Source organism: Nesoenas mayeri (assembly GCF_963082525.1).
Source record: "Nesoenas mayeri genome assembly, chromosome: 2".
NCBI classification, from domain to species: Eukaryota; Metazoa; Chordata; class Aves; order Columbiformes; family Columbidae; genus Nesoenas; species Nesoenas mayeri.
Window position 1 is genome coordinate 114,359,772 of NC_137543.1, and position 144,179 is coordinate 114,503,950.

Consider the following 144,179-nt stretch of genomic DNA (forward strand, 5'->3'; position numbering starts at 1 on the left):
TATTCCCTCCCTCTAAGGCAGCAAGAAGGTAAGTTAAACTGCTGAAGTCCTCCAGGACCAAAGCCAGCACTGAATCTTTGGCTTGTGAAACAGCCCAATCCCAGTGCTGGAAATACCAGCTAGGAAAAAGCCGAGTTTGAGGGACACTGTATATGGTCTGTGGCTGAGGAACTTTAGTTTCCTTGTCCTTTTGTCTTAAGGGAACAAACCAGACTTTATGCACAGCTCTGAAGAGGCAAGGAAAGAGTGGAACCCAAGAGTGCTCATGTTCTGCTCACAGGGAGTGCAAAAAAGTCATAAAAGGGGGAAAAGTCCATCTCTGAGCTCAACTGAGATGGGGGTTGTGCTAAAGAGCCTCTCATCTTTCTGTCTAGGTTTTCCACTTGCTCTGAATTAAGTTCAAAGTCCAGTTCCCACCTTGCAGAACTACAGCACACAAATGGGAAGGCCCTTCATCACACAACTCTTCCTTTTGATGAGAGCAAGTCATCACACTGGAGAGTTGCTCTGGGCAAGGAAGTAAGATTAAATGGGCTATAACAAATTCACCCCATCTCCACCCCTTCATGCAACGTCTGCTGGAGAAGAACAAGGAGAAAGCAGGAGAAGCAGAGGGGTGGTGGGAGCTCTGGAGGGAGGTTTGCACCAGTTACTGTGCCTGCTGCCAGCCACCTCTGTTAGCTGCCACAGATGCCTTCACTTTCTAAAGAGAGCAGTGATTTAAGATGATGCCATTTGAGGGAGTGTCTAGCATAAACACTGCAAAAAAGATCAAAGTTTCAGAGAGCGCTTAATGTTTTGAGAAAGCCTCCAGACAGCTGCCCAAATAGAAAACAGGAGTATTTTCCCTTTTCTTACTTCATCCTCGCTCCTGGCTACTCAGAAAGACCAAGCAAGGAGCAGATGCTCAGAAAAATGTAAACTGGTTGGGAAAACACATATGTGCAGAGAGCACAGCTATGTGAAGAATACATTTCAATACCAGCAAAGAAACTCAGACAATTCTGTTAATTAAGAAGCATCAATACCCTGCCCTGCTCTCCTGCTCTCATGACAAGCAACAGCTGCTGTAGCTTTAGAGCAGCAGCCAGCAGCAGGGCTCATCAGGCAGAGCAGAGGATGGAGACATGGGAGAGATGAGTTCAGTGACCCTTGAGCACCAGCCTTCCTGCCTGCTTTGGCTTCCACAGCTGTGAAATGTGCCTCTCCTCTCCTGCAGCACCTCTGAGCTCTGCTACTGCAAACCTGCACACAGCTACTAACTATGGAGGATAATCATAGTAACAACAATAATAATATAGATGGGTCTTCCTTGCAAGAGGCTGGTACACTCCTAACTTATTGCTCAGGCAGGGTAGCATGTGGTGTATGAAATAAGGACTCCCAAAACACAAGCTCACTAAACCTTGCAGTAACACAAGCATCTGGCTTCTCTCTAACGGCTTTTTTCAGCTTTAAGGGGCCTTCACTCCCCCCATATTCTGTTTCCAGATCCAATATCTTAATGCTACTGATCCAGTCCTTCTGGAAGTACAAGCTACCTGAGGTGTTCCAGCTGCAGAGAAAACCCTCCTGCAGGCAAAGGCAGCAGCCCAGCTTTTTGGTTCTGGCCATTCTCATGCATTTGGTTATTCCTGTCATGCGCCACCTTATGCCAGGCTGAACTTCCTCCACATAAATACTAAATAATGATCTGGCCAGTCACCAAATGGCACACTTCTGAGAAGCTCATTCATCATCTGTAGCTGACCACTGACTGCTTCAGACCAAGGGCAACAGCCTTCCCGGGTTATTACAAGACTGTCAGTTCCATTTGCTATAGGGGATTTCAAGCACAGGGATTATACAGATGAGGTGGGACGCATGTTCCCTACAAGACCTTGGGGCCCTGATGATGGGCTGGGCAACCACCTCCATGCTCCATCTCAGCCACTGATGGGGCATATGCCCCAGTATCTGGACTCTTTGGTTCTGGAGAGCAGGGACAGCATGGGACGGCTCTTGCTGCTGTCTCTGTGAGCACCAGGCCTCCAGGTGCATCATTGCATTTGCCTTTTTTTTCCCCTCCTCTTTAAATGATGTGAGTTTTCCCTCTCCTGGAGTCCAGAGGCACTGAAGCAACTCTTTGGGAACCCACTCTCTTTCTCTGCTGAAGTAGCAGAATACACAGCATAGAACTGGCAGCTCTGCTCATGAAGGGAGTTGCAATGCTCACGTAAGAACTATCCAATTCCTCTTCCCAAGTCACAGCGTAGCTTGTTTGTGCCATGCAATTATGCATACGAAAATTTGAAGGACTAGATGGCAGCTTGTTTCACTGCTGCTGCCATCAAGCAAGTGGTGTAGGGGGTAGATAGGAGTAAAAGTAAGGATTTGCCCTCAGCAGAGCAAACCTGGTAGCCCTTGCTATTACACCCTAGATGAGCAAACCAGACTTAGCCTCCCCAAGAGCCCTGCCAACACATCCCCCCATATGCTGCTGCACACAGCCTGCCAGGACCACCTGTGGGGTGGTGTGTGCATGTCCCTGCATACGGCTGGAGATACACCCCAATTCCTTCTCTGTTTTCCTAGAAGGGTTTCTAGAATAGAAGCCTCAAAACTGGGTTTTGATTAGAATGATCCAGGGAATGATGTGAAAGAGTCAACAAATTGGACTGAATGGAATAAACAAGATTCATCAAGGCAAAGCCAAGGCAGGAATACGTGGGCAAAGGGCTCTGCAAGTTTCAGGATGATGAAAAGAGGAGGGAATAAAAGGAAAGCCTATAAAATGGTAAATGAGGCAACCAAGAACAAGTGAGAATGACTAGCCCATTGCTGCTAATCCAGCCACAGTTTTCAAAGCACGATCATGAGTCACCAACCCCATCAGGGCTGGAACAGAAACCCCAGCTTACCACATGAAAAAAAAAAAGAAAAAAGCAGCATTCTGGTTTTGGCAAATCCAAGGGCTCCCTTTTGTGGCACATGGGAGGCTGGAGATCTGGAGTCAGGTGCTGCAGGTACATGTCCATGGTAGGGAGTCTGCAGCAAGGCTGCCCACAGGTGAAAGGCTGCCTGGCTGTACCGCTCACCTGCATGGAGAGATGCTCCAGGGGAGCGGGGCTTTCCTGGCAGTTGAGGGCTCGCCAACACATCGCTGGGCAACGAGCCAGAATGGGGTTGCCCTCTACACACTGGGGTTTCAGTTTTGCTAGAAAACAAAAATCCGGGACTTTTTCTAGGGGGTTTTAATAAGTTGAGCGTCCACGTTATTTCCTTCTTGCCCCAGCAAGATACAGCACAGTCTGAGCTCCCACCCAGTGGTTTGGGCTATTTCCAGAGCCCTGAGTCATGCTGGAGGCTCTGGCTCTGCCACCAGCAGCATGGGGAGCTCTGTACACTCACTGATGATATCGTGGCCATGCCATGAGAGCCAGCAACACTTCTCAAACCCCTCTTTGCCAATCACAGGACTCAAGGCATTTCTAGAGAGCAAAAGGGCCTGTGAAGCTTCTGCCATGTTTTAACAAACCCATGATGAAGCTGTGCCTCTGCTTTTGTGCCACTCCACATTGGAAACCTAAAAACACACAGGGCGTAACACTGCAGACAGCACACAGCCTCAAAGAGGCACCCATAGAAATGCTGCAACTGTGCTGCCTCATGAACCCAAATGGAGCTGAACTGCAAGCCAAGAGCATCAGCCAGCTGGGAGGGTTTTACGGACTTCAGGTTTGTTTCCCCCCTGGCCTGCACTACGTGTTTAGGGTCCCCAAGCCAGACACCAGAGCAGTGCTACCTAACATGGTGGGAAGCAGAAATTTGGGCTTGCACCAGCAGAAAGCAAGAGGCCCAAGTCCACGTTTCACTCAGCTCAGGCTGCTGGGGCGGGCAAGAGATGCACGTGTGCACACATATTTATACACACAAAAGCATAGGCATCTGAGAAAGGTTTCATTTCCCTGCAGTGGCTGCCAAGAGACACACTGAAGGTATTTTTGGGAAGCCCAACATCCCCTTTTCATGCAAATCAGCCAAGCAGCCCAGCAGTACTCAGGGTAGCCAGTCTTTCACTGTTCATCCACAGAGCATCACCCCCAAATTAGGCTCTGCAGCAGGGCTGAGATGCACAGGGGCTTCCAACCCAATAAACACACCTCTTGCCAGACAACAAGGTGTATTCCACCACCAGATCTGCAGAGCTCACCACCCAGAACAGCCTTCCAGTTTCAGGTGGTTCCCTCTTTTATTTTAAGACCAGAAGCCACTGTCATCAGGGTTCTGCTAGTTATAGACCACAAACAAACAGGAGCCCTGCCTATGTGCGTCAAGACATGTTGTTGAGCTGAGGCAGCTATTTTGGGGGTGAAACAGCAGGACACCCACAATTCCTAAAGCTGCCTGACCTCTAAGAAGTAGTAGTAGTGCTCAATGACATCAGCAATTATTTATGCAGCTATAAATAGCAAACACTCCTCTGCTAGCTAATGTTATCTCCACCTCACAGATGTTTCACCTGGTCCCTCACCCTAGGTCTCAGGAAAAGCACTATTCCAAGGATCCCTACACACCTGGAAGAATTTTTATTTCTGACCTGGAAGATGGGATAAAAGACATTTATTCCACATTTTACAGCCTGCTGGGTGAGACAAGGAGGGTGACAAGACCCCAAGGAATTCAGCCTCAGAAAAGGGAGAGAGCTGCTCCCATCGCAGCTCCAGCACAAGCCTGTCCCACCCACAAGCACTTGACAGTGCTGCCTGTTGCCATCTCCAAAGCAGCTTTATTTAGAATAAAAACAGCCATCACAGGGTCTCTGGGGACAGATTACTGTGCAACTATCCCCCTCCCTGGGACCACAGGGCCAGGCTCTCCATTTGCCCCGCTGTTGCAGGGAGGCACAGATGCCCAGTTCTTGCTGTTGCTTGCACCCAGGGGACAGGCAGCAGCAGGAGAAATCAAGATCAGCCTTCATTTTAGAGGTCAGCCCAGAAGTCAGGAGAGATACAGGGTTCATTGACTTGTTAAGCAAACAGGGTGAAGCTAAGCTCATCTCATATCACCTGTGGGCAGCCAATACTCAGGTGGAAGGTAAAGTGGAGAGGCCAGCAGCTGCTCTCTGACCCCACAGCTATTCAGGTTTGGACAAATGACCCCTCCAAGGGACATAGCTGTGAATTGCTTAAACAAACACAAAGTTCAGACAACTATAAAGAATTTGTCTCACTTGCCAAAAACAATTACAAAACACCAGTGTTTTCCAAAAAACAAGTCTGTACGGCTCACTTGTAAGAAAGGTGGGAAGAAGCCAGAAGCTGGTGAGCGGTGGAGATGAAGAAAGACTTCAGTTCTTGCCCAGACAAGACTGGGAGGGAGGGCTGTTTTGCTATTATTGCTCACAAGAAAACATGCAAGGTGACCATAGTCCTGCACGCATTTGCAGGGAGAGGGACAGCAGAGGTCCCCTGGGCATAGTGGGTGAGGCAATATTTGATCACAGCCTCCCCAAGCAAGCTCAGGGGCAGCTTGTGTCATCACCCACTCAGTCAGGAGGTGACTCACCACAGCACGGGGGCTTTTTAAGTCACTTGCCCTCAAATCAGTAGCAACTTCCCACACAATGATCCCAAACAGCTTTGAGGACACAAAATAACTTGGCCAGCATCTCCCATCAAAACAAGTCTATATGCCCTTGTCCCCTAGTGAGCAAGGGAGACACATGAGAATTGCCTACCACAGCAGTGAGCTTTGCCATTGCAATGTTTGATTAAAAGACAAGATACTACTCCCTTTTCTCTCCTTGAAGGCTGGGCAAGAGGGTGGGTTTTTACTCTGTGCAATACCAGAAGCATCTGGTCATTGTTGCTATTCTAAAAGCCATCTAAAAACATGAGCCAAAAACAGTCTTAGAGCTGTATGCAAGTCTAGTGAATGAAAACCTCAATAGCAGAGAGGACACAGCCATCAACACCAAAATAACTTCTTGTCTCCAAAGGCTCAAACTGGTAAGAGGATCTGCTGAGCTGAACGCTGCAGGAATACCCTGTGATTTACACAAGTGTTGTGTAATTCATGGCATGAAAATGCAGCCATGCTTTCCCCAATCTGTCCAGAGATGAGAGACAAGAAGCAGAGACGAAAGCACTGGTGCAGATGACTTTCACCCCAAAATCCCATCTGGGACTCCTCACCCACCCTTTGCCATTCTAACCACTATGATGGAAGCTGTTCTTTTACTGTTTTACTGCAGGATGAAATAAAGAAAGAAGTCTCCAGGGAACAGAAAGCCATTGTGAGTTTGCACAGCCCCATGAACCAGCTGGGACAGGTCACCAGAGCAGATGAACCGCTGGCTTCCCATGTTCAGCCACACAGAAATATGCATCCAGGTATGCAGCTTCTCACACACCCCTCTCTCCGGAGCGCTGCCAAACCCTCTTCAAACGCTCCTCCAACCACACTGCGTTCCTACCAGGGGTTTGACACATTAAGAAACCTTCCATCCATCCATCCCCAAAGGTTGTTTTCTGAACAATTATTTTCAGTCCCTCCTGCAGGCAGAAGATGGTTATGCTTTACACCTGTCTGAAATGGATTCCCAGCAAGCCACAAAGTATCTCACCACACCTTCCCTCCATTCCTCCCTTCCTGAGGGCTGCCCAGACAAACCCTTTTTCTCCCCATGGGCCAGGCATGGAGGTGCATGCCAACTGCCCCACAGCAGGGGGATTTAAAACCTCAGACTTTGCTGCTTCATTTTACCACCAAGCCACATAACTTGCTTGTGTTTTGGTTTCCATTGCAGGGATAACAACCCTCAGGCACATTTAGGAGGTAAAACAGACTACATGAGGAGCTTTAGCACAACAGATTATATCTCAAATTTTTCATAAAGAAGCATTTAAAGCAGGAACATAAGCATCTAAAATTTTACAGTTTAGTCTATAGGGAATAAACATGAAAAGTAACATTTTTGGTTTAAAATTTCCCTTTGCCCTCACATCCCCACTTGCTGCAGCATGACTTACCCACCATCCCCATTCTCAGATGCTGAAATACCTCTTCTGGTGTCCCCAGTACAACAGCACTCTGAGTAGACTGAAAACTTGCCCATCACACTGAAACAACCTCCAACTCTACACCCAACCTGGAAGAGGGCCTTCAGGTCCCTATATAACCTGACCTCACAACTGGCAGCTGTTGGGGATTAAGTCCCAAAAAGTGAGGGTCAGCAGTACTTCACAATTATCACCTCAGAAAGGTGCTGGAAGAGAATGCCCTGAGCCAGAAAGCAGCAAGGGAGCACCCTGGCCCCAGGGGGACTGGATTAGGGGAAGGTCCGGGACAGCCAGAGGTGCATATCCAGAGCTACCTTAATCCCTTTGGGGTGGCCCTGCTGAGAGGTTCGTGCCCTCTGGGTCTAAGGGGTGCTGGCAGAGGGAGAAGGCAAGGCTCGCCATGGCCAACCAGTGAAGTAAAAGCAGGAACATCATCTTGCTGTGGAACAGAGAGTGGGACATTACCTGGCATGCTCCTTGCCAGCTCTCACATCTGAAGGCTTTGCAGAGCCCTGGCCCCTCTCAGATCAGGAAAGGTGATGTACAAGGCCTGGGAATGTCACCCCTTTCCTGCTGCTGAGCAGGTGGGCTAATTAAACAGGCCATGCCATTGAATGGTAAAGAAGATGCTTGATCTGGAGCAGCATGATGGCCTCCCAGCTGGGCCCAAAGTGTTGGAAAATTGTGATTGCTTTTCCATTTGAGCCTGGAGAGAGCATCCTCACTGAGCATCCGCTGCCACCACCAGTGACTGAGGGCCAGCACACAGGCAGCTCCTGCAGCCAGCACTCACTTCGGCTCACTGCCTCTAATGGACAGGTGGGGATGGAGATTTGGGAACGATTAAAATTTCAGGGGGATGATTTGAACTCTTAGCAAGGTCTGATTTGTGGAAAGCTGTAATTAGCCTCACTGAGGATTAAGCCCTTCAGTCTAAGTGAGGGCACCCAAAAGGCAAAAGCAACCCACACCATTAACCACACCAGATCTCCTCATGCCATGCCTTCCCACGGCCAGGCAAAGGCTTGTTCATTGCTTTTCATCTGCCTGCAGGTCATGTTGACCGAAGCCATAGTATCACCAAGACGGAAGTCAATAGAAACATGGAGGAAGAAGAAGAAATTCCTGTAAACACCACTGGCTGCTGCTAAAATTAGATGGGAAGGGTGATGTTTCTGAATTTTACTGTTCCTTCCTGTGATTTCCCATCCACCAGGCTCATGCTGGTGCTGTGAGAGCAGCTCCCTGGGATGGAAGGCTTCCCGCAGCAGCTGTTCCCAACAAGCTGACATTGCATGGCATGTAGATAGATATTTTTAAAGTTATTTGGCTTCCCCTGTCCTTGCATATTAGCCAAGATAACATGGGCAAGCGCTGCCAAGAGACCTCACATCTAAGTACAGAGAAGGGTCAGGGGGCTATGTCCCTCCTGCCCTGTTATGGCTATCTCAGTCACCTTGGCTGGGAGAGGAGACCTTTGTCCCTGCGTGGGGAGCAGCCAGCTTGGCTCACAAGGAGGTGGTGGAGCTGGGAGAGAAGAAGCAGCAGCACTGCTGGGAGCTGGGAGCTGAGCGCCCTGCAGCAGCCCTGGCTGCAGCCCCATCTGGCCAAAATGGAGCTGCACACCTGCTGCGTGAGAGTCAGTGATGGGGGGAGGCCCTGGTACTCCACTCAAAGGCAGGTGACCCAAGCTGTGTCATGCTTTGCTTGATGGTTATCTGTTGAATGGATTTCAAAGGCAGTTTTCACAGGCTGATGCCTCCCTAAGGCAGTAACTCAAAATCCAGAGTTGCCAAGGACAGGGTGTTCATCCTATCGTTCCCTTGGCTGCTGCGCCTCCCAGCTGAGGAAGGGGCCAAGCTCCTTTTCCAGGAGTTAATGAGGAGATTACAACTAATAAATTTGCCTCCCAATGCTTCTTGTTGCTTTGTGCTCCTTGGTGGGGCTCAGGAAGCAACCACAGAAGATGCACCAGCATCAGTGGGGGAGAGTTCAACAACCGCTGCTGGTTTTGGGCAGCACTGGTGAGATACAACACCTCTTGCTGCTGGCCAAGCCACTGAGGTCTGAGCACAACCCAACTGCTTCAGAGTTTATTTGGCCAAGCACCTACCAAATCCATTTGCATTTATAGTGGGGAGGAACACGGCCGCTGCAGGGCTTGGAGCAGCCGGAGGAAGCGTTTGCAGGAAGCCAGAGTTAAGCGAAGCCAAGGCCACACTGGGGTTTCTGCTCTGTTTATGGGACTCATCCTACCCTATGCAGATTCCGGGGGTCCCCACCAAGTCCAGCCCATGGCTTGAAGGCAGTTGCCCACAGCCCTGTGCAGGCATGTGTGGGGGGAGATGGGGAGCTGGGTCTGCAGGATGGCTGGTTTGCCTGTCACAGCCCCAGTAATTCATCAGGATCAGATCACACAAGCCTTTCTCACTGCTCTCACCCACTGTTTATTTCAGAGGCTGGCTTTTCTTCTCCTCCCATCTTCATTTTAGTATTGTTAGAAAGTAGTTACGACCAAAATTAAAATGGATGGATGAAGTTCATGGTTTACAGAAGGCTATTTGTACAACAGGAAAGAAACTCCACAGCTGTCTTGGTTTCCTATGTAAAAGACCAAACTTTTACTCCAGGTTTGCCTGTAATAGGTGTAGCATCCCTCATTTTTCCTCATTTTAGGCAACAATCCAGAGATGTGCAACCTCTGCATTTGCTGAGCATCTTTCCTCCTGGGCAGGGCAAACTCCCCCCCACTCCCAGGCGTTTCCTGGGGCGTCCCAAACTGATGTGCTACTCTCAGGAAAGTGAAAAGCACCAGCAGCTCTGGGAGGGTAGAGGCTCCTCCACCTCCCCAGCCTACAGGGAAAAAATAGAGCAGCTTTTTCCCTGCTAGATTATTTCCTTGGAAGTTTCCTTTTGTTATATGCATGGGACGAGTCTGTTCAGACCATTTGTGACCATCAAAACATCCTTTCTTATATAAAGCGTTGATGTCCGAGACCAGTGGAGGCTGGTCCAGCCCTGCCTTTGCTCTGCTCCTGGCCACCCTTGTGATTCCAGGGAACGGAGCCTTGCTTTCAGGGCACCCTTTTTGCACACACAGACTTTCTGGCAGGAAGAAAGCTGGAAATAGGCACATTTTCCCACACAGGTCCTGGCATGCAGCCCTAGGGCAGCACTGCTTTCTCCCCCCAGCCCTAACCCAATGCTGCCATTTGGGTGCAAAGCCAGGAGGAAGACTAATTGCTGACCGCATTGCCAAGAATCCCAACTGCACAAAACCATCGTTCCATTTTTAGCATCTTCCATACAGGAATCTCACAAGCGTGTGACTGAGGAGGTGTTTTTGCCTTCCTCCCTTGGCATTCCAGGTGGGACAGCTAGTGCCTCTGCAGTGTGAGCTGGTCACCAGTGGCCACTGTGAGACAGGAACAGGAGCCGGCCCAACACTGGGATTGCCAATTTCCAGCTCCTGATGCCTAGGGAGCCCACAGCTGACCCAACCATGGTGTTTCTCAGGGAGATTTACTCTTCAGGGTCAGACCCACAGCTGGGTGCTTGAAACCCACCTCCACCCAGTGCTTCTGTAAGCAACAGCAGAGAAGATTAGGAGGGAAGATTATGAGGAAAAGCTGAAGGAGCTGGGTCTCTTTAGCTTGGAGAAGAGGAGACTGAGGGGTGATCTTATTAATGTTTATAAATATGTAAAGGGTGAGTATCACGAGGATGAAGCCAGGCTCTTCTCGGTGACAACTTATGATAGGACAAGGAGCAATGGGTATAAACTGGAACACAGGAGGTTCCATTTAAATTTGAGAAGAACACTGGAACAGGCTGCCCAGGGAGGCTGTGAAGTCTCCTTCTCTGGAGACATTCAAAACCCACCTGGACACATTCCTGTGTAACCTCATCTAGGTGTTCCTGCTCCGGCAGGGGGATTGGACTAGATGATCTTTCGAGGTCCCTTCCAATCCCTAACATTCTGTGATTCTGTGACAGCAAATACAGACTGAGGACAAAAATAATGCAAAATTACGGTGGTTTTTTGGTGGGATGTTTTTGTTTGTTTGTTGTTTTTTTTTGTTTGGTTTTGATTTGTTGTTTTTTGAGATAAACTATGCGTGGAGGCTGGCCACAACCATTCTGCTATGCAGAGCCCTTTCCCATGCACGCCCAAGCCCCTAAGCCCAGACTCAGGCTCTCGAGGACTCACCCAGATGCAGAGCTGGCCAAAAACCAGCAAGTGTGAAACAGGGAGATGGACTTCCAGCAGCATTCAGCACCTAAAACCCTGCCTTGCCATCCTCATGCCACTGCTCTCCATCGTGTAACAGAGAAAACCAAGCCCTGAGGGGGCTACTGGGGGACTGAACCCTGCCTGACAGCCACTGGGACCTTCACATGCTTTTCCATCCTACAAGTCAGTTTTCATGCAGAAAAATCTCTGTGGGCATCCCTGGCATCAATATTCAGGAGTGAGGAGGGTTTTGCATGCCCAGAAGCGGCAAGCGGGCGCGTCTGGATGCTAGCACAGCTTCCAGTGACAATCCATGACCAGGGTTGGCCAAGGCTTTGATGAAAAACACATGGAGCATTTTCATCCACCAGCATCTTTGGACCTGGGAAACCTGGTCTGAAGTAACTTGGTGTGGTGAATCAGAAAATGAAACAATTGAAACAGAAGTGTCCCATGGTCCAGGCTGGGTGTGGGGATCTTCCCTGCAGAGCTGGGCGCCACAGGTTATGAATATGTATAGGCGTTCCTAAAACTTTCATGAATATGTAACACTTTACTGCATTTAACCAAGCTCACAGCTACTGTAAACACACACATCACTTGGGCGGAGCTATTCCCTGTGTGTCCAGTGCTGTAAATACTTCTTTACAATCTCAAGGGTTGTAAGGTAATTTCCTCACCTCATTGAGACTGTGACTGGGCCAAGGCAATGGGTCACTCTTTCCACCACTCTTTGCAGTTGGGTAGGAGCCAAGACAGCAAGCAAAGTCTTTAGCTTTTCAGTCAACGGGTGATTTTGCGTGTGACAGAGACTTAATTTCCATTTGGTTCAGCTCAGAGTCAGAGGAGACATCTGAAGCTCTGGAGCAACCTGAAAGTCACTGGCATTTCTGCCCCTTCAGTGCCAGTGACATTTCCCCTGAGCCCTCCCCATCCCTGGCAGCGCTCAGGAGCCTGGGCTGATCCTGGATACAGTCTGGGCAGAGAAGGTAGATAGTGCTTTATGCACAGCTAATTCATCAACTTCTTGCCACCTGCAAGTAGTCCGGGTCTGAAGGTCTGCCTGCACACCTGCTCCTCAGTGGGTGACCCATAACTCATCAAATTTCTTGGCATGTATCAAAATAAATCCAAGGTGCATGAAATCCCTTGGGGTTCCAATGAGCTCAAACTCTTGTTTGACAAAGTGAGGGTCACCTGAGGAAAAGGACGCAACCCCCTGACTCTCCTTTGGACAAAGCCAAATGCTGGCAAGGCTGTGGTAGAAAGGAAGGAGCTCGGTGTGTGGGCAACAACAACTTTTGCTGGAAAGCAAAGACTTTTTCAGCCTCCTTGATATATTCATAAGGATATCTCTATTTTTAAGACAACAACAAGAGCCACTCAAAGCACTTGTCTTGAATCAGCAGGGAGTTAATATCCCTGACAGAAATCCCTCAATGAAAACTCAGCATGCTGTCCCTTCACAGCGTGCAGCAAATCAGCTCAGCAAGCTGAAAACCAAGTCGTGTGCCCATCCTCTGGTGCTCAGCAGGGGCCAGAGCACAGCTGACACCACAGGTGGAGTGCTGCTGGTTGAAAATTTGGGCACAGCTGCCCTGTGCAGACACAACTGGTGCCTGGGAACAAGGTGCTCTGCAGGGGCCCAAAGCTGAGGTGGATGCTCCTGCCTGCAGTGGCTGCTGCTTCAGGATGCCAGGAAAGTATCTAGAGTAGTGTGACCAGCAGGTCTAGGGAAGTGATTGCCCCATTGTACACAGAGCTGGTGAGGCCCCACCTCAAATACTGTGTTCAGTATTGGGCCCCTCACTATAGGAAAGACATTGAAGTGCTGGAGAGAGTGCAGAGGAGGGTGATGAGGGGCCTGGAGCACAAGTCTGATGAGGAGTGGCTGAGGGAACTGGAGCTGTTCAGCCTGGAGAAAAGGAGGCTGAGCAGAGACCTTATCGCTGTCTGCAACTACCTGAAAGGAGGCTGTAGCATGGAGGGTGTTGGTCTTTTCTCCCAAGTAGCAAGTGATAGGACAAGAGCAAATGGCCTCAAGTTGTGGCAGCAGAGATTTAGATTAGGAAAAATTAAGGAAAAATGTATTCACAGAAAGGGTTGTCAGGCATTGGAACAGGCTGCCCAGGGAAGTGGTTGAGTCACCACCCTTGGAGGTGTTTAGAAGACATGTACCTTAGGTTCTCAGGGACATGGTTAAGTGCCAGAGTTAGGTTATGGTTGGACTCAATGATCTTAAGGGTCTCTTCCGACCAAAATGATTCTACAGTTCTATGAAATGCAGCAGGGATGGCAGGCACCAGCCCCCAGATCCTGAATTAGGTCAGTGGATTTGTAACATCTGGCACTGCAGCTGCCTTTCCACAGGGATTAGGTGCAAGCGCCACTCAGACACTCTGACATAAAAACCCCAAGAAGCAGCTCATGAATGCTCATCTGAACATCTGCTCTCCCTGCAGCCAGGGGGTTGTGGGGCTTTTCCGGGGGCCTGGAGAGGAGAGAGCCTGTGGTCATCCCTCCCACGCGCCTCTCCCGGCCATGGCCTCGGCCTCCCCAAAGGGCATTGCCCTCCCTGGGGGTGGCTGCTGGGTCAGTCACCTGAGAGGTCCTGCAGCAGCGTGGGAGTAATCTCAGCAGCGAATGCAAGCCAAACCTCCCCCAGGAAAACAGGAGAAACTGCCAGTAATGAGGCAATTATCTGAAATGGCTGAGAGCTACCCTAGGAGCTCAGGAAACCCAGCTCAGTCACGGGATGAGGTCATGGCCAGCGGGGACACCAGCTGCAGAGGCACATTCCTATTCATTGTGCAAAACCAGGCCCAGCTTTTTTATCCCATATATAAACAAACGGTATCTCTGCATAAACTCACATCAATCATAGAATGGTTTGGGTTGGCAGGGACTTTAAAGATCATCCAGTTCCAACTCCCTTGCCATGGACAGGGACATCTTCCACTAGACTAGGTTGCTCAAAGTCCCATCCAACCTGGCCTTGAACACTCCCAGGGATGGGCCACCCACAGCTTCTCTGAGCAACCTGTTCCAGTGCCTCACCACCCTCATGGAGAAGAATTTCTTCCTTATATCTCCTCTAAATCTACTCTCATTCAGTTTTAAGCCATTACCCCTCATCCTATCACTACATGTTCTGGTGAAAAATCCTTCTCCAGCTTTCTTTTAAGTTCTCTTTAAGTACGTGAAGGCTGCTGTAAGATCTCCCCAGAGCCTTCTATTTTCCAGACTGAACAACCCCAACTCTCTCAGCCTGTCTTCATAGGAGAGATGTTCCAGCCCTCTAACCAACTTTGTGGCATCCTCTGGACCCTCTCCAGCAGGTCCATGTCCCTCTTATAAAGACATACAGAACAACTTGCTGTTTTGGAGACATCAGTTTCAATTAGCACTTCAAGCAGCATTAAAAATCCTTGTTTCTGAGTCACAAGATACCTTTCTAAGGCAACTTCATTTTCTGTGTGTTTTTTATTTCTTTTAAGTGCACACAGAGGCAGCAGCCACACTGTCAGTTGGTCTCTTCTTGTCATGTTGTGATGCTCACACCAGGCTGGGGTGCTCCATATGCCTATGGATTTCAAAACAGTATAGTTCAGGGTTTTGTCTTTTCCACTGCTACTGGAGTTGCCCAAAGACACAGAATAATTCAGGGAGAATAATTCAGGAAGGGATGGTAGGGAGGCCTCTGGTCCAACCTGCTGCTCAAAGCTCAGGGCAGGGTGCTCAGGGCTGTAACCAGCCAGGCTGTAAAATCTCCAGGGATGGAGCTCGCAGAGTCCTGGGCACCTGCACAGCCACCCTGGGGCCTCCTAAGAACTCACTGCAGTTCACTCACATCCAGCATGTACTGGGGAGGACGCAGTATCCACATATGGTCTAATGAGTGCCAAGTAGAGGGAGATAACCCATCCCCTTGACCCCTACGGGCCATGCTCTTGGACTTAGGGTGGGATGCCACTCGTTTCCATCGCTGCCAGGGCACGGTGAGGGCTCAAGCTCGGTTCCTGTCCCACCACCCCAGGCCTTTCTCACAGAGCTGCTCCCTGGCCAGTCCCTCCCCAGTATCACTGTCAGGGGTTAATCCTTCCCACTTGCAGCACTTGGTGCTTGTCCTTGATGAATTGCATAAGGATCCTTCCAGTGTTTTCTGACACCAGCTGTGCCATCAGCCTTTCTCCACTCACTGGGGCATCCCCTGGTCTCCAGGCCCTTCCAAAGGTGAGAGACAGCAGTTTGGAAAGACAGTAGCCAGTCTTCTCTGCTCAGATGCAGCCCAGGCGCTCAGGTGGACGTGCATGGATCACGTTCTCTGCCATAAACCCAGGCTTGATCCAGTTCCTCCAGACTCCCACCAAATGGAACCATCACATCCAGCCAGGACTATGAATTTCAAACGCCGATGCAGGAAGAGCATGTGGAAGAGGAACTGAAATCATCGAGTAAGAAGGAGCAGGTGTTAAGCTCAGGACTTTTCTGGCCATGGGAAATTAAATTTCTAAGTAAACGGGACTGTTTGTTTTCATGCTTTCTCCACACAACTGCATTTCCGTAGCTTCATGTGGATGGGGATTGTCCTTGTAGATAGAAAGACCGGAAGACATGTAAACCTGGTATTTAGACAAAACAACATTAATGGTAAGAGCAGATTTTAAGAGAGTATGAGGCTAATGAAAAAAAACTGATCAAAGAGTAATAGGAATCACATGACAGAATGATGACCTTGACAAGAGCAGAAGAAATAGAAAGTAGAAGCCCATTGCCAATGCCCATGATGAACAGCATTACTTATAATCACTTCGTGACTTAATAAACTGGCCTCCTCACCCATATCAAATGAAACTCCCCAGGCTTTCAGGCATCCACTGTTGACCATCTGTCTTTACGGACAGAAATTTTTCAATATCTTTTAAATTGGTGTCACGTGTGCCTATTGCACTATTTCCAGGAATTTCTGGGGTAGCATTTGCTGTCTGCACAGCTACAGAGAAGATCTTCTGTTTTACCACAATCTTGTGGTCTGACTTAATTTTCTGGCTGCTTCTTTCTCCATAATAGGCTCCCTTATTTTGTTAGTTCCTCTACATTTCAAACAATGTGTCCTTACCTCTGGCCCTCAGCGTTATCCACCAATGACCTAAACAAGATAACTTTGCAGAATGTATTTTTTACTGAATATTTTTCTCCTTTCTTTTTTAGCGCTCAGCCTCATGATGTAGATTTTGCACCGTTCTATGCATCAGCTCATCTGCTTCACCATAAGCGGCTACTCACAGATCTGAAATCTGGAAGTGCCAGATAGAATTGCACCATGGTCAGAAGGGGATTTTGTTGGGGGCTTTGGGTTTTTGTTTGTTTTTTCAAAATCACTGCGTTTTTGGACATCACCAGCTACCTCATGCCTAATACCATGACCATTTTTCTTTTGCAAGCCATAGGCATGGAAGAGCTGGACTGTAGAGACTGAGTATGTCTCAGAAGAACAACAGATGTAAGGTGAAGGCAGCACATAGAATAATTTAACTAGCATTCTCTTTGATTAATTAGAAATAATATCATTAAAACACACTATCTGGACCCTGAGACCTTCACATGTATCCTCATGTGCCAGGAATGCTATAATTTTAGACTTCTTCAAGTAGCTCCCATTTAAAAATTAGTTTAGCCTTCTCCCTTTTGGGATTAGTCCCAAATGTCCCTCCTCAACCCACCAGCCTGCAGCTGAGCAGTGCAGTGGATGGACCACACAGAAACAGTGAGGTGACTCAATGGGTTTAGAGCAGTTTTTCTAGACACTGAGGTTAAAAGATGCTGGAGTTATCAGCTGTGGACTAGCTATGAGTTTGTGGTCTCAAGGATGGCAGTAAAGCTGAAGAGCTATACCTGGTGGAGCCAGTGTATCTCAGGTCTAATTGCTGTGATATCAACGGGGAGCCAGGACATTTCAAGGCAAAGCTTGAATTGATATTTAAAGTGGTTTGCTTGTGACTCACTAAGGCCCACACAAGACTTCAGGAGGATGCTGAGATTTAGTGGTGGGAGCCAGAAAGAAGAACAGTAGCAGCAACATCCTGTAAAACAGAAACTCGATGCACCATTAAAGGCAACATGAGCAACACCGAGTCACACTTTCAAAATTCATGCAGCACTAATATCCAGTTTACGATCCAATGCATCCCAAATGCATGGGGCTACAGCTTTGCTTTGCCCCATCTCAGCACCAGGACACCCCTCTCTGCATCCCAGAGACTGTCTCAGCTGTGGCAGCTGAACAATCCCTGCACCCATCGGCTGGAGAAAGCAAACAGAGAGCCAAAGTGCAAGAGGAACAGCCATGAACATGAGGGCTGAACGCTGCTCACCCAGGATGGGAATTACTCACTGGCTTTGCCTCATTATACCCTCGCTCACCAGAGCAACAAAAACCTCAGTACAAGGAGCTCTTGTATGGTGGGAAAGGGAGATGAGGTGAATGGCAGGAGGGGATGGTGGAGAGGTGGAGGAGAAGGGCAGGAGTGTGGGAGGGGGCATGAGGCCATGGGGGGTCTGGGCTGGGGCAGACCCATGGGGTCTTTTCCCACAGTTGCTGTAGGGGCAGAAGGAGAAACCAGGGCTGGGGGAGCAGGGTGCAGCCATGGGGAAAGCAGGCAGGAGACTGGGGAAACTAAGGCAGGAGGAAGAGGAGGAAGGTCCTGGAAGTGAGCTGTCACTAAGCTGCCATGCAGGGACATGCTGGGAACAGGAAGGTGGAGATGTTTTTCTAAATGGCCCCTTTGAGAAACCATTAAAACACATACCCATGCATATCCCTGTATTCAGGGAAAGCTTTTTTTCTGCACCTTTCCCAAAGCTACTAAAGCCACCACATAGGGAAAGCATGTGTCAGTACACGTGGAGACATTCCTGCACACACTCGCACACCACCAGCTCTCTTCAGGCTGTGCTCACTGAAAGACACTGGGGAACAAAACACCTTCCCTAAACAGGAACCACAGGTCTAAACTCAAGGTGCTTCCCTACTGTGATTCTTAAGGTTTTTATCTGAGGCATTGGCAAGGTGCTCCTGAGACAGACAGAGGCTGCAAACAGAGCCTGAAGTTTCTCCTGCTCCCAGAGGAGGAAAAATAAACCTTTGTGAACCCATCGGTTGAATTTCATAAGGCAGAGAATGTTGCCACCTACTGCTTAAATATGGGTACATACCAGTTTTCCTGGAGTTTGGGTCATTTCTGCGTTTTAAACTGTTTTCTAACAGCTGTCTTTTGTGTTTATAACTCAGCTGCCAGCAACTCCTCTTCCATTGTACTGCTGATGAACACAGTGGACCACAAAACACCCCCTTTCTCTGCAGTTTCTTTACTGTAAACAGGTTTGCAAATCAGGCGGCTACCACAGCAAGCAAACGACACCTGCAAAGCCTTCAGAAGAGCCTGGGTAGGTGCTCAGCTGCCACTTCTTCCCTGGTGCCTATAAGTATAATGTGCAAATATTCGAGGATGGTGAGGATCATGGTGGCCGAATCCTGGGCACCCAAAAGCAAAATCAAGACAGGACAGGCTTTTAAAAGAATTTTTAAAGAACTGTAAAAAGTGGATAACCTAAACACACTAGGAACAGGTGTCGAACTACTGCCCTTGTTTGTGATTCAAAGAATTCAAAGGATTAGAGCACACACACTTTGTACAGGACTAAATAAAAAGGGCCACATTTCTGCAAGAGAGCGTCTTGGTAGGCAGAGGGAAGTGAAGCAAGACCAGCCAGGGTTGCTCTGCAGGCAGGGCTGATGAAGCCTCAACACTGCATTGCTTTTCCCCCTGGTGAAATGCCTCTGGGGAAAGATCCATTAATCACAACCATCTAGAAAAGAGTGTCAGCTGCAGATGCAGTCATGATACTGCAGAGGGGATGGCAGGACGGAGCTGGGGCCAGGGCTGGGCAGCCAGGCCAGCGCTGTGGACAGGAAGGGACAGCACATAGTGACGATGCCACATCCCTCGGTGGGGCCAAGGGACAAAACCCACTGGAGTTTGGTGCAATGTCCTGGGGGGAACAGAGCTGCAAAGTCTTGGGAATCGCACAGATTCAGTCTGAATTCACCCGGTTACCTTCCGTAGGGTCTCCAGACAGGATGAAATTACGCTGCTGCTTCTTTTCTTAGTTCTCTGAAAGTTGAATCACCTCCACGCGGGGTCTAAAACCACCAAAGCAGCAGCAGAGAGGAGCTCATGCCACACTAGGTGGCAGGACATTCACCCACCAAAACTGGTCAAACCCATTTAATCCATTTTGCCAAGACTCATAGCCCTGCCTCCACCCCCCACCAGAAACATGTTTTTGCTTCTGCAGAGAGACCAGAATTTCTGTTTTCCAGATAGTAAAATGAAAAAGACTACAATTTAGGTGACTTTCCCAAGTTCCTAGAGGCCTTTGTTGGCCAAGTGAAAGCCCAAAGGCTGTCAGCACGATTCTAAAACTTGGCACATTCAAAGTCATTCCTTCCTCTTAGCGAGGAACCAGTGGCGTGCTGGGGTTCTCATACTGCTCCAGTTAATCTCTGCTAAAGCCCACAGACCTGGGCAGCTTTTGCTGGGAAGAAGAGGGCAATACATTGTTTCTGAATTTAACAACCTCTCCTCAGGCATCAGTGAAGTTCAAATCAGCAAAGATTTCAAAACTTCACCATCATACTTGCCTTGTGAGAACTATATGGATGAACCAAGTCTGGGGAGAAGTGATTGAGCAGCTTCCCAAAGGAGAAGAAGAAATTACTCTCAATATATCTAAATGAGACGCTCTTGTGAGCAGGAAAGAGATTCCTCTTGCCTCTCAGTAATCTTGATAAACTACAAAAATCTGCTTTGGTCATTGTGACATGCCAGATTTTTCCATTTCCTTTCATTGCCCTCCATGAAGATGATTGATAGCAGATTAAGGGTGGTGGGTGGGTCAGAGAAGCCAGGGGAATAATATTCTCCTAACAAAGCAAAACCACAAGTCTTATCTCCACTTACACAGTCTAGCTGTCCCAGGGCAAGCTGAAAGATGATCACCTTCATTCAAAGATTGCTCTGGCTGCACAAAATAAGTATCTTGGCTACCTTAGAGACTGCTCCGGATGACAGCACAGAGATGATACATTACAGAAAGAGAACCAGGGCTGCCTTCCCAGGCATGAAGGGAATGGATAAAGGTTTGTACTTTTCTTTTTTGTCAGTCAGCAGTTTCTTCTCATGATATTGCTTGAAATATCTGTTTCCTCAGTCATCCGCTTTTTAAAAGCTCATTAGAAGAAAATAGGATATAGCACACATGGATTATTCACACCTGCAGCAGCACTGCCTGGCATCCCTGTCCACTTGCACGTCCCACAGCGCAGCTGCTGGATCCGCACCCACAGTCACAAATGTCCTCCTGCATCCCCTCCTGCTCACATGGGGATGCCCCAGGCAGCTGTGGATTCCTGATGAATGGGGCAAACTCACTGACCTCACAGCTGTATATATCCCTGGTGACAGTAGGAAGGGGAAAGCCTTCTGTTTACTGTGCTTCCTCGCTGCTGTCAGTAGCCAGAGACAGCCAATAACCTGTAGCAACAAAAGATGATGGGAATAATGCTTTGTTCCAGCATCAGCAGGTGGTTAGGTCCAGGTGTGGGAGGAGGAATTGCATTTGCGCCCTCTGAAGACGACCTCTGCCATTTTTACCAGGAGATAGCACCCATTTCTCAAGATGAACACGTGCGACTAGTCAGAAGCAACAGCTGAGGAGTTCCTGGGAGAAGTCACCATGTGGCAACTGGAAGGCAGGGGTGGGCAAAACCACAACACAGTGCGAAGCTTCCAACGTGCTCCATTCCTGAAGGTGCTGGTACGGGCAGCTTGTTTCAGGAAGATTTGACACAGCCGATCCTAGTGTTGAGGCAGGTGAATCGTGATGGCTGGCCACCAAACCCACCAGCCCCCGGCAGAACAGGATACACAAGAGAATACAGGATGAAGCGAGCATGGGCTGTAGAGAAGGGAATAGTTGCCTTTGCTGAGCCTTCAACAGTGTCAGGTTGGGAAATGGAGGTGCTGGCAGTGGACAAATATTAAACTGCATTGAGAGAGGCTTGTAAACATCAAGCTTAAGCTGGCAGGAAACCCAAGAAGCACACATGAAAGCAACCTCAGCAAGTGGCCCTCAGGGAAAAGCGCATCCTCACCCTGGGCACGTAACTCGGGCTGTCCCAGCTGCCCACAAATGCAGCTTGACAATGCTGCACAAGTAAGATGAACCCTTAATACACTGGTCTGCTCCACAAGTTCAGCTACACCTTCTGCTTATTGCTAAAGCACGAACTGGTAATCCAGCCCAGTTCTTGATTTCCATATTGTTTTATTTGTATCAAAACCTTTAAAAGCATTAATATTTTAAGCTATTTATATTAAAATCAGACTGAGGGGTTTCTTGAATCAATGAAGGCAAAACCAATCCTCAAACAATTAAGAATCTCTTCTTTATGCTCACCCTGGAAATTATGAAGTGAGAAATGTAGATTGCCTCACTCCCTGGGGTGCCAAATTGAGGAATGCTTTTGGTATAGCTTGAGCATCCTGACCACAAGGTGAACTCCGGTGATACAAAAGTCACCTGAACTCAAGGGGTCCAACATGTGGCCTTACAAGGAGTCAGAAAGAACATCAGCTGGTCACCAACTACCAAATGGGAAACCCAGAGTTAAACCAGAAAGAACTACACCAGCACTTTATCAAAACTTTGCCCTTCTTATTTCATACTGGAAATGGGAATATTAGCATCCAGATACTCCGGATGCTGAAACTGAACTGGTGGCAGTCAAAATAAGCAACCCAACATGGGACTGTATTTTACATCAGTTTGCAGTCTTTATTCACTTTTTCATAAATCTAGATGCATTTTCATATTTCTCTCTGTATAAACAGGAATATACCCACACTCCCATGTAAGTGTACAGGCTAGTGCTGTTTGCAGGTCCATGCGTGACAGCACCAGGATCATTTCCCTTTCCTCACTACCTCTTTCACGGAACACGCTCCAAGCTGAACCAAGATCTTCACTCTAAAACAAGAGCAGCAAAACTTCCAGCCTCATGACTGCCTGAAGACTGAACTATATTATTCTAACAACCGCTGTTACAGAAACACGCAGATGATGTACAGAACTGCTCTTTTCATACCTCTTCCTTTGTGCCTCAGCAGAACAGCAACATTTCCCAGCACACACACCGCAAGGGAAACAAGAGGCAAGTCCAGTGCTTTCCAGTGACATCTGGATGCAACAGGTTTCTGACCCAACTACCACCTACACTACAAAACCTCTGCCACACGGTCTTTGAGCTGTGAGACAAATACATGGAAATTTAAGTACTTATTTATCAGGAAGTAAAATAAATCTTGACACACTTAAATTATTATTTATTCAGTGGAAGAAAGAAAAATCCTTGGCTGTATCACAGTACCTCTTTAGCTTACAGACTTCTTAGTTGCTACACAGCTACCATATCACAAGCTGCACAGGTTCAGACCTCCTAGTCTCTTTTTTAACTTTTATTTTTATTTTTTTTCTTTTTACTATCACCCCCCTTCCCCACTACAGAGTGTAGAAAGTCTGAAAAAGAATTCTATTTTTTGGCAAACTCGTACTCTTCTATTGCAGCCCATAAAAAGCTGAAGCACTGAGGAAACAAGTTACGAAGTGACAAAAGTTTTCGCAAACGGACAATGCTGCATTTCAGAAAAGAACTCAGAACACTTGATTTCTATATGCTCTAAATTCTCATTCAAATACAAATGCTATATTATAGAATATATATGATTCCTCACACAAGATCTAACAACAGCTCACACTGATCTCTGATTATCCTGGGGGTGTGTAGGGGAGGATAGAGAATAGGAGTGGGGAAAAAGAAGACAAGCATGATCAAAACAAGTTTCCTGATAAATGAGATCTCTATTTCAGAGCAAATGGGGACACTGAAGCACTATTGTACCCACAGACAGTATCTCCGGAGTTTTGACGATTCCTAAAGGCAATTCAGAATCTGCAGCTTCTGTCCTAGATGGGAACTCTTGCCTGTTCTTTACATTATTCAGTTTATTGACTTGAAATGGGAGTGGGAGAGGGGCAGATGCAGGCAGTGTCCAGTCTCCATAACACATTAAAAGATCAGATTTCACAATTCTATTTACCTGAAAGGGAAAGCTATGTCCACGTGCTGAAAAGAGATAGGCAGTATATGTGAAATGACTTTGAAGGAGGCTGTTATACAGACTACTGAAAATGTCCTCACTTCTTTGGGAAGCCAGCTGAATAAATGGTATTTCTGGTAAGTGTAACTTACGTAAAAGAAAAGCAAAGAGCAAGGGAGTGATAGCAGGGGTTACACAAGGGACACTTGCAAAAAATTAGACATGCTTCATTGTTGCACAGGCAAAGACAGACATAAAAAGCCCCCATCAACTTCTTAGCAACTTAAAGGCTGTATTTCTAAAGATCAAATTCCCAGCTAATACATTTATTAGATCTTTTTTTTGTCTAGTTAGTTGAACAAGACTAAACAAAACCCCCCACCCTTGTCAATGACCCACACAGAAGCCCCCAAGGAGGCTGCAAATGTGTTGTCGCACCAGAACTTCCCGAGACACAGAGAAAACCGAAGCCGGAGCAAGCGGAAGGCAGCCCGTGGTCATGGACACTTGGTGCCCTCTCCTGGGCAATTCAGACCCTGCTCTTGCCAAGCCAGAGCACAGACACCAAAAACTTCATTTTCTGTCGTAACCGTTCAACAGTACAGAGTGTTTTCTATACCTTGAACTCACTCCTCGGGCAAATCAAAGACACGGGTCAATCAAATCCGGACGGAAGAGAGAAAGTTCAAACACCTCCCGGAGAAGAGCTCGGCTGTTTCAACTCCTTCAAAATTTCTGAGGCGGCAGTGTGTTACATCACAACATTGTTTATTATGTGACTTTTTACAATACAAACAAAAAAATACAGAAATGCAGTATATGAATACAGCTAAATGCAAAATGGTGATGTTTTTCTTGAGGCCATATTCCCATTTCTAGTAAAATCAAGAAAGACTGCACACAGGTAGAAACAGGTTGGAAGTTAACTCCACAATTTTGCCTAGAAATGACCTATAAATGCGTTTTCCTGCTACTTACCATAAAATGTAAAAAGGGAGTTAAAGGAAAAGCTTTACTCACTGGTTCCTACCATATGAAAGAAGCTATATTCTATTTAGGAGGGCCAATATATGGAAAAATATCTAAATTAAATGTTGTTACAAAAAATGAAGCAGTAATGAGATCCTCCTGGCTAAAGAAGTTACTAAATGAGAATAGCATATATTTAAAGAATCCAAAACATAAAAGGGTTGTTATAAAAAGCTTAGGTGCACTGTAAGCCTACAACTTTTGTTTTTCCATGTGTACTTTTAAACAATGGAAGTGTCAAAAATAGGATCAACTGTGTTAGACTAAATTACATTATTGTATATGCTGCACTGAATGGAATTCTTGTATTATAATAATAGAGAAGCATTGTTTGCATCATATTATGGCAATTTATCCTCACTAAAAACCGTCTAGAGTCCTTGCATTTTTTAACATCCTGTAAACTGTCAAACCACCAGAACATGATTGTACAACAGTAAAATGTTTCCTTTTGCATTAAAATGACATCTGTTTATAAAAAAAAAAAGGAAAAAAAATGGTACTTAGAGCTGTTTTATTTTTCCAAGTACACAACACCCTAGACAATTCAAGGCATCTCATTCTCCATCAAAATTAACAAAAATTTGTCATGCTGTTAAATCCATTACTATGGATACAACTGGTGCAAAATTGGTCGAACGGATCCAACAAACACTGATGTCCAGGCTGGCATATTGGCAACTAATACATAACTGGTGGTCAAAATGATGTATTTAAAATATCTTCCCTTTCTTCTTATTCTTTTCCAAGGTTCTAAAATGATATTAAAAAAAAAAAAGTTGGTTAAAATAATGCATACATGCTCTGGTTTAAAAAAGAAAAAAAAAATCAGTAATATACATATTTTAAAATAAGCATTTTAAAAAGCTTTACTGGTTGCAATGCAAAGCATAGAACTTATTACGTGCACAGTACTTGTGCTGCATGAAGTCAAGCAATGCATTTATCACTAGATTTCCCATTCCAAAGAGTAGGAGAATTAAACACCTTCATTCTCAAGGTTTTAATTCTTCATCTTTCAGAAGTCTGATGCAACCTAGCTTTCAAATACAAACCACTTTTCTACATGGATCTAGTTATGTATGGATACAACGTTTTCAAAAGTTAAAATCTCTTTAGAAGCCAATAATCTTCTCAATATTTCTGATATATACCCATTTATAACTAAACGCAGTTCAGCATTCTTCTTGGCTTTGAAGTGACACTCCCTTGGTGGTCAACCACCACTGACCATTGTTACCACAGAAACTGCCTTTTAGCAGAAAGCTGCAGAACATTGACTGTGAACTGCAGGACAAGACTCCAATTTACCTGGAGGAATTCTGTTGTTCCAAAATACGTTGTTGAGCTTCCCAGTTTGCTTTCTCTTCCTCAAACTGGCGACGCTTTTCCTCTAATTCTTTGTGTTGTGCCTCCAAATTCTTTTTCATCTGCTCGTGGCGTCGTTGCAGCTGGAGAAAAAGTTATGAACAGAGTCAGTAAGCACAGAAAACACAGCAACTTTTGGAGCTGTAGTAATAAACATCAGCAACTGATGCAAGAAAATACAGTACTATATTTTCTCTACAGAGAAAAGTAATTCAGACCAAAAACTATAAGGTTATAGATATTGCCAATAACAAAAACAAAGAGGGTATTAACTGTAAAATGAGGCTATGGGATGAACAGAAATCTCCCCAAACACTGCCCAAGTTAGAAATAGGAGTTGTAAGCAGCTACACATGCCAAATAAAAGGAAATTCAAGAATACTAATGTTAAGAAGCAAATTGCAGAGTATTTGAGTGGCAGTAATGCATAAATTAGCATCATCTTTGACTTTGTGCGGGGGGAGGGAAACCCAACAAACATTGATTTCATCCTATACTATTAAGTATAGTAAGGATCTATTTAGGAAAACATTAAGTGGATTAACTTATTCATTAATTATTATTATTATTGAACTGTCTGTACTGCTGGAACAGTATAAGAAGTCTCTCCTGCAAGTTGATGGGTCAGACTGACAATCAAATGTGTTGTACGTGAGAATGGTAACACTGTCAGGAAAACTGATTCCTTTTGTGTGGTGTAGCATGTTTTTTAAATTGAGTTAAATAAACCTCCCTCTTTTCTTACTCTCTTCTAAGTCCCTGTCTAACACAAGCCCTTTAAAACGTATTTCCTTTCACAGCTTTTTCTTTTTTAGTACTTTATGTTCAGCACTGTCTATTGCCTACTCTTCTGCATTTAGAGAAATAAAACAGAAGGTTACAGTCATGAATGGTGAAGAAAAAAGAATGAATTCCAAAATGTTTAAAAAGTGATAACGCAGGATGCACTCAGTCAAAAAGTCATGAGGTAGTACATGCAAAAAAAAAATTCTGGTTGGTTTTCATACATCAAGCAGAGTGTGGAAGCCAGAAGTGTAAGCGGGTTCAAAAAGAGTAGAGACAGAAACTGAGAGGGGATAAATCCAGTGAATAACTAAACATCTTGATTCAGATAAAACACCTAGCTTTAAAATCCTCCAATTGCTGACTGGTGCATCTTAGCATTTCTATCCCTATCTATTCGCTCGTTTAAAAGAAGAAAAAAAATCTAGATTGATACATGTATTTTTTTTTTTCCTCTGATCCACTATGCCTTGGTTCCTTACAATGCCTTGGCTGCCAAGCATTTCAACTATTCTTCTAAGTTTCCTCACATTGCCTCAAATTTAGAGCCAAATTTTCTATAGGAACTTGCGACAACTTTGAACTTCTCTATTACGCTTCTTCTGGGAAGCTGCTTTCTCAAAACTTAATTTTCTGCTTAAATGTAATTTTACAATAGTCTCTTCAAAAAGATCACTTCCAAATCTGCTTGAAGCCCATAAAAAGCAGTTTCACTGTGAGGACTTCACCTGCAGATGACAGAATCGGAGTTAAATATCCATAAAATTTATCCACGTTCTAATGAGACCAAATCACTGACAACAATATACCCCTGATTTGCTCTTAGTCTAGTAATTCTCACGTAGGTGATTTCTTACAAACATAATGTGAAATTCCCAAAATGTTTTTTTGATATATAAAGCAAATTATCATTACTACATCAGCTTATGTAAAGCATGAAAACCACAAGAACCTTTTAAAGCACTTGAAGGGCATAAAACATTCCAAAGAAGTGAGAGAAAAGAAGATGAGTAAGAAAATTGAGACGTATTTTAACATACTGTGAAAACAAAAAGAGAATGCATGTCAACATGCAAATTATTTTAAGTTTGGGCTTATACCATTTCCACAAAGAAAACAAACTGAGAAAGAATAACTGAGTTGTCTTTAACCATAGAATTCAACTACAGAATCAATTCCTAGCCAGAGGTGATGTTGCAAAGTCTTGGCAAACAGAACCACCTCTACACTTGTTCAGCCTCAAGCACATTGGAGTTTAAGACATTTCGATTACCTCAGCTTCAGAGTCCTTCAGTTTCTGAACCTTTTCTTTGACTTTCATCTCGAACACCTGTTCCATTTCCATTTCCATTTTCTTCATTTTGGCTACGTGCTCCCTCCTTTCCTCCTCCATCTGTGCCAATGGGCTCCTGCCAGAAATCCAGAAGAAGCAGTTAGCTATGTAAGAACTTTTTTCCTGTCTATTACATTAGGGCATCTGTAAAAAACAAGATAAAAATGCTGAAGTATTAAGATAAATAACATCGCTGTATGTACTGCTAACTTGAACTCAATTGGCATTATTATACTAACTGGTTAGCTAAACTTTCCTCAAAGACATTGCACACAAAATCTTTTCCTTCCCCACAATTGATTTAAATTACATTTAAGCTAACAAAAAATCTTGACTTTCTATCTTTAGTAGAATCTGGTCATGGGAAGAGAGGAAATCAAAGTTACAACAAAAAATATTGCATATTCCAAGTGATCTTCAGGCGTCCTGTTCTTTCCCATTCAAATATATACCAAAAATTAATGGACATAATAAGTTGGAGAGTGGTGCAGACAACAGTTCCATTTCCTCTCTAAATCTTCATTGTTCCAAGTGAGCCCAAGATTAAATTAACACTACAGCTGTGTTGAACGCTGTGGTCGCACTTTTGAAGAGACAGCAACTTCGCAAAAAAGGTTTGGGCAACCGAACATTATTATTTCATGAAAGTGTTAATTGGAATATTTTCCTTTAGAAAACTACTAATAAACTTAGTGTATAAAAATAACGTACATCGGTTTTAATTTTTCTCTACACTCTATGGTAACTACTTTCCTGGATTCTTCTGAATGTTTAAAGCTGTATAAGCCTGATATCCATGCTGTGGTGAGACAGGCTTTAAAATGCAAGTTTCACATTAGATATCCAATAAACAGGATGATTTTGATCTAATGATGATTGCTACATACAGTCCTGTAGGACTTTTCTGCTGTTCAGCAAAGGGCCATGAAAACAAATCACTGGCCTCTTGTGTCAGTTTTGAGTAGGTACAGCTTAAAATGACAAAGTTTTGACTATTGTGTTGGTAAAAATGAAGAACTGGATATATTTGGAACTGTTACAACCAAGCAGCAGAGGATAGCTACTGTAACATATGCAAAAGCCACTCAGATCTGCAAATTGTAAAATAGATGTGGCAGGTCTAAGCCACATTTTTTGATAGGCAAAACTATTTTTGTCTTCATTTCTTGGAAAAAATAACCAGACAAAAAGAAAAAGCCTGTTCCGATTCAAATAATGCAAAATAAGGCATTCTGAAAGGAGAAAAGAATTGACTAATTTTCAATCATGACTGAAACATAATTAGCAACATCTATTTTGATTCAGAATTTGCCACTCCTTCTTAGAGGAGCGAAGGTTATATATCAAACATAGTTAAGATCTGGTTTGACTATTAATGGCTCATTTTCTCCTTCCTGCTTGCCCATTTTCACCAACTAACCATACAGTCAGAGTTTATGTCATATGAACTTTTGACTCAAATACCAGTATTTTAAAGGTGGCAATTGGTGTGGGATGAGAAAGAAGAAAATGGCATTTCTGTTGAAAAGAATAAAAATTAAACTGAATCTGAACTAATAGGTGCAAAGCTTGGATTGGTGAGTAAAATGCTGTATAATATACACAACTGAAAATGATCTTTAGTCTAAGGTTTACTTTGGGCCTTCAAAAGGCCAACTGCTGGCAACTTTTGTCAAAGAAAATAAAACGGTTAAACACAGGTGAAGTACAATAAAACACAAAAATAAGAAGGAAAATGAAAGAAGAGATGAGCAACAGTACTTGTGGAAGCTAACCAGCTGTCACGACTGTTTTCTTGTTGGTACCTATTAGAAGCGTGAAGTTCTCAAATGTATCTGCTCTTCAAAAATTAACCTAAGAAGCAGATCTGAACACTGACGAATCATTGTTGCAGTCTCTACAGACTTGAAAGGGGAACAGAACCATCCTTCTACTGACAACATCATAATCTAATGGGGGTGTCATGCAAGCTCTGTTTGAGAAACTGGTAAAAATCAGTCTGCACAGAAAACTTAATAAACTAACAAGTGAGCATTTACAGCTAAGAGCTTTACAACTTAGGTCACAACTGGTTTTGTTAGGTCTTAAGCATGTGACGCGGGAAAACGCACATCATCCTGCATTCCAGGATGAAACTATACAAGGGACTTGAACAACAAAAGAGTTGAAAGAGAAAACAAACAACAACAAAAACCACAAAACAAACAACAAAAACAAACCACGAAACAAACAGAAACCCCACAAACCACTAAACAAAGATGTAAAACATTGAAGTGATTTAATAAGACATATGTTAAAACAGCCCTCTAAATTAATCTGCAAAAATTAAAAATTATTCTAGATATGCACAAAGTGGAACCTCTGCAAGCCAGTAATAAGATAATACCATGGCCAGGAAAGATTAAAATAACTAATTCCCCAGTCCTATGAAAAGTGGTAAATTTACAGATAAAAAAGATAACTCCACTGATTCTTTATAAGGATCTATATGAAGAGAATGGAGCTACAGACAGAAATTGTGGGAATGTCATAATGTATGCACTTCCGCTCAATGTTGAAATTGGACCAAATTCATCTTAAGGCTTAGCCAAAAAATTTCTGAAGAAGATGGGTTTTTAAAGAGAGATTTTGTTACTCAAAGTATTTATAATTTCTTAAGGTTCACATAGCACAACTTTAGAATGAAAAAGAACTGCCAGGGAGAAAAACAACGCCGAGAGCGGGATAACAAGAAATTGGTTTAAATTTGAAACATTAAACAATGAAATCTTTTTTGTGTTTATAAAATTTTTGTCTTTAAGTTTTTTGGAAAAATTTAAATGACCACTTACATGCCTTCAACTGTGTCAAATCTAAAAAACAAAAAATACAGAAGCTTAGCTTAGCATGCTTAAATAAAACCACAAAACCAAAAGCAATAATTAAAAAAGTAAATTCATTATTAATAGATTCCTAAAGCTAATTATGTGCTTCCCCAAAAGCAAGTTTTTCACAGTACAAGGAAAGACTGTTAGTTAAAACTTGTTATATTTATTTCAAATTCAGTTAGTAAATCACTACACCATGTAAATATTAATGTAGGTTTGATGTGCAGATACGTCCAGGAATAGCTTCCCTAGAATACACATGCTTTTAAAGCGGTTTTAAATCTTGTGGTGGCGTGAAGAATCACTTGCTCTAAACTGGCTTTTGGAAACCAAGGCAGTATCGAGGCTTCTCTGTTCATTTAAGAATTGTCACCTAGAAGAGGACATGATACTAAAACCTCATGAATGCTCCTGTGCTGCTAAAAGAGCACTTGACTTGCATGGCCAGCAGAGGTCTCACCGCGGCTGGGCTGGGCTCAGAAGAAGGTTTGGCAGCAAGGTCACCTTCCCAGAGCCTGGGGCTTAACCCCAACATACCTTATGTTAGAGCTTCAATAGCGCTACAGGAGGGGGGGAAAAAGTCTGAAAACAAGATTCGGATATTAAGCCTCACCATCTAGTAAGATGGGCTTAATAACATTAAAACTACTTCACAGAATTCACTAAGAATATAGAGAAAAGGAGTTAGAAGTAGTCTAAGCTAAGCTGTTAGAAGGACCTCTACACATCGTCTATTTTGTTACCCCGTGTGACAGGTTATTGAACAGATCAGTAGAGGGATAAGGCTCATCCTTACACTGTACAATACGACTTCCAACACAATACGATTTTAAGTTTAAACTCACTGAAGATATCGGCTTCATGCAGGAAACTGAAAAGATTTCTCAAATAAAGAATTTTAAATTTCACAGCAAATGTCAATTTTCACGCATGTCATGTAGTACACGTGTGAAATTACAATTACCATGTAGTTTGAAGACAAGTTATCCATGTATGTGAAGATTACCCTTGACATTTTATGTTATCTTTTTAATGGATGGAATGAGGTTGGAAATTTGAAGAAATCAGACACCAAACCTAAAACACAACAAATCTACATAACCATGGAAAATACATGCTTTGGATTGCTCTTAGGTCAACAAGTTACTTGTGGAACAGAGTTTCACCAAATCAAAGGAGACAAATCTGAGGGAAAATGATCAACTGAAGAAACTGTGTCAATAAATCTGCACAGTATTATAAAAACTTGTAGCAAAACTTGTATTTGTTTTCACGTTCACATTTTTGTTCGAAGAAATATGTTCACAGTTGCATGAAAAAACAAAGATCTGCTAAGATCGTAAAAATACAGCGTTTTAAAAGTACAAAAGGTCAATCCAGCTCCAACAGCTGCCAGCAGGGGATACTTTTGGAAAAGCGCAGGAACCACTGCATGTACATCTCTTTTTTACATGTACCCTTCCCAGCTTCCAAAAGAACAGCGGTGAAAGAATTAGATTTCCAGAGGACAAGTCAAATACTGCTCCATGTTGAGACACAGACACTTCTTTCAAAAGGCAAGCAGGCAAGCGTTAGAATTCCTCAGGGGGCACGCAGATAAGCTGTTAATATTTGTTCTTCTCCCTTTCAACTCATTTCCAGCAAGGCACATGGTTATTAGGAAAATTCCATCTACGCTGCTTCAATGAGGCCAGATTCAAAAGTACAAAACCACACTGAAGCCAAAAAAGCCTGTTAAGGCTTAAAAAAAAATGCTGCAAATCAACATGTGGATAAGGTAACAAGTATAACATCAGCTGCTTAATAACCAGTATATGTACTCAGGAATTTTATTTATCTACTTACTAAGCCACTCTCTGTTTGGAGGAACAAGCTGTAAGGGAAGATTCAAAATATTTCTTACAAGTTTGCAACAGATTTTGCCATCTTTAAGATGGCTGAATCAAACAAACTGATAACTTATTTCTTCTCTTGAAAAAAGAAAACCTGCACCAGTTGCATTTATTCACTTCTCAGGTGCAGCACTGCAGTGTTCTGAGTGACAGATTTCTTACAGATAAAATCATTCCAAAAGGCATCTTTACCTAGAGATATTCAGGTGGGACAGTAGAGGGACCTGAGATGGCAGGAAATGCAGAAACCAGCATGTTGCAGAAAGAGTAATCCCAGATCCCCTTAGCATAAATTCTAGCTAAAAAGGAAACACCAGCCGTGCTGTCTGGGGAAGGTGGGGAGAGGGCCAAATGAACAACACAAAACCAGTTTTCAACCTTTCTGGTAGATGCATTGATACAAAAATGTATCCTGTTATGTTTTTAATTTGGGAATAAATAAAAACCATCACTGCGTTATTCTTTTTAATAAGAACGCAAAATAACTAATCCTTACTTCAATTAGCCAACAGACTAAGTCTGTAGATGCAGACCAGCACAAATCTGAGCAGGCACAAGAAGTGATGAAACTGTAATCACTAAAATTAAGACTTTTCTAAATCTAAGGAAAACATACTAAGATTTGGGAAGGGAAAATAGTATTAAACAGCAACAACAAAATCCAAACAACTTCCTCTGATATCCAAAATTGCAATGAAAAGTTTCACTTTTCAGTACAGTAACAGCAAATAATAGTACAGTAAATAGTAATAGCAACTTAGAAGTCCTGGAGGAAATGCAGAATTTTCTATTCTGTTCTACTGTTTATACACTATTGCCTCAGCAAAGAGGACATTGGTTCAAGTTCTTGCGCTCAAGCACATTTTCTTGCCTGATGTGGCCACCTGCACCCTTTTCTTCCTTAATGTGCAAACTACCTCACAGGCCCCTCACCCCATTTTTTCCACATTGATTACCTCATTTAGTAACTTTATTTCTCAAAACTCCTCCTCTCTCTACCAACACCACCGTACTGTTATGAAGACAAGTGTAGCTTGAGAAATATTTCTAACCTACTTGCATTCAGAAGCCTTGAGATGCGAGTCAGGGATAATGTGATGGCAAGAAACACGACAGTGAGAAAAATTAATCACTGTGTTATGGACACATGAAGATCTCAGCAGTAAAAATCTTAAATTCAAGAGTGTAGATGTTCTCAAGTAGCATTACAAAATGAAAAATACAGTAGAGCCTACTTTTAAATCTTCCATCTGTTTCATCAGACTGGCAACCAACTTGCTGTCAGAGGCAAATAAAATGACATGCTAGGGTTGAAAAAACCCAGCAACAACAAAACCCAAACCCCTGTATTGCAACCCTCCTCTCATAAAAGACAGAGATGTTGCAATAATTTCCCTCACATGATAAGCAACCCTAGAAGTAGCCAGGGCAGCATTTCAAAGATGACACTAGCGCATCTGGATTTTCAACGTTTCTAAACAAATATTAACCCCTTCTTCTCAAAAACATCCCTGACACTGAGTATTGAGCATTCATTCCAAAAGTAGTATACATACCAAAATGGAAACCCCAATGAACAAAAACTTTGCAATAAATACCAGAGAGAAACAAAACTTATGAACAGAAATAGTAAATGTAAGGATTCTCTTCAGAACTGAAACTACAACCCAGTTATTTAACATGTTCACATAAACTAGTGCAAACTTTAACAAAAGAGAAAAAAAAAAATCATAAGTAAACCAAAAACATACAGTGTTCAGATCAGAACACAGTTGAAAAGGCAACCAATTGGAGGATAAATAGCAACAAAACCACCACCTCCCAAAAAACCCCCAAAACCCACCACACATACATAAAACCAACCAAAGAAAACAACACAGAGCAAAAAGATTACAGTGCAATACAACCTTAACAAGAACTTACTTTGTTAGCTGCCCTTTATTTTTGTTGTTATCAACGCCATTGTATGTAACAGCTGCCAGTTTTCTGCTTCTGTAGTTCTCATAATGTACATTGTTAGTGACATCCTTCAGGTCCTGCATATGAGTTCTGTCAATAAGTGTAATCAGCTTAGTGCACAAATACAAAATACTACCTGAAAAATCAGTCCCTGCTCATTTTGTAAATTGACTTAAATTATACCCCTCCATTCATGTTCCATTGCTCACAATGTTGTCATTCTTCCATTTACACAGTTGGCAAGACAGCACAGTCACAGAAATAGCAGATTATTTTGCAATGAACTATATCAAGTTTGCAATATTGCAAACATTAACTTGCAGGACCAATCCTCAGAAAATTTTGAGTTCTGTGGATAAACTTGCAAGCATTTGGAGAACAGATACGAAAAGCATGCATTACAACTGTAGCAGGTGTGCCATGTCCGGCAAGAAACAATAAATAAGCCAAAACCTCCTCATTTCTATCTTTTAAGTCTGCAAAAGCTAAATGTAAAGTTCAAGACTACAGCATTAGCTTCCTTTAACAATTTTCCACCATCGGCTTGGAGAAAAGCAAAGCTTAATAACCAAGGGTTGTTACAGAAGTTCAGTAAGTGACATCTGCTGTGAGTATAGGACTCAGCATCTAATACAACGAAGCACGGGCAGTCTTGCTTTATACAACCACAGCACTGAAAAAAGCCTACAACTAAGTACACATCAGCACTGACAACTTGGGTTCCTATGCTTTATCACAATTTTTAAGAACAAGTAATCAGAAAGTAAGGAGAACTACATAAAAAAAAAAATCACTACCACCACCACTTGCTAAATATGTGGTTAAATGATATCATAGAGTGTAAGATACTATTTACAATTAAAAATATGAGTATTGATATGAACTCACTAGCTCAAATCCTTTTTTTATGCAATATATGACTTTGTACTCTCCCAGGCATACTAGAAAACCAAATGTTAACTGTAAGTTACTTACCTTATCAACATGTTCCTCAGAATTGTGAAGTCACAGTGTTCACCATTTTCAACTACAGAAAGAAGTAAATTTTTGTTGAGATGCTAACAAAAGTAAGTGCCTTACACAGAGGCACGGCTTTGAGATGTCACCCATCTCCTACATTCATTCCAACACCAGATTACTTCCAGCCTTTCCTTACTCAAACAGTATGTGCATTAACAGTAGGAAAGTATTAACAATATACCAATATATCTTACCAGCAAAGTTCCTGTGCTCCCCTAAGACAGGCTGGCAAACTGTATTGACTCTGAGTCAATACAGCAGAATAAGCTACCACAACAGAAACAGTTTTGCCAGTTTAACTAACTTTACAATCCTTTGGAGGCCCTTCCAGCACAGCTGCATGAGGACCAGACACCAAGTGATGAGCTCAGCCTAGAACCAGCTATATCCAAAACCCTCACAAGACAGAATGAACACAATATATTGCTCCTTGCCCCATCAAATTAGTTCCAAAAATCTTCATTTTAATTTTAATGTGGATTTAGTTCTAACCAAGCAAAGGAAGGTCCTACATTTAGTTTGATGCACCTGCCTACAGACCAAAAGAGAGGGTTAGCAGCTGTCATTAGATGCCACCTTTTCCAGCTGTGCCTCTCATCCCATCACTGTAGAGGAGGCTGATGCTGTCGGTGGCTTTTTCCTGACAGATAATGAAATGGCACTGGAGGAAAATGCACACCCCAGACCGCTCTGGCATGCAGACAGAGAAGGCGACACACAAAGCTCTTCACACACATAAAACCACGAAGCAGGTTCCAGTGTGTTCCTGAAGTAGACATGGACACTTTCACAGGAAGGAGGAAGAAAAGCAAAATGAAGGAATTAAAAGGACCCACAGAAGTTCAGTGAATCCTACAAAGAAAAAGATGAAGCACACAGCCTCTTCTATATGCACTCCTGTGTTATTTTATTCTATGGTTTCACACAAACTGGTAAGTTCCACTCAGTACATGAAGCCATACTCCCAAAAAAGCATCGACTCCAAGTATTCTGTCCATAGCTGACAGACTCAAGGCCACTTAAAAAGGTTCCTTTTTAGACAGGCTGTAGTTCTCCCCTTCCAAAAGTTGTACAATCATGTGAGTGTGAAACATTTTAAAAGTTTTGTTTTAAAATAAAGCAGCACCATTTTTTCCATTTCCAAGTGCTAATACAAGAGCCTTAAAATAAAGTTTGATCCTCTCTGGTGCAGCTGGTTTTTACTTTCTGCCAAACCTCATTTCCTGCCAGACAGGCACTTCAAAGTGCTACAGCATTTCTCTTTAAAGTATTCATCCATACTCTGCTTGCTGGTAGGGTTTTTTTGGTCTGTTTTACACTGCATTGAATTTATAGTCAATTGCCTTCAGAGGGCAGAAGTAGCGAGAAGAAAAATTCTCTTTATTCAATACATGCACACTACAAGGAAAAAGTTCAATCATAATGGAAAAACATTTGAATAGTGATTGTTTCACTATACAGCGTGGTGCAAGCCATGCTATGTGCCATTTGAACAGCATTAAAGCACAAAGAACATCATGCAATTGTCTTTACGTCTCTATAATAGCATAAAGTAAGTTTTAAATAAATTAAAAAGAAAAAAAAAACACAAAAAACCTCACCACAAAAGAAGCCACTATCAGAAGTATTCAATTCATTGCCAACCAGTTAACCCAGTTACCTTCCCGTTGCTATACCCCAGCAATTAATACTCATATATTTTTGGGGAAAAAGAAAAAATTCTTCCAGAAACTCTAAACTGAATTTATGCTAGTCAAGCTGACCAAATTAACATTTATCATGTGAACACTTTAGAAAGAAGAATTTAAGAAACATAGGTTTTATATGAACAAAATTACAAGAAGAATGCTAGCAAACAGTTGTAAATCTAAGCCTCATCATCAACTCTAGTAAGTTACTACAGGTTTTACAACTCCTCAGTGAGGCTTCAACAGGAATCTGCTTGCAAAGTTTATTGTTACTGAACCTTTACCTTGTTCCAACACTGTCAGAACAACAAAATGGCATAAATAATAATAAATAACAAACAATACATCTCCAGGCCAAAGCACATTCCAAATTAAGCATTACAAACATTTCAAATACCGACTAGTGTCTGGTTAGTTTTAAATGGATAAAAATAATGGGAAAGCCTTACCTTCTGCAACACCCCATGGGTACTGCCTTCCTCTCACTCTCTTGCCATTGACTTCAATGATCGTATTACTACCTACCACAGCAAGAGGTAAACGGTCCTGCAAGAGAAAGTGTCACTTTTAGAATAAAAATTTCTTCTGCCAAATGATACTGAAAGCATGGCCATGTATAAACTTGATGTAAGCTCCTCAGTGCTATAACACTGCAAAATGCAGCTTATCTGAAGTGCAAGAATAGTTGTTTACTGACCTCTGTTTACTTTAATGGCATATATATACACGCACCCCTTTTAAATTCCTTACACTGTTGTAGTCTGTAAATTTAGTTAAGAAACAGACGTTACTGTTACTCAGTAAGCTAAGCAACAGTCAAACCACTTCCTATTTAACTGATTGCACAGTAATTATTTATCAACTCATATTCCCACTGGCTACAGGACTGTTACTTTGACTGGATTTTGTACCCAGTTTTCAAAGGTTTGCAAGTAACTACATCAATTTTTTGTTTTCAGCTGAACCAAAAATCCATCCAGTATAACAAGCAACAAAAGAGCCAAGAGCAGCTTCAAGTAGCTGAAAGGAACAGTGTACTAAGTATTTTGGATTATTGTCCTGGCTTTTATTCTGCTCTTCTCCTTTAGGCTCAGGCCCAGAATATCTTCTGTTTGTGCTATTTGTGTGTATCCATCCTAAGCGATTCCCACAGTAAGAAAAAAAATTTAAAAGCTCTTACAGGCTGTTAAAGCTACTGAATAAACAGAAGCAATGCTCAAGGAGCATATACAAGATGGACTCCAACATAAAACAACAGCCAAAAAACATGAGTAAACAAAAAAAAAGCCTTTCAACTGCCTGACAGCCCTTTGGATTTTCTTTAGTCATTTGTCTCCATTAAGGTTTCAGTATATCAATTCGTCAGACAGCTTTTAGCTGTAACACACAGACTCTGTGCCACTGCCCACCTCTGCCTGAAAGAGAACCTTTGCGTCCCTCAAGGATCAGAATCAAACAAAATGTGGTAGGTGGATAAAAGTCAAATAGGGCTGGAATAAAAAGGAAGTGATCTTTTAATAGTTTATTAAATAAGCACATGATCTAGTGCTCTAATTCTGAATTTTAGCCATTAAAGTACTCAAGTCACCTAAGACTGTCATCCATTGCCCCTGCTGAGGAACAGTGACTCTCAAAACAGTTTTACATCCAATTTTTATCTTCTACACATATTGGTGGGCTCTTCATTAATGACAAAAAAGCTTTACACTCTCTACCCTCCCCAACCAGTAGGTAGTTTTTCAAAGGAAAATAATTTACCTTTATCTTTTTAACAATCTTATTTTCTTCTTCATCATCCGTTTCTGGAAATTCATATATTTTAATTTTATGTTCTTGGATTTCTTTCATTATCTAAAACCAAAAACATGTTATTTGTCGGACGAATTCATACTTTGTAATAACTTCCCTTCTTGCTGCCATCAGATTGTCCATCCTTTTGTTTCATATGCAAAATCTTTGCATAGCAAGGTGACCAAGCTCCATCATAAAACTTGTACATCTTTAACGCCATCAGGTGACTACAAGGGATTATGAGCCAGAGCCTCACAGCTGACAGAATATTGTCCATCAACACAAGGCAGCAAAAATGAACATCAGTTTTCTACAAGAGGGCAAACAGAGATTTACGCTAATGGGAATTCTAATTGCACATGCAAAAACGAATATGAGACAGCTTAAATTCTCAGATCAATCACACAACTGAGTCTCTCTCAAAAAAAAATATTTGAATAGATAACTGCAGGCATACTTCAGCCCTTTGAGTTCCCACAATAGCTACTGCTGTCACTCCTTTTCTTTTCTGTTTCTAGCTCACCTGAGCAGCAGTTGCTTGAAGCAGGATCACCTGCCTACTTTAATAGAGCTTGTGACTGGCAGACTGACACTACTGGTTAGTTGTGTTGAAAAATATTTGCAAGCACTAATGAAAATTTAAGAATAACTGACAGCGTAATAAAAAAACGAGACTCTACTGTTTTGGCGCTTGATTTGTCTGAAGGGTATTTTTAAAAACATGCTGATTAGTTTTCCAGAATTTTAGAATGGAAAAGCATTAGGCCATTTAGCTGACAAGCTACACTCCAGAGCCCTGGGGAATATTTCTGGTTCATGGGTTTGCAATCTTACAAGAACAAGAACTTAAAAGTTTCCAATTCATCCAAAGACTTATTTTCAACATTTGATTTGGGAAAGTCTCCCCTATTTAACACCAACTTATTGATAAAGCTGCTTACATTTTAAGAAATATTCTGCGTTCTACTGTTTTTCCCCTCTTTACATCAAGAAAGCCCTGTGAAATGCAACCAAAACAGACTTCAGGTCTATAGCACCTTGCTTAAGCTTCTCCAAGGCAGAAAATGTCCTTTAATTTCTATTCTTAAATCAAGAGCTTTGCATACAGCATCTCTTAGTGCCACCTTCTTTTCAGAACCTGTGTTCTTCTAAAGTAAGACTGGACACAGTTCAAACTTCATGCCTTGTCTTGTTCTCTTTTGGGTCCTCCTTATCCTCTTTATACAATACAGCATGTAGTTGAAATAAAACATAAGCCACTTGGAGACACTAGTACCCAATTTATTCTACAAGCACAAAGCAATTGTATCACTTGTATCAATGTTAGAATTATCTCACCATCTTTAAAATGCATTACCACAGCCCACGACCGAACAACAGGTATACTGATTCTCACCTAATACCTGAGGCATCTTTAAGAAATATAGCACATCAACATGAAAGTCAATACCACAATACAATCAATAATACTGTAATACTGTTAAATACCTTTTTTTTTTTGTTTTTTTAAACACACAACTTCTGTTAGGCACCTAAATCTTGAAAGCTCCCTTCCTTCCTTACTGATTTTTATCTCAGCAGTGAATTATTTCACTTGCCAAGAATCATGCTACACTTGAAAACTCTTCCCCTGAGGACAGAAACAAGATTATTTCACCAAGAAATATAATTAAATCTAGAGATATAAATTACTTAGCTTTGCTGTCTCAAGTTGTTGCTTCAGGGTTTAAACTTTGCATGTAAGAAGTTAAATCTCATCATTTCCATAGGGATCAACTTACTAAATTATCCCATGTTGTAAATATCAATCTTTCATCTCACCTGTTTTTTAAACTGTTGGCATTCCTCAGGTGTAAGTGTGTCTGCTTTGGCAATAAGTGGAATGATATTCACTTTTTCATGCAGGCGCTTCATAAACTCTATATCCAAAGGCTTAAGTCTGAAAGACAGCATTAGAGCTTTGCAATTTATAGTCATTAAACAAGAATGTACAAATGACTTGAGATTTGTCCTGACAACTACTCTTAAGGTAATGATTTATGGGTGATAGATGCTTGAATGAAATTCCAAAGGCTACCTGCAACTGCTATAAGAAATCCCCCGGTTTGTATAATACCAGAAAAATAAGTTGTAAAGGAATATTACTAGCAGTTGTGAGACTTCTGCTAGCTGAAATTACACTATTTAAGCACGTGATAAGAATGCTCCTATGAAGATAGTAAAGCTCATGCCATTTGCTGGAAGCCAGTTCCATTTAAAGCCTGACTAGTAAGAGTTTACAGATGTGATTCCATTCAAATCTGTTCAAATACACAGTTTCAGTTTCTGAAACTCATGTTTATTTGTATGCTTCTTCCTGAGAGTGGGCTGTGAGGTCTTTTTTATACATTACATTGCTAAGACAGTAAACTCTGTGGCCTGGGTACAAATGAAGTAGAAATATCCCATCTCTAAATCACTATGGATAACAAAAAGACCATTGTGAAAGTGGATGACAATGACATGAAAACTAAAACACGCACCATATGGGTATATAAAACCATTGATGTGGATCAAAGTGGTCAACATTTCCTGCTTGCTAAAGTAAAGCCACAGAGGTTTTGATGCATTCATGCCTCAGAATTACAGCAAGTTTACTCAGGCTTAAAGGATTCGCTTAAAGGATTTAGCAAGATTATTTCTCATATAAAATAAATTAGAATTAGGAACATTAAAACCAGATTCATTTGGTACTCAAATTTAGCTGCTTCTCCAAAACATATATAAAAGAATAAAGAAAACATTATAGAACACATATTTAACTTCACTTTAACATTTTCCATCTGCCACTGAACTTCTCAGCTTTTCAACATGTTTCCATTAAATAGCTAACATGAATGCACATCTAGACTAAGAGCACCGGTCTGGCTATCCATTTGCCTTCAGATGCCTTCCCTCTCCTCGCTTCAAAAAGCTACTCCAGGGCATCACAGCTTGAAGGGCAGTTGCCAAAGCAGAATAGTTCAGAACAACAACAGTGCTCACCTCAAGGGCTGGAGTTTACAGTCGAGACTGGAGCAGGAGCCTTTACATAAAGATCCCAGAACTGCAGAAAGAGTCTACAATTCATTATGACCCCACTCACTCACCTGGGAGTCTCCTCACACCCCTTCACTCTCTCTCTCTTTATCCCCACACAAACTAAGCCATCAGTTCAGATATTTGTGGGGATACCAGCTAAAAATGGTAGGATGTGTTAAATACTAGAATCGTTTAGGTTGGAAAAGATCTTTAAGACCATTAACCTAACACTGCCAAGTCCACCACTAAACCATGTCCCTAAGAACCTCATCTGCACATCTTTTAAACACCTCCAGGGATGCTGACTTCACCACTCCCCTGGGCAGCCTGTTCCAGCCTTTCAGTGTATAAATTTTCCTAATATCCCATCTAAACCTCCCTTGGTGCAACTTGCTGCCATTTCTTCTTGTCCTGTTCATGACAATTCCAAGTATTTATTCCAGTAATCGAGAGACATTATGCAAATCTAGCTCAACTTTACACTTTTCTCCACAAACAACATGAAAGACCTGTACAAGGAACATACTTTTCCAGCTTTTACCTCACAAATTTACATGACCAAAAGTTAATTTATGTGAAGCTTTACCTCTGTTTTTCCTTATGAACAATTAGTACCTCCCACTGGTTTAGCAAGTTTTAACAGGTAACAGGGAAGTGTGGGGTGTGAAGGAAGACAAATGCATTTTGCAGAATCTGTTATTTAGCTCAGAAAATATTCACTAACACAAGAAATGGATCCTTTTCCCTTTATTGAAATGACATTTTGATTTTCCACACTAGTAAAACAGTATATGCCAAAGACTCAAGTGTTTTCATTTAAAATTAAAATGCATGTTCAGCAAAACTGACATTACAAACATGCATGTTGAACAACAACAAAATGTTCGGTTAAGTCAAGTCTATAGAAGAAAAACACTTCTCCAACTCCCAGTATTTCTTTCCAAATTTGAGAAGTCTGTCTAGTTCAAAATTATGAGAAACATTGCAAAGCTAGCTAAAGAAGCTGAGTGTAATAAGTGGACATTTTTCACTGCCTGAAGAATACTCCTCAGAATTCCTTCATTATTACCTTCAACAAGTTATACTACTTTTGTCTCATACAATACAAGAGACTGCTTATCTTCTCCTTCTGGTTTTGAAGGTATCACTTAGGAGTCTCTGACAAATTTAATCAGTTATACTACAGAGATAAAATGCTCAGGAACCAATTCCAGATATAGTCAATCAGTATCTAACACACTCTGAAAATGCAGTTCTCTCTGCCTACCACTAGATAGAAGTCTGATCAAGTTAAAAACTAAGCAGGGGTGGAACACTGCATAATAATTGGAAAAAAATCCAGAATATGTGTAGTGGAATTGTCACTAGACAAAGGATTACAGCTCAAGTGAATTAAGACATGAGTATAAAGATGCACAGAACTTCCCATCTTCAATTTATCATTGAAATTAGAAGAAGGGATGAAGAGCAGAAGGAAAAAATCCTGTTACTGGAAGCATGAACCAGTTTCTCCTTCTAAACAGGAGTGTGTGAACAAATGACATAGATGACAAACGTGTGAACACGTGTATTTTTAACTGTTCTAACACTATTTTTATTGTATGTAATTAAAGTACAATCATGTTTTCTGGTGTTCTAACTTATTACTTGTCTGGCTTGTTGACATCTGACAAGCTCAAGTAAGCTCATCTTGAAATTAAGCATGGTCCACAGGCTGTTAGAAAATCCTATTTGCAACTTTACACAACCAAGAACGACACACTTGAATATTTATCAGAGATAAGAGACAGAGAAAGGAAACATAAAATACACTCATACGAACCCATGTCCTGAAGGAGCAATGAAGTATAAACAACACTGCACTCTGTTATCTGGCATCTGACGTCTGTTCACTCGAGACTCTGCATTCAGGTAGTCCTCAAATTTACTGTCAATGTAGTCGATAACTGGCTGCCAACTGCAGAGGTTACATGAATAAAAACCTGTAAGTTATATCATTGATGTAAAAAAGTCTGTCTGTGCTAAGAAATAGGTGTACACTACTTCCCCATGGCTTTTTTTTTAATTAAGAGCATATAGCACATTTTAAGTGACCAGCTCTTCAACATAAAACCAAGTTACACAGCTCTGAAGATACAATCTGTGAGTTCACTGAAAAACCCTTTAAAACACAATTACCTTCATTTTAATAGCATTAAATAGAACACTTAAGAACAGCGGCCAAAGGAATATGCTTTAGTGGTCACATCTTGTGACAGCAATGAAGTCAGTTCTGCATGTTGCATGTGTGGACAAAGAGGCAAATGCTCCATTCACTTTAAAGGGAAAAGCTGACAACAATTCAATTGAATTATAAAGGTACTTGGAACTGCAGTAGTTAAAGTTTTCAGCTAACTGACAAGTTTAGAAGTGTTGATATTTTAACTGAAGATCAAAATTTGCATTGACAAAAAAAAAAATCACAAGGTATTATATCTCACACACACACGCAAAATACAATTCAGAATTATTGCGGGAGAACACACAAAGAATGTCTTACCAATTACTATTATCCACAGCATCTCCAAATCCTGGTGTGTCAACTATTGTAAGTAGTAACTGAACACCACCCTCTTTGATTAAAACTTTTGACTGCTCAACCTGTAAAATTGATAAGGTAAGATTAAATTTTCAACAATTTAATCACCCATCTTAAACACTGGGAAAAGCATTCAAGGAATAAAACATCTGACAAAGAATTGCTAACTTTACTGCTTCAGAGGGATACTGAGTCTGCCTTTTGCTTCTAAAATCACAATAATTTCATAATAATTATTTCCAAAAGGAAAAAAGGTCATAATTTAAATAAAGTCAGTGATAAAATAACTCTGCTAAGTATATAGGATAATAAAAAAAAATAATCTGAGATATCCAGACAGCCCCATAAACCAAGCATTATACTTGAACTTGGGTCACTTGAAAGATAATTAGGGTTTTCAGAACTAATCATCTCCCCAAGCACCTTGGATACTACACTTCTAGTCCTGCTAAGGTGCTTTAAATAATACATTTATTCTTCAGCTAATACAATGCTTTGGAAAGGAATCAGAGAGCAAGTGATGGTTTCCTGTTGAAGGTAACACAATCCAGCTGCAAACTGCTGAGCCAGGCCTCACGTGACCATAATGGATTGGGCTCCTGCGAGCCCAGGGCAGCGATGGAAACCTGGCTCGGGAGGCAGCTGCAGCAGCACCAGGCGTGACGCAAGGGCTGGGCGTGGGAACGCGTCCCTCCCGCCGTGACCACCCATCCGCAGCGCAGCCCAGTCAGCATGTCAGACAGATTGAGCACATCCTGATGCTGAAAGTTTAAGCTAAAGAGCAAATGGACTGCCGCCCCCTTCTTCCTACTAGTATCTCCATAACTATTGATGATGCCCATGTCAGGGGTACGTGCCTGAGAAAGTCCTGGGCACCACTGACACACCAGCCAGTCTGATCCATGACAGTAAGAAATTACAAACTCATGTTAGCGTGTTGGCTCCTTCCAATTGCTCAAACATTTAAGCATAGTTGTTTGGTTTTTGGTTTGTTTTTCCCCTGATATTAAGACAATTTCTATTAAAATACTATTAACACCCTTTGCTAGATACAGATTCAAGAAATCAGTCCTGTGAGCCATTCAGAGTCACATACAAGCTGGAAGACAACGATGCCACTTTACTGCTCATTGCTTAACCTTTCTTAAGCCTCCTGAACCCTAACTGGGGAAAGAAAATAAAGTTACATTTAACTAGGTGCACAACTGCATGCACATTCAGTAGTGAACTTTCAGAGAGAGTAGAAACTTGGATAATAAATCCTATCTGGATGGTCTTTTGGCCAGCTCAAGATTTGAGAGAGATTGTATCAATGCTGCTTAAGTGCTTGCACATCCCTAGTTACACGGGTGAAACAGACACACAGCCACACCTGAACATTCCTGCAAACACTTTGAAATGACTGGTTATGTGATGCAATGTAAGTCTACAAGATAAATTACCACTCTGCAGAAAGTCAAACTACATACCTCTTGCACAAGCAAAACATTGATTCCGATTCAGGAATGAATATATAGAAACACAGAGAACAGTAACTGACTGCAAAGAAAGCTCTATATTTCACTCCTGAGTATGCAGGATGCTATTTTTATCTACTCATCAGTATGGAGCCTATCTGAGCCAGATCCATCTCTTTAGCTACTAGGACTCAAACAATTAACTCAACTATACTATGGCTGTCTACAGCATGGAGTTGTCATGAACTGGTTCCTCACCCAACAGACCAAAAAACCCAAACACCACCAGTAAGGCAGCTTCACAAAACAAGAGTCCTCAACACTGGGCTATCTGGATGCCAGTCACAGCAGAAGCCAGGTTTGGGTGGACTTCAAGGCCAGCCAATTCAATTGCTTACTTGAGCAGAGTGTTGGGTTAACCCTTGCTGGATACCCACCAAAGCTACTCTATTACTCCTCTCCTCAGCTGAGTAGGGGAGAGAAAAGTAGAACAAAAAGCTTGTGGGTCAAGATAAGGACAGGGAGAGATTGCTCACCAGTTACTGTCATGGGCAAAACAGACTCGACTCAGGGGAAAAAAAATCTGTTACCAATCAAATCAGAGTAGGGTAACGAGAAATAAACTGAATCTTAAAAACAGCTTCTCCCCACCCCTCCCTTCTTTCCAGGCTTAACTTTACTCCCAATTTCTCCGCCTCCTCCACCCAGCAGTGCAGGGGGATGGGGAATGCAGTAAGTTTATCACACATTGTCTCTGCCACTCCCTCCTCAGAGAAGGACTTCTCACACCCTTCCCTTGCTCCAGCCTGGGGCCCCTCTCCCAGGAGACAGTCCTCCATGAACTTCTCCACAGGCTGCAGTTCTTCACTAACTGCTCCAGTGTGGGCCCCTTCCATGAGGTGCAGTCCTTCAGGAAAAGACTGTTCCAATGTGGGTCCCCCACAAGGTTATAAGTCCTGCCAGCAAACCTTCTCCACCCTGGGCTCCTCTCTCCATGGGTTTCACAGGTCCTACCAGGAGCCAACTCTAGCACTGGCTTCCCACAGGGTCACAGTCTCCTTTGGGCATTGTCCTGCACCAGCATGGGGTCCTGCATAGGCTGGAGGTGGATCTCTGCTCCACTGTGGACCTCCACGGGCTGCAAGGGGACAGCCGGCCTCACCATGGTCTGTACCACGGTCTGCAGGGGAACCTCTGCTCCAGCACCTGGAGCACCTCCTGCCCCTCCTTCTTCACTGACCTTGCAGCTGTTTCTCTCACACATTCTCACTCCTCTCTTCCAACTGCAGTTGTGTTGATTTTTCCCCCCCTCTCAACTATGTTATCCCAGAGGTGCTACCACCATGACTGACAGGCTCAGCCTTGGCCAGCAGCAGATCCATCTTGGAGCCAGACAGCACTGTCTCTGTCAGACACGGGGGGAAGCTCCTAGCAGCTTTTCTCACAGAAACAGCCCCTGTAGTCCCACCACTACCAAAACCTTGCCATGCAAACCCAATGCAAGCAAGCCTTACTATAAGGTTAGGAAGTTTAAAACAAAAACAAACAAACAAAACTTAAAAACCCAAAAAGCAATACCAAAACCAACACATCCACCAGCCTAAGATACCACCAAGTTACCCCTTCACTAACTGTACAACTCCCATCCTTCCAGAAGTGTCCAGTCCAAAGCCATGAGAACGTAGGAATACACACAGTGCTTTAAAAACTTAGTTTAATTGTGGTGAATGCATTTTTCCCCCCTTAAGAGTTCTATGGAGAAATTTTCTTGCACACCATCAGTGCCAGAACTCAAGAGAGTAATCCCCAGCCACACAGTCAACTCAGCCAAGAGTTTACTACTCACAAGCTTCAGTACACAGGAGATTAACTTCTGATTCCTCACATTCTTTTTGCTATCTTGCACACAGCGGCCACAGAACCCTCCTATAACCAAGCTCTCTTGGAAGTATAAGAAACCCGTAGCACATCCAAAGTACTAGAAATGATAATGTTACTGTACTCTTGCCAAGTGCTACAAGGTATCAGCTTTATTCTCCAGCACAAAAATTCCCAGCAAGAACATTTAAATTATTAAGCACTCACAGCGGAATGCTTTTACAAAAGAAGCGATTAATAAAACATTATCTTGAACCCGTGTTTATAACAAAGGAAAAGGAAGGTCAGAAGATCCTCAAGACATGTCACGCCAAACATTTTTCCTGATTCTGTATGCTTGTAGAATCTAAGTGTGGCTGAATTTATACAGTCACCTTCTATCAAATGGCCTGTGGTAAATGAATCACTGCAGACAGTTCTGATACCTTACTGGAAGGTAAGGATTCAAGTTTATTCTTACTTTTCATAAAGTCATGTAGGTATCTTGCTATCAGGTCAGGGTTTTCAAAAACCTACAGAATAAGAAACATGAGTTGATCAAACTAAATGTCCTCTGCTCCTGTTGTGGGAAATCAGACCATATCCACCATACATTGTAAGCTGTAGAAACGGTAGTTGAAAAAACTGCCATAAAGCCTCTGTAAAGCTGCATTTTTCTAACTTAAGGGGATGTGTCCATACATGGTCAAAGGCACAGAAGGCAGCAACATCTGGAACAGATCCAGAAAAATCCCTGTAAACTAGTGTCATTCACAGTTAAGCATCCAACTGCATCCTATCATCTGATTTACAAGTATTCCCAATGGATTCAGGGAAAGCATTAGTTCAAGTCTTGGAATTTAAAGCTTTTGATTAAATGTCTCCTCCAAATGGCCATTTTCCCATGCACTCCAGTCAGCTGGGTCACACAGGGCTCCTTGGCAGTCACTTCGCTGCATTCATGTCGTGATGCTCGTCACAGCTTGACTACTTGTAAAGAATTAAACAAGCCCTTACCAAACTCCATTTAAGAGAGTCAAATAATGACCAGAGAAAAGAGATTTCATACTCATCTTTTTCTGAGGAAGCTCCTTTGAGTTCATCTGACATCAAGTCACTATGAACTGTTTTTCTGCGTTTTCCATTAAATTAATACAAAGGACTTGGCCCACAAAACTTCAAACTCATTGTTTTCAAGCCCAAACCACAGTTTGTATTAATCTATGTGAGACTCTCTTATGCAATTCCTGACCAATAAATTATTCCCACCATATAAAAGTAGGCGATTACTACCACCAAGATTTTAGGATGCTCAGGGTGATCCGTCTCATCTCTACCCTGCAAAACTCTTGACATCTTCAACTTAAAAAAGCTTACTCTGGCAAAAAGCACAAACTCCATGGATCCAAACAGCAGCTCCAACTGTTAATTCTTCAGTTTCATATTTGACTGGAATCACGTCTACATCATATGCATAGTTTCTAGCACACATAATTTTCAAGGTTGTAGGTAGAAATAGTTTTAGTCTCAGACACTGACACAGAAATAAGACAGTTTCAGTTTCCTTTTTAAAGTGCTACACTTACTAACTTATCATTCATCACCAGAAGTAATTGAAATCAAAGCAATGCTGCACTGCAAGTATACTCAAACAAAAAAAAAGAAACAAACCACTTATTAGATAAAGTAAGCAATAGTTTCTATGAGGGAAGGTGGTCTTTAAATATATTTAATTTCAATCATATTATTTCCTAAGTCATGAGAGACCCCAATTTGCTTCTGAAAATAGTTTTGGCTAGCTTTTGCTCTTGGTCACCCTCAGGCTTTAGCCCACATGGTGGAATTAAGGACAAAAGCAACAGCTTTTGAGCCAGGGCACTGATCAAGTGCTTCCCCTGCCCTTAAAGTTTACATGCCTTAAAAATAAGCATTTAAGTGAAGCTTCCTGAAAAGTATGGGGGCTTTTCTTTAACCAGCAAATCAATAAAAATCAAACCATCTCTGATGAACTCAAATGGTCAGGATGAACAGACCATCTAATCTTGCCACCTAACCGATGAAAGTACTTAACTCAGATTCCAAAAGCTACACCACACACACAGAGTTTTAATTTCATTTTTCTTACACTGATCCACCTTTAGCCAGAGTTGGAAGGAGTTATCTTTGAAAGATGTCTTGGTGTTTATTTGTGGTTTTTGTTGGTTGGGTTTTTTTGCTTGTTTGGTTTCTGGTTTTTTGTTAGGGTTTTTTGTGTGTGTTTTGGTTTAGTTTTTGTTTGTTTGTTAGTTTGTGTGTAAATTTTACATATGATTTCTCCCAATTTAAATAAAGATCTTCTAATGACAGAGGATCCAATCCATGATTATTTAAATTGTAATTTAATGAAAATAGCCTGAATTGGTTTAGTTTCAGCTAAACCAGTGTGTGATTAACAGTAATGAAATCACGCTAAGTCTCTCTTTAAATAAAAATGAAGTCACCCTTCTACTTCGTTTTCTAACATTCACTGATTAATAAGTACAGTATATCAGACCTTAACTATTTGCACACCTTTTCCATCTGACTTCACATGTCTTTGAAATAGGTACATAAATTCAACCCTTTCAATTCAAATAACGGGCTAATGCCCCACTAACAATATTTAAGTCTACTTTGTCAGAGTCACTTTGGTTTTACATTCAACTGATAAAATATCCTAATAGAATGACCAAGGCTTAGAGGAATTTACCTACATTGTTAATCAAACTCAGCATGTTAAAAATCTTTCTTTCAAATTAAAAAAAAAATATTTATCCTGCAATAAATGCATTTAAAGACTTTGATGGTGAGCTAACTGACAAGCAATGTCATTCACCTTCTTAGTACGAGCATAACTAACTTTTTCCTGGTCCTCTGTTAATTATTCAGTGTTCTGAGATTAGATTAGAAAAATCCTTACCCAAAACCTCTAACAAAAACAAATCAAAACTGCCACAAAACACCAAGGTCAGTGGATCATAGCACTGGAGCACAGTTATTTGACCTCATTGAATAAAATAAAGCATCCAATTTTACAGCTTCTGCTTGGCACCTTGTATAATCCTCCTAACTCAGCACAAGGCTTAATCACTTCGACAACTCTATACTTGCACAGTCACTTCAGCCACAGCTGAAGTGGTCTGAGATTTTCATATTTTGTAATACAAAAAGCATGCTCCTTTTCTTGAGAGAAAATATAATTTCTCAGTAGGAAATTGTAACACAAATCAAATGGATCAAGTTCAGTTTTTCAGTCTGGCTAAATATTTCAGTTGTATCAGGTACTTGAAGGAACATCTTCTCTGCCTATATAAGTCTAGTGCTTAAAATCAGCCAGGTTCACCCTGGTCCCAGATATGTTTCAGAATAATTGACAACAGGCGGGGGGAGTAGTACGACAAAGGATACAGGTTGCAGAAGACTGTTGGATACTTTTAAACATTATGTCCTTGCACTTATGTAAAATCCTCTAATATCCAGCATCTCAAACCCTGCCATAGGGGCTTTAGTACACATCTACTGTTGCTACAGATGTACTCAATACTTTAATTGATAAAAAACCATTCCATTTCTAAGCACGACTGCACCCATGTGATGTTTCCAAAGTACATGTAGCACACAAAGTACTTCACTTCAGGGTTCCCACACTTCAACAGGCTACAAGCTCCATAACCTGAAAGTTTTGTGTAGCTAAGCTATCCTGAAAGACATACAGAATATTTCTTAGTGGCTCAAATCCTGGCTAAATTTATTTGAAATACAGGTGCTTATGTGACAACCGTATCCCCTTACATTACTAAATTGCAAGTTACATCCTTCAAGTTGCAGGTTTTTTACCCAGACATACCTGTACAGTCTTTTTAATTCTGTGAGAAGGACCTGGATACTCTGGGGAATACAATTCTGTTAAGAATAATGAGTTGATTAATGTTGATTTTCCCAGTCCAGATTCACCTAGAAGAAAACAGAACAGTTTCAGTAAAACCACAGGTATCACACAGAGTATATACATTTAGATCTGTAGTTCATTACTCTTGAAACATACTACCTGAAAACACTTACTGCACTCTCGGCCTTTAAGAATCTAATCTTTTCCAACTTCAAGGAAAACCTTGCAAATGAAAGTGTCACTGCTGGATTCTATAGACGTTCATTTTTCTGATCCTATTAAGTACTGAACACACTTAGCACTTGTCCATCACTCCCATTACAAGACACAAAGATCAGATTGCCACATGTTGAAGTTTATAAACAGTATGTCTTCCTAGTATTAACTTCCTATCACGATGCCAAAGCAGACTAACCCATCTCCTTTATTTCAACTATTATTTGAAGGTCTTCTTGCCAGGGGCGGGGGGGGACAAAACCCAACAAAATGCAGTTCCAGAACTCTGTGGTTTGCCTGGGAATTTTGTTGTTCATTGGGCATGGAAGGGGGGTTGCATTTTGTTTGGGTTTATTTTGGTAATTTGTTCACGAGCAACAATAAGTCAGCCCTGCTAAAGCATCTGGAAACACCACTGCCATGGCAATCCGAGCAAATACAGTTACAATTCCCATAGCAAAAATTACCCCTATTGCCAGTTCTACAGAGACAGGAGCAAGAATTTCAGATCAACTGCTTATTAGAGTATTTTAAAAGGCAAGTCTTTTCCTCAGTTTTCTATTGTAAAGAAACTACTTCAACTGGACAATTCACACTATGAAAAAAGGAAACCAAAGTGATACTTTCTATTTAAGTTTTCATATGCAGTGCTGTTAGTACATTGACCTAAACAGGAACAGTCACATAGAAATTCGCTCTTAAAGTAATGAATTTAGGTGCAAAGTGTTGGTGACATACTCTTACCAGGTGAGAAGAATGAGATGCTCTGCCCCCATGCTTTGAAAACAACAAAAAACAAAAACTAACCCACTAATCCTCCCCATGCCTAAACGAATACTGGTTGATTTAAAGACCAAAACTCAAAGTTTCACAACTTGCCTTGAGGTGCATGTCCTGGATTAATGCAAACAATTGAGAGTTACAAAAAGTCGTTAGGAACCTCAGCAGACAAGACCTTGTCTCCACTGTAATAGCCAGCTCGATTTCATACACAAGCTGGCTTACGCACATCAGCCGTCTCGGTTACAGCGGTGTAGCTCAAAGCCTCTGCAGCACCGAGTGGTGCAATCTGATTAGCGATACCGTAAAGGGATTAGCAGCTGATAAAACATTGCAACCAGAGCTCCCGCAGGCTGCCTACGCTATTAGTAGCGTTCATTCTCCAAAGCCCGGCCTGCCCGACAGATGAGCTGCCCCGTGCTGCAGGCAGAGGGGCTGCGGCAGCCAAGGAACAAGGAGAGTGATATTCCCATCATAACCTCCAGACAGCAGTGCTAGGAATGCAACCCCCAACACAACAGCTGTGTGTGAACCAGAAGGGACAGGCTTGCCAACAAGCATTTCGTCACTACCGCTGCAGATTTTGCCTTTCTCTGCGGTCAGATGCATCAGACATTTCAGAACTAGGCGGTAAATACAGTGCATAAAAGCGCCTGACTGTAAGGGACTCATGTTCTACTTTAGGGCTGAGTCGGCTGCAGCTGAGAGGCTTCCCTGCCAAATTTGCAACAGAAAGGAGCTTCTGAAAAGCACAGCTTTTCAGCCTCATAGCTGCAGCTGGTTTAAAGCTTAACCTATGTCACCATCTCACAACTCTGCTCAACATGCACGTATCATTCCAGTTAACTGAAGAGTTTTCTATCCACCCTACTGAACCCCTCAAGAGGAAGGCCCAGATTTTGCAATATGCAATTTATATCCCTTCAGTAAACGTAGCGTTTTTTACCATAATCTTGCAAAAGGCTCTCTACCGCACTAATGAAAAATTATTTCTGTAGCAGATTCTACTTCTATGTACAAAAGGGATCGTTGCTGCTTCTCCCTTTCATTAGGGTTATTGCTGGTCTTAATATGCTGCAGAACTTGAAGTGGAAAACACGAGAAACACCACTTCTCCCAAAAATCACAGTGCTTGTCAAGTTGCCATTGAAATGCAACATATGGAAATAAGATTTTCAGCTTTGAAAGAATGTGATGGAGAACCAGCAGGTCTGCCTAAAGGATTCCTGCAGCTGTGGCACTCCATACCAAGTAGCTCCTGAACTGCTGAAGCATTAAGCCCTGATAGATTTTAGGTTTGTTCCCTGCCTCACCCCCTTACAGCGGCAAGGATCAGAAAGTAGTTTTGAGCTGAAATTAGTGGTAAGACAAGAATACTAAGGATATCTGTGCATCACCTTGTTCGCAAAGGTGTCCAGCCTCCTAGGTACTCACACCCACGCTAACTTTAATCAGCCAGTGCAGACTGTAACAATTAAACTGCTTAACTGCTACCAGTAATTGAGGTCTTAGATGTAAAGGTGTGCATCAATACACCAATCATCAATGCAGTTGTCTTAGACCATGTAACAGTCAACACCTATGATGGTAGTGAAAGGGTATAATATCAAATAAAACAATTACACTGAAACTGTAGGTAAAACCATCACTGGAACATTCAGTCCTGCACTATCGGGAGTCAGGGTGCTTCCACTGTAATCAAACAGAAACGTCTCTACAGGGAAAGCAGAATTAGAGAAATCAAGTGTATCTGAACAATTCCAGTAGCCTTTTTGGACACATTACAATATTCTGATCTTTGCTAGAAATATAGTAAGGAAAAAAAAAAAAAAAAACAAACCACACCACCAAAAATAACGCATGGACCAAACAAAACCCTTTGTTCTTCCCATAAAGAACCCTGCTCAACTCAAATTCATCTGAAAGTATTCCCTACTGGAAAGACTGGGAAGGCAGCTTCCAAGGATGCAATGGGCTATTAGTATAACAAACACAAAAGAGAACAAGGAAAACAAGTGACATTTATGTTTCCTTAACATGAAAAGAGACACATCTCAAATAGAATTCATCTTCCCACTCTCAGTAAGCATGTCTAAAGAGATTTTGTCCTTTCACCATTACATGAAGTGGCATAAAATGGAATGGAATAGAACCATTCCAGCAGTAATAAACTCCAATCACTCAATGCATCATGATGCAGCTGCCTGATTTAGAGTGAGGGGTTTTTAGAAATACCCCGTGGCTCCTGTTTTCAGCATGAAATATTTTGTTTCAAAAAAGCAAAGAAAAAAATATTTTGACTTTGCAGGGTAAACCTGAATCCAAGACTTCAATTATTTTTTGGTATCCACCTACTCCTTTTACCTTGCCCTCACTTTCCCACTACATGTTTCATATACACTTCATGGTCTTCCAAACAAATATATGGTTCTTTTTCTTCAATATTTTGTGTCTCATGTTTATAGGAAATTGGTGGTTTAAAATGTCAACATTTTCTCCAGCTATTTTTCTTTTATGGTCACATTTAAATACATGGAGCTGAACACTTTTCTTGGTAGAAGTAAGCATGTAATTACTAACATACTCCTGTCAGTCTTGCAAATGACAGAATCTCTTGTCAGCCCTTAGGGGGACCAGGAGAAGTTCCAACTCTTCTCAAGCCTATGAATTTCTAAACAGCTGTACAAATATTGTAGCTTTTCTTATACACTTAGGTTAACAATTACCCATTGACAATTAGCATCTCTATACAGATGTACCACAGTACATCATTTAAAATTAACCTTGGATAGCAAAATTTCTTCTTCTATGAGCAAAGCACTGATCAAGTACATCCCTTTTTCTCACTACACAGGCATCACTAGCTGCAATATGAGAAGAGAGGGAAAAAAAACCTAACAAAAAAACCAACAAAATGACCAACCAAAACCAAACGCACATCAGGAAAAAACACAACACACCAGTACCCCAATATATTCAGCTTTTATATCTCAAACACATTTTTCAGGGTCAGAAGAGACCACTGAAAACCACTGGAATGATTTGCAAACCATGGTAAATTGTCTCCAGAATATTATTAAAGCAGATACGTACAGAGAATTAACAATTAAAAGATTGAAACAATGAAGAGCAATCCATGGGAGTCAGGGGAAAGCAGCATTCCAGAGATGAGAGAAAAAATAAGTAACTCAGTTTGTTCTTAACTGAAATACATCAGTCTTTCACCTTCATTTCCAAATCACTCCCTGTCAATGAATCAGAAATCCTCACCTGTGATAACCAGTTAGAGAATCTACCCAAGTTACAAGTGTTGAATACATGGGGTCTTTTTTCAGTTTGACTTCTATCCATCAGCTCTTGTTACAACTTTACTACTACAAAAACTTGAACTGCGAGGATCTCCTCCCTATGATAATAGAAGTGACTTGTTAAATCATATTGATGCTGCTTTTCTCACTGTTCATTGTAGTGGCACGTTGAAAATGTGGCATATTTCCAACCTCCTCCAACTTTTCAGCCTCCGCCATTCCTATTCAAATACCTACAGCAGAAATGCAGAAGCAGTTCAGTGCAACTCCGTTTCCAGCTTTTTATGTAACTCCTATTGGAGGCTGCTATTTTCTCATTCATGTATTACATTTCCTGACGATGCACCACACTACATCTTCTAGATACCACATCACTCTGAAAATCCAGGATCATTTTTCTGCTGTGATTTTCTCGTATTCTTAGGATCTTGTTTGCTAAAAATCAAAGCCTTGAACTTAGAAGCATGGCTTACATTCTTAGATTTGCAACCTCAAGTGAGAGCTCATGAGACACATCAAGTGATCAAGATCACCACCCAATAGTGAACATCCTCAGTGTGCTCTCTCTGTGTTTTATTTCCTACCTTTTCATTAAGTAGGAAAGAAAGTCCTCTTGCAGAAATCACCAGAAGTTTCTCTAGTCTTCACTAACAATTGGCCACGTACCAGTCGAACAGTATTTCATGCTCATGCCCCATGACAATCAATTGCACCACTGGGAACGTGATGGCAGGTGATACCTGTGCTCAGGAATTTGAAGATGCTTTCCCAAGCCCCAGGTGGGATTACAAGACTGCCAAGGAACAACCCAACTGCAAGGAAAACACTTTTGGTGATCGCAGCATCGTAAACTGACACTTCAGTTAAATTGCCTCGTGTATTGTCACCAAGAAGAGGACTCAGTCTCTATCGCTTTACCTATTAAATGAAAGTGGTAGGAATTGAAGATTCAGAAAGTGCATTAAGTGCTAACAGCTCTGGTGGGTGAGAGAAGGTAATCAGAATGAAGACATCCAAAAATATGTTTCTTCTCTGATGTGAGGGGGCAGAGATTTTTTTGTGCATTTGATAGCCCCAAGTTATTACAAAGAGATAAATTCAACAAAAAAATCCTGCACTTCTCCACAACTTACATACACAGAATGTTTATATCAAAGCACATTTTATTTTTAGCAGGTGAGCCATTTTTTCCGCGGATTTTTTCAATTTTCTAAATTCTAATTATTGTGACAGCTTTTGCTTAAAATACAATCCCATCAGTTTGATGTTGGTGGCTCAAAAAGGGGTAAAAGGCTTGTCAGAAGGCATAAAAATAATGCATTTCATCTTCCTTCATCCTTGTCCAATTCACAGTTTATGTGCACGACAGCACCTGCAGCTTTGATGGCACTGTCACACAGAGTTTTTTGCTTTTATACAGAAGAGAAGCTACATGGATAATCAAGGAGCCTGAACTACACCAAATGGTATGATGGAACTCTCACTGAGGGGGAATGATGCTCTGCCACGTGATTATACATGACCACAGAGTCTACAAAATGCTTTTAATTTTACTTCTGATTTTAGAAGCTTTCGTAAAGGCTAGTTCCTGCCTTCAGCACTCTACAAAATACAAACCAACATTTCAATAAACATACAAGAACACTCAAATGAAACCCATCAGGAGGAGGGGTGGGAGCAGCACCATGCTACACAGCTGCTCCCACATATCTACAGCTCCAGGTGGGATAGTGTCATGTGAAATCCTGCAAAAAGTTCAACTTTGTATGTTACTGACATTTACAAAAAGAAAGAAAACCAAAGCTGCACAACTTGAATTTGGAACATAAATTATGGAAGGAACATCTGTTAGAACCACAAAGCTGATCCTATGAAAACAGAGTGACAGGGAAGTCTACCAGCCATGAAGTCACTTTTGCCATCAGCAGATGTATCAACAGCAATAAAATTTCAGCATTCAGGACACAATAAGACAATTTCATCAGCTTTCTTAAAGAGAGCAGAATTTAAATTTGAAGTGCAATAACTGAAGTCAGACTCTTGGCATATCATTCTTGTCACAGATGTCATTTAAACAATTCAGAAAAGCCATTAAAAGCAGGGAAGAGAAGTACTTCAGAAGATTGTAACAAATTCTAGGTAGCATTTTCCAAGTAATATTATTTCCCCTCAAAGCAGAGGCAGTTCTAGCTGTCTACAGCTGACAGATTAACATGGCCACGAAACAATGTCTTAACTCCACAGGTGAGATTTTGGCTGCTGCCAAGAGAAATGGTCCCCAACTCCCAACCCACCACTTGCGCTAGAATTCATAATGCGGCATGATGAGGCAAGAAGTGATCCAGGAAACCAGGGCATGAGGTGCTTGAGAATGGGAAAATGAGGGAAAATAGACACCGGACAGATGAGGAAGTCAAATCCACAGGTTTCCAATAAGAGGAAAGGGTAAATGCAAAAAATCTGCATTTAAAACCAGGCTTCTTCTCTGCAGGAAAACAACCACCAACAACTCACAAGAATTTGTGGCACTTCACAAAGAAAGTCACATTTATTTTAATTATGTATACAGAGTTTACTCTTGATAAACAGCATATCTGCAAAGCAGCCATTTAAAATAGGATATCTTACTTAATCCAACATGAGGCAAAGCAAGCAAGTTGCCAGCATTTAAAGAAAAAAAGCTCTAGTCTAGTAAAACCAAGGAACGAAAATCACAACTTTCTCCTCGTTTTTAGTTCTCCAACATGTCTGCAGATGAAAAAATACCCCACAGCATTAGTCCACCAATATCTAGGACCAACAACAGCTGAAATGTGACAACCTGGGATACAGCATCCAAACTTGCATGGAATTACAGGTATGCAATTAGCGGCTGCAGCCCAGGCTTGCCAAAGCTTACCTCACTTTGTTTTCTGCATTAGTTAAAAGCAAACTCTTATATCTGATCGAGCTGTAGTCATACTGTAATGCGGCTTCAGAGACATTACAAGCAACAAGAAGTTGTCAAAACTGACCTACATAGAAAATCTGAATGCACAAGCTATCCGTGAAAGAACTGGGTTAAGGGATTCAATGGGAAATGACAGAAGCTGCAGAGCTCCAGGACAACAAATCTCCTGTGGTTAAACCCCATAACCAGCATGGACCTTGTATTTTTACAGGCTTTAAGCAAGGCAAAGCTTTAGAAAAGCCTTCCCAAGTGCAGAAAAAAAACCCAAACATATTTCTTCAAAACGAAAAAGGAACAAACACTGTTGTGAAAGATGCTAAAGGAGGGTGCTCCTAAAAAAATATATAACTGAGACCACCACTGCTTGGTCTGTAAGATTTATCTGTCCAGAGAAAGCTGCAGAGCTGGACCTGCTCTCTGGAGAAAAAGTGACAAATATAATTGATTAAATTCCCCAATTACCTTAATTAAAATAAAGAGAGAGAGAGAGAAAGAAGACAGGAACATGAAATTTGTTACCTATGTATTACTACAGACAACAAATTGTACATGTTTTCTAGTACATATTTTTTAACATTTTGCTGACTTGCAATTGAAAGGTATATTAACCAACACATCACGGATTATTAGTCACAGTAGGATCTTTCATTACTTGGGCAGAAATAACACCCACACAGCTATCTACATGCTGATGAGAAAACAAAAGTGTGATTGGGCTTCCTTAATCTTTAAGACTAAAATACTTAGTACAGATACAGGGTCAACACCTTAAAGACAGTACAGCTTGCATTACTCACGTTATACTTAAGAACAAGTAGTATTGTAACTACTCAACCAAAAGGAGAGAAAGGTGAAGGACATTAAGCAGGATATTAGCCAAAAACAACCAAACCAAACAAACAACAACAAACCAACAACTGATACATCTAAGGCATGAGTATCACAGAAAATCTCAAAAGTACAAAAAAGAAAATTATTTTTGTACATGGAAACTAATGAGTCTCTACATAACTCTACAGAGAGCACCTAGATTGACTTACTCAACACTGCATGACCTCTTCCCTTGAAAATTTATGCTTTAACTCAATAAAACCTACTGGAAGCGAGTGTTGAACACTCTCAAAATATCCCAGGTGGGACATTCTGCTATTAAACCAGTGCAAAAAAATCTGTTAGAGGACTGAACTCAGAAGATTTCAAACACTAGTCAAAATTTCTTTCAACACCTTATACCTTACCTCTTCATGCCTTCTCTCCATAATGTCTTTGGAAGCACTTGTTATTTCAGGCAGCACAAAGGAAACTTTGTTAGGATGAGACACTTCACTGGCAAAAGTGTCAAGAGAAACTTGTAGATATCTTGACAGAATTCTGCAGATTTACCCCGCTGATATTATTTTGGGCCAATAAGGAATGAAAAGTTAGGCCAATGCCATCTGCAAGTTAGCATAATTCTGCTTCTCAATATTTGGTCTAGTGTTAGTCAAACAAGGAACAAAAAGGATCATGAGATGTGCTCTGCTGGATACGCTGCTGCCACTTCTCGGCAACCTTGGCAAAATGCACAAATTTGATACCTCAATTACATAAGGGTGGTTACACGCTTTTGTTTCCATGAGACAGATTCTACCGTAATCTCAAAAATGGGTATTTTATCTCTAACAAAGGCTGACATAGGTTGGAATTATCTTGTGTTGCCAAGACTACCTACTTTTTAAGATGGTGAGAAGAACCATTCTGCTCAAGTGCTAAGCCACTGCTTCCAAACTGCTGCAACCAGTATTTAGTTTTCTAGCAGTTACTTATTGGGAAACTGAGCTGCTTTTGTAGCCAACAACAGAAGTATATATTTACAAAGCTGAAAGGAAAATTGATAGGTCTGATGATAAGGTGAAATCCTAAGACCTGTTCAGTGAGCTTGCTGTATCGCAGCAGATGAGTGTGAAGGACAGACATGGCAGGTGGACCAGGGCTCCTTCTGGAGCTCCTGCCAGCTCGGGAGGACACAGCCCGGAGCCAAGAACGCAGGACCGGGTAAGTCACAGGCTTGTCCTTTACAGAAGGTAAGGATGATATAACAACAACTACAGGCAAAAGAAATTAAAAAAATAATTCTTGAAATATTCTCTCACATAAACTCTTAAATCATTCAGTCAAAAGCAATGTGAGAAAAAAAATACTGACTTGGTAAGTTAGCGAAAATCTGACATCCTCTTTTTTCTCTCAACATCTGCTGAGTGGTCAGCTATTCATTTCTGCTATGCCTGGCACTGATGTAGCAGAAAAGTGGTGAATAAATACTTGTCAATACTCAGTTTCCTCTAAATTAGCAGCTCTGCATATATTCTGCTTTTTTGTCAGCACTGTATACCTCCAAGACCTACAAAAATAAAGAAATCTTACAATTTCTCCTCCAGTACAGTGTAATGGTATCCCTTTAAATTAGTCTCTTTAATACGAAATGTCATAAAATCTCGCCTCATCTCCTACTTCAATATTTATGTTCCTCTAAGGCTCTGGTTTACCTTGAATTTTAAAGCTGCTTCCTTTTGTAGTGTTAGTAGCACATAAAATATTCTAGTAATTTCTACATTCCATACATTAGAATATGAGGATTCCACCTTTGCAGTACTATGGATTTTCATTTTATCTGAACTTCAAAATCTGAATTGAAAGAGTCTCATGTTACTCTCCCACAGCAAAAAGTGCTTCCCACTCCCCACGTTCCATCTTTAAGAACTTGAGTAGCTGTCAGACTCCTATTCAAGTTTGTGTTGAAAGTGGTACATAATAGACTTGTTCATACTGAAATAATAATTCTACTAATAAGACTACAAAAAAATATGAAAAGCTTCAGTGATGCATGGATATCCAAACAGGATACATCTAATTAACACGTATTGTTTTATTTACAATTTAACATACATGAAACCTCCCAATTTAATAATAATTTTCATTTGAAAAATACATACAGACATACCCCACAAATGTTTCATTTGAAACACACATCCTAAACAATTGATTTAAAGCCAAGGCTGTATGTTTGCTAAATGATGTGTCATTTCCAAAACTTTAAGTTGTTCTTTTAAGCCAAGGAACAAAGACTTTCCTTCATCCCAGACCACATTGGGCAGCTGCAACAACCAGGGCTTCAAAGAACAGTCAACTCAAAAAGCATCTCGTCGAAGTGTAGAGTTATGCGTCCATTAACATCAGCTGATATGATGCATGACTTCAGCAGAGCGGTGCCATACATTGTGCTCTTCCTCTGAGCTCTCAAAAATTACAGACACATACAGAATCCACAAACAACTTTTAAACATAGGAATATTTTTCATTTAGATCCTACAAGACTGACTTGTGCACAGCTTCATTTAGTACTCTTAGTATGAAGGCACCCAGAGGATAAGCTGCTCCTCCAACTATATAAGTCTTAAGGAAAGGTATCTCGGACATAAACATATTAATAGATCCTTCATTACAAACACCACAATATAGCCAACAGTAACAAAGTGGAAGATTTTTAGCCAAAAGCAAGCATTATTTTAGTGCAACCAAGGCTAATTTTGACAAGTGGCTGAAACAAATGCCTAATCACTGTCATATCAACGAGTACTGTCACCAAAAAAACAAGAAATCCCAGCCTCCATGCCACCCCCTCTTTGTGCTGACACAAGATTTTTCTTTTGCCATGCCACAAATGGACTGAAGACTAACCTTCCTTGCAGCTCCAGAAAACTGTCCAGCTGGATTTGCACACTAATCCAATTTGGGCCAAGCGCTATTAGTTCTTTCAGCAGCAGGACAGACTTACGCCAGGTTAAAAACTGAACTTCAGTCTAGAGGAACAGCTGTTATTGCTGGACCACAGTTTTTCCTAATTAAACCAAAACAACACTTCATAAATGCCACTGAAGCTAGTAAGCCTCTTCAAGTACTTAAAAATGACGGAGAATAATTTCCACACTCCTATTTACACAAGTGACACCCTCTACATCAACCAAACTTCCCCATTCAAGTATCTTCAAAAGGTTGCCTGTTATATTAAGAAACAGTATGAAAAGGGAATTTTAGAAACTATAAAAAACAGAAGAAACATTTTAAAAAAGCTCCACAGAAAAACTAGTCAAAAAGAGGTTGACCACATATGAAACGCATGGTTTAATATCTTCCCCTTCACTTTGTTCTGTTGTTCATTAAAGCAAGAAAATCCTTCAAGTTGGTTTTCCCCCTTTCCACCCAGCAACAAAAAGTACTCACGTCTTATTTTCCTAAAAGTCACCATTAATCTGGTTTGGGAAAATAGCTGCACCAGCACACAATATTGACATTAAAATACTCATTGAAATTTTACAGTTTTTAATGATTTGCAATTATCAGAAAGCTAGGAAAAAAAAACCTTCAAATAAATAAGTCCAATACTGACTCCAGTGCCACACTAAAAAAAGTGGTTTTCTGTACAGTGTTTTATCCATTAACATCTGTGACACTAATCATCCTTGCCATGTTCCAATGGGAAACCTCTCAAAGGAACCAGTGATCTTGGAGACAGCAGCTCTAGTTATTTTCCAGTGGTAACCTTAAGCTGGTCACAGCTGGTAACTTTAAGCCCTACTGACACTAAAATGATCTAAGTAGGACTAGAAAAAGATGGTTTGCCACATCAGATTGGTCAGTGGAAAAAGAACCATGTCAAAGAAATTCACTAGTATTGAGGAAAATAAAATAATAAAATAAAATAAAATAAAATAAGCCAGATGAGGTAAAGAACTGCAAAACAGAGTCATGGCTAAGGCAGCGACTGCCAAAGAATTTGCATTGATTATAATATTTTTTGAAAAGGAAGATGGAAGTCTGGATTCTTCCTAGATGTTTCCAAATGCTATGGCTAAAATAGGTCATTGTTAAGAGGGAAGCGGGCTTTTACAGTTTCAGTAACATCAGTTATTGTCCAAACTTACTATGATGAAAAAAACAGAGCAAGTTTTTTTGGACTCGGATATCCAGAGTGTTATTGGGAACTTGGTTCTCAAAAGCAAAGGGAAAGACAACAGCCAAGTCAAGATCACAAAAATGGAGGCCTAAATGAAGCAGCTTAAAAAACAGGGAATGACAAGGAAGAAGCCAGTGCATTCAGTAGCTACATTGCACTGTAAGGTGTCTCAAACATTGATACTGATCAGAAGGAAAACCAGCATGCAAGCAGAGGACAAAAAGCAACAGAAGACCTAGGGTCAGGATGAGGGGAATCGAGAGAAGATAAAGTTGGAAAGTCTTCAAAAAGGACAAAGAAGTTGGAATAAAATTGAAAAATAAACTGCTAGCTATATCTGAAAATAACAGCAATACACAGGCAGCCCCAATTTACGATGGTTTTGAACAAAACTTCTCAACAGTGAAGTACTTAAGCCACGCAGGCTGGCCAGAGGGAAAGCGAGGAAGAGAGTCTCAAACTGAGGATCAAACGAGGAGAGCAGTATTAATCACCCCAGCACCTAATTATGCCGGAGTGAAATTGTGCTACAGAAAAATCAATCAGAAAGCTGTGGAAAATGGTTTTAGGCAAGATCCAGACTTCAGCAAAAACCTCTGCTGCACTGAGCTGTATTACAGTGTACATCAATAAGCCCTCCGCTCTCCCAAGAATATTCCTTCCAAAAATAAACTTACCATAATCAACCACAATAAACTTCCTCTTTACAGTGTGCGTTCCAGGTTAACTGCTTTTTACATGTTGATCTAAACTCATCTATACCGTAAAATAAAGATCGAGGCTATCACTATCATCTCTCCAAAACATCACCTTTCCTTCCAAATTTCTATGAAGTTTATTTTTTTTCCTTGTCCCATTCATCTCTAGCCATGCTTCATTTGAATTATAGGCCTAAATTGCTTTAGAGATATTTCAGGTACTGAAACCACCAATAGATTTATTCATTATCGGACATAATTCTAGTGGTTAAAGTAGCAAGTTATGTTTCAGAACATCCTCCACTCCCTCAACTGGAGAAGCAGCACTGCAATCTCTATCAGGATACTGTACTTTCTTTCAACTATACAGGTAAGTTCAAAAATAAAAATAATATTAAAACAAATCAAAATTAAAACCAACAAACACACACCACCCTTTTCTATGAGCTAACTTATTAATTACTGGAAAAGGAGCATCCTCCTGACTCTTGTGCCCCCTGCAAAAAAAAGAAAGATGTGTACTCTTGTCTCAGGTTTAAGGGCTTCCCCTTTCCCCATCATGATCATGAGCTGTGGGGTTTTTTTTTTTCTGCTGCTTACAACAATCCTGAAGGACTGGACATAAAATTAGCATATTTCTGCATCAAAATTTTTCCTCAAACATACCAAGCGATGATGCTGAAAGGAGTAATTTAATGCATATTCAAGAAAGATTTAAGTTGAAGCCAGCCACTCCTGAAGTGCTTGTACCAGGCCAACTGAAAGTATTTCAGCAAAAAACATAGACCTAGCTTGGTTTTGTTGTTGTTGGTTTCGTGGGTTGGTTTGTTTGTGGGTTGTTTGTCACATGTTTTGTTTTGTCTGGGGTGGGGCCTTTCAAATTAAAAAACACCTCCCCCCCCACCCCAGGTGCTTTTTAATTTGAAATGCTTCATTGCAATTTTAAAAAGGACTAGTTATCATGAGTGATGGAGACCAGATGAAAGGACCTGGATGGCTTCTTCCAGTCCCAAAGTATACTTTTTTTAAAAAAATATTTATTTAATTAAACATAAATAGCCCATAAAGACCTACATTAAAATCTTTAAAGTGATCAGACAACAGTAATGTCTGAAGCACAGGCAGAAATATAAAGGCCGTTTTCAGCTATAGTGTCTCTGACAGCAGATACAAGATACTCTTCAGCATTCAATTTGTTATTTTAAACCAGGTCAGATTTACTCAAAGCTACATTGATTTCACAGCATTTGTACAGAAGTATTGAAAAAAAAAAAGGTCACATCCTTATTACCAACCAGATTTTAAAGATATTTCATTGGTTTCTTTTTGCAGTTGGGACCAATTTCCTGATCTTCAAGATCATTACACCTATCGGCCTTTATTCAGCAAATGTTTGGAAGCCCCTCAAGTCTACTACAGACATAATATACTTCCTGTCCCTTCTACATGCTTAATTGACCATTTCACAAATGGTAACCATTGGGGGAAGGGGGGAGAGAAGGGTAGAAACCAATAAAAAAACACCATCCATCAAAGAGGAAGCAGAACTATCTGCTAATTTCCTCTGCCCACCGCAGATCCTCAAGTGCTACCTGTCCCTGCTAAACACCTCAACATTTATGAATTCAGACAAACAAGCTTGAAGCTTTTAGTGCTGAAAAGTTTGCAACAGTTGACAAAGCAATATACTGGTAAAAAGTGGTCAGAACTACTCCGGCTAATTAAAGTTAACTTGGAATGTTAAAGTTGTATCTTATAGCCTGCACTTTCAATACCTCATGTGCGATTTCCACATACAAAAAAATCCAGACTTGTAAAACTTGCTACCAGGCACCTTGTTTCTTCTCCTTTTATAGATACCAGCATGACTTCACAGAAAATATTAACTACTTCCTACATAAAAGCCAAATGCTGCAAAATTTACATTAGAAGTTGTACTACAGGAACTAAGACTTGACTACACCTAAGGACACATTTACACTTTTAATGGAGTAACAGCTATGCTCAGAATTGTCTTAATTTGTAAACAGTTAATACAGGCTTAATTGAAAGTATATACTTACCAAAATATTTATAAATTTTATGCATAATTCTCATACAAGTTGTTCCATAACTGGCAGAACCAAGTTAGGTTTTCTAGGTACCAGTGCCTGTCACTTCCCACCAGGTAGTTACTGCAGGTTCTGCTTTCAGCCCTCTGGCCTCTGTGTCTTCCTGAAAAGCAACTTCAGTATAAGCCTCAAGGCAGACAGACTGTGTGCTAATTAGCTAATGGACCCTATTAGATGTAATCCTGGACAGAATATTCTGATTTAGTATTTCTTCCCAAAGAAATTGAGTTCACCTGCTGCCAGACTGCCCATGATGTGAACAAAAGCCCAGTAAATGGGAACAACTGGGAGACTGACTTCAAAAATTGAATGAAGATTGGAGCTAAAACTCCCATGTAGTTGCAACCACCTAGCACACTGTTTTGCCTGACTTGAAACACGAGACTTACTAGCCAGTAGTAACACTTGTGCTAACTAATCAGCCAGCTAACACCAACTGTAGAATAGATAAAGCTTGTTTATGTTGTCTCCCAGGGAGAGAAAGTTGAAAAATCCTATAAAAATTTTGCAAAAACAGTGTCTGTATAATTACACGACATTTCTAGTCTTTGGCATCTTTTGAAATTCTTCAAGAGGTCCCAGTGTCACCTAGTGAGGTGGTGGAGTAAAAGGCATCTGACAACAGGCAGCATGATTGCCGTGTCTTCCATCCATGAGGAAGAACAAGTGTCTTGATGCCAGACAAAAGGTACTGGGAAAAAACAGCACTGACACTTTACATAGACATCAACGATCCTGAGTTAGGCTATAAATGCACTAATTTTAAAATCTGAAAGCAGAATACTTCCCCAGTCTCAATGGGCTCTTACGCATGATCACCGCTGGCCTTAGTTATCTAAAATCTTTTTCCTAGACAAACTATCTAATTATAGGGGTATAATCTATCTTCAATCCAGAAGAGAAACTATCCTTCCTTCTCCCCTTTTCCTTAAAACTTAAGGGTCTGTCTTCTGACAAGCAGGGATGGGAGTGAAGAAATAAGCTTTTATTCAACCAAGAGAGGAACACACCCAAAACAGTTTTTTCCTTATATTGTATTTCATATACATCTCTATTAATGCTTTTGGACTCCAGTTTCCTCACACAGAGCCTTGTTGTTGGTATGTTTACTCCTTTTCCCTTCAAGGGCAGCAGCACTGTTTCTACAGCAGAACAGCACTTTCTAGCCCTCATCCCCTCAGACTACCTAAAGCCCTCATTGAATCAAGAGCCACTTTTGCCAACCCCATCAAAACACAGTAGTGTTTGCCAACCACAGCAGCAGGATTCACGAAAAATAGAGGATATGTTCCTCCTTCCAGAGCCAGAGATGAAAATTATTACAGTGTTGGTGCCTTGGCAGTGGAATATAATTATTAGGAGCAACCAGTTGACTGCACGATCAAAAAGGGACAAGAAAACAGTTCTCTTGACCTTCTATTTAGGAATTGCACCCAAGAAAACACACCTGAAATAGCCTATGTAAAACCATGCAATTTTTGCAACCATACGCCTGCACTCAGAGATTTCATAATGCACTGAATACATTTTATTTACAATTCTAACTTTAGTTCATCAACCCCGGTAGCAACAAGCTGCAGAATATGGTTAGGCTATTTTGAGTAGTATCTTGGTTAAGTGCATATTAATGTCTTACAAGAAAATGAATTTAGCACCTTTGGATCATAGAGGAGGAAATTTAATGCAAATTCTGTCCTAACAGGTCTGAAAATAAAGTATGGATTGCAAACATACTCCTACATGAAGTGTGTTATTATGCACCAGATCTCACATGACTTCATAAAAACATACCTGAGAACCTACAAGCTTTATATAAAACTAAATAAACCAGTATTACTGAAAAACAAAATCAAAAAAACCCCACACCACTGCAGCTTTAAAGTTATCCTTATCTTTTTCATTTGCTTCTTTCCAAAAGCACTATTGGACCCAAAGCATATATAAAATACCTCAGTACATTTAACTAAGTAGGATCAACACTAAACAACTACTGCATTTCACATATCCTCAAACAAAAAGTGCCAAGAAAAACATGCATGTAACAAGACAGAAAGCCCTATTAATTCATCCTGTTCATAGTCATAGCATACACAAACAGTGCTTAGTTTTGATATATGACCAATGCTAACTACTAATTAATTAGGCTTAGAACTGAAATATTAAGAAGCCTGTTCTGAAAGACAAGCGAGTTTTGACAAGCTTGAGTAATTAAATTATCAACATAGCACAAGTCATAGTCACTATGCATAAACTCTGCTTTCAAAAACAGCACTACAGAACAACTTATATACATAAAAAATGGTAAAATTTTACAACGTTTTAACAAAATTTATACTTCATTGGGAACTTTTTTCTTGCATATAAAGTTTTCAAAGTTTTCTTTGCTACTTTGCAAGATTCTTCAAAAAAATAAAACACACACACACAAACCCACAAACAGCCAAAACACAGAACCATAATTTCCGCATCTAGGTTTTGTTTCTGAAAAAATATAAAGCTGATACTCCTATACTGCAGGTCTCTATAACTAGCTTAGAGTACAATTAACTATCTCAAAATAGTTGAAGGCAGGGAAGAGGCTTAGAGTAACTTCTCTGTATTCTTTACAGCCATCTTGGACTCTGAAAGGAAAAACCAGTATGTTCTGTCGTTCTGGATGCAGCTGATTTATTATGATCTATAGTTTGAGCTGGAGACTTCAGATTAAAGTTTTATTCCAAACACCCTTCTTTGAAGCCAGTAAACTGGCACAGCTTCTCAACAAACTATAAGGCAAAAAGCCAAAGAACCCTTCAGAATGGCAACAGTCAACAGATCCATAGCATGATTCAGACTACGAAAAAATGGACCACTGCATCTGTGCAAGAACTAATTCTGCACTTAACCTTTGTTAGACATGAATCATGTAAGTCAGAAGTTACCCAGAGGATTACCAAATGTACTCAGTGATATTTTGACAACAGAAAGGGCAGGACCAAAATACATTTAGGCCTTCAAGAGGAAACACCCAATGAGCTCACATAAAACAAAAATGGCAAAAAAGCTTCTGATGAAAGAGGTATGAAAAAGAATATATGCTTACAAAAATGGCTTATGATACAATATGACCAATTCCGAAAGCTTAAGTGGAACATCAACGATCACATTCATTCTGAACAGTGTCTATGCACAATATCCCAGGTACGGTACCCATCAGACTCGGCCCAACAAGCCTCCCCTAACAGAACTGCTTTGTAGCAAACTGCATTAAGGGGCAACCTATTTATCCCAAGCTTTTTGGAAAACACTATATATCATCTCTGCCTCATTGAACTGCTTGATTCTGATGTGTCCTCTTATGCTCATTTACAAGGGCTTCAGTCACTTCAAAGAAAGATCACAAGAAGGTCTGATATCCAGCAGGTTTGAGATCAGAGAAAACTTTGTGGGTAGCAAGGTATCATCTGACCACCTCTTGTAGCACACTGCAAGAGGCTGAACAGAAATTCACCTTTGTTAGCAGATCTGATCAAGGAAACTTCTCTATGAACCACACTTCTCTGCTATCCCTGCCTACCTTATCACCGGGCAGCCACACAGTTTCTGCTTCTTCAGCAGCACCCAGCGATAATTCTGAATTGTGGGATTCAAATCGAGAAGGCAGCACACAGCAGGAACATCTGTCTCAGTCACATTTTTCCACCTTTTTGTCCATGGTAATTCAATAACCAATTATTTTTGTAAATCGAAATTTACATCTCAAGCCTACAAGCAACACAAGAAGCTTCTTTTGTTTTCTGTTTTCACCTTCCCTTTCAGTACTTTACCACCTTCACACGCAGCATATCAAGCCCTCACTTTCTCTAATTATAGCTTAAAGAACCAGAGCTTTTGCTCGCTTCTAGAAGCAGACAGCTCTGAAGCTATACATATGTTTTGACATTTGCAGTCACTTTGTTAGAACATGTGGAAAGAGCTAAAGATGTTTCTGAACAATAAGTAACAAAAAGCCTTCCGGAAATGGTCCAAAGTACATCAACAAAAAGGCTGCAGGCAGAAACATCAGAAACAAGATCTCTACAATTTACTGGACCTGAATTGATGCTAAATATACTCAACAGTTCTGCTATGACACAGCAGCTTGAGCAAAACAGGTAGAAAGGCATCTAAGATATGGCCCTTGATCTTCCATTCTCAGAAATACAAATATAATCAAGGCACAGTTAACTAAAAAGTCACATGTGACCATCTACAGAAACAAAATTAGTCTTTTTAGTTATCTTAGTCTTCTTAGCTGAGAAATAAAAGTTCATTCAGTTGCTCATTTCTCCTGTTTGTGCTGTTTGTTTGTTTTAAAATTGACACCTCATCTAAAAGCTTCTCACTGTATCAAGAAAACCCAGCTGAGTTTTTTTAAATCCTTTTGCTCTATTACGTAACAAAATCTATCATAAAATTTCAGCTAGAAAGAGGCTTCATATAAAAACTCAAAATGGGGGGGGCGGGGGACGGGGACGGAAGAAATCTTACACAGCAAACTGAGACTGCAGTCTATTACAAGTAAGACAAGCTGCATATTTATGACTCTTCATAATAAATGGGTAACATTTACTGAGATGTTCATGTCACTCAAGACAATAGTGTCAGTACAAGTATATGCACCAGAAATATGTTACCTGAAAAAACAGGTATTTTTAAAAGATAGATACTTCACACACAAAATGCTCAGGAGAGGAAATACACAGCAATTACTACCAACCTAAATTGGGCATATACAGCCACCTCTCTAAAAGATAACACTACTCACAATATTCCTAACTGTGTCAATCTTTTATCTTTTTCTATAGAATTAAAAGTGCTGGAGGCTCCTAAATCTTGATCCAATAAGACTCAAGCCTCAAGCTTCATCTACAGCACATTGACAGTGGGTGTAGTTACAACAGTGTGACTACCTGACAATAACAGCCAGTTTTTAAGATGCTTTTTCTAAAAGTACTGACTCTTCTAGTACACCTGCAAATGTCGAGTTCTCAGTAGCTGGACAATTAGCAAGCAGCTTTCTCCTCCTTATTAAAAGCCTATGAAAAACAACAAAAGGGCAAAACAAAACAAAAACACAAAAGAAAAGCCACAGAAAAAAATCCCACCACTTCAATGACTGGACAGGGAAAGTGGTTTTGGAGAATTAGAAGTTTTACCACCACAGATACGAATGAAAATGCAAATTAAGCCTTTAATGAGTTACCTGTGGAGAGAGGACGACTTCTCAAGGGGGGAACATTCCATAAAGCACAAATACGAACAGTGCATGGAACGAGTTATGAAATGCCTCCCCAAAACCACAAAATGCAGTCAGTCAAGATTCATCTTTACTGAGGCCTGGGCCCTAAACTCAGTGCATATTTTTGCACTCCGCAAGTCAAGGACAGCCTAACCTTAGAAAGACATATCTAAATTAGACAACTTAGAAGCATGTAAACAAGAACAAAACATCTTCAGTGAAGCATGGTTGTTGAGCTTTTTATTTCATTTCTTTATTATTATTTATTGTAATAAACTATTTAAATATTAATCACATTTAACATTCATGAAATTGATTTTACTTTTTTTTTTAAGCTGACAGCAGCTGTCAGTTAAGGAAACTGGCAAATAAACAGTGGTGACAAACATAACCTTAATTGAATAAGCAGAAAAAAATTCTCTGCATCTGCCATCAGCTTATCTTGCTAATAAGAGAGAAGCCTTTCTTGTCCTGCTTTCCAATGGCACAAAAAATGATGCAATAACACATCAGTTTAGAAATGTTAAGTGAATAAGATAATCAAGTACAGGTTTATTCATTAATTGTAAGATCTTTAACAGTTTATTAAAAAAGACATACCAAAGGTCTTCACATTCTGCATATTCAAATTAGTGTCATTCAAATAAGTACTGTCATTATATGAAATTTAATCAAATGCTAGTTTCTATCTGAGGCAACCCTATGTAATCTTTGGTTAAAAACCTACTTTTAAATGAAATATTCACGGTATCTGGTTAATGAGAAACTAGAAATGGCCTAACTTCAGCTGATTAGCAAATGCAAAGGATGTCAAGAGAGAAATTTACCCAGAGAAAAATTCTAAGGGTTATTAGATTCACAAAAATTTCAGAATCCTTTAAAAGTATCAGTGTCTTCAATCCTCCTGAACTCTACTTCTGGTTGAAATGGTATAAAAGCATTTTTGTAGTTCAGTCTTTTTTGAGGCAAAATAAAACTGTCTAAACGGTAAAATGAGAAAGCTGAATGGTAAAGACTCCTATGCAGCATCTCATCCATCTGATGAATCTCTATATTATAATGTTGTCTGACTTTGAAAACACTTAGACTATCAAGTTAACATGACAAACTGATTTGACAGAAATATTTGTTACGTAATTTTAATAACCACACTGAAGAGCCTATGTGTCATCAGAAGTTCAAGAACACAACAGATGCCAGACCACTGTATACATTAATCGATCTAGTAAGACATGTGCACATGTTGGATCAAATATGCTCTACCATACATATAGTATGAAAGAATGACTCTGCAGTGAACATCAGCATGATGTTCCTGCTGGATTTGACCCTTGGCTTTCCAAACAGCGGTGTACAGCAATAAAATAACCTATAGAACAATGAACCGACGTGGCACACATCTCCAGATTTTGCTTTTTCCTTGCCTATGTTGCTTCCCCAGACACTATGCAGCTACAAGTAACATACAAAAGACCTTTCCGAAAACTCCAGTATCAAGTGTGACCCCAAGTACAAGGAAAAAAAAAATGTGGCCTGAAGCACAACTGCTCTTTCAGCATGAACATAAAGTCAGACAATTGCTCACTAACATTTTAAAATAATTCAATAACCCTTTTCAATAAAAGGCTATGTACAGAGTTTAAAACCTTTGGTCTAGACTAAGTGTCCCATACCAGCACCTCATAAACTGTCTTCAACTGTGACTTCAAAATGGGACCTAGAGTATTTTTTTCTAACCCAAGATCCTCCTGCTGACAGAGGACAAAAGCACATCCTCATGAAAAAGCACACAAAAGCATCTCAAACAGAGGCTGGATCACACAACTTTGAGAGATCCCATCCAACCTGAACTATTACACGATTCTGTGAAAAGCCACACAAGTAAGCAGTGATATTTCCTTGAAATACCATTTATCTCTGGAAGTTCGTATCTTTACAGATACCAGCTTTCTCCAAATTATTACCATGTCATGATTTTAGATACTGTCATATATGCTGATCCTCCTTCTGATTTCCTGTATTTTCTACTTATCCTGCTGTCTCTATCCTTGCCCAAAAAGCAAATCACTTCTAAGAAATTAAGTTTAATTTTAGCTAAACAAAAAAACAAAACCCACACAAACAACAAACAAACAAACACCCCACCAAAAAAAACCCACAAAAACAACCAACAAAACAACAAACACAGATGGAAAACTTGAGAAGATTGCCAAAACTGAGGGAGAAGAAAATGTGTATATATATGTATATATAGACACACACACAGCTTAGAAGTCTGTCTGTTGATTACTTTAAATAGTTGATATTTTGAACTTGAAGGTCTGAACTCCTTTCTAATTAGACAGGTGTATAAAAACATTTTTGCAGTTAGTTACAGAATAAATGCTTTTGTTATCACTTAAAGCAGAAGCTGCTTTTTTAGTAGAACCTCCAACAGTCCAAATACCTGCAAAGCTCACAAAATACTTTCTCTGAGACAGTTTTATTGTATTCAGTTATCTGGATACCTTCCATTTGACACAAATTGATCCAAGCAGATAAATTCACTGTTTAACAAAAATTTGGACACTGCCCTCTGTTCAAACCACAGTCTAACAGTGCATAAAAATCACATCCTTTTACTTACTGTATAGATTGAAACAGCTGTGATAATTCAAGCCAAATTGTTCCAATTCAAGAAAAACCTGAGGCTAAAATCTGGCCCAATCATCCAAGACTCAACTCATTTATTTGCATTCAGTCACTAAAAATGTTTGATCATACTGACCTCACTATTAAACAGTTCAACAGCAACAGGAAAAAGGACCAATATGTACAAATCAAGAACTGTATTTTAGAAACACAGTACTTCCTCAGAAGAAAAGTATATGGACTTAGTTTTCCAGCCAATAGGCTGTGTTAGTCTATTAAGTGAATTCATCAGTAATGTGCATTATTGTATTAAGCTCTACCTGCATTCTATCAGATACAGGTATTGATTTTGAAAAATAAAAGATATTTCCCCGCAGTGGTAACTGGTTTAGTTTTTAACCCCAGTTACTCAGGAAAGAATAGGATATAAAACATACCCTTGAAATAACCATTCAAACAAAAATTTTACATACTATAAACACTCCAGACCATAAAAGAAAAAAAAAAAAAAGGAAAAATTCCAGCACAACTTTACAGACCAAGTGAACTTCAAATGCTGTTTTTATTGATATGGAAATCTACATACATAAGGCGATTTGGTGTAGCTGGCAAGATGGGGCTCCCTGAGGTCAGACATCACCAGGGTTTGACTCCTGTTAATCAGTGGGCCACAAATGGCAGCACTGTGGAACATACCTGGGGTGTGGGAGAAGAGGCTTCACTCATCCTGCTCAGGCCAACCCCTGCCTGTCCCCTCAAAGAGGCTTCAGAGTACATGGAAACAAGGTGGTCAGGATTTTGTTCACCACTCTTTCTGCATCAGAAGACTCATACTGCAAGGTTACCTTTGGCATTTGCAGAGCAAGGGGTGCCATTTACTAAACATCCACAAAGAGATGATATAACTCCTTTTCATGACTTCAGTTGTGTTGCTGGGAGCACACTAGAACTGTTAGCCACAAACCTGTGCAACCATCTCAAAGGTGTCTACATTCCCTGAGTCTTCTGCCTGAAGTCTAGAGATACAAGATTAGAATTCTGGTGGCCAAAATGTACGAAGTTCAAGAAGGGAAATCCCCCTAAAAATAATTACAATTAAACTTGAACACTGTGTTGTGAGCCTCTCCACAAGTCATTAAGCAAAATACCATCACACATTATCCAAGAAAACTGATGTTCAGAGTCAAGCTTGTCGTCAGGTCCTTTAAAGAGCTCTTGTTATTTACTTGTGCCATGAAGACAACGGTATTTTCACTTCAGGGTCCTACATTAATTGCTCAAAGGCCTCTTTGACAAGACTGTGCCACTTGCTATCTAAAGCATTTCCCAGGGGTGAAAAAAAAGAAAATAAACCAAATCCTCATCATCAATGGCAGATGTAAATAGCTATTCAGGAAAACAGTGAAGCAAAAATAACCGGAAACTGACAATAAACTTTCTCATACCTTAAACCAAGGAGGAACAGATGGTAAAAGAGACTTGCTTACTTTCAATACAAACAAAAAAGTTGACTCTTAGAAAATCTACCGCTCCCTTTTAACTCTGTAGCGTGGGACAGAAACTTTAACAATACCTCCTCATAAGAAAAATCTAGCAGATGTGAAAGCAAATTAATGGATCACAGTTTAATACAAATACAAAGTAAATGTTTTACAGATTTACATCACAGGGTTTGAGGAGGCAGGTATAAATGAAAGCTCAACTAGCTCTTTACCAGAATATTGTATCACAGGTGAACCATTCAGATCTTTCATGAGACTGCTTCAGAGTATTCCTGAGATTACCTCATTTGTAACAAAAATCAGATTATTCCAGAAGAAAAATCCAACTACATTTGGTGCAACAGTTCAAAATCATTTAATTTAGTGAACTGTTGAGTCTGAGTGGTGACAACTAGAGCCCTGATAATGGGCACTTCCATCACAGGAGATGAACATAACCTTTTGCTACATCATAGGCAAGCAATGTTTAAGATCACAAAATACAGGTTTTTAATGAAAATAGATCAAGGGCAGCAAGTTCTATAACATAGGAACAAACTGAAGATCAACACCAGTTGCTTCTTGAACACTTGGTTCCTACCTTGCTTTTGAATACAAAGCAGAATATTTCTGTCTTGAAAGACAGAAGAGGTGGGCAATGTGGATCAAGGCAGTAATAACAATCTATGCATGTCTGCAATGAACTCCCTTTGTTGCTCCATGCCATTGGAGCTTATCAAGTCCCAACAACTGCTTAGCTGACAATTACATTTTTCAGCAGTGGTTTGTTTCACAGTTCTTCATTTTAACACAATGTTCATTGGCCTGTACTTCCAAGTGCTCCACAGACATCCAACAACTGCTTTCTGACCACTGAATTACTATTTTTTAATTGACATAGCAACAGAAAATGGACCAAAGATTAGCCCATAAATTCAAAACAACATATCACGACTTCAGAGTGCAAAATTGGTGTTTTAAAAAGCACTGCTGTCTGCACTTGGAGATGTTACCTGGAATGCTTCAGATTCTGATCTATTGAAATCAGCAAGCTGTCACCTTACATAAAGCAGCACCACTACACGCTCAAACCAGGCAGCAAAATACCAATCAGATGCTGTTAGAACTGACGCTTGTTGCCCCTATCTGTCCCTCGTTTATTTGTGTCCTTCCATTGCATCGCTTCTCATTCTGTAGAAGGCCAAGAGTTTCATTCCCTTAAATCGCAGATCATTTTTGCTCTTCTGAAAGGGCATCTGCCCCATGATAAAACACTTGTTTAGCCTTGACAGCAGAAGATTCATGAACAGAAGTATCAGAATTATGCACTTTGCATTAGCTTTGACACACTTGTAGTTTCACTTATGTCAGTAGAATTTCTGGCTCAAAGCCTCATCGATAACAGAAGTCAAAACTTCAGCAACACGAAGCCAGAACTGCTTGTGAAATTAGGAAACTGGGACCCTCCAAAAAACTTCAAGCTGGATAGAGGGAAGGAACTACACTGACTGGCATTATCACACACTTAATACAGCTTATATCAACACCTGACAGAAACTTTGCACCATTTCAAGACAGAGCATAAAAGTTCTTACATTTGTGCTCTTGGTATGTGTAACAAAACTACCTACAGTGAAAAATTGGGATGGAAGTATAGTTTTGAGTTCTTGTCAGCCTTATCTGATGAAACAGCCAGCTTCAGCAGCCTTTCTCACCTCCAACCACTGATAAATCTAAATATTCCACCTTAAGTATTATATGATGGTAAATGACTGGAAAACCAGATTACAACTGCAAAAGAAGTAAGAAAAAATTCTTCCTAGATGTTAATCCTCTTTAAAAAAAAAAAATCTAGACAAGAGTATGTTATAAACTCTAATTTGTCAGTAAATGTGCTCAGAAGCTCAATACAAAAACATGCAAAAAACAAAATGCAACAGTTGTGTGCAACAGTCATACTACATACAAAAAACACTAGAAAAGGGAACAAAATTTAACAGCTTCGAACAGATTCAAAGTGACCATCTGAACTGACTATTGCAAAATCAGCCAGAAGGAAAACATGGATACTGAATCAGAGGAGCTATATTTAATGGGTCACAGTGGCTTTACTACAATTGGACATTAAGACCACAAATACTCCATCCAAGAACATCACTTCGGTTCCAGTATTAACCTATTCATTCATGAAATTGTCAGCATCTATTGATATAGCTGGCAAGCCTGACATTTTCAGCCAACAGAAGAAAGCAGCAGTTTTCAACTCATACAGCATATTTATCTATTAAAAAAAAAAAAAAGATTTGTACTTTGAATCTCACTATCTCACTCTGGGATTATAAAATGGCCCCAAATCAGACCTGCAGTAAACTCACACCTGATTATCCAAGGCTAAGAAAACAGTAGTTGTGACTTACAACAGATCATTCCTTACAAGATGTGCAACACTTAGCTCACATCCCACCAATGAACCATGACAGCTCAGGACAATCTGCTGACATTTGAGGGTAGAATCAAAACAAGGGTTGGCCAGCTGATAACCAATTTAACAAGTAAAATGTATCCACTAGTCAGGTACCTTCCCCAAGACAGTGTTTAAGTTCACACACTACATTAAGCACCATCACATCTAAGCATCTACAAAAGCATAACTAGAATATCATGCACTGACTAATATTCTTATTCTAATAGATTAAAAACAAACAAACCAGATTTATTCATTTCAATTAAACTGTGACCTGTCACCAACAGGAACAAGGATCACCTTTAAATGCTGATCTCACCATAATGAACAAGCATATATATGAAATACCAACCAAACTGTGTGTTTGTGTGCATGTGTGCATTTATTCAGATGTGTAAAATCAGCAAGGACATTTTCATTTAGAAATAAAGTGAAAAACTGATAAGCTAGGATAAGAAAACCCACGTAGAGCAAAAATATTTATGTAGTTAGAAACATAGCAAAAGTTACAACTGACCTAAAGACAGTTAATACCATGACAGGATTAATTACGCAGTTAAGTACTGAAAAACGCCACAAGACTTAAAAAAAAGGCAGTGAAGATGACACCTACATACTGCAGAGCACAGTATCTCATTAAATGTTTTTCATTAAATTCCCCTGAATTCATCTATTAGAGACCCAGTTTTAAATACAGACAGAAGTAAAATAATTAATACTATTTGTTATGAGGCTGACAAGGAAATTATATGTGAAATAGGAAAAAAAATGTTTCCAACAGAATCATTGCTTATTTAAAGAAATAAAAGCCTATTAGGTTACAGGCAGACTTTTGCCAAAACATGGGTACACATGCACACACTTAGGTAGAAGTCTCTTCCCTCAAAAACCTTTGCCAGAGAACAAAGAATTTCAAAAGATAAATTAGGGTCTACCCTAAATGCTGCCACACAAAAAACAGTTCAGAACAACCACCAAAGCTTTACAAAATCTTTTCTTATTTTTTTTCAAAGCAATATTTTAAAACAATAATACTTCGTACTTAAGATTAGTTGTCAGAAATCAAGAAATCATGATAGCAAACATCCAGTAAGAGATACCATACTGAAGTCAGCTTTCATATAATCTACTCAAGAAGCTTTGCATCCATATGGTTAATAAAGAAAATAAAAACCCAAAAGTTCTTTAAAAGTTGTCCAGTAAGCACTATAATTTCAATTAACATTGTAGTTGCAAACAATGACAAATTAAGAATTGAAAAGCAATCATTTTAAATACCAGCTTCAGTTCTGGCCATTAGAGTCTTCAAGCATCCTTCAGTACAAGTCTCAACTACTGCACAGTGAGGAACATATTTAAAATGAGCTTAACAAAAATTAAGATTTTTTTTTTTCATATTGAGTGCTGAAAAACTATTACACTAGGAGCAACTTGTCAGAGTATTTGAAGAGCTGTGGTTTCTAAATAAGCTCAAACAGGCAGAGTAACTGACTTTCCCCAACATTAAGTTCCAACAACAATAAACTCTAAAAAGATTCTCTTCCTCCATCAGTTTTGAGACTTTGTGAAGGTTTCTTTCCCCAATACTAGAAAAAGGCACAGGAAAATACCATAAAAGAGGCAGGACGAGCAAGCATGATGCAAACTGTATTTCATTACATTACAAAAGAGAGAAAAGTAACAAAACAAAACCCGCCACACTATACCAATACAACCAAAGACGTATGAGAAAAGATTTTCTAATTGAGGCCAAGTAGTCACATCAATCTACACTTCAAGCTCTCACCTGAAAGTAACTTGGTGAAAAATCACACATGGCAGGCCAGTAAACTGACTGTTAGATTACTGACCTTTCACATCTTGAAGAGATATTAACTTCTTTTCCACAGAAAGATCTTCAAAGTTCATCTAATCTGACTTCTCAATAAACCTTTATCAATTTTTTTCCACAAAAAGGAGTGATGTGCTATTGCTGAGGCATTATTCCATCAATAGAGGTTACTCCAGAGGAATGTGTCATCTCTAGGAATACCCTGGCTCCAATTCGAGTTTCACCAGTTTTATACTACTTTCATTTTTATTTCCGCCAGTTCTGCTGAAATCAACATATTTTGCTTTGACAGCCCCATCAGGTACATGTAACTATTAAGCTATCAGTTTTGGTATTCTGTAAACATCATCACTGGAACAGATACCCACAGAAACAGTACATGACAGGCAGTAACTTCTTTTTTTTTTAAGGTTACAAAATTCTTCAAAGAACTTTTCTTATTCCTGTATTTCACTGAAACCTCATAATCCTGTCAACAGAACACCTGCAACTTGAAATACTGGGGGGAAAAGGGGAGGGCATGGTTTTTGTTTGTTTTGTGGTTGGTTTTTGGTTGGTTGGGTTTTGTGTGTGTGTTTGGTTTGCTTTTTATTTTTGTTTTATAGGTGTATGGGGGGGAGGGCTTGTTTGTTTTCTTGGGTGGTTTTTTGTTTGGTTTGTTGTTTTTTTGTTTGTTTGGGTGTGTTTTGGTTTGGGAGGTTTTTTGTTTGTTTTTGTCTGCGTGTGCATTTGGGTGGTTTTTGGGTTGTGTGTGTTTTGTTGTTTGTTTGGGGTTTTTAATTTTGTTTATTTTGTTTTGGTTTGTTTTATTTTAATCTAGTTTCCTAAGGGAGTCGTATCTCCTACACAACAGTTGAACTCAGACTACTACTTTTCCTTACAGAAAGAATACCCTGGGAGCTGAGAGACCTTTAAAATAATGGCAAACTTAAGCAACAAATACTCAGCAAGGACACTTCACTGCTCCTAAGAAGCCAAGTATGAGGGTCACAAAGCCCAAACACACTCATATACTGTGGTAGTGGGAATGCTAAAGAAACATTAAGAGGATTTCAAATCACAGGTGGTCAACAAGAACCTGAAACATCCCAAAACACTTTCTACTAAACTGTACTGCCCATCCACAGGGTATTTTTCTGATAATTATCCTTCCTCTCCTGCCATATGTTTAATGACTTTGTTCCTGGCTTTAAAATCAGGAGTAGGATATCAGACAGGCAAAGCACAAGTAGCTGTGAGCATCCGAGGCTCCTGGCATCACTGTTTGGCTTGATAAATAAACTGCCCCGGAAAGTGAACACATAAAAGGTGTAATTCTAATCAAAACATGATCCACCACCGGAAAATACCAATATTAAACCAGTCCAAGTTTTCTTCAGTGAACAATAAAAGCTTTTTAAACTCTGATTGTGCTTTTCCTTTAACGTAACTTCAAGTCTTACAAAATACAGCCCTTTCCATTCCACGCCAAAAAGCCATGTTTAAACCAAAACACTTGAGTGTGCATATAATTACAAATGAAATGCTATGACAATACTGCGTGACATTTTCCTTAAAGTTGTAATCTACAGGTGATCTACAACACTAAAGTGACAATTAGAAAACAAAACAGACAACTTACTATAGGAGAGGTTTCAAAACAGCTTTCAGAGTGAAAGCTATTGAACAATTGTTTGAGAAATAGGAACGGTGTAGAAAGGTCCTCTGGAAAGCCTCTTGACTCTAAGTGTTCTGCACTTCACAAATCAGATGATTTAAAAAAAATAATAATAATTAAGAGTCCAACCTCTAATAAGGCTATGATACCTGAACACCTTAAAGTATATATCTCTAGGAAAAGCCAGCCCAAATACTTGTTCTTAAGTACATAAAGCCTATAGGAAAAAAGAATTTTTTAAAACTATGATTTTGCATCTACTTGAGTGTTGGTTCAAATCATAATCATAATTACCAGTGTAATTTTAATGTAAGAACAACAAAAGAGGGATTTCCTGATTCAGTGTTTAGAAAAAAAGACACACTGAACAGCAACTCTGTCTGTTCCACACCTCATTACATTAAAACAAAAACACACGCCCACTACTTAAGCAAGTGTAATTATTTTAATAAACAGACAAAACTACTTCACAATTAACATCTTCTTTAACTGTGAGCTATTCACTATGGTAGTATTACTTCTGGAAGTTTTCTTAAGCATCTGACTTGAGCATGTACTTTCCTCAAAAAAAAAAACAAACAAAAACCAAACTATACAGCAAACAAACACAGACAGTACACTTTGGATTTCAAATAGACTAAATATTTAAGTCAGGATTTTAAGTGCTTCAATAATTATCTTATTTCTGAAGAGATTACGCAAGATAATGAAGGAAGCATCTTACTGAGGCAAACTTGACATTATTCCACTGGTGAGCTTTAATATTTCAGATAGTGCTTTAAACCACTATTTCAATGCCATCTTTTGAAAGCATCAAGGATGAAGCTCAGTTTAATGCATACTTCTGCTTACTTTGTGTTATCTTCAGAGGAGGCACATGTTAGTTTTTATTCTACAAAACCAAGTCATTTCAGAAGTAGTGTGATTTAAACTACTGATTAGCCTTTTAGAACAGGACCAATATGAAATGCATTGTCTCATGAAGATTTTAAAGACAAATCCATGTCCAGTGACAACTGATCAGTAAGAAAAACAAAGGGCTCTCTCAGTTTTCAGTTTCTTAAGAAAAATTCAGAAACACTACCAAGGGAAACAATACAACTTAGAGAAAACATAATTCAGCTAATGACACAGACATGTTGATATGTTTATTATGGCTAAATATTATAGAGTAACCACAGTTCCTATAAGATTAACTTTTTATATTTAATGTTTTAAGAATAATTGAAAAGTATACTTCAACATCAACTTTTTATATTTACATGTGTACAGTCCATAAACACTTCACCCTTCAGTTACATTTAATGTAAACACCAGAACACCTCGAAATCTGTAACTATATTTACAGGAAAGACTTTACAAGCATTATAAGCGTCTCATAAAGTAATCTTACCGAGTCCTGACTCAAAAAGAAGTTACAGGACATGTGGCTGAAATGGAGCCACTCCCAAAGTAATGCCCCCAACCAACTTAGACCAGATCAGCTAAGGAGCACCCATGTCCTAAACCTGCTCCAGAAACCATGCTCCAAGGTTATTCAACAACTACTCAGCCTCATGCACACCCAAATTTAAAAGCCCTCTCTCCAGCTTCACTGACGCAATAGAAGTGTGGGACACAAGGTGGTTTCACCACACGCTACTATGGGCAAGCCCATGATCTTCATGGCAATGACAATAAATCAGCAGCCTGGGGAACATGAATCTGAGGGAGTACATTCATGCTTTATGCACAGAAAAGTTTCTGTAAAACTGATCTGCCTGCAAAAGTACTTACTGGAAACTGTATCAGATCTGTTGGATGTTGTACTTACTATTTCCTCAGCGGCAAATACATTGTTAAACTGAGAACTGAACTGTTTCTACAACAGTCAGAACAGCTGTACAAACATATTGGCATGTCCCTCCAAAACACTAGTCCTATGACTTTTGAATACTACACATTTCAAGACAAAGAAGTCAGACATCACACTATGCACATCTACTAAGTTTAAGTGATAATTCCAGACTAAATAGACAACTGGAAAACAGTTGCTATACAAATGCAGTAGCCGCAATATCAAGCCTTACAAACTCCTGAAAACAGTTGGACACAGAGATTGCAGATTCCTAAACATAACTTGCTTCCTTCCTTATATCTGTTTACTAACCGCAAGTATTGGCTTTCACATTTTTCATTTCAGAACGAATAGGTAACATCCTAACACTGAAGAACCCATGAGTAAAGCAGCGCCAGCAGAATAGTCATTGTGCGATCTACAGCAAAAGGCAGCCACGTGTGCATGGTTCTTGGTAGTAGAAAGAGCAAGTGAATATTTTAGGTTATCTCCAAGAGACAACATATAAAGTATTCTTATTCAGTCAGCACTGACCATATACAGATTAGCACTACATTCTAAAACTTTAAAGTTCTAGTAAATAGATTATCGGTAATTCCCTTTACTATTACAGAATGGCACCATAAGGCCAGCTAAAGACTCCAAACCAAGTCATAGTATGTTCAAAAGATGTACACAGCAATAGATAATTACAGTTCTAAGAATCTAATTGCACATTATGATGCAATGTTTACCAGCAAAAGTATTCACTAATACACAAGCTATTTCATCTTTGTATTTAAAATAGATGCATTTTTGAGGACATCCTATTACCAGACACATCACTTTGAAGTCACACAACAAAAAAATTTCTCCCTCCTGCTCCTCCCTAGATGTTTAGAGTACTAAGAGATCAGCTATCAGTTTGTTTAAACACTTTTGAATATCTGATTTCTATACTCAGGGGCTGGAAGGAGAGAACTAGATGCATTTTTAATTTAAAAAACTACTGCAAGTTCCACCAGTAAACTTTCAGACAATGGCACAAATTCATATGCAAATAAATGAAGTCTTAGTAGTAAGTACAAAAAAATTAAAACTAGTAACAAGTTTTTCTGATCAACATTTCACTTTTAATCTAGTTTTGGGCCAACTTTTCTTCTCAGTGGCCCCAATTTTCTACAGTTCCCCTAAAAGCAACTGCATTAGGCCATACTACAGGCAGACATAAGAGCACTAAGGTAATTTTACACACTTTCTCCAGTTCAAATACATCATTACATCTACTCGTTGCGCTTTAAGTGACTTGCTTTTTGTGAGAATGAAACTTGGAAGTACAAATTATACCCCATCCTGGAATACTTTATGAAGACGGTTCCTTTTTCCTGTAGATAGCAGAAAACTAAATTTTCTGGAAGACTAAACAGTTTTGTACCAAATAATGTATTATGCACTTGGATGCTAGATAACAAAGGAACACGTAATCAAGTTCCAAAGACAAAAAGCAACTCTCCTACTTCAAAATTCTAACTCAACTTGTAATTAAAAGAAAATTATAAGTGACCTACAAGGAGTTTTCACCAATTTGACCTTGATATCTAACTGTCAATAGTACTATTATATAACATGATACATGCACGTAATGACTGTAAAGTTATCCATTGTATTGATTACAAAACATCAAAGCATTATCAAGCTATCCAAATTACAAAAGATAAATGTAGACATCAACAAAGAGACAACTGGCTATTATAAAACATTTTTATCATCACTATTATTATAGCTATTAGCATGTTAAAACTGAGTCACATATCCAGTGTATATGTATCAGTCACACACAAATGTACCCAACCTCAATAATGGTCTACTATCATACAAGTGCTTAAAACAGGAAGAAAAAAGGAAGGACAGATGACAATCTGGGTCATCACTGAAGCCTAAATGAACTGTTCTGCATGGCATTATTCATCCATACTAACTATAGTTTCCCATTCTCTGTAGCCCATAGGGAACACACTGTTTACATTTGGTTTTCTTTGCCACCATACAAACTAGAAAGGTTTGTTTAAATTAAAAGCTTTGATTTTGTAACAAAGTTTTGTGGCCACAGGACTGCAAAATATACAGGATTCTGTTGCCTGGCTATGCACACGGAAAAGATTCCAATTTTACTTTTGGACCCCAGTTTGCTATGTTGTACTCACAATTGTAAAAGCATTTCTATTTTTTTATTCAAATGAAAATCCAAGTTCAAATTAGTTCTATTATGTCATACTTGCAAGTTACATTTTAGACTAGATCCATACCAAACTTTTTTCTTAGCCTATATAAACTATATAGTTCTCATTCCTTATTCTTCTCCTCATCTACTTGGACATCAGGCGAAATGTTGGTGGGCTTTTCTGGTTTGGTTTTTGGCTTTTTTGTTGTTTTGGGTTGTTTGTTTGTTTTTGTTTGGGTTTTGGTTGGTTTGGTTTGTTTGTTTGTTTAGGGAGGGTTGGTTTTTGTTTGTTTGCTTTTGTTGATTTGTTTGTTTGTTCAGTTGGTTGGGGTTGGTTTGTTTTTTGTTTTTATGGGTGTTTTTTGTGGGTAGCTTTTTTGGTTTTGTTTGTTTTAAACACCAGAAATTTAACAGTGTGGAACAGGGGTGTCAAACTCATTGTCACTGGGAACCACATCAGCCTGGCAGTTGCCTTCAAAGAGCAAACTGTAATTTTAGGACTGTATAAATGTAACTACTCCGACATTTATACAGTCCTAAGATTACATTTGGTCCTTTGAAGGCGACTGCCAGGCTGATGTGGCCCCCGGTGAAGAAGAGTTTGGCACTCCTGGTGTTGAATAAGAAGATCCACATTTTGTCACAAGATCATGAAAAACATATTTACATCACCATCATAGATTTTAAGAACTATGTCCACACTTTCAATGATGAACACTCAAACTTACCTACTACCATGAGAGTGAATTCAAATCCTCTCTTCACAGACTTCCGGTAAACTTGATTTGGAAGATTTGCAAACCCCACATATCCTTCAAGGTTCTTCTGTTGCTAAAGGAAGAGATATTAAGGGGAAAAAAAAAAAGTTAAAATAAAAGCATGTAACTACTTAACTTTGCTTGTATGCTTTATTAGTTATTAAAATGTTCATTTCATTTTCACATTTACAGAAAGGTGTTATCTACCCAACCTCTCAACAACATAAGCTGTCTACATCAAAGAGTGCAATGAATTGCAACAGTAAGTAGGAAAAATTGATTATTTTTTAATGGGATAGCCAAAGGACTGGTACAGAAAGTTAGCTACGCTGACATTATTTTGAGCAAGTAAAATTACCACAATATTTATGACAGTGCAAGAACAAGAGTGTACAAGAACAAACATTAAAATATCATCAAGTTTGTCCCAATGCCCATTTGAAACACAAGAAAGTAGCAACAGTGTACCTTTCCAATTACTCCTAAGAGTCACGGTGGTACTGACTCAATATCAGGGGAACTAAGTTGACACACTCTCCTTCAAAGTAACACAACTGAAGGATTTTTTTTTTCTAATTATTTCATGGTAAATCTAGACCTACACTAAGGCAGCACGCATCGCAACATACCCTTCAGAAAGGGAAAACTTCAGTCACTTGGTACTTTGAAAAAGTTATTAAAAATATTGCCTGCTACGAAAAGAGATGAGAATTCTGGATGTTCACCATTACTCCTTCTTACCACACTAATGAAAATATCGGAAGTGCCTAAAATACCTCTCCCTCTCTGTACTAGACCCTGTGATCCTCCAGCAATCAGCCATGATACTTTTAAATCATTCTTCCAGTAGAAACATAGAAATGTGTTTGTTGTCATAGCAGGGCTCAGGATCTTTTTATAAGACGAGACAATTTAGTTCTTTTACAGAGAATCTGAAAATATTTTTTGAGACAACTGTCTAAATGCAACACAAGGTTCCATTTCTCATAAGGAATGACTTCAGCCTTCAAAACCATAGGCTTTACAGGTATACAAAGTTGAGAGGATGTGGTCTGATACTACTTCCGTTCCAGAGCTTAAAAGAGTTAGACACATCCACAGAGCTGAAGTTCTGTCTACAGCTTGAACTCTCCTCCCTGAGATTATCTTCAAGAGGGCAAAGGAATTATAAAAAAACTTAAGAAAAAAAATCTGGTCTACTACAGGCACTACTGCCTCAGAACTTCTCTGTATGGACTGGAGTACAGTGTATTTACATTTGATATTTGATTCCCTTACACTTATTTGGATGTTTTTCTAAATACTGAATCGACAAAATAATTTTTTACAGTAGTAACACCTAGAGTTAAAAAACAATTCTTAAGTTCTTTAAAAGTAAAGCGAACATTCCTCTCAAAAATATTAAAAAATACTATCCCTTTTAAAACTTTAAATGCCAGAAGAAATAGCTTCTTTGCAATCCAACAGCACTAGTCAATGAACTGACACTCTGCTTTAAGTCACATAACTTATTTCTCCATTTGCCAAACAAACTATTTTTCTCACATAATGCCATACCCCTACAAAGATACACTGGTGCCACCATCAAATTTAAATAAATCTGAAAAATCCAAACTTAGCAGGATTACTTTGAAACAACCAATTTAATCCTAGGGCAAATTATTACCAGTTCTCATTTAGTCACAATACACTGTATCAATTATCTTTCAAGTTTATAAAAAGGCAGTATCTTTGAACTCATTAACTCATACAAAATAAGCGAGTAACACCTAAGGACAGCCAGCTAAAACTAGGTGTTATGGCTTCAAGTTCAAATACACACAATACAACAAATGTTATTACTTCTCTAAATATAGGAATGTTTGCATTATGTCATCGAGAAACTATTTTTTCAAATGCTTTTGTTTCAATTCAGCCCTAGGTACAGCAATAGTCTCACCTAAAAGGTCTCAAAAGTTAAAAAAATCAGCTGGAATTTAAAAATCAAAATATTGTTTTACTTTTCCAAACCATTACTACAACTACATGTGAGGAATACAATTTCACACATTCCAAAGCCCTGAGCAGGAGTCAATGCACCAAAGGTATTACATGAAGAGTACTCTTTAAGACATTAAAGAGCTCGTTAACAGTGCATGTCCTTAATAACTATTAAAAATATGCAACTGCCATTCACCTTAACAGATGTAAAATATCTAACCACAGTCTGACACTCCTTATAGTTCTACTTGTCAGCCACCTGCATCTTTGAATGTCTACATACCTTTTAATGTATGTCACGCTTACCCAAAACAGCTCACCCCCTCATTCAATCTAAGTAAGAGTTCTTTTGCTTAAAAGAATAGGTTTAAATATCATTCTTGGTTTAAATTTATTTTCTTTCTCTTCCTTTCCTCTTCACATAGAGATGCACATTTAGGACAGCCTTACTACTAAGAACTTTAAGAATGCTCAGTATGAAATGCTAAAGAAGAACAGACGGCAACTTTCAGGTTGTTTGCTCTGTTAAGTGGGTCTATAGCATTTACATCCACAATCTTAGATAATGAAATATTAATGTTACTAACCAGAAAGATTTATGAAGTGTTACACTTGGCATAAATGCTGTATTTAATGTAAGCATTTATATTCCACAAGTCAAATGCCAGATTCACATCTGTGGTACACCAATACCAATTAAAACTGAAGCTTTCAACATACCTAGTTTAAAAGGTTGCATTGTTTCATAATGTGCTACTTTTAAACAGACCGAAGCAAACTACGAATTGAGGTTACTTAAATTCCTGCAACAGCTTTTACAAGAAGTTCCTTATTTATTTTTTTTTTTTTTGTTGAAGCACTGACTTCCACTGTACTGATCATTGTGCCAGGTGAGATCTCATGTTTCTAATACTTACAATAGCTTCCCCTTAACTTCTATCCCTTCCTGGTTTTCAACCAGCTGCTACCTAAGCTCAGTTTCGGTCCACCTATCAAACCCCTAATGCTTCTTTTATTTCCACAATAGCTGTAATACATCTTTATCAGAGTAATACTTACAGCTACTTTGTAAACAACACATTTCCATCATTTCCAGGGTTGAAGGTATCAATAGAATACATCCAAAATAGTCCAGCAAAGTGACGAATTCGAACCATTGCAGAGATGAGACCACACAGGTGCAGCAGCATTCCAGACAAAGGAACAGGGGCGGTGTGAGGAGAGAAAGAAAAGGGAAAAAAAAAGTTAATTACATTTGACCAAAGTTACCCACAATATTTTAACTTTGTATGCTTAGCATACAGTGTTTTATGAAACCTTCATCAGTTTGCTTTATACATACAACAGCTTCATTTCACAGTAATACACTACATAACCTCCACACTATTTAATGATCAATACAGGTAGATATTCGATTGTTCTTTTTATTCTAGTTATTCAGCATGCTTTTTGTTTACCATATGCTATCTGAACCTGTAATAGGTTCAAGGGCATTTATTTTCTCCACAGGTGCTCACCAGAACATGTAATCTCATTTCACCATGCTACTCCACAGTATTTTTATTCTAGAGTGGAAAAGATACAAAGATCAAAGCCATCATCATAGTTAATGTCTCTCATGATTTTGTATTTGCATGGCACTTCAGACATGCAGTGAACAGTGTCAATTCACTTGATTTGCAATACTCAGCATTAGAGTATTGCTGCAAATTTGGGCATAACTTTGCTGAAAAGCCAGAAAATAAAGAAGAAATCAGGGGGCACAAGTTAAGCATCTGTTCAGCATCATCTAACTTTGGATTACAAGTGACTACGCTATTACAAGAACTATGCTAGTTCTCCAACATGGCACTTAAAATACTTTAACCACAAACACATACCAAAAAGACCTTTTTCTATTTCTGTTTTTCACTAAACATCCTGTGCTTGAGTATTTCAAGACACCAACACACACACACACACAAAAATCTCAATACCAAATCATAAGCCAGTAGCCAATGATGCTTCTAAGCCCTAACTTCCAATTCTTTATATCAATCCCATTCTCCCAGAGGTTCAAAGCCTATTTTTAGAAAATTTACACTGTGATGGAGACTACAGTTCAAAGTAGCACTGAAGTCCACTTCTCTTTTACTAACTAACAGGATATGAGCCTTCTGTTCTTGTGGTCCCCTGATATTCTGCCAGTGTCCAGAGCCATAACAATTCAACACGTTGGGTACACTCTTCAAGAGGACAAAAAAAGCAAAGCACTGCCAATTAGTTCCAGTCACTCTCTGTGCCCTGCAGAAAGGTGACACAAGACATTTCATGCAGCTTTAGTGAGGACAGATGCATATGCAGCAGAATTACAGCAAGCTGTAGAGACTGGAATACAACTAATACTGAAAATCCTGTGGCAGTATGAATGCCCAAATGTTTTGATATCAACCACCTTAAGCACTATATTACTATCATTTATCACATTGCACATCACCGCTTTCAACTTTGAAACAAGGTAGTGTTGTCAAGCAGAGAGAACTTCTCTCAGTTCACCAAGTACACAGTAGGGCCTGGTTCTCTAATTGAAAATAGTATTATATTAAATAGCACGCTTCTAAAAACATCATGCTGCAAGAACCACCACATGGATCAGGCCAAAATTCCTGCCTTCAACAGTGCCCAAACCCATACATCTAAGCTAGCACATACAACTGAGTAAACAGTTAGCAGTATTTCTCTAAACACTTTTGTAGGCACCAAAATCTGCCTCTCAGGTATTTCATAAGATGGGGGAAATTTTCCACTCAAATAGCACTTGATTGATTCCTCTTCCATGCACTCATATGTTCATCTTAGCATCACACAAACAGAGCATCCACAAAAGTCCCTGTACCAAGGGCTCCCTCTGATTTCCTGTACATTGTTAAAGGGAGGACTTTATCATTTCAAAATCACCACCTGTTAGCTTCATTGCTGCACAATACTGTCTGTGTTGGAAAAGAGCCTTAATAAACTAGTATAGTTCACTGAAAAGGAGCTGTTTCTTGCCTCTAATCACCTGTGCTGCTCTGCCATAACACTTCTAGCCCTGTAGCTGTCCAGAGAGATCAGGGTGAGAGCTACATACAGTACCCAAGATGCAAAACAAGTCTCAGATCCACAGTCTGATCATGTAGCATCTTTTTCTCTCTTCCTATCTTACTGATTCCCAACATGTCACTTGGTTTTCTGACTACTCCTGAGTACTGAGCTGATGATACTGTGAACTGTACACAGGCACAAGACTTTGCTCCTGAGCTTTAACAGATGTTCGCAGCTTATCACTGAGTGCGTGAAAGCAATCCGCGTATATATCGCTGTACGTTCACCTAGGCTGCATTTTAGCTATCACTTCATATAAGTTCTTCTAACATTTTAAAGTCCTCATAGTTGTCCATCATTTCTGCTCTTAGCAGGAATGAAGGCAAGCTATATAAGCAATTATAATTTTGGCCTTAGCTGACTTTTGATGCGTCCACTCTGTGTATCCAATGTTACTTTAATTTAGGTTTCCCTCAAGCAAAATGTCAAAGCCCACATTAGGCAGCTGCAGAGACGGTGGTTTTAGATCCGTCATCTGAATTGATGGACTAATAGCCAGAAGCAGGCTGCTGCAACTACGCAAATGAGCAAAAAGAGAGAAAGGAGGCACCATTGGTGGCTTTCCAGGGAGTTTTCAGGAAAAACACTGTCAACCAAAAAGTCTTTTCCTTGTTTTCTATCAAGTCTATTATGTTTGTTATTGCCCAGGCACCATAATTTACATCTCCCTTTTATTCTGTGCTGCGTCCAGAAACAACTCAAAATTCATTCTTCAGGTAATACCATCTGGGCCAAAAGGTGACAGTCTCTGGCATAAGGTCCATTGCCTGACAAAACACCATACCTTAACCCTCTCAGCAAGAGGGGATGCAAATCCAAGGCGAGGCAAAGCCATTTTTTACCTCTACTACTCGGAATTTGAGAGCTCAGCTCACACTCTACAGGGCTAAGTGCAACTTCTGTGCACTGGTAGTAACCATCAGACTGCTAAGTGATGTTATGAAAACTCTTCAAGGACTTATGACTTAGCTAAACTAGCAGCAAATACTAATGAGGACAGCTGGAGAGATAAAAAAAAGAAAAAACAGAAAAGCAGTCTGACATCAGGGGAGTCACTGAACTTCCAAATTAAAGTTCATTTTGGAGTTTCTCCATCAAACTTACTCTAAAAGAAGGACACGCAATATGTTTTTTCCCCAGTGCCCTAGGACATTGTTTTTAAAACCTCCAGAATCATCACAGGAAACCTTAGAATTGTTGAAATCTGACCACAACTATAAGAAACATAAAAGTCTTAGAAAGGGCACGGACACCCATTGCAGTAGGCATCTTTTCAGAAAATTTGGCTAATTTTTCATACTCTTTAGTCGCAGTATTTCTACCATCATGCTACGAGCAAGATCAGTTTGACAGAGTTTGTAGTTTTACACAGAAAGACTAGTCTATAAAACACTGTGTACTTATATTTCCTCCAAAGTACCTGACGTGGTCACCTTCTATTTTCTTCTTTCTACCAGTGCTAGCTGTTTGAAGACTCCACATAAGTAACTAGAAGTTTCCAAAACCTGCAAGGGATCTACCTTACCATCATCTTCAAAATCCCTAAAAACTTTCTACAGTTTAACAAAATCTGCATTTTTTTCCAATTTTCAATACAGAGGCAATACATAAAAGATCCAGCTAATACATATCCCCATCTTGTCCTGTCACATTCCAGAGGCAGACAGCAACTGCACATCTCGTAAGTGACAGGTTTCGTTACCACATTTTTAAAATAGGAGGTTTAGGTAGCACTATTTAGTGTGGCAATGCTTCTATAAGCCCTGAGCACTCATTAATACAATAGATTAACATATCCACATTAAAGAAAAATAAAACCTGAATTTTAGAAGTATGGAAATAACAATACAAAAGGGGGAAACTCAGTAGCTCTATCTGTGAAGTTAAACTTATGCTGAACATCTACAAACACATTTCTCCTTTCAATATTTAAAGTAAAACACCTTTCAAGTCAATAAGATCTGCTATAATCTGCGTGGTAGAAGTCTACTACTGATGGAAAGGAAATCAGCACTTTTATTTCCTCAAACAGGCATCAATTGCAGGCAGTATCTGTTAAATGCTTCTTTTACAATAAGACAACTCTGCTTCCAAGTGTGAACCTAGGGTCTTGACCTACATCATAAAAAATTAAAACGATCCTCAAAAAGAGTAACCATGTAACCATGATTAAGAGTAATCATGTAACCATGATTAAGAAATATCTTTAAGTCTCCAGGAGCAAGTTGATTAAGTCAATAATGGATAACTTTGCTGATCCAGTGAACGCACTTTCAATACCACTGTTCCTCTAAATCTCACCACGCATAGTGAGTTAGTATAGGTGAAGAGTGGGTTTTAAACTCTCTTTTCCTATGCCAGACACTATTATCTGTTTTATTAACAGATACTGTAGAAACATGTGTGATGTCCAAGAGCAAAAGGATTCTGCACTGCTGAAAAATCAGAAAGAGCAGACAGCACAGTCCCTCTGATGTGTTCCAGGCAGAAAGAAAGCAGAAAAATCTGAACAGAAACAAAGTGGATGTAGCAGGCACACTACTAAATCTTATATATTTGGAAAAAAGAAAAATAAGGCAGCCTTCAGAGCCAGTATAGAGTACACAAGGGCACGCCTGAGCAAACTGTGCAGACCACAGCAGCTATAGGGAACACAGCCAGTGCTGCAGCTCTTACAGTGGCAAAGAAGTGCAAAAAAGCAGACAACTATGGGAAAATTAAGGCAGTTAACTATTTAGAAAAAACCAAAACCAATTATAGATAGAAGGGGGAGAGAGGAAGGGGAAAAAAAAACCAAACACACACCACCAAAACCACCACACCAAACAAAACCAAAAGCACAAACAAACCGCATCAGGCTGTCCAACTACTAAAGCAAGCCTGTATAACTACAGCACAAAATATTAGATGACTCTACAAAACATTCAGGCCAGCCACACATATGGACAGTTTTTATGTAACAGTTCATCCTCCACCAGAATTAGCTAGACAACAAATTCCTTGAAGAAAAGGTAAACCTTCTTTGTGCACTTTAAATATTATTTAAAAGTACAATAATACAATCTTAAAGCTTCTTGTTCTTTTCGTGCATTTTCCCCTTTATTCTGGCTTTTTAAATAGCCTTGCAGAAAGCAGCATGCAAACCACCATCACGTAACAACTTCCGTCTAACTGAAATAACCAACTCAAAATCAAATTTGACAGTAAAGTGACCGATTATCTTCCACTCCATAAAGCAGAGGTCAAAATGACTACAGTAAGAAATGGCACAGGAGACAGAAAAGCTTACAGAAAGAGGTCACCAAAACTGGAAACAGGGAACTAGTGTCAGAAACAGCAGCAGGTCAAGCATCAACCACACATCACTTGGTCTGTCCATCACCTTCCTTCCTAACTCTTCCTCCTCAGATTTGCTATCCATGAATGTTTATTGTAATACAAATGCTGAGCCAAGGGTTGAAGATAAAAGATGCAAAGGAAAAACGTTCTGAAAAACACTATGAAAGATTCCTGGATACAAAACCTCCAAGAAAAAAAAATCCTCAAAACAACCACCACCACCACATACAAAAAAAAAAAATCACAACACACTAACAACAAACAAAATAAAATGTATATTACTCCATTCCATATTTAGCACTTCTCTCGTCTATTTAGTTTGTTGAAGTTTCCCAAAGAGATGCAAGTAAAAGGTTTTAGAAATATTTTAAAAATACATATATTTAAAAGGAAATTTAAAAACAAGCTGGTGGGAACTTCCAGGCAGTTTTATCTCACACTACTTTCACCTCCTGTGAAATCAACTAAACCATGGGTTTGGAAAGAGCAGTTTTTAAAAACACAAATTTTCCATAAAGTAGGTTAGTACCTCAACCTGAAGACCATTTCAAGAGTCTTACTTAACGCTGGAAACATAGTGGAAAGAAGCAACAAAGCATAGCAGGTATTAAGAAACACATTAAAGTATCATGCTGTAATGTGTCACTTAGTTTCTTTGACATTTCCTTTCAATCTAAGTTACTGCTCAGTATTTTTCAGTTTCTTCAGGTTCACCTCAACACTGCATTTTCCTTCAAAATTTGCATACAGGTTGGTCAGTTAAGACAAAACCTCAGCAGGTGGTGATAAGTTATGGTTTACAGGTTTAGAGGTATTAAAAAAACAAAACAAACAAAAGGAGAAAAAAAAATACAAACACGCAAAACAACAACTAAATACACATTAAAAAAAACCCCAACCTAATTCGCTCCCTCTCCCACCTCGAATTTCTAGGCGAAGCAACTGCACCTTACACCTGCACAATCACAGGAGTGAATTTTTGGGAAAGAAGAGGGATTCCTGCAATGCCACTGGCAGAATTTCAACCCAGGGACTCAGAAAGAGGCACTGGCAGGTGTGCGCTCTGCGCTACCTTCTGTTCTACGCCTTGAAATACTGATGGCAGTGAAGTCCCCAGCAGTCTGTTCCATCCTCCTCACCAAGCAGCCATAAGGATGGCAATACAAGAAACCGTACTGTTACATTTCTAGCCTCAAGGGCAACTATCAGATCTAGCAAAATTTCTTGAACATGTAGGTACAGAAATGCTAATGAGAGCTGAATCATTCACACAGAAATAGCCAACGTATGTTCAACATACTCTTAAGTGTGTTGCCCTTAAAATCATGAGAGAAATTACAGTATTTCATCTCTGGTGGTTCTGTTAACATGAGGAATTTCCATTTAAAGTAACTGGGGTAAAGGGCTCTTACCACACCTTCCTATATGGTGGAGGCAACTCATTCCCAACGGAAGCCATCTGTACAGACAGTTTTTCTGTATATTCTCTTATTTTCCTATACTCGTTTCTATGCTGAACACCTCAAGCTCTGACTTCTAGAAGCCTTCAGAAGTCCTGCAGTTTCCACCAAGACAGACATTTGGAGCTAAATTTTTCTAAGAGATACATCGCTGTCACTTGTCTGCTACAGCACAAAAATACAATAAATCTTAAACTAGCACCCCAGAACAGTCAAACCCAAGTGCTTCTGAAAGCACCAATTCTTCTGTCTCAGACAAGCAATTTTTCTGGAAAAATTAAAATATATCTTGAGACTCATTGTTAACAAGCTGTTATCAACTAATCATTTAAAACACATTTTTATGAAAAAAATAAAATCATAGTGGTAGTTGGAAGTTACTGTATTTTTATATCACTTGAAGCAGGTTACATATTTTTCCACAGCATTTCCTTGCCCCCACAACAGACTATTTTAATAACCCAAAAAGACAGAAGTTACACTTTTAATTATAAACTGAATTTTCAAGAGAGTCTGAAATCACGTTTATGTTTCAATACTTCTACTACCAGGTTCAAACACAACCAAGAGAGGTGCTTAAGGATATTATTAAGTTACTAATACTTAAGAGGATTTTACGTTTTAAGTATTTCCACACTGTCTGAGGAGTTCTGTATTTAAAATATAAAGAACTCTAATGAGACCAAGAAAAAAAAAGACACAGGTGCTATTTTAAAGAATTATGCCAACTAAAAAATCTCTCCACATGTTAAACTTAGATGTTTTGAAATACAGCTGGCTGGCTACATTGTTTTTAATTGTCTTTATTTTTAAGCTAGAGAGATGCCACTAAAAGATAGCTCCCATTATAATTACTGTATAAGGAAGATAGTAAGTAAAACTTAAGATTGTGTCCCTGCGGGTTGCAATGGCAACTGATACAAAGGAATGGTCCATACTGATAATACAATGTATCATCCAGGTTTAATATTAAGACTATTACAATATATAATTGGTGTAATTACCACTCATCTGTAGTATAAGTTGGCAGTTAGAAAACTCAAGTTTTTATTTCATTTATTCCATGTCAAGGAATTAATTTTTAACTTGGCATTAACTGCATACGTTTTTCAAAGAGGAAGGCAACCCACTTGAGAGCATCCAGAACACCAGTGCTCTAATTGCCTTGGGTGACAAAACTAACAACTGCGAGGACTGAAGCCACAGCTTGAAAGCAAACCACTCTGGTGATGAACAGCACCAAATCTGTTCATTTCTCAGCTTCCCAAGCACTGTTGTTTTTGGCATTCATAACAAAGCTGGCTGTGAAGAGCAGGCGTTAAGTGGTCCAACGTGTACACCAGCAGAGCAGCCATCCTGCATGATCAGCCACGCAAAATTTCCGAGCAGGAGTTAACTCCTCTCCATACCTGCCTGCCACACCAGGGTACTTGATGGTTGAGATTCACAAGTGGAAACAATTCAAAAGAACAAGAAATCCAGAATAATTTTTGCTACCCACAGCAACAAAGACTTAAACATACCTTTAGCTAAGGGGATATTGGCTGTCTTGCAGGCATATTGCTAGGCAAGAAGCCAGAGACACAAAGCAAGGGCCAAGTGAAATTCATTTAGTGACTAGGTTAGAGGTCATCCATTGAGCATATATTTGGAGAAGCTGTGTCTTAATCACTTTCAAAGTCTTCTCCAAAATCAATGCTTGCATATGTCTGGACAAGCAAGATGTCAATGTCCCTTCATTACTAAGGTATTAACACTCAAAGTAACTTCACTTGGTCTGCATAAAACACTTTGAAGTCACCTGCTGAAAATTTCAACTACTTAAGGATTCAGAACACAACAAATCTTAAAGACCTTTTACAGAGGCTCTGTTAAACATACAAAAAGGAGCAAACACCAACCAGCTCAAAAATAACTTGCTTATTAAATTTGAAACTGCTGATAAGGAAAAACTCCCCTGCTGAAATACCCAGCTTTCCTTGCAATTTTTTTATAGGATGGGGGCTTATCAGCCCTACCTTTTCCTCCATTCAAGCAACTAGTCTTTAGCATTGTCTTGAACTTGTAACATTAAGACACTTTTCTTTCAACTGATTAAAAAGATTCCTTTTATTCACAATCCATAACCATGTCCTCTAGTTTTTGCCCCAGTCTCTTCAAGGTCTTACGCTCCAGTGCTTCAGTCTGTTGCTTACAAACCACAGGTTCTTTCCACTGCTCTGAAAACTTACAGGTTTCCAGATGCCCACAGAATCACAAATAAGTGCACTGAAGGTCAATAGCTGGCACAGCTAAACAGCAGGAGATAACCCTGAGCTTCAGTAACTAATACTGCAGCAGTCTGCAGACTATTCTCCTCTCTAAGTTCTCCCTCAACTAAATGCTAAAAATATAAAGAGCACAGAAGGCAGCAACAGGACGGCTCCCCTTTACCCAGCAGCAAGTGATTACTCAGACCTTGATTTCGCACCATCTGGCAAAGCCTCCCAAGAGGAAACTAATTTAATCTTGAATCTCTTGGTTTGTTAGTACACCTTTACTAACCACAATTAGGAAGAATTTGTTTCCAGAAGCAGGGGTGGAGGGGAGAAATAAGATGGGTTTCTTGGCTGCCTTCTACTTGGGAAACTCTCACTGTCCTGAACTTGAAACTGTTCAATTACATGTAAGGCAGCATCTGGAACTCAGATTTTGAGTCATGTACTCCAAGTTTAGCATTCTTGTTTTAAAAAGCTACAAAGAGTATTGGTAAGATTGCACAGCCAGAAACGTCTTTGCTGTCAGAAAGCTGCCAGAAAAATTACATTTCTCCAGCAACAGCTTTTAATGCTCCACAACTGCCTTTTTTTTTTTTTTGACAAGTCAGCTAAAGCTGGTATCTCAGCTTACTTAAGATATCATCACAGATAGGAGCTGGTCTGGACCACAAGACCCTTTGCACTGCCAGATTTCTGCAACCATCATAAGTCAGGGCTTTAGTTTTGCACATCACTCAAGAAAGCCCTAATGCTAATATTAGTATTACCACGAACACCTCTGGTAATGATGCAACAGCAGATAATAAAAAAGCAACTCGCCTCACCCATTCAGTTCTCAAGGAGTAAATGATAGTGGCTGAAACAAGGGCCATTAAACTTTGCCCAGTTGTTTATCTTGAGCTAAGTCACCACCAGCTCAGCACTGAGGGGAGAACACTACCTTCTCAACCACCAGCATTCACTCCTCCAGCAGAATGGGGCTTTCCTGTTTGCCTATCTTAACCACTGGTAGGGTGGAAATAAGCAAGTTGTGCAACTAGATCAACTATCATGAATATTTTCTGCCTTGGGCACACCTACCACGATCTTCAGCCTAAGCTAAAGATTCATTGTTAGGGTAGGAAGAGCAAATCAACCTTGCTTGTTTTTGCAGCAGTGCCATGTTACGCCAGTCTAAAACAGGCACTAAACCAGGACTGCACACACCTATCTACTGCTAAAATGGCCTGCTTGAAGCTCTATCTCTTACCTAAACCACAACTGATGTTTTATTTTTCATGGCAACACTTCCATGATCCAGTAATACAAAAGCTTCAGGGAGCTCAACTCAAAGAAAAATAATCTTGAGAAAGAAAAACCAGGCAGCTCCTGCGAGTTGAGCTCCATGAACTGACTCACTGTCAGGTCAAAGAGGTACAGCTGCAAGGATGGTTAGAGCAGCAGAATTGCCTCATTTCAAGCAGCTGGCAAACAGATTCACCCAAAAACTGTACCATCTGGGGTGAGCTTAGGCTTCCCTCACATCCCAGTTCTACTAACTATACAGCCAAAGAACAACCCAGATTAGCTCGCATATCCAGCTGAAAACTACTCTACCCTAAGGTTAACTTTTTGTTACATCAGCAAGCTCATCTAATCATTCCAACGTATAAACACTAGAGGTAACACAACAGAGAAAAAACACACCATCAAGACAGTATTTTTCAGCTGCAGTCCAGCTACCAGCAAAAGCTATGAAACTGCATGATAGGCTTCTTAAGAAAGAACAAAGAGGCTAGCAGAGGACACTATTTGAAAATTCTGCTGGGCACACTAAAACTTCCTGCAAACTGTGAAAGAATTACACATAAGATTCAAACTCTCCAACTGGCCAACACTGGCAAAGGTTTGATTAAAGTTTCACGTTGACATTAACTTAGGCATTCTTGGCAATTTTGACCACCTCAGTAGGTCAAATTTCATTTTAAGTTCAACTTGGATCATAGTCTTTTAATGTATGAGACACAAAAATAGGTAATCTTTCATACACTATTCTTCCATTAATCTGCCTACCCACAAAACAGCAACTATTGGCACCAGAACCAACATTCATGACATCCTGCATTTTTTTCAGCACCAACTGCAATAACCTGCAATGCTTTTTTCAGACAAATGTCATAACAAATTCTGCCATCAATGACTTCTGCAGCCTTTCTGAAAGGTCTCTTTGTAATAACGCTACTGTATGATAGACTGATTTCTACATATAATAAGACTATTTTTATGGGAATTTTATAAACTGCTACTTTGTAGTTTAACACTCACCAGCGTTGAGGATGCCTTATATATCTAGTTTGCATTTCTCTTTTTCTGGCCACTGTTCCTGTCATGTTTTACCCCAAAGCACTGGAAAAAGCTTAGTATGTGATATTATCTCCTTTGAGAACACGCTTCTAAGAGCACTGTCACCCCTTGGTCTTTTTTGTGGTCAAATGAAAGATGAGTCTAAAGTAATTATTTTTTTATTATTTCTTCAGATCTTGCATCTTTTGTATGATGCAATCTTTCCATTTAAAAAGCTCTGTTTCAAAAATGCTGATAACAAAACTAGGTGCTGTATCTTAATATCGATCCCTCTGAAGCTACAATGGGTCAAAGGAGGGAGAAATGCTCCCTGAGGTTTTAATCAATCCTCTCCCTGCTTGTAAGTCCTAACTTCTTCATTGTTCAGGGTAAGAAAATACAACCAAACCAAAAGCACTCAACCATTAAGTGTAAAAGAGGAAAGAAACAAACAAAAAAAAGAAATTGAAAGACCTACATCTTGAGACGTGATCTTCAACATTGACCAAAAATAATTATAAATCTTCTGTGCTACTAAGAAATCATCCAGTTCTATTTTAGTTGCTTAAGTGCTTCTGAGCGTAACACCCATAGTGTTATTGTTCTGTAATACTACTTACAAAATTATTTGCAAATGCATTCCAAACTACCATTGCGTGAAATGACAGAAATCTGGCATGAAAACGGCCACACAAAGAACTATTTGAAGATGAGATACAGAGCTAGAACCACTGAGGAAGGGACTCCCCGTAGGTGGCTTTAAGAAGCGCTGCTGGGCAGCGCACCGCTCTGCGCACAGGCACTGAAGTCAGTGTGTAACCAGTGGGTTTCTGTAAGGCACACTTAGAAACCTGGAACAGCGCTGATGCACAAAAAGCAAAAGTAAGATGAAGTGGCTTTTGCAGGAAGGAAGTCCGGGATGCAAATCAGAACAAGGTATGGCCAGGCATGTTTTACACACTTCTAGCCCAAGCTCTGGCAAAAAGAAAGCGGATACATATTATCTTCTGAAGTGCTTATGAGCCTGCTGGTTACTTTTCAATTTTTTAATGTAACACAAAGAATGTTGTAACTTACAGTAGCTTCATAGCCATGCTTATGCAACGCAGCAAATACCTGGTTTTGCAGGGCAGCTTCACTAAACTAAAGCAGAAGGCAAAACTACAAGTTATGTAAGCAAATATTGATTTGATTCTTTCCCATTAAAAAAAAATAACTACACAAATAGAGAAGATCTATGACATTACAGAGCTATCACGACACTACCATTAAACCAGGGCTAGAAAAAAAAAAATCCAATTTGATTCATCCCTGACATATGTGAAACTCACCCTGGCAAGGTGAACAGGAAGTCATTGGTTTCTGTGAGCTGAGTTTCTGGTCCTCGCAGTTGAGAAATGTCCCTGCCTTACCTATGCCACCATCCCCGCCTCTGTAAGACATCTATTCTATAAACATCAGTTCAAGGCATTCAAAACCCTCCCAGGGAATAGTTTGTGTCCGCCTACAGTTTAACACTACCCCAAATTTGAATTACTAATTTAAACGAGACTTAACTAAACTACTTAAATGGTGACTAAATGCCATTCTAATTACAGAGAACACATTGCAATTAACCAGCTTATTTCAGGAGCTAGAGCACCAACTTACAGAAAAGAGAACATCGCTCATACATACACATCTCTGGTCTAGACAGGATAAGTGAATAGTCTGGCAATAAATTAAAACTAAAAATGTATGTCACACTACAGTTCTGAATAGAAATCTCTCTCCTACACCTTCTGCAAGGCAAATTTTCCTTCAATGACTTGGTGTTTAAAGTGGGGTTTTGAATCTGTAGCCAATGTGTTTTATAACTATTTGTTGTCTTAATGGGTATTTTAAGATACCACCACAGTAGCACTGGGTTAAGCTACCAGAACTGAAGAAACCAAAGTACAAGAAGTATGAGCCTGACCCATGGAAGAGAAAAATGAAAGTACCACTAAGTTGCCAGCCAGTTAAAGAAAAAAAGAAGAGATCTACTGTGCAGGTTTAAACATTTTTGTGCAAAAAGAAAGCAAAATCTATTGTATTTTAACTTACAAAGATGACAAATCTCATCCTTTATTTCTGCATAAGATAAACAACTGAGTATTCATCCCTATATACACAAACACCCATTTGTTTGTCACACTGAGTATACATCAGAAGCATCATTTTAACTAAGACTAACCGCTTGTCCTTGTGGGTAAACTGAAGGAAATGCTGTGAGTTATCAGCACAGACTGATACACACAGTCCTGGGTGCATTTGCCTTCAATTTCAGAATGACTAAGTAGCAGCCCGTTCTCCCACAGTAGCAAATGCAGAACAGGTGATGTGCTTGTATTTCAATTCAGGTTTCACTACAGGCAAGGCAGTAATCGGCCTTTACAGTAATGGCTTTTTGAAACCTGCTCTCCCAAGTAAAATTCCTATTTATTGTTTTTCATTATTCACATGTCAACTGAAAAAAAACAACAACAACAACAAAAAAAAAAAACACCAAACCAAAACAAAAACAAAAACACACGCAGTCACCTGATGCCAGAACAAAGTAATGCTCTTCCATTCACAAATCACCAGGTAAAGGTGATAGTAATCTCACGGAGCACACAAGACACAAACATTACAAACTAAGCAGGTATTAAATGAATGATGTTAAAAAGATACAAAAATACATCTTCCTCAATGTTCTAACAGGCAAGAGCTTTAAAATATATGTAGAATTATCAAGGCAAAATGCTTTACAGTAACACTAGTTTGATACCTCAGCGGAAGTTCTAGTCAGAAACTGAGTTACCACTTAGCATCGAAAAGCTACTACTACAAAAAACCTCTTGCATAAGAAGGTATGTTCTATCTTTTCACTGAGATAGAGCAGTGGCCCATCTAACTTTCAAGGGAGCTGAGCCTGCATATTCATACGAGCTGACTTTTTTTGGTCCAAATATTAATATTGATAAGTATTTCCACATATGGAAACATTTCTTTCACTGAACATAACCCAAAGCCACTGTCAGAGGGAGATTCTTATGGCCAAGAAAAAACAAACCAGTGAATGGGCACTTCTGACAGCCTTCTGTTCACTGATTTTTCATCTGCAGGAGGCGGCACACAAACTGCACACAGAAGATTCCTGAACGTTGTCTTTCACAGAACTATGCTGGTACATAACTGGTACAGCATGAAGTCAGCAACTTCACGCTAAAATCAGTTTAGCTGCTTTTCTTTAAGTTGCCCGTTAAAAATCTTTGTATATAGCCACGCCTTTTCCTAGTCACTCTCACCAAACACGAAGCAACCCTCCAATTTATTTTGCAGGGCTGGTTGGCAAAACGAGGGGATCACGCAGGAACGGCCCATAAAGCATTCCATACAGATTTCCGCGGGAGCTGCTAGTAAATTATAATTTTTAGGGTTTGTTTGGGTTGGTTGGTTTGTTTGTTTCCCGTTTTGTTTCGAAAACGACCGGCCGAAGCCCTGGCTGTCCGAGGGGCTGGCCGGGCTGCGCGGGCGGGTGCGGAGCGGACGCCGCGCAGAGGCGGCCAGCAAATGAAAGCCAGACCCGAGCGGCATAAAGCCCTCCAAAAAAAGGCCTTAAGAAAATAATAAATAAATTCAAAAGGCTCCAGAGGCGGGTAGGCGGCTGGCGGGCAAGCACGCCGCGGTGCCTTCGGCCCTCTCCCGCTGCCACACACGCACCCACCCGCGCACAGGCGCCCCCTTCCTCCTCCTCCTCCCCCCGGCGCCGTGATTTCGGTCCCACCCGCTCCTCTCCCGCATATTTGAAGGCTGCTTTAATTCCTGCAGCAAATTCCTCCCTCCCAAATTTGGGCGCAAAAGGAGAAAAGAGGAGGAGGGACAGAGATGGGGGGGAAGGAGGGGAAGGGGAGAAAAGCGAGGGAGAAGAAATATCTCCGGCATTCTCTCCGCCTGGCTCCTCAGCTCGGCGCAGGCATTCTACAATTTCGGCGAGGCAGGAAGTGACTGCGGGGGGGTGGGGGGGGAAGGCGGCGGCGGGGGGGCTGCAGCCGCATCTGAGGAGGAGGAAGGCGGGGGGCAGCGAGAGGGACGGGGGGCCCCGCGGCGGGGCCGCCGCTCGGCAGACGGACCCCACCACCGGGATGGAAGGTCTCGGCGGTGCCCGCTGTCCTGTCGCCCCCCCCCCCCCCCCAGCTCAATCCTCCCAGCCCACCCATCATGGAGACCCCGCGGCCGCAGCCTCCCTCCCGCCTCGGACTGTCACGGCCCTCCCGCGCCTCGGCCCCGGGTTGGAGACTCACCCATGGCGCTGGCGGGCGGCGGTGCTGTCGCTGCCGCTGCTGACGCTAGGCTCCGGCTGGCTGCCGCTCCGTCCCTCCCGCCCTCCCTCAGCCGCGGCGGCAGGAGCAGCAGCGAGCGGGCCGCCCCCTCCTCCCTGCGCGCCTCCCGACAGCCAACCCGGCGGCCGCCGCGGCGATTCTCAAACGCCCCCCACGCCGATTCCGCCGAGGGGCCACGGCCCTTCCGCACAGCGCCTACGCGCGCCCGCTCTGGCGGCCAGACGGACTTAGCGGCTCGGCTCCGCTCCCCTCGCCGCCGCCTGCTGCTCCTCCTTCTCCCTCGCCGCCTCCGCCCCGCTCCTCACACGCTGTCTCGCTCCTTGCCCGCCTCCCCGAGCACGCAGCGGGCGGCTTCCGGCTCGGCCCCTCCGCTCGGCGTGAGGCTCCGCCGCGATGCCCACGTCCCTGCCCCCGCCCCGCTCGCAGCCCGGGAGCTGACTGTTACTTCCTCCCGCTCCGTGTCGGAGAAAAAAGGGGCCGCTCGGCGGCCATTTTGAAACCGGGCACGCTCCGGAGCGCGAAAGCCCACGGCGACCGCGGGGCTTTGCCCGGTACAAAGATGTCGGCCGGCTGTGACAGACCGGGTGAGGCGGTTACAACGCTCACTCCGTTCTCTGGGGCGATTCTTGGAGCGTCACTAGTCCATATGGGCTTTGCGGATCCCAGTGAGCGCTGCGGCGCCTTACGCTCCCTCCGCTTGCCCGCTCACGCTGTTGGCGTGCGGGAGGCCGGCAGGAAAGCGGGGAGCCCAGCGGCAGCCCCGGGGCTGTCTTGAGGGGGGGGCGCTGGGCCGAGGGCCCGCCAGCCGCCCTTAGCTCCGGGGGGGATGCAGCACCGGGGCGGGCAGCCACGGCGTCCCTTTTGCTCCTCCGCCCGGTTGAGAGGGTTCTCCCCGGCGTGCCCGCCCCTGAATGAGGCGCTTGGGTTCCATTCATAACCTCATTCACAGAGCCGCCGCCCAGGCGGCCCGGAGCCGCTCCCCGCCGCGGCTGCGGGCCTCGGCGGCCGAGACGCCGGGCTGCGCTCGCTGAGGCGCGGGGGACCGGGCCCTTCTCCCCGCGGGCACCGAGGGCTTTGGGGCCGGCCCTCCCTGGCATGTGTGGGCTCTGCCGGGCGGTGAAGGTGCTGCCGGGCTGATCGTTTTCTTCACTGTCAGGCCCGCACATGGGCGCGAAGCCGGGCCTTTCTTGCCATCAGCGAGGGATAATGTGGTGCCCACGTCCCCCATAATGAATGAGAACTCATTTAAACACAAAATAAAATACAACTTGAACGCAGCTGTTGGGAGGCACCAGACAGAATCCCAGGAGGCTAAGGAGGTGCTGGTGCACCCTGGGAGTTAGGCAGACAAGTCCTACCACTTGGGCTGGTCTGGCACGTCCCGAGACCCTGAATTGGCTCTTCTGAAATGGTACAAGTCGGGGTGAACATCTGCTGCAGTAAATAAGTGACACTGGAAAAAATATGTACTCCAAGAGAAGCAGAAAAAATGACTTTTGCCTTTCCTATTCCAATACAGTTCTTAATGTTATATTTCCTTTTTGAGTTTGGGACAGATATCTTTGGAGTCTTTTTAAACTCTGGGATATTTTATGCCCAAACTGAAATACTGGAGACCTGTATTTATGATGTGTGATTTGAAACCTAGCATGCTTTAATTTGTGTTAAGGATTTCTGGGCATGGTCCATTCCTTGCCTTTTCTTTCACGCAAACCGCAGTAGACTTCTCTAGTAGGGAAAGGTATTTGGCAAAAAGGGAAAAATACATAAACTTATTGTTCCTACGATGTAATTTGTTTCTGCGGTTATTAAGAGTACATTTTAAGAGCATGCTTTGGTACTAGAAGGATTAAAATAACAATTTTCATTTCAGCAGCAAAAGGGAAACTTTCAATAATGCAGGGTTTCTGTCGCTGGAGTCATAACAAGGGAGACAGGAACAACTGTGAAGACACTAAGATCGTCCTTGCTTATCACCAACTTCGATCCAGTTCTTTCTTGTCTAATGTCTGATTTTCCTTTTTTGGGCACATTAGATAAACAAATCTTTTCTGCGACAACAAGGAAAACTCATCATCTTTTCAGAAAGGTATGCGGCCCTGCACAATGTGGTTCAGTACTGTTTAAGAACTGGAAATGTTACAATATACTGTGGTTCTTGGATGCCCAGGGGAAAGAGATTTTTATTATTGTTGGTCACAGGACTGCCAAATGTTATCTCATAAATCCTTGTCTTTCACAATGGATGAGGTAAAAAATAACCTTTTTTTCATTCTGTTTGGTTTAGGTGGTAATGTCCATGGCAATGAGATATAGCTATATTGCATTCGTGGTTATTTAAATACCAAAAAGAGACATTTTACACCACAGAAGTTCTTCACTGAATACAAAATATGGTCTCTGCAGCTGTCCCATAAAAGTACATTGTGGGAAAACAAACAATATGTATAATACTTGTTTTCTGTCGTGTAGTAAGGGCTTCAAATTGCTCAAAAACATTTTTCTTGGTTTTCAGATATGCAATGTTGAGAAAATAGTGTGCAACTCCTGTGGATATCTTCAAAAGGGCTTTTTAAGTAATTTTCTTTTAAGCAAGACATTACTTTGTGGATTGATCACTGGAAAAACAGAATTGAGCTTGCACCTTTGAAATCTACTGTTAAACTGGCACAGGTTTAATGAAGAAACAAGATGCAAGCCAGTGGGTTTTATTTGAGGTTAATGTCCCATTTTTCTGTGTTGTGAATAGTTCGAGGGGGGGGGAGGTCTCTTTTCATACGGTAATTTACAGGGTTAGGAAGATTTTGCAAAATTGTGTTCATTTTGAGAAGAAATAAAGCAAATGCAAATGGGTCCCTGAGGCTGGAAGAATACTGTGTTCTGTGTACAATATAATAAATCCAAACTTTTCCATTCCTGTAGTGATCTGCTGTTCTTCCTTCAAAAGGAAAAGACTTCACTAAATCTGTCACTAAACTTTAAAAGACTGAACTCAGCAACTAAATGTCAAGACTCTTTGGTTTCTATTTACTTGATTCTTTTGAAAGAAGATTCAGTTTTGTGACTGCTTTTTCTGAAATTAATAAAAAGCTTTGCAAGCCTCAATGTGAAACTCTTACCTGCTGTAAGTTAGAACCCATCAGTGTCCTTCTTGTCTTCAGATACAGAAACAAAACCCACTCACCTTATTTACAAAACCTGCTGACTAGGGTTGCCGCCAAGTTGGTTCCCAACCAGCCTAGCCTGTTTCAGTGTCTTCTTGCCAGTGAGACACAGGAAGACTATTTTATTTGTTGTGTTTAGTTTTTTTTTTAATGCAAGCAGGTGTGACTCATTAGGTGAATATGCACATAGTATTAGCTTCAGCATGGGATGTGGTGGAATTACTGTGCTTATACCCTGTTGATGTGCTCCTGCATGGCAATGCCAACACCTTCTGGGTTTGTAGGACACAGGATGCACCTCCAGACCAAGTTGCATTTGCTCAGTTGGTACAATGTAGGCGCCATCCTTTTGACCTGCAGTGCAAGTGTAACAGATCTTTGCATGCCAAGCAATCCCTTGCCAAAACAACCAGTTTCATTATACCAACTGGGTGAAGTCCTAAACTCCCACTCCTATAAGCAATCCAGCTCTTGTGAGATAGGAGGCTGAGGATGCTCAACACAAAATAATATGCACAGTATCTTCCTTCATACCCTTAAATCTCAGCTTTGCAGTAATGCTACCAGCATCTTGACCACTCTTTGACCTCTGCTTGTCATGCTGGCCAGAAATGTTTCCCACCCTTGTACTTTGTTGCCTCTTTGACATGCATTGCCCTTTACATTGGATGATCTTTTTGTAAATGCTGCCATTTTGCAGCATTTTTCTTGTGTTCGCTAGCAAAAGAAACAGCCCAACATAATGGTAATACAAATGCTAACAATAGTATGAGACATCTGGTGTCACATCTAATTGGGTCCTGATGTCTTGTCCATCAACTCATTGCTATTTTGAAACACAACAAATCAGTAGGGCCACCTGAATAAAGGTTTCCAGAATCAGGCCTGTATTTATGGCACTTTTCTGTATTCAGAGGGAGGCTGTCATGAAACAGAAAACCCTTGCAAACTCACAAGCAGCACAGTAACCAACTGTCCTAACTATCGTTGCTGCCATCATGGCTGTTGTCTTTGTCTGCCATCTACAAAATTATTCTACAAATATGCAAATGACACAACATAAAACGTATACCTCTTGGCCCCCTTTTAAGGCTGCCATTTGCTCTTTAATAAAATGCTCTGCAACAACAAGAAAGAGCTATATTCATCAGCAAATGCTTATAAAATGCTGTAAAAGTTATGAACACAGGCTTCTATTGAACAATTGCTATGGGAAAAATACAGCATCTCTTGTTTTGTAGTGTGTTTACTGTATCGTCCTGGTATACATCCATTACTTCAATTATCTAAAGAAAGAGGCTTTGATAGATTACGGCCCAATGATGTGATCCTTGTGAGAGGCACACACATGCACTTATTGTTTAAGGTAGAAAATGGCTGCTTTGTGCAATTATAGCTGTGTGGCAGGGAATATAGATAAGTAGAAGCAGGAAGGCAGCCTAACCCTTAGTCATGTACTCATACCAACAACAATTACTTCCTCAAGTGAGGTGAGATACAACCTTCGCGGTAGTTTCCTTCATCCGTGTGAGGGACCTGTGGCTTGTGAAACATAGCGGACTTCCAGTAATGTTAAACTATTTGAAAAATGCACCATCTTAATACATTGTTTGTACAACATTCGCAGGCGCAAGCCAGTGAGCTGACAGATTGAAAGACCCATTTCCTACACCAGGGAGTCGGAGCCTTGAGCAAACGCCCCCGTTGCCTTTCCACCCCTCTGCTTCCAGGCAGCAGCAGCAGCTGCTGGGGTGACCGGGAGCAAAGCGATGGTGTGCGGCGTGTGTCCTGTAATTCCAGTCCTCCATTTGTTTATTTGTTAATAAGTAAACCCCATTAGGGTTGGGCAAGTCTCAGTAAATCCTTAAGAGGCCTTTTTTATATGCCGATGTGTAATCATTAATACCCAGTGCTGCAGCCAAACATACACCGATGAACCGTTGTGTCTCAGCAGAGTCCCACAGTCATGAAGGGTTTGCTCATAATGCCACCATTGCGAGAGCAACGCCTTGGGATAGTCGGGCTTACTGCCTATTTGCATTAGTGAGTGCTTCGTAGTGTAGCATAAGGTACTGCTTGTCATACTTTGCATATTACATTAGGAAGAAGTATGAGGCATTTAATGCAATGTGGCATTTTATTACATTTTTTTTAAATGTAAGGAAGGGTCTTAGGTCCTCGAAAAGAAAAATAATTTTTCTTAAAATGAATTAATGAGCTTAAAATGTAAATGCTAGACAGATTGTTTTTCATTTGTTTTTTATTCCAGAAATACAATATTATAGAATAAATAATAGTAAAATATCACAGAATGAAAACAGATTAATTCTGTATGTACAGCAGTCAGCTCTTTGTTCTCTTTACTTATCGGAACACGGTTTCTACAAAAAGTAAAGTCAGTGACAGGTTATGATAGGAAAGAAGTACTGTGTACCCTGTGCCGCTGTGGTCCCAGCATTCCAACTTTGTATTTTCCAGTTGCCCTCTTTCGATTAAAGGACATCTACATCATGCTAGGAACAGTGAGTTGGGCTTTGTCCTTGCAAACACTAAAGCGATAGTAAGCCTGGTACTTGATGTTAGACTTGAGGTAGCAGTGTGCCACATCAAGGCCTTGGGTACAAATGTTGGATGACTGAGGCAAAGTGTTGCAGACCGTGCTACTTGTTGGCATTTTAATCACTTGGTCACTTTGCTCCATTTCCCTTACTTGTGAAAATGCGACTATAGCTTCTGGCGCGGTTACTGGGCTACCTACAGCCTGGAATCCTCTACAAACTCATCCCCAAGTGATGAGTATCTCCCTTTGTGGTGCAAGTTAGACCAGCCTAAACCCTCGGTAGGTGGGTCCTGAGTCCACCACTGCACTTACTGGTCTGACCTGCACATGACTGGGCTTCCAGATCCACCCTTTGAGGCTGCACCTGGCACTTAAATGAATTCATAAAGCAAAATGAATTGCTAATTGTGACCATCAGGAGCACAGCACTTCACAGAGAGGAGGACTTGAAGCCCCACACCTGTCCAATCCACATGTAACTTGCTCAAGGTAGCCAGACTGTCCTTCCTGTCTTTTTCTGATCAGCGGCTTTGTATGAACAAAATTACTGGTGCCTCAGCACGAGGACACACACCCTACGCTTCCTGAAGGTCACTTTTCAGATATTCAGTAGCACTTTTCAATTTCAGATATTCCATAGGCTTTTGATCTTTAGGTTCCAGCTTAAAAACGGCTATTGAACCCTTGGGCTAGAATCAATGAATATAATCTTTACAGTTCACTGCTTGACTCTGTCTCCTGCTTTTATCACAGGATGGTTTATTTGTACCTGTCTTTTGGGCTTTGATGGTAGTTCATCTAGCAGCAGCCATTAAACTGAACACACCTATGCATGCAGCTCTAGTTAATCTAATAGAGCCACTTACTTGTCCCTTGCAACAAAAGGTGATAGGAAACATTTATTCATATTTAAAAAAACAAACCCTGTTTTTTTTTTTAAAGCCATGAATGAGGATTGGTGTCTGTTTACATGAGGAAGAGACTGAAGCCTCCTGCCACTGATGACAATGGGAATTTTGCAATTGGTTATATACTCTCCTACAAGTTAAATCTGTCTATTATCAGGAAAAAATAAAAATCTCAAAACTGTATTTTCTGAGAAAACCATGACAGCTAAAATATAAATGTAACAGTATAGAAATACTCAAAACACATTATAGTTCAATCTAGTTAGTTAAATTCTAGGTGCATAATGTGGAAAATGCTGAAACTTAACTCAAACTGCTTCTTCATATTTGTATTCTGAATTGCATCATGCTGAACTGCTTTTTTACATAAGGAGAACAGTACTTGGTGATTTTGCTATGATGACTGGGCAATACTAGAAACAGAGCACAGTTCTGAAAGAATCTGTTATGTAGACATTTGGGATTCATAATGGAAGATAATGGTCTTTTTGATGATGAATCCAGTATATAAGCCAAGAATATTTCAAGAGCTTATTTCAAAGTAGATCCATTAGCATAACCCGAGACATGTCCTTGGTCTTCTAGATAAGAAAAGTTCTTGTATTGCTGTAATAACAGAAGGTTAGAGTGTTAGAGAGTTTTTGGAGAAATGAAGTGCTTGTTACAAAGCCAAACTTCAGGCTCAATTCTTCCAGTGTATACATTTTAATGCAACATACATAATCTGTGTTAGTGTGGAAAAATCAGTGTTGTGTCTCTTTGCATAATATCATAGATGTGTTTTATGAAACAACAGTTTTTTCCCACTTCTGGATCACGGGGTCATTAAATGTCCTTGGACTAACTATCAAAGTGGACTCTTCCTACCCAGGATGTTTCTAAGCTTCTTGCCAACATGTCTTCTTTCTTTTTTTTAATTTTTTTTTTCTTTCCCTAGCAGTCTAATGTAATGCCCAATGTTCTGTAAAAACCTTGGTTAAAAGCTGTGGCTGAATATTTGTGAAGCATGTACTGTTTGGTTATACATTGATAACCCTTTTTGACGGTTAATCTTGTGCTCTACAGAGTGCACGGGAACACCTCAGTTATGTAATATGCTAAATAAACCGTTATTTTTTTAATATCTGGAATGCCTAGTCGCATGACTTCATGTTTTATGAATTCACAAGCATTTGTAGTGCCCATGCCCGTTTTCAGATATTACTCATCTTCACCAAAGACACTGCGATAGAAATTGCGTATTGGACATGACAGCTAAAGACTAATTGCTGTGCATTCTTTATTTCCTTGAAATATTTAACTGAACAATTGAATGTTACTTCCTACAGCTGTGTTGGAAGCAAATATTTGCCTATGTTATCCTTCTTTAAAAAGTGTTTTGACTACTTTTATTGCAAAAAGAATCATAGTATTGTTCTACCAATAGCATGTTATTACGTAGCTCATACCGTTACTGCTGTGTTGACCAGCTGGTCCAAAAATTCACTGTATTTAATCTCATTTTGCGAGCCAGTGATCTCCCATTTTATATCAATTTATTTCTTGATGTTTTTCAAGTTTATTGTATTTATCTCAGCCATTTAAAATGTCTGCAAATATCCCCATGGTAATGGAATTTACTTGGCAGCAATATATAGTTATATGAATCATATCTAGGCAGTAAATAAATGGTTTAAGGCATAACTAAATACCAAATGGAAGCTGATATGTTTGGTAACAGCAGAAGATGTTTATTGTGAATATACCTCAACACCATTAATATTCTTCCCTGGAAAACCCTAGTTCCCAAAATAGTTGGTTTTGGCATGTTTGAGAGTTTGATCCTGATGTTCTGGGGGATGTCCCCCAAAAGAAACCCTTTCCCTGTGGATGGGTGGATCACCCTGAAACTCTGCTGTAGGTGAGTCCAGAGAGCAAAGGCAGCTGTTGTGATTCTATATGAAAGATTTTGGGATCATTGAATTTTTATGATCGTGGATCTGTTAGTGCTATGGGTTGTCCATAGGAGATAAATGGAGAAGGTTCTTAGCTTGAGGCCATGCTTTTGACAGAAAGGAGGCTAAAACAGCATTTATGGACCTTCAAAATATCTACTGTATGTACATGTAACTTCCAATGAATAAACAAGTCACTGTTTTTTTTAATGGCATGTAATGGAATAAGATAGCTGAATACTTGCAGAGGATTTTTTGTGAGAGAACAGTATTCAGTTTTCTTGGGCTACAGTTGGCAAAGAAGCCTTTTTCAGAGTATTCATAATTACCACAGCTATGAAAAAAGTGTCCGTTCAACTTAATGTCTTAGACAGACCCATTAGCTACTGATGTCTTGTTGGATAAATGTACACAGTCGCAAAAGTGACACAAGTTTTTAATGCAGGACGTCTTAATTCGTTGTGATAGCTACATGGCTTCTCCTTCAAACACAGAGGGAAGACTGTGCAGTCAAGGGTATTTTAATTCCATATCTAAAGTTCAGCAAATGGAAGAGAGAGCATTGAAAGGCTTAAATAAACCACAATGTGATAAATCATAACAAAGTACAAAATCAAAATGTTCAGTTTATTTAGAGAATGTTCTCAAAGAATGGAATACATCAGTCTTGAACCAAAGCATACATTTATCCAGACTGCTGTTAATTCACAGTTTATTTATAAAAAGATTCCATTTTTGATAACATCTGTATCTGGCAAGGTGCCTAACCTCTGGGGCACAATGGGAAGAAATTATTAAGCTAGCATCCTCCTTCCTCTTTATCTACAAGTAAAGAAGCTGAAAGGAATCACAGTGTTACTCCGCTGACTGAACTCAGGCAGCAGCACCAGGTGGGTCTCAGTAACTTCCACTCATCAGAGAAAAGACAGAGCTCCTCTAAAATGGAGACAATGGGAAATCTTGGCAGGAGGTTCTCAGAACGGCCAGCCAAAAGCAAGCAATGTAAAAGACCATAGACCTGTTGTGATAGTCAACACTTGGACCTCAGTCATGGAGGAAACTAAACAAAAGCAGTCATGCAAAGTGATGAAATTAAATCAGAAATCACCTTATATGTTTTGTGTCAGTTTGTGATAAAAACTCCAGCTGTTTACAGGCAGCACAAAAACCATGGTTATTATAATTCTGCTTTTCCCTCTGATTACTTGACTGGGAAAAGGCTGAAGCATCATTTCTGTGCAAACTTCTGAAAGAGCAGTGAGTGCTTATGAATAGTGCACCTATAAGGTAAGTACTGATCTGGACTGAAACAAAGTTCTTAAAATACATTTTTGTGTACAGGAATTCCATTTGCTCTACATCACCAACAAATTCAGTATGGCTAAAAAAATAAATCTGATAGGCCACAAAATGTTTTTCTCTAATAGTTATGACCTAAAAAATATTTTTGATATTGGAAAAAATAACATAATGGTCATTTTGTCTGATGGATTTTACCACTTCCTGCCTGATTGTTGAGGAATTCAGAATGCTTTTTGGCCAACAAGAAGTATGTCTACACTGGGGAATTTCTCGCTCTCTTTTTCAGGAAACACAGCTACATTAGTGCTATTGATGCAGGCGTTCTCACCACCATTTGTCTAACGCTGTCTGGCCTCCATTGCTTTTCTAGGTCCCTCTTATCTGCTCCACAGCGGGCCCCTATCCTGCAATTAATTCCACTTGGCAGAGAGGTTGGCAGCTCCGGCCATGGGGTCCCAGCCATTACAGAAGTCTGTACGTCAACACAAAGGAGGTGGCAGTACCTGAGCTAGCAAATACCAAGCCAGCAGCTTTCTCGCACTTGCGTGGAGATCAGACTGAACTCATTGAGGTACAGTTACACAAAGCAACTGTTCCCGCTTCAGCATGTGAGACTTTGGGGCAGGGACCATACGCTCCCAGGGCATTTGGATCCCCACCCTTGCTGGGGCACGTAATTAGAAAAAGAAGACGAGACCTGGCAGACCTGCTTCCCCACCTACCTGCTGCTGTCTTCCCTCAGCATGGGCTGAGGAGGTATTTCACTATTCTGGAGTTTGCCTGTCTGTCCTTTCCTTCCCCACCCTCAGGGTTTGTTTTGTTTTAAATGAAGCTTTATTTTTCTAAAACACAACACATTTATTAATAAATAACACATTAGCAAACAGAAGGGTGTTTTTAAGACTTTTCTCATCAGCAAACTGGCTTTCACTGAGCATTACACATGCTCCTGGTAAATAAATTAGGAGATAAAGAGCATTAAACTCATAAAACAATTGCTGTATTTTGCTGACGGTTGGCATCCCTGCAATACAGCTGCTTCTCTCGGCCTCCTGGGTGCAGAGAAAGGGACAATAGCGAGCTATGCAGTGTGACTGGCATCTCTTCTACTCTGCCAACCTCAAGGCACGCACATCTATTTACCCATACTCACCATCAGATCAGAGCAATTTCTATAAGTTTGGTATCACCTTAAAAGACTTCCTGTCACCCAACCACAAGCCAACTGATGGTCAATGCAGGAGGTCACACAGAGGGGTCTTAATGAACTCTTTCGGCCATGCAATCCGTCACTGATTAGACAATCTCCCTGTATTTGTTAGAACATATCTTCTTTCTTAGCAACTAGCCTAACAGGTGCAGCTCTGCCTGTAAGCTGCCCAAAGCAACCAGCTGTGCTTGCAATGAAACATTGCAATCTGCAATCATCAGAGGAGAGGAGTCCTCACTGAAGGCTGTAAATAAAAAGAATGTAGTGGCTTTGGGCTTTTTGCCCAAGCAGATAAACCTTGACTGCTATTGCGCTTTTGCTTTCTTATGAAGCCCCAAGTGCTGTTTCTGATTGCAGAAGAAAGGAGTCCTCTTGCTGCAACCCTCATCATTGGCCATGGCCATTCCAAGCTGGAGGAACCAAAGGCCAGAAGAGCCAGGGCTGAACCCGCAGCATTGCGCCTGTCCGTATGCAATCCCTCACGCTGTCATCCATATGTGGCCACTGATTGCTTCAGTCCAGTTCTATGTGTTTCCTTCTCCACTGCTGATTTATGATGGCTTTTCGGTAGTCACACCCTGTTTCCCAGTGCCTGTGTCCTATGAGGAGCTGTCTGCATTAAAGAAGGTGTTGAAAAGGCAAGAGGGAACAGGAAGGTACTAAGTTACTGGGTGGTAGGTAATTAAATTAGCCTTCCAGGAGCTAAGAGACAAGAAATCTCACACACTCTAAGGAGAAGTCACTCCTCAGGAAATCCTTATGGATCATTGTTCCTATGGAGCAGGAAAACAAGCCTCTCACAATAGAAAATATCTTCCCATCAGCAGCATTAGAAAATGATAAAGCAACCAAACTGTGGTAGAGTGAGTCATCACTCGACAATTTTTCTTCAGCGTTTTCCCAGTGATTGCTAGGAAAGGTCGTGGGTTGCTAAGACAGAGTTTGGAGGCTCTGAGATGGGAAGGGCCATCAGGAAACCCTGATGCCAACAAAGATGCTGACTTCTAAATTTCAGTCAAGCTCAGAAGCAGAGTATCAGAGGAAAGATCCATCTTCCTTGTTCTAAATTAAAAGACTTGCTTTTTAGCAAATCTGAGGGAAGTGTTGTGGTTGCTATGGATAAAATATACATAGGATCCAAAACTCAGAATTCACTCTTTTAGTAGACAGAGAGCAAAGAAGACAACAGAACTTAAAAGAGTGTAGTGCTGTCACATCCCCTGCTGACACATCCAGTTCAGGGTTAGCTCCAGGTTATGACACAGAAAGTAGCCTTGACTGCAGCATTCCCCTGCCTATTGTGACAATCTGGCCTTAACAACCTTTTAGTCCACTGAAGTGACTAACCTATGGAAGGTCTTCAAGCCATCATTCAGCTCTATCTTCATTCCCTATTTGAACTGTCCAAATAATTCATTTACCAGCTGTAAATCCATGATAGTAGGAGGGATTACGTTCAAAAAAGGAAAATCGCTGCTTTCTGCTTCATTTAACCTTAAAACAAAATCCCTACAGACGTGTCACATTCCCTTCCTTCCTGCAGATGTAGGCTTGTCTAAAATAGCCACCCTTCCAAACATTCAGTTATCTCTGGTGTAGCACCATTGCCTGTAGCAACACTGAGAACAATTAAGATAAGACATCAGCGTTTATCACAGTGTGGTCTAACCTTACTTGAAGCAAGTCTGGTTGACATAGTAATAATGATAAAAAAAAATCAACGCCTAACAGTACCTCTCCTGCCCTAAAGCTCATACTGCTATCAACACTCCAGCCACAGGGGAAGTCACAACAACATAAAATGTTATGGAGGAAACTCTGGTGTAGATCTAAGTTTTGAAATTACACTGGGGCAGCAGGTATAAGGAGAGGGAGAGTCCTGGAACTAGATTTCATGTCCATTGCATTCTCATCTTTCTGCGATATCTGTCGCGGTTGAGACGGACAAACGACATGGACCAGGTTCTTTCAAGATGAAAGTAATAGATGCCATTTATTGCTACAAGTGCATTTTTATACAATTCTACCAGTTCATGTGTCTTTTCACTATTGGTTACAAGTTACAGCACTAACATCTCATTGGTTAATTTTTCTATCATCCATGTTATTCTTCTATCCCCTTCTCTCTCACAGGTACATTTCTCCTCTCTCCGGATACTCCTTTACTCCCATCCTTCTCAAGGGTAAATCTTAATATCTCAAGGCTGATCTCTACTCTCATATTTTCTGTCAAGGATTACGCAGACCTGCTGCAGTTTCCCACAGATATCCCTGTGAAAAATTATATAAAAGTGCTTGGTCAACTATTAGTGTCCTCCTGAGCTCTAGGGAATTTACGGCTTTCATGGAAGTCGCCTGCTCTTTTTCCAAGGTTACAGGGAGATTGTTTCATTTCTGTGTTTCATGGTGGTTTGATCCACTGTGATTTCCCTGTGCAAGGATAGAGTGACAGGCTGTGCTCGGGTAGAGCTTCTGTCCTGAGAATGTCCAGACGTGCCCCATTCCCCTAATGAGATTATTTTCACTCTATCTTAGGGGTATTTTAGGTCTTCACAGAAACTTCACAGAGACTGGGGTTTAGCTGCATACCTTACAGGCATATCATATACATAAAGACCAATGTCAGCTACATACGGTGCAGCTTAAAGTATGTCAGAAATATCTAATGTATGATAAACAAAAAGATGTGCTTGGGGTTTCAATCATCATTCTTCTTAGTGAGGTATTTCAGGGCTTCAACTAAATGCAGATGTCTTACATTAGAGAAGCTTAGCAGGCTCAGAATATGTATATCCCCATTTCCCTTCAGCCTGTGAAGCTGCATTACTACTAAAGCTGAGTAAAGTATCTTTATTGAGTCAGTGTAAACAGCTTCTATTCAGCTCTCAGCCCTGCAATCACAGTACTGGCTGGGTTTTTTTTTTTTCCTGCAGCTTTTTTCTTTTTCGGAAATAAGAACCTTCTCATGCCTGTTGATTTCATCATTCAGGAATTTAATTCAGCAGTCACCTTAAAAGGCCATTCATTTAGACTTTAGGGAGGAGTGCATTTGCTTCCGTTGCAAAATGTGATGTCAAGGCTTATATTTTTTCCCCCCTCAATTCATCTTAAAATAGGAAATGCAGAAAGAGGAGGGTCCATAGTAGAACACAGCACACATTTATATGGTCACCTAAATGAACAGACCTGAAAAGCTCACAAGTGATACATTTCTTACTGAACGCGAGTACACTGGATGCTCTTTCTGAGGGACACAGGTATGGGAAAAGGCACAACCTACTTCAGCAGGGTGATGATTCAAGCTTCTTAATTAGCCAGCTAAAGAGATCAAAGAGTGAAAAGAAGTCAGATGAAAGCTAGGTGCTGGTGTGGCTGAAATTCCTCTCCTAACTATCTGGTTCCCAGATTACAATGATGTCAGGCTGTATCTGTCACAATGAACATGGGGAGGAGGAGGAGGATAAAACAAAAGCCTGTTTACTGTAAACTTCACTGAAACAGTTTTTGTATAGATTTCTCCAAATGAAATCAGTTATTGTAGGTGAGGCGTGTGGCTCCAGGTGTTATTACAGTTGTCTGTACATTTTATTACAAAGCCCTGTTTCAAGCCAGCTGTAATTTATGAGTTCAGCTCCCAGAATTGAGCCATTCAGAGCCATCTGGCTGTACTAGGTACACCTACGTACACGTGGCTGTACTTTTCAGATACAGGAGAAAAGTGAAACGTGTTTCTTGCTCAGGTCAAAGAGATTTGGAGTGAAGATTTGGCCTTTGCAGCCAGGAGTTGTGGGGGAAGAGGGAAAAGTGGTCTTTCTGAAAGGGCTCTCTCTTTGACCTTCCTTCAGCAAATCCAGTCACAGTTAGCTCAGAGAGAGGCCTTTGACAGTTTGCAGTTCACACATGTTGAACAGAAACCTTCACAATTTTAGCAGCTACCCTCCCTGATGATTTTGTCTGCCTTGAGCATATCCCAGTCCAAATTTAAGATAATCCTCCCCGCCTCTACAGTTTCTATGAGGCTCTGTGGCAGGTCACATTTAATTTAGACTGGATATTATGAAAAATTTCTTCACTGAAAAGGTTGTCAGCATTTGGAACAGGCTGCCCAGGGAAGTGGTAGAGTCACCATCCCTGGAGGTGTTTAAAAGATGTGTAGATGAGGTTCTTAGGGACATGGTTTAGTGCCAGTGTTAGGCTAATGATGGGACTTGATGATCTTGAGGGACTCTTCAAACCAAAATGATTCTATGATTCTACTCTAGTCTAATGTTGAGATCTGAACTGAGCATGTGGCACAGCCTGGTTTCCAGACAGCATCTCCTGGCTGGCACTATGGAGGGAAGAGGAGCTGGTGGAGAGAAGGAACCTCAGAAGGGTGGAACTGGCCCTGGAGGTGGCAGGAGGAAGAGGTTTAACTGGCAGCAGAGGTGGGGGGAGAAAACTGGCGCTGAAGCAAACCACAAGGCAGAAGTTAGGAGGGAGGTGGGAGCGGAGCATCAGAGCCGGGGGACCTGGGAAGTACCCACCAGCAGAGGTGGGGGCTGAACCTATTGGAGGTGGCACAGGAGAATGGCAGCAGGGACAGCGATGCTGAGACAGTGAGAGGATAATGGTGCTGGTCCAGGCCACAAGCTGTGCATGGGGCTGATGTCTGCAGTCCACTTATCTTGGATTTGCGAAGGCCTAGGATTTGCTGAGCAAGAAGATTAGGACCGGGTGGGAAGTTTACGGAGTGGAGATGAGGATTGGCTCAATCAGAGGTACAGCACTTAAAGCTGAGGACATGGAGAAGATGTGGTGTGGATAAATGGCCCCTGGAGTTTAAATGCTGCCTTAGACTCTGTGCCCCTGCTCCAGAACTCCTTGCACACCAGCCACACTCTGCATATGGTTACCTTGAAGCTCATTTCCCTGGTGATCAACGTGATGCCTGACGTGAGAAAGTGCTGAGTGTTCAGAGCTATGACTAAAGTCAATGGGGGCTATGTTTTTTGTGCATACCGAAAAACCACAGAAGTCAAGTGCTTAGGAGGATCAGGTTTTAGTATCTCGAATTGGATGCCAAAATTAATTTATCTTTTCCCCCATTTTTCATCTACTCAGCTCCAAGTTTTATTTAAAATATATATATATATTTGTGATGTACTCAGATTTTATAATATTAAATGCTAATTTAAAAAAATGGGATATTTTTGTAAAATAATACAGCACAGTAAAGTCTGAAGTCCCATTAAACAAGCAGGAGAACACAAATCATTAAACAGTTGCTCATTACATGCCCAGCTCTTGTTCTGGCTGAAGCAGAGCTACTCTGAAAATATAGTTATAAATCACACTGCTAGGAGCTGAGTCATCCATGGAAGTACTAATTGGAAAAATACCATCAATTTCTTTTCATGTAATAGTAATAGCGTAAAAGTAGTGGTTTTGAGCTTTCTTCTCATGCAGATCCCTATAAACTTTGGAGGAGAGGTGCAGGCTGTTTGTTGGGGGCAAGACAGCAGCTTGTTCCTTAGTTACCTTTTCTAGAGCCCTTGGAAGTCATCTATGGAACCCTAGGAGTCTGTAGACCACATGTTGTAAACTACTGTCTCTGACAGTATAGCTCACAAAGGCAAAAAAAACCCGTTAAATCAAGAATAATTTTCCCGGTCTTTCCAGTAATGTGCTCTGTGTAATAAGGAAGTATATGAAACATTCAACACCCTTGCTGCTAGCAGTAATCTTGAAAGAAGGGAATGAGTTTGTTTTGATTTTGGCTTATCAGTTGTTCTAAGACTTGTCTCCTCGCTTGCTTTTTGGTTTTCTCTCCCTTGATCTCCATTGCCATATCTTGCATTTCTCTAGATGACCTTCATTATTGTACCCTCAGTCTGAGTTAGGATCCCAGCACACCAGCTCAACCTCTGCCAAGTTAGTCTAGCTCCTAACATGCACCACGTAGGGCTGCAATCTGGTTTAGAGGCTCACATACTCAAATGTTTCCATTCCATTGCAAATTGAGAACGTTATTTGATTCTGCAAAAACAAACATTACGAAGGTGTTTCCCCATGGAGTTTGGGAATTTCTATCACTGATGTGCAAGGATCTGTAATTACAGCAGTGTTCCCTTCCATCCACCACAGCTGTCTCCAGCAATGTTCCCCCTCATTAGGAAACTATCCTATAATTTAAGATTAGAACTGGAACATAAGGCAGTAATTGCCCCTTTCTGTTTGAGTCTTTGCAGAATTTATGTTGTCAAGCTGAGGCGTCTGTTGTGCTTAAACCTTTCCACCCCTTGGCAATAGGTCCTTACTTGAACTTCATTTTGCTTTGCCTCGTTTGCATCAGCAGTACCCATAGCTCAAATGCTGTGAGAGCTGGTTGGAGATAGCATTTGCTTCAGGGAAGCACAAGCCTCTGAGTCTCTTGATAATGTTACAGCCACTGATGACTTTTTCTCACTATCTGACATTCAGCTTTTTGCTACATTGGTGACCTCTGTTGCTTTCCCACTAAGCTATTCTGGCTGTGAAACCTATGGAAGAAGAACTGAAACTGATGTGAAGTGACAGGTTTGTTCAGCTCCCCATTCTGAATACCCATTAGTTTCTGGAATATGGTACAAGGCACATATATCTTTATTCATTGTCCTTTAAATTGACACATATTTTTAAATTTTGTTGGTTCCATTTATGTAAGTTATAAGAGACATTTCTGAGCTTAGAAGATGTCATTGCTGCCTCTGTGTGACAATTTTAGCAATAGGTGCTGGGCAATCTCTCCTTTTTAGTTCTTCTAAGCACTGAGCCCTGGTTGCGCTGTTCTGAAAAACTCCGTATTTGCTAGCAGAATTATAACAACACATAGATAATATAAATTTGCCAGCAAGCTCCTTTTAGCTATTTATTTATTTTGATTTCAATTCGCAAAACATGAAAAAGTATGTATTCTGGACTGCAAACACATTTAACAAAGGATTAAAAAAGCAGACCAACCCATGAGAGCTTTAGCAAACCACTGGCTTTTTTTCCCACATGCCAGGGCTCTTCATCAGATTTTTCAAAACTAGCAAAGTGGACAAAAAGGGCTCAGTGTGGGTGGGCTTGGGACAGAGGTCTAACACGTGTGACATGGGCCCAGAGTGCTTAAGCTATTAGTTGTTCCTGTCTTTCTGCCTCTTGCCTCCATATCTATATGATAGAGGTACGTGCATACACACACACGTGCGTACATATGCATGTTTTGCTCCAGGTGTGTGTATAACATCCATGCATTGGGAATTATGTATTATGTATTAGCTGTTCATGATGTTTCCTGTTCCCCTCCCAAACCACCAACGTTAAGTTACTTCTGCTTTACTGCCAGCACGCGACACAATGAAAAAGATAAATTTTGAAATTCCATGGGTAATTTATAACACTTTCTTTTCAATTATCCCCAGTTAGTGGAGGTAAACATTTCCCCAGAAGACAAAACGCTAAACCACACTCTGGCATTTTTGTTGACTTTTTGGAGATATTGACTTTTACAAAGTGATCCACTGCTCCAAGGGAAGGAAATTCCATCCTCAAAAGTGCTTCTGAAAAATCAAGCCTTCCTTTTCAGAGAAACCCGTGCAGTTTCCATTTGCTGACTCTCTTAATGTGCTGCCAATGAGTGGGGATAGCCCGAGCCTGACTTTTCCTTTCTCATTGTATTTGGAGCGTGTTTGTTTCCCTCGTGGGCTCTGTTTTGAATGTGTTTGTTTAGTTTCTCACTGTTTGCCATACTGACTTCTTTATTCTTTCCCTTCTGAGTTTGCTGCATATTTTATTTCTGCCTTGCATCTGCACTCTGCTTTGCTTTGCTCAGCTGGGTTTAGCATCTTGATTGTATGAGGATACGTCGTCTTTTGTCATTTTAACCTCTTGAGGGTTAGGGCTCTGTTGAAGAAAGAGACTGCAGAGAGGCAAATCCAATAGCTAAGACCCTAAAATAAAATGCTACTGACAGCAAAAAAGAAAATTAAAAACACAAAAAATAGTATATGCAAACCTAAAATTAATGAAACAGGCACAGGATTTTAAAAGCTGCATAATTTCTTCCTACAGACATAATACAGAAGTTGCTCAATGAAAGAATCACATTTATATATAAAAGAATCATGTTTGTTGCATTGCATAATCACTGTATTTTCTGAGTTCAAGAAAAATATGAAAAATCCAGGTTCAGTAATGCACACCTTTCACAGGAATCCAAACCTTGCATAGCATGGTTTATGGCCATAGTGCAATATGATCCTCTTATCTCTGGTAAAAGTCTGCAAGGTTTATCAGCAGCGTTTGACACAAATGAACTTAAGATCTGTCTGCTTTTCCACAGAAGCTATCTGGGATCAGTGGGGTCATTCTAAAGATCAAAACTATCTGTAGTCCCCACGGTTGTATTGGTTATCTTCCTTCCTTCACATCCCCTCATAGAAAGCTAGTTGTCAATATTTGCATCAACGGGATGCCACTTGATGAGATACCTCAGATTTTTTAAATGAACAGTTATATGTATCTCATAATCTGTACTGAACATGACAATCATCCAACTATAGCAAAGCATGGGAATAGTGAATGTCAGAAGGAGAAAAGAAGCTAACTCAAAATAAGTTTGAAGATGAGCTGACAGATGGTACAGCACTTTAAGGAAATCACGACTTTCCCCTCCTTCTATCAGTTGCTAAGAAGAGATTATATATGAAAGAGTATCAAGACTATCAGCATTCAGGTAATACTTAATTCTGACCAGTGTCTGAACACCCATGAAGCCAATTTATACTCCTTCCATCTTAATCCACCCTGCTTTTTGGGACTGTGGCATTCATCCCTGTGACTCTATATGTAAGATGGCAGACGGGAATTCTCTATCTTTTAAACTGACCAGAAAGCTCCTCATAACTGTAAACCAGTCCACCATGCAGTTATGCATCTCTTGAGCTGCAAAAGAAAATGGGAACATGTCAGAACATATTTCCCTGCAGCTTAGTGACTCCACATTCACTAGCTGCTTTAAACCAGAACAATGATCTTTCTCTTTCCGGCTTTCCACAGGATAGGGTTCAACCCCATTAATGACTGTATTTCCCTCCCTACCACTTCAAGGGTACTTGCTGAGAGGGGATGATGTAATTGTCATGACTGAAATGAAACTCAGTTCAGTTGAGGAGACTGAGTGTGAAGAACATGCATTTGCTACATATATTCATCTGGCAAAGAAAAAAAAAGCAGAAAGTTATTGCTTGTTTGTTTTTTGTTTTTTGTTTTTTGTTTTTAAATGCAAGATGCATATTGTTTACTCAAGATTTAACTGGCCGAAGGGCAGAGCTCAAAGGGTTGTAGTGAATTCGGCTACATCTGGCTGGTGGCCAAGTACCAGGGGTGTTCCTCAGGGCTTAAGTCTAGGGCCAGGTCTGTTCAATATGTTTGTCACAGATTTGAATGAAGAGCTGAATGCACCATTGGCAAGTTTGCTGTTGATACCAAACTGGGAATTGGTGTTGAATCTCTTGAGGGAGAAGAGGCTTTGCAGAGGGATCTATATAGATTGGAGCATTCAGCTTTGATAAATGGGATGAAGTTTAACAAGTCCAAATGCCGGATTCTGCACTTAGGATGGAGTAACACCAGACACAAGTCTAAATGGTGAGAGAAGTGGCTGGAGAGCAGCCCTGCAGAAAGGGGCCCGGGGGTGCTGTTTGCCAAGAGGCTCAAGAGAAGTCAGCAGAGTGTGCCCTGGCAGCCAAGAGGGCAAACCCCATCCTGGAGTGCACTGATCACAGCATAACCAGCCCGTCAAAAGAGGTGATTATCCTGCTGTATTTAGCATTGGTGGTGCCTCCCCTTGAGTATTGTGTGCAGTTCTGGGCTCCACAATTTAAGAAGGATATGAAGGTCCTTGAATGTGTCCAAAGAAGGGCACCAAAGCTGGTAAAGGGGCTGGAAAGCATGTGTCCTCTGAGGAGTGGCTGAGGACACAGGATTTGTCTACTTTGGAGAGAAGGAGGCTGAGGGGCAACCTCGTTGCTCTCTAAAGCTTCTGAGGAGGGGAAGTGGAGAGGGAGATGTTGATCTCTTCTCCCTGGTACTCAGTGCCAGGATGTGTGGGAATGGCTCAAAGCTTTGCCAGTAAAAGTTTAGACTAGACATTAGGAAGCATTTATTTACCAAGTGGGTGGTCAACCCCCGGAACAGGCTTCCTGGAGAAGTGGTCAATGCCCCATGACTATCAGTGTTGAAGAGGCATTTGGACAATGCCCTTAATACCATGCTTCAACTTGGTCAGCCCTGAAGGGGTCAGCCAGTTGGGCTACATGACTGTTATAGGTCACTTCCAACTGAAGTGGTCTATTCTGTGTTCTACTCTAAGTCTTCCTTCAACAGAAGCAGTGAAATACTGCCTGCTAAATTACCTTCCTTGTCTCCTACTTTAACTATATTGTATCCACTAATTCCTCTGAAGATCAGAGCTATAGGACAGACATAAGAGCTGAGGATGGACCAACAGAATCCTCAGAGCTAGGTGAAGCCATGTTTACGACATCTTCCTCTAAGTGACATGCAGCATGCTGAAAAGTGGCCATGTCCCATCTTCTTTCCCATCTGAGGTAAAAACAGCCCTTGTTTTAGTAAAGTGATGCAGAATATTGTGTCTTTTATTTGGTGGCCATACACAAGAATGAGAATTATGATGGGAATGCATAGGAGGTAATGATGAGCACTCCTACTTAAGAACAGAGACCCGACAACAGAAGTGTCTGCAATTGTATACAGTGGTGTCCCCCACCATTGCATAGTAGGATGCAGTTATATGCTGCAAACTAGTATTTCATCGAAGGCCTTCAGGGAGGGGAAAAGGACTGGGCTTGTATATTTTTGCAATGAAAAGCACCAAAGAGAGCCCAAAGCCCCTTTGAGTGTTACTGGGAGAATCCCCCTGGGCTGTAATGTAGTTGAGGTTTAGGTGACTGGCAGCAAAACATGCTACAGACTAACTGCACCTGATTATGATACCCAAAAGGCAAGGCACAGAAAAACAAGAGGCTGGGGAAGATGGTAAGGAGAAGAGGGCCAATGGAGGTAGCTGGGGGATATTAATATATTTTATGGCTGAAAGAAAGACAGTAAGAAGCAAAGCCCATATAAGAGAGAGCAGAGGTGAATAGATGAAGCAGTCATTGGAGGCAAGTTTTCAGTTCAGAGCACAACAGTAAGGGTGAGGATAGACAAATGTCACTCAGGTTAGTTCCCCAGACCTTCCTCAAGATGCACTGCCTCCCTTATTCCACATAAGAAAGACTTAAGATCCTTCTGAAGATTCCTTTATTTTGGCTTGACTTTGACTTCATTTTAATAACATACCCAGCCGTAAAAATGAGTTGCATAAATAGATTATAAAAGGGTAGGATGTAAAATCATATAATTGTTTTCATCGGAAAAGACCTTTAAGATCATGGAGTCCAACTGTTATATATGAACATTATGTAAAAACTATGAGTTGTTATGTAGAACTTGTACTTGTGGAATGGTTCCTGCAACGGGGTTGGAATACCAGTGTAGCAGTTTTTTGGGGGAAAAAGTAGAGGCAAGAGAAAGTTAATTTTAGTTTTGAAAGGTTCTCTTGTGCAACAAGAACCCTCTGTATGTTGTGAGCTTGCAGAAGAAGTGGTGCCATCACAATCATACAATGAACCAGATGTGCCAGAGCTCTGGTCGGATTAAGATGCAGTCAACAATTTTAAACATCATGCTACACATTTTATCCAAAGCATTTAGTAGCACAAAGAAAACCTCCTTACTGGGTGAGAAGCTGTGATGTATTTCTAAAGCAAGAAATATCACAGACAGAGCTGTCACCAGTGGAACACAATTTGGACTCAAGTGAAAGAAATGGTAAAAAAAATGATGATAGGAAGCCATTATAGGACACTGGGGGAGGATGAGAAAGCAGAACAGGAAATGTTTATGTAGATAAAGGAAGCCTGCAGAACAACTACAACAGGGATCATAAGAATTTTAATTGGCCTGTCACTGAGGGAAATTGTAATTAGGAAATATCAAATAAGTGTGAAAAGCTGAAGACTTTACATAGCCCTGAATCGTCCTTAGACAGTTTATGAATGTGCAGCTACAGACAGAGAAGCAATGGCCTCAGCTCACATCCCGGTTTTTATCTCTAACACCAACATAGTTCAGGTCTGAAAGAATCAGTTTATTGACCTTCTGGGTTATACTACTAGCTCTGTTTTCTCAGGCCTTCTGCAGATGGCTGGGGGCTGTTATATTCACAGAGGATGTGGTTCATTTAACTTCTGGGGATTTACTCTTGTCATGTTTGTAGAGGACATGAACTATACACTGTTGGGAAGACAACTTTGCAAGCCACAAGATGGTTAAGTGGCTCTATGTTTTTACCATCTAAGTTATTCTTAAATAAAGTTGGAATATATGATAGTCAACTAGTCAATTTTGGAAATTACAATATATATTAACAAAAGTTTAGTTCCATTTGCAGTTAAAAAATAAGGTACAAGCCCCACTCTGCTGCCAGCGCTACAGTCTTGGCTTCTGTGAGGTTTAAATTCTCCACTGCCAAAGAGTAATTAATAACATGAAGCTTTAGCAAAACTTCTCTGTGTTGCAGTTGTAAGAAAGAACAGTTAAGTCAAAAGCACTGGGTGTTACTTAGGTGATGTTAAAGCACGAGGTCTGGCAGCATTGGTCTTCTGTCCATCCCTAGCTTTTCCTTGCCTTCTGCTCAGGCTCCGTGTGTCCGCTACACCGCTGCAGGCCTTGCTTTGCCAGGGGCTTCCACCTGGTCCTTCCAGTTGCCACTCAAATGCCTTTGATGCTTGTCTCATCCAAAACCAGTGTGTTCTGCCATGGGGCCAGCACAAAACAAGTGGGAGTCCCCTCTGATGCTGGACTCAGGGAACATCACACCATACTAACAGGACTGCAGCCAGGAAGTAAGAAATGTTGCAAGAGTAACCACCAAATATTTACAGGCAGTAGTTCAAAGCATGTTCTGAGTTGCTGAAGCTGTAAAATTTATTGCACTGTACTCCATTTTTGCAAAGATTCATCTGAACAAGCATCTGATATATTCTGATTCATAGCACACATCTGCTAGCGTATTGTTCCGCACAACAATAATCACTTTAAGATTAGCCCTACTACTATAATACAGATTATTCCTTGACATCTGCTAAAATGGATAATGTACTTTTATATTATTTTATCTTTTCTGGTCTGTATTTATCCCGGTGAAAGATGATCTAGCTTGATATTTCTCAAGACATAATTGTTGTGTCTGTAGTCATCCTTGTTTGTGTAACACGGATTGCGCTTGTGAGGCTTGCAGGGGGAATTAAAATGAGCACTGATTTTATAAAGAGACTGTGATTTGCTAAGGTTTCAACAAAACCGTGGGAGAAGAGTGCAGATAGTCAATTCAAATTTCCTCTGGTTGCAACTGTGTACAATGGTCTCCAAAAGCTGTGCAAAGAGGTTTTCAAGAACAAACTCTAATCAAGCCTTTTCTTAGGAAACTCTCATTAGCAGCTTGCAGAAATGCCCGCTTTATTTTAATGAGCCTTTTCAGCAGTATCACACAACAGTTTTCATAATCTCAAAACTCTTCTTTAAATAGCTGTGACAATCAAGCCAATTATGCTCCCATGGACCAATTTTTAGTTATCTTTGGTTGTCTTCCACTAAAAACATATTTGTGTCCCTTTGCTGTCAGCCAAAATATTTTTTTGGAATTCAGTATTATTTCTCTCACTAATTACCCTTTAACTTGCTTTTGCTTATTTTTACAAATTTCCCTTTTTTCCCCTACTAGATTATTTATTTTTTTAAGGCTTACTACTTATTGTTTCTACTGACCTTTGGATCCCTGAGCCTATGAGTCTCTGGGATACTTTTCCTATTTAAAATCCAAAAGGAGACATTTCAGTTTCCTCCCTCCCTCAGCCCCCCAATATTTTCTGCCAGTAATTCACTTTTATGTAATTGCCTAATTTTGTTTCCCCAACTCATAGAAATTTATGTTAAAATAGGAGTAGAGGAGATTCTTTTGGCAGCCTGCCTGCTGAACTCCAGAAATGCCACTTCACATAGTCCGTGCCTTGGATGGTTGAGTGAGTTCCAGAGAACAGAGCTGGGAAGACAAACCTGTGGACTGAAGCCTGTTAATCTGAGGAGAGGGGAAGCCATTCTGTAAATTCCTTCATCCTGATCATCACACGTCTGTTTTGTTCTGAATGCTTCATCTTGGCAAAATAATTCACTCTCTTTGCCGCTTCATTTGTCATTCACTGCGATAACCTAGCCAGCAGGCACTAACAGTGCCCGTGAGTTTATGACACTGATGCCTATTTACTAATAAGTGTATTAAGTTGTGGCATACAGACAATTATACAGTTTTTAGATAGTAATAACTTTAGACTTGTGCTTACCTGAGTGTCCTTTATAGCAGAAATGTGGCTGGGAAAGGATGGCTCTGTTGTCACTTCATGGTCATGCCCCAAGCAAGACTATCCTAACTGAAAAGTCCTAAAAGCATTTTAGTGTTTCCTAAGTGAAAATAAACTGCAAGTTTACACTCGATCTTTGTATGGAAAACTTTAAAATTCACAGCAGGTTTCCAGACGTCTGCTTCCCAACTGTTTTTAAAATCTAGGTCATTATATATAGGTGGCATCACATAAGTCTCCATGGAAGTCTCAGGATGTTTTGAACAGCAAAATGGGTCAGCTTTCTTTCAAGCTTGTAACAATCTGACATAAGTTTTTCATATGTGTACAGTCCAAGAAAGGTTAAATATCTCTCTTGACCCCTCATTGAGTGTGAATTTTTAACATTCCATGTTCTCATAGCTCTGTAAGGCTGCATTTTGTAGGTAAATTCTCTTGCTATTTCAATGTTTGCAGGTTTTTTGCCATCTGGTATGCAACCTACAGTAATGTAAATGCTATCTTGTTCCAGACTTTGGTCGTTCATGGCCACATGCTGTGCAGTCATTCCTTGACTGTAGGCATTTTCCATGAGCTGAAACGTTTGATGTGCCTCAGCTACTACCGTTTATTTGGTTTTGTTATTATTATTCTCCTCATTATACTGGCGCAGCTTGGGCCTGAAACAGCGCTTCCAAAATGGGCCTCACTCCCTGTGTGAGATTTTACACAAGCTCGCAAACAATTTTCAGACTAGTGAGCAACACACATCAGTCTAAGCCATGGCAGAGCAAAGGTGCAGGGTAGTGCAGTGTTGGAGGGGGCTCCTGGATGGGTGCTGCTGGGAGCAGCAAGGGGATTGATGAGAAGAGATGGTCACCAAGGCTGACAGTCCCATTGGTAGGGAAGCAAAGAGACATGGGACCCAGATGATTTTGGTGGCAGAATGTCGCTGGATAGATAAGACATTGCTGCATGAGGAAAGCAGTGGATGCTCTGACTTTTTATCAGTAGAAGCTACTTTACCTGTGGAGCAAAATGTTGGAGGGGACCTTCCTATAACTGGCTACAGATGGGCCAGCTTGGGAAACTTTATCCTGGTTCCCTTGGCCTGGAGGAGGTCCACTGCTTAGGGGCACAATCCAGTTACAGACAGAAGATGATTACGTGCCTCAGGAAGAGAGCCACGGGGGCCCCTAGCAGCCCCAAGACACAACTACAAGCCAAAAAACCTGTCACATTTTCCCACCGCCAGCCTGAGTGCCTGAGAACCCAGCTGAGAGCCAGGCCAGCGTGAGAAGGTCCCCGCTAGCCTGATTCAAATGCATGACATTTGGCAGCTCCATTGCTCCATGGGCTATTGAAACCCGTAAAAACATTCCAGTGCCTTCAGAGGACTGCGGATCTTGCCTACAGGCACCTCTCCTTGTGCTGCGATAGCACTCCAAGAACTCAGATAATGTCACCACATTTTGAACATAAATCCACCTCCCTCTGAAAGTGTTTACTATGTTTTTTTCCTAAGCTTTTTACATCTGCTGCTTCTTTTCAAGCACTTGCCCACAATAGTCAAAGAATAAACTTTATTCTTTTTTCATTTCTTTCCATTGTGGCTAATACAATCTCCTTTTGCTTCTTGCAAATTCCTCAACCACTGAGCTCTTCTGACATCATGCTGGCTTGTGTTTTTTGGGCAGAGGGGAAGAGGGTTTTGTGTGGTCATTTAATGCATGAGAAAACTCATTAATAGATTTTTCTGGGTAACTGAAATGTTGTTTTTATCTGCAGAATAGAGACAGCCCAACACTGCAAGCTTCCTCCCGCTGCCCTGGCAGTCTCCTGCAATCCCAATTTGGTGTGACTGTTTATTGGAACGAAAGAGTAGCTTGAACTCTGTGCTTATTCATTCTCACCGCTGGGGCTGATCAATGAAGCAATTGTATTTTCTGGTGATGTGTTTTTAAACTGACAGGAAACCATTCACATACGATTGCTAAGCCACCAGGTGAGAATGAGAAGGAACCAGGACAGTGATTATGAATATGGACCAGATCTGAGCCCACAAGACAGTTGAGGAGACTCACAGTCCGGTTTTAAACAGCTGAAACACACAGTTCCTCCATGGTGGCTTGTTTGTGATTTTCACAACCTGTTGCTGTGAAATTAAGATGATGGTAATTACTTCAGCTAAGGTGTATAAAACAGCAACAGACAGACTGTTCAGTCAGTGTTAAAAAGATTTTGTGCAACTAACAAATAATTACATAAAAATAAGTAGAGGAATTATACTGTGTGTAAATTGAACCATTTAAAAACAACAAAGTGCAAAGGTCTGCATGGTCCGTCAGTGGCTCCTCATGTCCCTGGGGAAAGTCGCTCTCTTTCTTGGCCATAGAAACACAACCTTCTTCCCTGAAAATGGCTAGACTCAATACAGCCATCTACTGACTGACAAGGTTAACCACAGCATGTTTATGTGTTTATCATTTGACTTGCCATTTCTATCCTAAAATAGGACCCGTGGAAAAGTGGATCCATGGAAAATAGGATCCGTGGAAAACTGGTTTTCAACAGAAGCTAATTACTGAAGCATACAACAGCTGATTAGTAACTTGCTGACTCTCCTTACTACTCATTGCTTTGACATCTGGTTAGGTAGCTGTGTGTATAAGCACTCCTAGGCATGAGCCTTATATTTTCCCAGGTGTAAGATGGCATCACATCTTGTAGTTGACGTGCAATTCCCCCATCTCCGCTGCTGTGTGGGACTAAGATAAAACCATAGTCACAATATATTTCCACCGAAGAATGTGACAAGGCTGTGGCTGTCCTGTTCCCCTTTTGACACCTCATATTAGTGTTTGCTGAACACTGATCACTTTTTGGAAGTCAGAGAAACACTCTGGACACCAACACAATGTTTTGAAGCAACGTGGCAAAACAAGAGGATGAGAATCTTTGACTCGAGAATTATTCAGGATATTCATGTTTAAGAGCTGTTTATAGGTTGCATGATGATGCAGGTGTTTGAAAATGGAGCGTGACGTGCAATATCCTGTGTGTCCTGTGACTTGAGGGCTCACATGTCCTAAGAATATGGAATCTTGCAGGAAGACCATGCCTTGCCACAGACTCTCGTTGAAACAAATTAATGAAGAACATTTCAAGTTCATACAACTACAATGAAAGACATGAAAAGGGAATGAATGTGGATTAAATACTGCTTTTAAATACAGTTTGTATTACAGTAGCAACTAGATCCTGGATAGGTGTCAAGAATTTACCTTTTACCAAAAGGCTTTTGTTATCCTTAGATGAAAATGAAGTGTTGGTTAATAATCATATAAGGATCAGCAGGAACAGTGTCTGTGTCAGCAAACTGAGAGAAATACCTGGCATATTTGGTGCACAAGTAGCTGGCTGAGCAGTCCAAAAGGCACTCACGAAAACACAGTGAGGCAGCAGACTATGTGTAAATATAAAAACAGTCTTACATTGTTATGGAAAGACTGTAGGGATCAAGACTGACCAGAGCAACCGACTCTCCGTGACAAGCCTTATGACAGCTTACAGAACATGGTTTCACAAATGGAGAATGAAGTCCCACGATTCCCTTTAGGTTTAGGAGGAGCTGTGTGACCTGCGGTGCCACTGTGACAGTGCTCAGCGCTCTGTTTGCAGGAGGCTGATGGCAACTGTTGGAGTGAACTGACCTACATGTACACGTCTGGGTCCTACCCTTGCTGGAACTGGATCATCCAGATTTACACGACTGAGACTTCACTTTGAAGTGTCACTGTGAGGAAATTGGGCCTTTCTTCCTCCTGAAACCACTTCAGCATGGCTTGAATTAAATTTTAAATATGTTTGATCCCTCTTGCTTACATAACACATAGGCTGAAGTCACCTTTTGCAATTTTTAGAATAACCAAAAGCTGAGGCATCAAGAACTTCAGGCAAAATAGCACTCCTAGGTTATTTTATTGTATCTTGCTATTGTAAATGAGATGTTACTATAGATTCTCAGAACACAGTGTAAAGCTCCCCAAATATGAACAACAAGCATTTGAGACTTTAAACTGAGACTTGAGACTCTCCTTATGATATTAATGAACTTACAAAAGCTTTATTTAATAAGAGCATGATATATAAAGGACAGAGATACATATAATGCTATTATAAAATCTTATAGCTACAAGAATAGCATTCCAGGCTCAGAAGGTTATATTTTACAGAGTACAGATGTCAAGATGACACCTAAAAAGACAAATAATTACAGAGAAGCATTTGGAAACAAAATATTTTGAAGCATTTGGAAGCAAAACCTAAACCAGCTTGTTTCCACCCAAAAATAAATGAAAGTGTCATCACAACAGACAGGAGACAATGGCTCAGACAGAATAAATTACAAATACACAAAATATATGGATTTTCAGAACAATTGGATCTTGTTTCTGTAAATACTTATGCACATGAATTGAATGCATTGAGTTTCCTGGGACTGTTCATCTGTAAAGTTATTAGTTAGAGTCTACAAGCCTCCAGTCATGTGCAGTGACATTTGAAAACCTGTAGGACTAGAACTTCAAAAATAATAAATTCTTCTGTAGAGTGATGCGTCCTTTCTATGGACTGGATGATACTTAGTGAGCATTTGGTGTCGCGGCTGAGACGGACAAACAACATAGACAAAGTTCTTCTTATGTACAAACAGCAGTCTCTATTTATTGCCACAAACGCCTTTTTATATAGTCTTTACGAGCTCATGTGTCTTTTTGATACTGGTTATAGGCTGCAATAGTAACATATCATTGGCTAATTTTGCTATTGTCAATGTTACTATTTTACTCCCTTCCTTTTAACGGGTACACCTTAATATCTTCAAGGTCAATTTCTGTTCCCATACCCTCCATCAGGGAACCCACAGGCCCACCGTAGTCCCCCACAATTTGGCAATTTCTGTTATAAATAATAATAAGCTTTATGCATAAAGCTATGAAACAGAGGCTGAGAAAAGATTAGACATTTCATAATTAGATTGGCAGCTCTTTAATGTCTCTTCTTCCGTATCACAAAGGCACGTTCTGGGCCTTGCACACTCTCCCAACAAGTTGTGAATTATTTATTTCCACTTCTGCAGCATTGACACATAAGGCATATGGCAGTGGGGGAGATAGAAATGCTGTGGGCAGTGCTGGGAGGGATACTGCCAGGAGGCAACGGCTACACCAGAACTGCGAGCAGGAAGGAGCTGCCTTCCTAATTCCAAGCATTTTCCTCACTATGTTCTCCCTACCCTGTTCCCAACTAGACACTTCTCCCATAACCCCACTCCAAACTCCGTTGCTTGTGCCTCAGATGCCACTGGAAGAAGGCAGTGGTGCTGGGCCATGCTGTGCCTGGACCATGGTGAAGAAGGCTTGGAACCAGCCGTGCCACTCTGCTCTGCCTGTGCCATTTCCTCACGCCATGTCCCAGGACCTAGGGAGGCACTCGGAGACAAACAGCACGGTAATGGTTAGTGGAAGAGCAATCCTTGTTGTAATAAAAAGCCAAGTATTCACATGCATATCTTAATTCTTTCCATATGTGTCCTTTCTCGCCCTCACCCCCTAAATTTTGTTCAAACAGAAAACCAGGAATTTGGCCTATGTTTGGGATTTCTGGATAGCTAGCAGCCTGACTGGATGTGCAATAGTGCAGATCAAATGATGGCTGTCCTGATAAAGGGCCAGCACACATACACAGATCAGCTGCACTTCATGTGAATATAAATCTGAGGCATCTGGAGCATGTCATGCGTACTGCACAGGTGCGAGTTATCTGAGTATGTGCCAGGAGATGCCTGTATCCACGTTTCTGTCTGTGTTGTCCTGACCTGAAATTAGAGATGCTGGCACAAACTTCATGCAAGATAAGATAAAACTCTTAAGAAATATCTGACAGAGCCCTTGTAAGGTAAATCAGAAACCTATCAGGTTTCAGAAGAACTTTTCCTTAGAGCCTCAAAATTCCTGGCTACCATCAAGTTGCCTGTTTTCCTTCCTAAGTTTTTAATCCTGAACACAATCAGAGAAAAAAATAGACTAGAGGAAGGAGTGATCTTTCCAATGCCAGTAAATTTTACATTGCCATTGATCTAAATCAGTCCATCACTGCTTCCTAGAGGTGGAAGCGATGATACTCTTATAGGCAATGCCTCAGCTTAGCTCATGTATTATAGAGAATGAAACAGGCACCTTTTCAGACCGCACTTGGGCAGCTCTTAGGTAGTGTAGAAGTTACTTCATCCCCCCTCTAAGCCATGCCCTTCCCTAAACTACTTCTTCCTGACACTTCCCTCACGCTGGGGCTTGGCAGTATCTTGAATTAGCAAGTTCCAGGGACTAATTGTACACTATTGTAAAAAGAGCTAAGAAAAAGGGTTGCGTCCTCTTAGTTTATTTAAATATTTAATTAAATATTGCTTTGTTCCTAAATTATGAGAGATCCCTTAGGACTTATTATTTCTGTGGTTATGGGACTCAGAAATTTGGGGCGCCATGCACTTTGCCAGATGTAATGGACAGATAAGCCCCTATTCTGCAGCCACCTCTTTTCATACGTTGGAAAAGCACAATGGGTTAGCTGCTCAGTCTACAGCCAGGCACTGTGGAGAACTGTCTCTGCCCCAAACAGCTTATAACCTCAAAAGAAAGTCAAGCAAGTAACAAAAACCAAGGAAACATTTAGAGTGAAGAATATTATTTCAGGTCTCAGTGTCACTTTATCATATATTACCATATCAGTGTCTGTGTAGGAAATGACTGCAATTTCTTTCATGTGATTAGGCTGTGAGGTCCCTTAACCTTAATGGGGCACTACACGAATAAAGAATGCTGCGGATGAAAGCAGAAGCTGGATCACAGCGCTGACCTCCTTAGAAGCCTCTTATGGGCAGTAAGTCCAAAGGCTTTTTGAAAGTTAAAAATCAATTTTAATAGTAGTCTTTGTTTTATTCACTGCCCTGTAGAAGAGATCTTCCTTTGTTGCAATGCTGATTTGGCTGTAATTTTTCTTGGTAGCGTCTTAGAATTACTTGAAATTTTAAAAGACAAGGAATTTTCTAAATGGAAAGAGTATTTTTTTACAAGGACAAATGCTCTTTTAAAAAATTAATAACAGTTTTTGATAGATTTGCCATAGCCATTTTGGCAATTTGTTTTAAATAAAATACTTGACATAGAGTTTCTTTAGCACTCTGTGACAAAACAATTTATAGACATTTTAACAATGATTTTGATAATTTGCATAATCATAGAATCATGGAATCATTTCAGTTGTAAGAGACCCTCAGGATCATCGAGTCCAACCATAACCTAACTCTAGCACTAAGTTATGTTTAGTAACGAATGTTTAGTAAACCATGTTTAGAATGGATGAGAAATTATTGAAAAAATAGGTCTAATTTGAACCTATGCTTAGGAAGAATAGCACACAAAAATAAATTCCAAACAAAACCCCATGCTAAATCTGTAAGCAAAAAGCCATTCTATAACACCATAGTCCCTGCCTCAGATCAAATCAGAGATCTGATCTGACACCATGTAACACAGCGGTCTAGCTATTTTACACTGCGGTTTTACAAGATAAAGAAGGCTCCATTCGAGTCCTGTCCCAGAAAGCTACTGCTCACCTAAAACTTTTCTACCCCTGCAGCTCTTTAACCAGAATATTTACTGTTTGATTTTCCTTGAAACAGTAAGATACCAAGACATTCTTTTACTTTTTGAAGCACCTCACATGTAAAAGGGAAAATTTATGGGTAACTGCTAATTCTCTTCAGTTTTGAAGCTATCATCAGAGCAAAAATATTTGCAGATGAACCACATTTTCATTTAACCATTTCAAGAAGTTATCCCTCAGACATGCGTCGCCAACTGGATTACCACTGCTGGTAACGCTGCACACAGTTGCAAGTGTTTTCAGGACCTGTCAATAAAACCAACTTTGTGTCCCTGTTAGAAACTAGATATTGCTCTTGCAGGACTTTATTCCAGAAGTCAGCTGTTGGAATTGCATAGCCCAACTGAATCCATTGAAGTCCACTTCCACGTTTCAGTCTGTCTATCCACCAGACACCTAATGCAGACTAGTGGGGCCTTAAACTGCCGCGTTCTTTACAGCAGATTTGCAAGTCAAAGCGAGTAGTTCTGTATTTCCCTCTCAGCCTGCTCCAGATGAATTCTCCAGTGGCTCGAGAGGAGAAAGCTTATCAGCTTTCTTATCAGTGGATATGCTTGTGAAGTCTCTCTCTTAATAGCTCCTTAGTTCCTGAAACCTTCAGTATTGTAATGTCCAAGATTGCCACCCCTTGTGAAGTTGGATGGAAATTGGCTGCTGGGCTCGAAAGTTACAGGAGGATCAACAGGTACATAAAGAAAACACCAGTGTGTAAGTCCTGACAAACAACTGAGAAGTCCATTATTATATTTAAATATGTATGCATTTCAGCTTGTTTGCTTACAGAAATATCAGGAGGGACAAACTGTACGCCTCCTGTTGAAAGATGTAGTCAAACGTGTTTGTGAGTGTTGCTAAGACGGCAACAAAAAGACTTGCAGAGCCATTTTTCCTCATGGGAATCCCTTATGGCAATTCCTATAGAACTGGTGGGAATTCTTAAAATTTCTAGTACAGAAGAGATGATATACACTTCCAGAGTAGAGAAAACCCATGTGAACGTGACCTTTCCCTTAGTTTTCTGCAGGAATAAACCTCTCTGGCTTCATGTATACAACTGAGGGGAGCACAAACAGCACAAAACCACTCTTTCCTGCTTATACATCAAGTTTTCTAGATCATTAAATGAAATGTAAATTCTGTAATCTAAAACTGAAAACCCTGTTGGGGGCTGAAATATCTATTTTTCCAAAGCCATTTGTTCTGAAGAAGGAATGTGGGAATCCTTGTCAGCATTTCATAGTAAGGCGGAGTTTTAAAAAAATCTTGGAGAAAACTGATGTGTCTGAGCATAGAGATTCTCAAGATCTTTCTGGTTGTCATCCCACATACAGGTCAGTAATTTCACATGACCCCAACTATTAATATAAATAGCAGAAGAAGCTGAATTTGTTAGTTACAAGCCAGCTTGTAACTGCTTGGTGCTACAGCGCCTCAGCTGAGCCCTGCTGGTTTGTGCAGAGGGATGAAAGAAAAAGGTGGTCCAGAGTTTTTAGAATGTACACTCACTGTCTTATCAGAAAATAAATAAATTAAAATAATCAAGAAACAGAGGAAGTATTTTACAGGCAATAGTGTGAGATTCTGGTCTATTCCAGGTTCATAAATGGATGTCAGCATAGATTAATCACACAATGTATCTTCTGTGCCTTCATTAAGAACCTGCAGATGTAGATCTTACATGCTTTAGATTTTCCCCAGTCTAATGGCTGTATATGAAGCCTCAATTCTCAAATTTGGTACCTGTTGTAGACTTTTCAAGAGTCAGAATATGATCCCTCAGTCTTTCCTAACATTTTCATGCCTGAGTTCCTTTATTAAAAAAAAAAAAATAGTCTTAGCATTCTTAAAGATGATTTGCCATAATTTTTCCTCTCAGCTACACAGATGTCACAGACAATACAAGTATGCAAAAAGATTACCGTGGATTTGTCAAGGTATGTCAAGTCAGACAAGTATTAAGAATAACAACATCATTCCTTGCATGTTTAAACATCACTTGGCCTCTTGGGTGTGATACTTTGATACTTCACAATGTATATTCATAAAATGTTTCTTGGAATGTAAACTAATGTCTATTTTTACTGGGTTTTAATTTTTAGTCCTAAAATGAGATTGCTCCAAGTGTAATTCTGGCCCCTGAGGGCCTCTGCACAGGACAGGGATCTGCTCATAGAGCTGGCACAGCATGCAGCTTCTAAAATGACACCACAGAACAGATCTCATTGTTTTCAGGTTGTGACTCAGGATATTTCTTGGCCATCTCAAGTCTGCAGTTTTTTGTAGTAGCTAATGGGTGTGCTATAGAAATAGTATGTGTATGCAGACAGCCAACTTGTAAAACAATGAAACTACAACCATCCTAAATGCAAAGTTTAAAACTTACCATTTGCTTTGATTTCTGTGTATCAATCCTTGCAAGTGCTCGTCTAGCTGAACCATTTTGTTGCGTCACCCTGTGTACAAATATTTGCTTACTGCTTGGAAATTCTATTCCAGCAGATTCCTTGGAATTCCCAAGTTACATGCCCTGGTAAAAACAGCATGTTCAGAATTTCAAGTGCAAATAATTGTTCTTACATAACAAGGGAGGGAGCTGGGAAACCGACACATTAAATATTACATTTGAAGGTGTTATCAAGCACCAGTTGTTCACTTTGATAAGCCACCTCAAGGACAAAAGGTGATCTGGAAACACAAGAGGTCTCATGCTCCAATGCAAACACAAAGTTTGCAAAGGAGGGGTTGTAGAGGGAAATAATTATAAGTCATTAAACATAAAAATTAAATTAGTTTCTCTGCTTTTGCAAATTATTATATTAGCTGTAGTCTGTGTCCAGGTAATGATAATCCTTCAGGCTCTTATCTTTCCCTTCAGATGCTGGAGCTTGTTAGGGTCATCTCTTTATTAGCAAATCTTTCTATGTCTTACTCCTTGTTCATACTGCAGAGCCTAATGAAATGTACGATTCTTTGGCATTAAAAGGACACTATCTACTTGAAAAATCAAAACTATCTGAAACTCTTGTGCCTTTTGTAGTTACATGAAGCATTTGAAGACTGGAAGAAACAGAAGGAAAGCACTGTTTCTTGGTTCTTTTCAAGAGACATAGTATTTTTTTGTAAGCAGTTTATTGTTTTTGTCATGTCAATAAGGCCAACTTTTACTACACAGATCTTTAGCAGAAGTATCATGAACTGAACTCTTCCCTTATTCATTATCCCTCAAACTTGCAGGTTCTTCAAAGGATTTTCTTCTCACCAAGTGAAAATCTCTTAAGATGATCAGAAGTTTACAAGGCAAACCTGGGACTTCAATGAGACATAAGGCAAATCTCTTCCTATGACTCCATTCTGGTTATAAAATAGTATTTCCTGACCTCACAAAGATATTGGGGATAAATACACTGAGATGTTCCCACACCGTGGTGATGGAGGTAAGTCACACAACCAGTAATAAAGTTTTAATTCTTCTGCTAAGAAGTATTTAACCTTTTCAGCCTTGAGACTGTCCTGTGAAGCTGCATCACAGAATCACAGAATGGTAGGGATTGGAAGGGACCTCAAAGATCATCTAGCCCAATCCCCCTGCTGGAGCAGGAACACCTAGACGAGGCTACATAGGAATGTCTCCAGAGAAGGAGACTCCACAACCCCCCTAGGCAGCCTGTTCCAGTGTCTGTCACCCTTACTGAGAAGAAGGTTCTTCTCAAATTTAAGTGGAACCTCTTTTGTTCCAGTTTGCATCCATTACCCCTTGTCTTATCATTGGTTGTCACCAAGAAGAGCCTGGCTCCATCCTCGTGACACTCGCCCTTTATATATTTGTAAACATGAATGAGGTCACCCCTCAGTCTCCTCTTCTCCAAGTTAAAGAGACCCAGCTCCCTCAGCCTTTCCTCATAAGAGAGATGCTCCACTCCCTTAATCATCTTTGTTGCCCTGTGCAGGACTCTCTCCAGCAGTTCCCTGTCCTTCTGGAACTGAGGGGCCTAGAACTGGACACAATATTCCAGATGCGGTCTCACTAGGGCAGAGTAGAGGGGAAGGAGAACCTCTCTGATCTACTCACCACCCCCCCTTCTAATATACCCCAGGATGCCCTTGGCCTTCCTGGCCACAAGGGCACAGTGCTGGTTCATGGTCATCCTGCTGTCCACCAGGACCCCCAGGTCCCTTTCCCCTACATTGCTCTCTAATAGGTCATTCCCCAACTTACACTGGAACCTGGGGTTGTTCCTATCCAGATGTGATACTCCACACTTTCCCTTGTTATAGTTCATTAATTTTTTCCCCGCCCAACTCTCCAGCCTGCCCAGGTCTCGCTGGATGGCAGCACAGCCTGCTGGCGTGTCAGCCATGACAGAAGGAGCCGGTGGACACCCCACATCCTGTACCACGGGCCTCCCTCCACGGCCTCAAAACCGGCGCCTGGCGAGGCCGAGGTGCCTGCGCTTCCGCTGGGGCTCTGCTCTCCGCACACACCGCCCCGCGGCCAAGTGCTACTTCAAACCGCCGAGCCCTGCCCCGCCAACACAGCGTGCCCTCCCTTTCTTTACCACGCCCTCGGCAAACCGCCGGAGCAGCCCTGCGCGTCCTCGAGGCAAACCCGCCCCGCCCCGCCGGGCCGCCCTCCTCACGCACCAACCGCCGCCATTGCCCCGCCCCCCACGCTGGCCGCGGGGAGGCGGAGCGCAGCGCGCGTGCGCCGTGCGCCACGCCCACCCTCGCACACGGGCGCCACCTAGCGGCGCCCGCGGGGAGCCGTGGGTCTCTGCCGCCGCGCTTCCGGTCTCCATTTTACGCCAACGACAGCGGGCC

At 40.7% G+C, this 144,179-nt stretch overlaps 2 protein-coding genes across 6 annotated transcripts in view; one reads left to right on the top strand and one right to left on the bottom strand.

Moving 5' to 3' along the window:
• Positions 1 to 24,345: 24,345 nt before the first annotated feature.
• SEPTIN7 (septin 7) lies at positions 24,346 to 87,464 on the bottom strand. 2 transcript variants are annotated; one of them, XM_080339906.1, is made up of 13 exons: positions 87,233 to 87,464; positions 52,046 to 52,152; positions 44,828 to 44,928; positions 44,111 to 44,245; positions 41,050 to 41,167; positions 39,196 to 39,288; positions 37,887 to 37,983; positions 35,705 to 35,756; positions 34,694 to 34,819; positions 30,843 to 30,863; positions 27,952 to 28,087; positions 25,839 to 25,978; positions 24,346 to 25,280 (listed from the first exon to the last, which is right to left on the bottom strand). In XM_080339906.1, the coding sequence occupies exons 1-13, from the start codon at positions 87,240 to 87,242 to the stop codon at positions 25,241 to 25,243; spliced, it is 1,176 nt and encodes a 391-aa protein (XP_080196032.1). In that variant the 5' UTR covers positions 87,243 to 87,464; the 3' UTR covers positions 24,346 to 25,240. The 2 variants fall into 2 exon arrangements, with proteins under 2 accessions (XP_080196032.1, XP_080196033.1); XM_080339907.1 differs by lacking the exon at positions 30,843 to 30,863.
• A 56,639-nt stretch (positions 87,465 to 144,103) lies between these two features.
• Positions 144,104 to 144,179, top strand: part of HERPUD2 (HERPUD family member 2) — a 21,639-nt gene continuing 21,563 nt past the window's right edge. For all 4 annotated transcript variants that reach the window (XM_080339224.1, XM_080339226.1, XM_080339225.1 and 1 more), the window contains exon 1: positions 144,104 to 144,179. This exon is cut by the window's right edge and continues 57 nt beyond it. The gene's annotated coding sequence lies outside the window, so the exon portion shown is untranslated.

What these genes read in the sequence shown, in the direction of transcription:
- SEPTIN7 (XM_080339906.1), bottom strand. An exon ending in CTGAGGAACATGTTGATAAG is followed by an intron (nt 34,820 to 35,704) that starts GTAAGTAACTTA and finishes ACTTATTGACAG; the next exon opens with AACTCATATGCAGGACCTGA. An exon ending in GAACAACAGAATTCCTCCAG is followed by an intron (nt 25,281 to 25,838) that starts GTAAATTGGAGT and finishes ATATCATTTTAG; the next exon opens with AACCTTGGAAAAGAATAAGA.